This window comes from Liolophura sinensis, chromosome 13, assembly GCF_032854445.1.
Source record: "Liolophura sinensis isolate JHLJ2023 chromosome 13, CUHK_Ljap_v2, whole genome shotgun sequence".
NCBI classification, from domain to species: Eukaryota; Metazoa; Mollusca; class Polyplacophora; order Chitonida; family Chitonidae; genus Liolophura; species Liolophura sinensis.
Window position 1 is genome coordinate 4,325,371 of NC_088307.1, and position 131,587 is coordinate 4,456,957.

General features: G+C 38.9%; 1 protein-coding gene across 2 annotated transcripts; it reads left to right on the plus strand.

Annotated features, from left to right (window-relative positions):
- The first annotated feature begins 14,926 nt into the window (after positions 1-14,926).
- Positions 14,927-109,411, plus strand: LOC135480314 (uncharacterized). 2 transcript variants are annotated; one of them, XM_064760127.1, is made up of 6 exons: positions 14,927-15,050; positions 99,831-100,535; positions 103,710-103,903; positions 104,876-105,039; positions 107,194-107,357; positions 108,590-109,411. In XM_064760127.1, exons 1-6 carry the CDS (start codon positions 14,961-14,963, stop codon positions 108,761-108,763), a joined length of 1,491 nt encoding a protein of 496 aa, XP_064616197.1. In that variant the 5' UTR covers positions 14,927-14,960; the 3' UTR covers positions 108,764-109,411. The 2 variants fall into 2 exon arrangements, with proteins under 2 accessions (XP_064616197.1, XP_064616198.1); XM_064760128.1 differs by lacking the exon at positions 14,927-15,050 and adding an exon at positions 93,522-94,395 and having other exon boundaries at positions 108,590-109,409.
- Positions 109,412-131,587: the final 22,176 nt, after the last annotated feature.

Genomic DNA, 131,587 nt, shown 5'->3' on the forward strand with positions numbered 1-131,587 from the left:
AATTGCGACTTCTTCGATTTCTTCATGTGTTTGGTTCCTAGTGTTTCCAGCTTTAATTTGTTGTTCCCAAGTACCACTTGACTGTCTTCGACTGACTGTATTCTTCAGCAGACCATCCAAAGACCAGTAAGGTTGGGTTTCCACTCTCAGCACAGAGCATTATGGGATACATATATTATGACTCATTCATATAGTGTAAATTGGAAACTTTTATATCTCCAGTTACGACTTACAAGGTTCTCATGTGATTGATGCGAGTATCTGTGTCACTTTAAAACCTTTTTTTTCAAATACCTGAAAGTGGGAAATGCCGATTTGTGAAATGAATCCATGATCTTCTCACATTTTCCATGGATCTCTTAGGAATTAATTTTCCTGTGAAAAGCAAGCAAAGAGAAATGCTGGATGTTCTCACCTTGTTTTGACCATCATAGTCCTAATAGAATTCTTTTAGATGCGTGAAATTTCAGAAACTAGATTGTGACCAACAACTATCGGTCAACTTAACAATCCTGTCCCCCAGCTTTGAACCAATCACCCTAAATGTCACAGTGATTACTGTTCGCATGTTTGCAAGGTGTTTATTCAAGCATATTCTGAAGGTACTATCCTGTGTAGACTGATAAGATTCGAGCCCTGAAACTGGCCTACCTAGCCAATGTAGTGACTCCAAAATCTTATTTAAAATGTGCATAAATTGCACAGAAAATTGTTCTTTCATATGCTAAAAGATTGAGGAGTGAGATACAGGCGAAAGCGAGCTAACTGAGCAAACTGATACTAATAATTTCACCCTGTGTTTGAATGCAGAGTTCAGAGAGCCTATCACAATATTGTGAAAAATGTATTCCTTGACAACCCCATAGTATAAGTGAAAAATTCTTGGGTATTTTTGAATTCTGCATCAGTACTGTGTTTTTCACGCCCTCAGTGTGAATGGTTAACTATGGCTGTGGAGTAGGGGAATAGTCAAAACTGACATCTGGATGTATGGGTACCTGTGCCTTTTCCCAAGTTTTCGTGTCGTTAAGTACTTGATTCTTTTAATAAGTTATAACCCTTGCCCAGTCAGCTAGAGGCTATTGAAAGTGTCTGTACGAGAAAGAAAACCAAAACGATCAAACGGGTTTTAAACTTCATAGCAGATTGCTTGATATCTCGCTTGCGACTGTTACTGATGATTTGTTTGTTGATCTGATTTGGGATTAACGTCACTTTGAGGATTAATTCACACCGTGTCTTTGCTACTGTTTCGCTAAAGTGAAAGCTGAAGACACCAGAAACAAGGACCCATCCAGTAGAATCTTAATGATAACCGTGGTCGAAGTGTGTTTGGCTTATTCCTCTTGTGCTGATTGCCAAGCAAAGTAGCAGATTAGCATGAAGTGATTCGTGATTTGATTGATTTATTTATTTGATTGGTGTTTTACGCCGTACTCAAGAATATTTCACTTATACGGCGGCCAACATTATGGTGGGAGGAAACCGGACAGAGCCCGGGAGAAACCCACGACCATCCGCAGGTTGCTGGCAGACCTTCCCCCTTACGGCCAATTCGTGATTGAACCTCAGATAAATGAACAAAGGCTATATCCACTGCTCCACCCTTGTCACTCCTTAGCTAATCAGGTCACCTGTTCAAATTCAACTTTCACTGGTTCGGCCCACTAGCCTCACATCCGGTTTATAAATGAAAAAATTCTGGTTGATCAACAAAACTATTTTTTTTTAAATTAAACTGAAATAATTTTTTGTTTTAATCACTAAATTTTTTAATTCAAAAACTGGTTTACGAAACCGACCTTGTCATCTTGCTCAACAGGAGTGACACAACGGTTTCGGTCTCGTATATGCAGTACCCTTTAATGTGTCAATCAAAATAAGATAAGCTGGGCAGCACGCAAAGTTAGCCTTTTTTTATGAAAAAAGTGAACTTGTTCGGTGAACAAATATTACGCCATGCATAAAAAGCCCGGCTTTAAGGAATTTGTAGATTTCCTCACTCTGATTGATATATAAAGCCTTGCATGACGATAATACATGGTTGATGTCAATCAGATGGGCGTTAGCACAGTCTAACATTCACTCAAAAAGTCAGCCTGTTAATTTTAACTGAAAGTCTGTTGTCTAAGTGACGCTAGAATGTATTCTGTTATTATAACACAATATTCTATCACATTCAACATAATATCCTGTTAGTCTAATAGAACGGTTGTGTTGAATTAATAGAATGTATGTGTTATATTTAACAGAAAAATCTGTTGCAATAGTAGAATATATTCTAGCATCACTCAGACAACAGAGTTTCTGTTGAAACTAACAGATTAATTTTTGGAGTGTTCGCCAAGCCTACATGCATATATATATCCACCTTACACGTGAGAAAGTTGGCCAGTGACTTGCCAGAGGGCGGTGTCTTTTCCACCCAGGAGACAGACCTCTATCACGTAAGTGAAAAATACGTGAGTATGGCGTTAAGTAGGAATGAGATTAACAGACATGAGAAGAAAGAAGAAGACTTTTTGGCCCGGAGGTAAACAGAGTCACGCCAGTCCATCTTAATCCATGAGATCCACAACTCTAATCCGTCATCGGTAAGAGGTGTGTCAGTTCTCTGGCAAGACACCTGAGTTCCGCCGGCTTTGACACGAACAGATGTGTCAGGTACCTGGCAAGATGATTTGGTTCCCCGTCGGCCCACTAACCTATAGACATTGGGTGAATTTCGTCTAGTAACTAACAAATTGGGCGTCGTGATTCCCCGGGGGTCGAGCAATATTGACATTGGTGAAATTTTTGTGATACCGAACAAGTTAGGAGGTGTGGTTCCCCGTCGGCCGACCAACTTAGACATTGGTGAAGATTGTCAGATCCTTCCCTAAGAGCAGTGGGTCCCTGTGGATCTGTGATATTCCCACGGCCACATGCAAACCTTACCATCGTCATAAAGGTATAAAAAAGTCTAGCCTGGGATTAAGATAGACGTCTATCGTAATCCCAGTTTCGTTCTTAGCTATGGTAAAAAATAAATCAGTCATTAAGACAGAACATTTCGTTGCGTTCTTCTCCGTGATAAGGGCTCTTGCAAAAGAGAAAATTAGCTTACGGTTTTAAATGAGGATGAAAATTTCGATCCATATTGCAAGATTAAAGTCAATATAATGGAAAAAGTTGCTAAAAATTTGGTGTTGTAAAAGTTGATGCATCACAGTTGCTATTTTAACTGTTACATACTTCAAATATGTATCACATGCAATTTGTCTGCTGTTTAAACGCCAAATACAAGATTTTTTCGCTTACAGAACGGGGATATACAGGATGGAGTGATGGCACGAGCAATGAGAGCAAATGGGGCATGAAGAGATTTGCTGTCCAAGACCAGAATCGAATCCACAGTTCGTGTGTGTCCTAGCATTTGAAAGACAAGCGTCTTTAGCGCCGTGCCCTGTCCAGTTTCCCCCGACCACGCATCTATATAATGCTGGCCGCCGTCTTATAATATTCTTAAAATATTCTTAAGTATACGGCGTAAAACTGTGATCACGACTGCCTTAGTTATACTTGATATGTAAACTTCATCAAAGGACAGACCCTTCAACAGCTTATAGCTCTCAGGTTATATAAACACAGAATTAGACAAGACCTTGAAACATACATTGATCGATAGAATAATGTTAAATTTATGCATTCTTAATCAGTTGCCACTCATTTATACATTACGCGCCTTCAGTTGAATGGATGGAATGGGGGTGGGGGTGGGGATGGGTGGGTGTGGGTGGGTGGGGTGTATTTATTTATTTATTTCACTGGTGTTATATTGTCGCTTTCCACTATGTACGATGACGGTCAGATTTATCGGTTTTCTGTGTCACATCTGTATTTCGGGGTGGAGTGTATTTATATATATATATATATATATATATACACACTAAAGCCTCAATTTGTACACCACGGTCTATAATACCCCGTTCACACGGACAGAATTTAAACCGGATCAAATCTGAACTGGTTTAAATCGAAGCCAGTTGTAGAAATGCGCGCGTTCAGATGACTTTGGGGCCATGTCGGTTTTAAGCCAGTTCAGGGATCACATTTAAGCCGGTTTAGTCATTATGACGTCATCCTGACCTCCACGTATCACGGGCATTTAATCCAGTTATCGCTCACATGGTCAAGATAAATCGGTTCAAGCCCTGAAACTAGATTAAAGCTTCGTCGCATACAGGCGACGTCAAACTGGCTCAAAGCCACTTTCGCAAGTTAAACCAGCTTAACTTTGCCCGTGTGAACGGGGTATATATGAAGCTCATTTCAAATGTCGGTGGAGACATGTTATTAGACGTAGGGGACTGCATGATTAATTTTTGTTATGTGGTTTATGGCCTTTGGGGTGAAAGGTAACCATACCTATACAGTGCCCGTTAGTTGAAGAAGCCCCCCCCCCCCCGACGCCATTTTTACAGATATGCACACGTTTTAGTTACGAAAGACTGTTTTCAGCATTATGTTGCTCGACCGTATCATGCACACAAGATCAGGTAGCCGTGCAGACGTTTCAATTGCGACAAACTTGTTTTAACGTTTTAACATTTTCAGACCGTATCACGCACACAAGATCAGGTAGCCGTGCAGACGTTTCAGTTACGAAAGACTTGTTTTAACGCGTTCAGCTTTATGTTGCTCGACCGTATCATGCACACAAGATCAGGTAGCCGTGCAGACGTTTCAGTTACGAAAGACTTGCTTTAACGTTTTCAGCTTTATGCTGCACGTCTGTACCATGCACACAAGATCAGGTAGCCGTGCAGACGTTTCAGTTACGAAAGACTTGTTTTAACGCGTTCAGCTTTATGTTGCTCGACCGTATCATGCACACAAGATCAGGTAGCCGTGCAGACGTTTCAGTTACGAAAGACTTGCTTTAACGTTTTCAGCTTTATGTTGCTCGACCGTATCATGCACACAAGACCAGGTAGCCGTGCAGACGTTTCAGTTACGAAAGACTTGTTTTAACGCGTTCAGCTTTATGTTGCTCTACCGTATCATGCACACAAGATCAGGTAGCCGTGCAGACGTTTCAGTTACGAAAGACTTGCTTTAACGTTTTCAGCTTTATGCTGCACGTCTGTACCATGCACACAAGATCAGGTAGCCGTGCAGACGTTTCAGTTACGAAAGACTTGTTTTAACGCGTTCAGCTTTATGTTGCTCGACCGTATCATGCACACAAGATCAGGTAGCCGTGCAGACGTTTCAGTTACGAAAGACTTGTTTTAACTTTTTAACATTTTCAGACCGTATCATGCACACAAGATCAGGTAGCCGTGCAGACGTTTCAGTTACGAAAGACTTGCTTTAACGTTTTCAGCTTTATGCTGCACGTCTGTACCATGCACACAAGACCAGGTAGCCGTGCAGACGTTTCAGTTACGAAAGACTTGTTTTAACGCGTTCAGCTTTATGTTGCTCTACCGTATCATGCACACAAGATCAGGTAGCCGTGCAGACGTTTCAGTTACGAAAGACTTGCTTTAACGTTTTCAGCTTTATGCTGCACGTCTGTACCATGCACACAAGATCAGGTAGCCGTGCAGACGTTTCAGTTACGAAAGACTTGTTTTAACGCGTTCAGCTTTATGTTGCTCGACCGTATCATGCACACAAGATCAGGTAGCCGTGCAGACGTTTCAGTTACGAAAGACTTGTTTTAACTTTTTAACATTTTCAGACCGTATCATGCACACAAGATCAGGTAGCCGTGCAGACGTTTCAGTTACGAAAGACTTGTTTTAACGCGTTCAGCTTTATGTTGCTCGACCGTATCATGCACATAAGATTAGGTAGCCGTTCAGACGTTTCAGTTACGATCGAATTGCTTTAACGTTTCAACGTTTTCAGACCGTATCATGCACACACGATCGGGTAGACATGCATTCATGTTTCCAGGCATAATATATTAGATCTACTCATGGCGATGTTCGCCGCTTACAGGCTGGTATTGATACCGATAAAAAAAAAGCCTCCGCGGCCCAGTGGTTAATGTACTGGTACAACACAGTGGCACAGGAATCTTGCCACCAATGCGATCGTTGTGAGCCCGTCCCACCCATGCTGGCTTAATTCCTCTCCGGTTGTCAAAACTTGATAATTTAAACAATTCAAATTGTTGATTCAAGCTCCAAGAGAAAGCGTTTTAACGTAATGGCCATATGACTGCATATATATGTATATGTATATGTATAGGCCTGTACGCCTTAGTTTTCTTCAACCATAATAATTTTTGGCAAAACGGAATATATCTCGCAGAAATAAGGAAACTTACCTTTAAAATTGGTGGTATAAAACTCTGAAAATCTCCCTTTGCAATAAATGAACGCCGGGCGTCATGACTATACCCTGCTGTATAAAACTCTGAAAATCTCCTTTCACGATGAATGATCGCCGGGCGTCATGACTATAACCTGCTGTGTTGAGGGAACCGTCTATATACAAGCGTTGTGTACATGTGTATATGATGCTTTGAGATTTATATATATATATATATATATATATATATATATATATATATATATATATATATATATATATATATATATATATATATATGCCTACTCATCACAATGCATGCACTGTAAAACTAATCTGTTAAATTTAACACAATAATATGTTTTTCTATAACAATAATATATGGCAGATTGTGTTACTGAAACATATTATGCTGTGTGCAACACCAAGTCATGTAATTAGTTACATCACCTTATTGAAGTATTCTGTAGGAATAACAGAGCCTATATGTCTAAGTCTATGATAAGTGACACAACAGTGTCTATAGCCATAGCAAAATTTATTCGGCCATCATTCAAAGAACATACATGTATCCAGTGTCCTGTTAGATTAAACAGACTGGTTTTTACAGTGTACCTTTATTGCGCATTTTCTCCTCTCCCCACTGAGCCCCAGCAATACCCCTTGAGTGTACCTCGCTTAACTTTCCATTCCGTGTGTATAGCGTACTCGCTTTCTCCCATACATTTCCCCATTGACGTAGATTGCCCCCCCCTCCCCTGGGGGTGGGGTATTTTTGGCAACGTTCACCATCCCCGACAGCTGGAGCACGTATTACTAGTATCTTCTGATACTGAAGAGTTTTGAGCAAATATAACCTTCCTCTTACCCATTCTGAACCTATACTACAAGGTACCATACAACAGATGTACTAAATAAAGATTCCTACAATATACTGGTACCCTGGTAAGCCTATATATATACTGTGATGTATCATATATTTATGTTTGCAGGTATTCTAGAATAAAATAAAAATAGAAATTTGTGTTGCAGTCCCGGAGGAGGGAGTGGGGGGGGGGGGTAGAAATGTTTGGAATTCGAAAGAAAGCCATTTCATGAATTAAATGATCTGTGATTCCCAAATAGTCTGAATTAAATTAATATTTTGTTGTAGGCCCACATCACAATTGTCGTATTTGCTTAGCTGAAATTAATAGGTGGATTGTGTACGTTATGAGGAGGGAGATGAAATACATGAGTATGTCGTATACATCTGTGTGAATATATGAATGGTGTTTGACCAGGGTTTAATGAAGCTTTTATATAATTATGCACGACAGGGTAGTCTGAATGATGCTTGAATGTATTCTGTAATTAAAACACAATAGGCCTATTCCGTTAGTCTAATGGTATTTTTAGAATATGTGTGTTATATTCAACACAATAATCTGCTGCAATAATAGATTAGGTTCTTGCGTCACTCAGACAACAGATTTTTTAACAGATATTTTTTTGAGTGTAGAACCCATTGTAAATGAATCTTCAATCCAAATTCAAGATAATGTCATGCATACACGCAAAGAATAATTTGGAAATTTTAATTTAATATTATTCTGTTAATGTAATATGATCTTCATGCTGAGTTAGTACGATGTATGTGCTATACATTTAATAGACTACATTTTTGCATCACTCAAACAACAGATTTTCTGTTAAATTTAACAGATTATTTTTTTAGAGTGTAGGCTGCACTGATTTAGAATCATTTCTAGACATCTGAACACTATAAATGACGCAAGTACCTATTTATACTACATCTTTGTACTTCAGAAACACTATTTAATGGTTCCAAAAATATTAATCTGTAATATGGTTATATAAATATATGTAGCATATATATAACCATGTTGCAGAATAATCTTTTCTATGTTCATTTGAAAAAAAATTGTTTATAACATCAAATTAAGTTATGATTACAATTGAAAGAATCATGTCCATGGAATTTGTGGATTAGCTCACTCTCATGATTTGTGTGGCCATTCCTGGAAATAAGTCGACGATGCTCCTGTGGCCGTTATCACTAGGCTGGCACACGCGAATATCCCAAACACCAACCGATCCTGTGGCCGTTATCACTAGACTGGCACACGCGAATATCCCAAACACCAACCGATCGTGTGGCCGTTATCACTGGACTGGCAGACGTGAATATCCCAAACACCAACCAATCGTGTGGCCGTTATCATTGGACTGGCACACACGAATATCCCAAACACCAACCGATCCTGTGGCCGTTATCACTAGACTGGCACACGCGAATATCCCAAACACCAACCGATCGTGTGGCCGTTATCACTAGACTGGCACACGCGAATATCCCAAACACCAACCGATCGTGTGGCCGTTATCACTGGACTGGCACACGCGAATATCCCAAACACCAACCGATCGTGTGGCCGTTATCACTAGACTGGCACACGCGAATATCCCAAACACCAACCGATCGTGTGGCCGTTATCACCTGTGGCCGTTATCACTGGACTGGCACACGCGAATATCCCAAACACCAACCAATCGTGTGGCCGTTATCACTAGACTAGACAGTTCGTTTAGTATCGCCTTGTTGAAAACATGATATTAGACATGACAAGTACTGAATTCGAAAAAGTAATCTGTTAAATTTAATAGAAAGTGTGTTGTTTGAGTGATGCTAGAATGCATTCTGGCCTTGCAGGAGGTTGTTCTGCTATATATCGCGTACGTATTCTATTATTTGTACATGAAGACTGTATAATGTTATAACAGGATATTCCGTTGAATATAATACACAATTATGTTACAATAACAGGATACATTCTAGCATCACTCAGAGAACAGACTTTCTGTTAAAATTAACAGATTATTTTTTTTTTATGTGAAAAAATAAATTTGTGCCCAATTATGGATGACTTTGCATGAATATTGTAGCTTTAACGATGGATATCTTTATTTTTTCCTCTTAAAAGACGTTCAAACTAATGTGTAAGATCCAAGCCAACTTCCGGGGCTTTGCTGGACCTTGTGTACGACTGTTGGCTTTGGACGCTGGTTGCATTGGAAACACTTCGGATGTGCGCAGGAGAAATTAATAAATGCCTGAGCGTATAATAAAAAAATATAATGAAACTGTAACAAAGACAGCTCCCAGGCTAATTAGTTGTAACACATCACCCAATACCCTTGTGAAAATATTTGCATTTTTGCGCGGCGCGTTTTTTTTTCTTTACGTGTTGTGCAAAAATAACGTTGGGTTTACGAATATAACCGGTCTTTTCTTTTTTCGCCTGGGTGAGAACGTCATGTATCTAAGCGAGCTAATTAATCTTTCTTCTTATCGTATACTAAAGCGCTTGTGGTAGGTTTGCCAAATTGTGGGAACCGGCTGTTAGAAGGCCGGGGAGAAAAAGTGGTTCCATCGTGCCTTTGACGTCATCCGTATTTTGTGGAGCAGATCTATAAATAGAACATAGGTCCAGTCGATTATATGGAGGGCAGACCATTTAAACCCTCCCAATGTTTCAGTACAAACCATTGTTTATTTTCAACTGACAGACTAGGGTAAATAAACAATAAGAGAACAATTCACAACAGTTTGTAAGAATTGCAAGAACAACATTGTTTATAGCGTGAAATCTAATATTGCCAGAGGTGATGAATGCGCGCCGGCCGGAGAGGTGGAAGAGCGGCGGCTGACTTTGTGGTTGTTAAGGGCCACCGTAAGTCGTACAACAAGCGCGTTGCCATTTGAGATGAGATAGCGAAATGCTGAAGCCGTTTGCCAGTCTGGAAGCCGCTATCGCCTACAACTTTATCGTTATGGGCGAATTCTGTCGAGCTTTATAGGCGAAGTGGATTGAATCGAGCTCAAGACGAAGGTAATGTGTCTTTCCCTAACTTCCTTGTGGGAATTAATTGATAGTTTTGCTTGCATTCAAGTTTTCCCACATCCCTCCATATTTTAGAGACTTCGACACATGCACACGCTGTCAATCACCTTTGGCTGGTTTCTTGTTAATTCACCGCAGTTTACAAAATTCTTTCGTTCTGCCAGCGTTATTCTTGTCTACATTTTATTATTACCATTGATTATCAGGAACAGCATCTGGAGTTTTCCACTGCAGTATAAAACGCCCAAGGTTACTTTGGGATTTCACCGGTTACATATTGACACTCGCGCTCTTGTCGAACTTTTATACGATGGAACAGACGCGCCATATTTAATTCGGTATTGTTTTATTCCAGGAAAGGACAGAGTGATACAGATTGTGCAGGCTTTCAGATATCTTCATTGATTACTGATGACAGCTACTCCTCACTTACCCTGTCAGTCGTTCAGTTCTATAGCTACTGACCCTGTCAGTCAGTCAATCAGTCATTCAGTTCTATCACTACTGACCCTGTCAGTCAGTCATTCAGTTCTATAGCTACTCACCCTGTCAGTCACTCAGTCAGTTAGTTCTATAGCTACTCAGCCCTGTCGGTCAGTCAGTCAGTCAGTCAGTTCTATGGCTAATCACCCTGTCAGTCAGTCAGTCAGTCAGTCAGTCAGTCAGTCAGTCAGTCGGTCATTCAGTTCTATCACTACTGACCCTGTCAGTCAGTCATTCAGTTCTATAGCTACTCACCCTGTCAGTCAGTCAGTTCTATAGCTACTCAACCCTGTCGGTCAGGCAGTCAGTCAGTCGTTCAGTTCTATGGCTAATCACCCTGTCCGTCAGTCAGTCAGTCGTTCAGTTCTATCACTACTGACCCTGTCAGTCAGTCATTCAGTTCTATAGCTACTCACCCTGTCAGTCAGTCAGTCAGTCAGTTCTATAGCTACTCAACCCTGTCTGTCAGTCAGTCAGTCAGTCATTCAGTTCATTAGTTACTCAGTCCATCAGTCAGTCAGTTCTATAGCTACTCACCCTGTCAGTCAGTCAGTTCTATAGCTACTCAACCCTGTCGGTCAGTCAGTCAGTCATTCAGTTCTATGGCTAATCACCCTGTCAAGGAGTCCGTCAGTTCTATAGCTACTCACCCTGTCAGTCAGTCAGTCAGTTTTATAGCTACTCACCCTGTCAGTCAGTCATTCAGTTCTACAGCTACTCATTCTGTCAGCCACTCATTCAGTTCTATAGCTACTCACCCTGTCAGCCAGTCAGTTCTATAGCTACTCATCCTGTCAGTCAGTCAGTCAATTCTATAGCTACTCATCCAGTCAGTTCTGTAGCTATTCACCCTGTCAGCCAGTCAGGCAGTCAGTTCTATAGCTACTCACTGTCAGTCAGTCAGTCATTCAGTCATTCAGTTCTATAAGGTACTCATCCTCTCAGTCAGTCAGTCAGTCAGTCAGTCAGTCAGTCAGTCAGTTCTTTAGAAAGTCACCCTGTCAGTGAGTCAGGCAGTCAGTCAGTAAGTCAGTCAGTTCTATAGCTACTCACCCTGCCAATCAGTCAGTCATTCAGTTCTATAGTTACTCACCCTGTCAGTGAGTCAGTCACTCAGTCAGTCAGTCAGTCAATCAGTTCTATAGCTGCTCACTTTGTCAGTCAGTCAATTGGTTCTATAGCTACTCACCGTGTCAGTCAGTTGGTTCTTTAGCTACTCACTGTGTCAGTCAGTCAGTCAGTTCTATGGCTACTCACCCTGTCAATCATTAAGTTCTATAGCTACTCACCCTGTCAGTCAGTCAATCAGTCATTCAGTTCTATACCTACTCACCCTGTCAGCAAGTCAGGTCAGTCAGTCAGTTCTATAGCTACTCAACCCTGTCAGTCAGTCAGTCATTCAGTTCTATAGCTGCCCACTCTGTCAGCTACTAGCTACTCATCCAGTCATTTCTGTAGCTATTCGCCCTGTCAGTCAGTCAGTTCTTTAGCTAGTCACCCTGTCAGTCAGTTAGTCAGTAAGTCAGTCAGTTCTATAGCTACTCACCCTGTCAGTGAGTCGAGCAGTCAGTTCTATAGATACTCACTGTCTGTTAGTCAGTTAGTCAGTCATTCAGTCATTCAGTTCTATAGCTACTCGCCCTGTCAGTCAGTCAGTAAGTCAGTCAGTTTGATAGCTACTCACCCTGTCAGTGAGTTGGGCAGTCAGTTCTATAGATACTCACTGTCTGTCAGTCAGTTAGTCAGACATTCAGTCATTTAGTTCTATAGCTACTCGCACTGTCAATCAGTCAGTCAGTCAGTCGGTTCTATAGCTACTCACCGTGTAAGTCAGTCGGTCAATCAGTCAGTCAGGTCCATAGCCACTCAACCTGTCAGTGTAACAATCACTTCTATAGCTACTCACTCTGTTAGTCAGTCAGCTCTGTAGCTACTCAACACACTGTCAGTCAGTTAGTCAGTCAGTTCATTAGTTACTCAGTGCATCAGTCAGGCAGTTCTATAGCTACTCATCCTGTCAGTCAGTCAGTCAGTCATTCAGTTCTGTAGCTACTCACCTTGTCAGTCAGGCAGTCAGTAATAGCAGTAGAGTTACTCACCGTGTCAGTCAGTCAGTTCTATAGCTACTCACCCTGTCAATCAGTCAGCCAGTCAGTTCTATAGCTACTCATCGTGTCAGTCAGTCTGTTCTATACCTACTCACCGTGTCAGTCAGTCAGTCAGGCAGTTCTATAGCTGCTCAGCCTGTCAGTCAGTCAGTCAGGTCTGTAGCCACTCAACCTGTCAGTGTAACAATCACTTCTATAGCTACTCACTCTGTTAGTCAGTCAGCTCTGTAGCTACTCAACACACTGTCAGTCAGTTAGTCAGTCAGTCAGTCAGTCAGTCAGTTCATTAGTTACTCAGTCCATCAGTCAGTTCTGTAGCTACTCACTCTGTCATTCAGTCAGTTCTGTAACAATTCAGAAGGTTCACCCGATCATCTCTATACATGTAGCTCCTCAAGCAACAATATCCTTAGTTCCTCACCCAATCAATCAAACACTCGTCCAGTTCATGCAATCATTTCTATAGCTATTACCCAATTCAACCAATCATTTAGCTACTAACCCAGTTCAGCCAATCAGTTCTATAGTTCCTCACCCAGTTCATGCAACCATTTCTCTAGCTGCTTACCCAGTTCAGCCAATCATTTTTACAGCTACTCATCAAGTTCATCCAAGCATTTCTATAGCTCCTCACTCAGTCATTACTATAGATACTCACCCAGTTCATCCAATCATTTTATAGCTACTCAACCAGTTCATCCAGTCATTTCTACAGCAACTAACCCAGTTCATCCAACCATTCTCTAGCTACTTACTCAGTTCAGCCAATCACTTTTACAGCAATTGATCAAGTTTATCAAATCATTTCTATAGCTCTTTGGCCAATCATTTCTGTAGCTCGTCTCCCAATCATTTATAGAGATACTTACCAAGTCCATCCTATCATTTCTACAGCTACTCACCCAATTCATCCAATCAGTTCTTTGGCTACACACCCAATTTATCCAACCATTGCTCTAGCTGCTTACCACTCTAGCTGTTCAGCAAATCATTTTTATAGCTACTCACCAAGTTCATCCAATCATTTCTATAACTGCTTTCCAATTCAGTTCATCCAAACCTTTCTATAGCTGCTCACCCAATTCATCCAAGCATTTCTGTATCTGCTCACCCAATTTATCCAAACATTTCTGTACCTGCTCACCGAATTCATCCAAGCATTTCTGTATCTGCTCACCCAGTTCATCCAAACCTTTCTATAGCTGCTCACCCAATTCATCCAAGCATTTCTGTATCTGCTCACCCAATTTATCCAAACATTTCTGTACCTGCTCACCCAATTCATCCAAGCATTTCTGTAGCTGCTCACCCAATTCATCCGAACATTTCTATAACTGCTCATTCAATTCATCCAAACATTTCTATAACTGCTCATCCAATTCATCCAAACATTTCTATAACTGTTATCCAATTCATTCAAACATTTCTATAACTGCTCACCCAATTCAGTATTTCTACAGCTTACTCTACAGTTCTATAACTACTTATCCAGTTCAGTCAATCATTCTTAAGCTACTCTCCACTGAAATTATGTCAACGAATCAGTCATTTACTCTGTTATTAACCAAAATCCTAGAATTTTGAATTCTCACTCACTTTTTCTTACTATTCCAGGTGGGGATGATGGCTGTGGTTTGCCTCAGACAAGAAGATTAACAGCATTGTCCATTGAATGCTTTTGACATATAGGGTACTGGCAGATGTCAGACACAGCAACATCCTGCTAGGCTTTGGCTGGAAGCAACATGACAGCTGATGTCTGACTCAGAGGAGTATATAAGGCTTTAGACTTTGTACAACAAATATTTGGAGCCAAATTGTAGGGTGTGTGATTGAATTTGATGTGTTCATCTTCATTTGCAAATTACGGGACATTTTTCAGACAGCGGGACGTATTTTGATCAAATATGGTCGTGTGTGGGTAGGTCAGAAGTCATTGACTTGTTTGAGCGGTCAGTGGACCATCACAGGACAGTGACCTTGTGGAGCTTACTGATGCACCTGGGTTCAAATTCTTTGATTGGTCACCGGTAATACACCAGTTGAAAGTTGTAAAATTTTCCGGGTTTTAGGAACAAGGAAGGACAACAAAAAAAGAATTCTTGCCATAAGGTGCCAAAAAAATTCTCATATAAGGACGTCAAAAAAAAGTTCCACAATGGCCAAGAAAGCTAAAGATAAAAAGTGGAAAACCAAGCTGAGTGTGACGTTGAACCAGCCTAAGATATCGCCTGATCAAGAAGACTCAGTAAGTAGATTTACTCATTATTCTGACTTTTCCAGTGCTTTGTTGTTTTAAATTTGTTTTATTGTTTTGAATACTTATTTTCAGACAGTCTAACAGAGGACTCAGAAGAGATATCAGTTTGAGTTTCAGACACAGACAGTGATAAGCGGTTTGAAGATTGAGAGTTTATGGTGATGTTGAGAAAAATTTGCTTTGTTACAAAGTTCCTTTCAGGTTTGATATTATATGGTTATAATCAAGAAGTCAGCGAAAATAATATGAACCATAGGCATTAAAATAAGCTGTTAACATTATTAAATGACAGGATCTTGTTTACATGTATACATGTATCGTATTAGGACTGTCAAGGATCTTGTCTACATGTATACATGTATGGTATTAGGACTGTCAAGGATCTTGTCTACATGTATACATGTATGGTATTGGTACTGTCAAGGATTTTGTCTACATGTATACATGTATCGCATTGGTACTGTGGAGGATCTTGTCTACATGTATACATGTACGGTATTAGTACTGTCAAGGATCTTGTCTACATGTATACATGTATGGTATTGGTACTGTCAAGGATCTTGTCTACATGTATACATGTATCGTATTGGTACTGTCAAGGATCATATCTGCATGTATACATGTATCGTATTAGTACTTTCAAGGATCTTGTCTACATGTATACATGTACCGTATTAGTACTGTCAAGGATCTTGTCTACATGTATACATGTATGGTATTAGGACTGTCAAGGATCTTGTCTACATGTATACATGTATCGTATTGGTACTGTCAAGGATCTTGTCTACATGTATACATGTATCGTATTGGTACTGTCAAGGATCATATCTGCATGTATACATGTATCGTATTAGTACTTTCAAGGATCTTGTCTACATGTATACATGTACCGTATTAGTACTGTCAAGGATCTTGTCTACATGTATACATGTATCGTATTGGTACTGTCAAGGATCTTGTCTACATGTATACATGTATCGTATTGGTACTGTCAAGGATCATATCTGCATGTATACATGTATCGTATTAGTACTTTCAAGGATCTTGTCTACATGTATACATGTACCGTATTAGTACTGTCAAGGATCTTGTCTACATGTATACATGTATGGTATTAGTACTGTCAAGGATCTTGTCTACATGTATACATGTATCGTATTGGTACTGTCACCATATTGCTGGTCGCCGTCGTATATAAGTGAAATATTCTTGAGTACGGCGTAAAACACCAATCAAATAAATAAATGGTGTACTTGCTGTGTCCTTGTTTAAATGGTGTATTTGCTGTGCCCTTGCTTAAATGATGTGTTTGCTGTGCCCTTGTTTAATTGGTGTACTTGCTGTTCCCTTGTTTAATTGGTGTATTTGCTGTACCCTTGTTTAATTCATGTATTTGCTGTGCCCTTGTTTAAATGGTGTACTTGCTGTGTCCTTGTTTAAATGGTGTACTTGCTGTACCCTTGTTTAAATGGTGTATTTGCTGTGCCCTTGTTTAATTGGTGTATTTGCTGTGCCCTTGTTTAAATGAGGTACTTGCTGTGTCCTTGTTTAAATGGTGTACTTGCTTTGCCCTTGTTTAAATGATGTATTCAAAGTATCTTGAACCAATGGTAGTTAATGGTTTGTGATGTTTACTAATAAAAGAAATAAACCATGTGTATTTGTAATACTGTATTTAACTGACCCACTTATTAAAATAAAATTTTTAAGCTTTCGCCCAAATATTTTTATACCAAAGATCTTTAGATATTATTTAATATGGTTGGAGGGTTCACATGTTAATGGGTTAGCTTTGTAGCTTACTAGACTTGTCCAGGTGCCTGCCTCAGACGTTATGCTGAGCATGTGTGGGAGATTGGTGATAAGTACCATCTGTACATACAGGGTGGTCTGTACAGACCACCATACCTGCCCCGAGCTCTGGGAAGAGTATATGTAATGACCATAGCTGATTTATTCTCTATCGTTTAGTATGAAAATGTTCATAGGTATAAAATTACGCCTGTATGAAGCATGCAATGTTGTTACCTGTATTACAGATTTGTAACAATTAATTATGTGTAATAAGTATGTTTTTTCTCTAAAAGTAAATGTTAACTTTATACATTGACTGTGTTTGCCCTAAAAATTCTCAAAAAATAGTGAGTATTTAGAGACAATTAAAATATTACCTTTGGTACTGATATTCACGTTTTCCCAGTACTTCAAACAAACATTTCTAGTAAGATAATAACTAGAATAGGCAGTTAACTTTGGCATGGATGAAAGTTCAGGTTTTGCTCGTATACAGTATAAGGACAAATATTTGAACAGTAAAAGGTAAAAAGACACATGCATACAATTTGTGAAAAATTCATGAAGTATTAGTCAAGTGGCTTTTTCATGCAAGCAACATTTTAAACTCATTGCAAAATCATTTAGCTTTACTTAACTGTCCATTCATGACGCTATGATTTGACAGTATGTGGGCAGCTTTGGACACAATATATGTTGGCTGTAGGGGTCAAATTTTAACATCCAATTTAAAAGCTTAATTTTTCAAGGCATGTGTCATTTACCAAGTATTGTTTTGAAACCAGACACATGATGTGTAGCTGCACACAGGCATGGTTGGCTATGTGGGGAATATGGAAACCTTTTAAATGGGGAAGCGTTTTCTAGGGGTAACTTGGTTTTCCAACAAGACAGCTATTATGAGGGCTGTTGGAAAATCACTGTCTCGCAGGGCAGTTATCACTGTGACAAAAGTTTCCACAATGATGCATGACATTGGGCTAGCACACAACTGGACTTTGGTCGGAAACTTCTGAAAACAGCATACAAATATTTCTGCACAATTTTCTTTCATTTCCATGGTTTACATGTGTAATTCTCATTTTCAGTGAAAACTCATAGATTGGTGGTCTCATAATTTTGAAGGAAGTAGTTACTTAATTTTTCCTACCCTTTGATGTAACTTTCACTGTGACACTTTTTCAGGAGTGTGAATTACATGAAACTCTTTTGTTTCATCCAGTTTTTTGGGAAAAGAAAAGGGGTGAGAAAATCTGAAATATTGTTTACAATGTCAATCATATGCCTTTACACTTTGACCAATACAGCTGTATGTACAAAGATATACAATGTTCACGTAGCATTTACAGTATATAGGCCACTCTCACAAAGATGTTGTACATGTATGATATCGCACATATAGGACAATGGTGCGGTAATAGCGACGTGCAAAATGTCGTTTGACAAATGTATGGTAAAAAAAATGTTGTGCACTGCTTTGTGAAAGTGGCCCAAGGATCCTGTTCAAGGGAGGTAATTACTGATTCATTCCTAAAACATATCCCAGAACAGAGTTATCTCACCCTACTGTCGATTTCATTTTTAAGCCTGCTGGCAAAAATGTATTAATAACATGTGGAATTTTTGAAGTTTCAAGTTCAACCATATTTGACAGATCAAGCTTAGGTTTGTCATAAATTACAGGTCTTACATTAACAAGACCCAGAATAACTTGATAGTTAAAATTTATTTGAACAAGTGCCAACATTGAAAAATTATAAAATAATGTTTTGATGTTTTACCATATGTGCTCTTAGAAAGGTTAATATATTAAGCCAGCATTGTCTCTCATATATAAGAAGATTTACTGAATGTAGTCTACTGATATAAACATCTTCAAGCAGGTGTGAGTCCAATGTGACGTCAGAGAATGAGAGGAGTTCATGATTTATACACTAAACCGTAAATGAACCTGTCATGTAGTTTGTAAGCTGCAAGGTAAGTAAGGTGACATGAACCAGGTGGGCTTTAAAGAAATAGACACAGACTTCATGGGTAGATATTCCTGAGCACGGAGTGTGTAACTGATACGCTCGTGGAATTAAATGATGCTGAAGACTGCTACTGCGTTATAGTGTAGCAAAGCGATTAGACTGATTACCTTGAAGATGTAGACCTGGGTTCAGTCCTGAGTCTGGCCATTTTTTTAAGACTAAAAAATCTGTTCGGTTTGTGTTTTACTTTCTCACTCAATGCTCAACACATAAGACATCTTTAAAAAAAAATTGTTTTGTTATGAACTGTCACTATCTGACCCTATCTAGAATTTGATTATTTCTTTTTCGCTAAAATTTTGCATTTAAAGGCAAACTTTTAAAAAACATTTACTGTGAATTGACTGTCACTATATATATCCTGGGGCTGGGTAGGGTGACATGTCTGGTGTCTGTGTATGAAGATTGGGGTGGGTGTCATGATGGGTTTCGGTATCCTGAGACTGGGTGGGGTGTCATGCCTGGTGTGAGTATACTGTGATTGGGTTGGGTGTCCTGTCTGGTGTTTGCATCCTGAGACTGGACAAGGTGTCTTGTGTCTGTGTACTAGAAATGGGTTAAGTGTCATGTTTGGTGTTCGACTTGTTTCGTAGGACCCAGGTGGGGGCTTCCACAGCCTAGTGGTTAAACGTACAAGCCCAGAACCTCTCACCAATGCCACAGAGTTCAAGACCAGCTTACATGGGAAGATTTGCCAGCAGCCTGCAGATGGCCATGGGTTTCCCCATATGTTCCCTCAGATCATAATGCTGGCTGCTGTTGTACAAGTCAAATGTTCTTGAGTACGATGTTAAACAGCATAATCTTTTTTTTTTTTTTTTTGATTGGTGTTTTACGCCGTACTTAAGAATATTTCACTTATGCGACGGCGGCCAGCATTATGGTGGGTGTAAACCGGTGGAAACCGGGCAGAGCCCGGGGGAAACCCACGACCATCTGCAGGCTGCTGGCAGACCTTCCCACATACAGCCGGAGAGGAAGCCAGCATGAGCTGGACTCACAGCGACCGCATTGGAGAGAGACTCCTGGGTCATTACGCTGCGCTAGCGCGCTAACCGACTGAGCCACAGAGGCCCCTTAAACAGCATAATCAAATAAATACATGGCTACATTTAAAACCCAGGTGGGAGTGGTAGATCCAGGGTCAATCCTGCGTCAGATCACGCCTAACACTTTAAAAGAGAAAGTTGTAGCTTCCTTGCTTGACATTCAGCATTAAGGGGATAGTGCAATGAATGGTTGACCAGTATCAGTAAAATGGCTCGGGCAAGACAGCTTACTTGAATTCGGTAAGTCGTCTCAGTTAAGCAGCACTAGATAAAAGAGCTGTGGAAATCTGTCTTGCAACAAGGAGGCACATTACACGCACATGCACTCTAAGGGCACCTTGGTCGTCTTATGACAGAATTGATTGAGAGATGATCTTGCTGTTTTTTTATTAAAGTTTGTCAGTAAAATGAATCATATAGTATACTTTGACTCTGATTTTTTTTATATAGATAGAAAACTGCCATCTGTGTTAAGGCAAATATTAAACTGCCCAATTTTACCCCATTTTGAACTGCTACAGATTCTGAAGAGGGAGGGAGATAGAACAGCTGCCCTTAGCCTATATGTTCTATAACATTTGTGCATGAGACTCGTGCATCTAAATGGATGTTAATTATGTCTGACAGGTAAGCTGTTAAGTAGCTCTGTTAGTGGAAATGAGTACGGAAAACTAAGTCTATGTGGCCTTGAGTTTTGATGGGTGAGTCATAGACTACCTGAGCAGGGATGTTGCGCTAATTAAACCAGAGATGTTAGCATGTGGCAGGGTTCAGGAAACTGTGCCAGGTGAGACTCACCTGTAATATAAGGAGAGATAGTATTTGCTCATTGTTCAACATCGTTTTGCCTATTGCTATTCCACCAAGAAGCACCTTCAGTGAAATTTATTTTATGAATATTTTTGTGTTCAGTTATAATTTTTTTTAATTCTTTGTGTTCATTTCCACTGTAATTTGCCTTTAAATGCAAAATTAAATTTTAGTGAAAAAATTATAATAAATACACCAAGCGATTATATATATACACGTGCTGTAATTATTCAGATAGGATGATTATGAGAAACAAACAATTTTGTAACAGATGGCGTTACGCTGTAATATAATTAGCATGCCAGCCTGGTGCAATGACCCAGGAGACTTCCACCAATGCGTTCGCTGTAAGTTCAAGTCCAGCTCATGCTGACTTCCTCTCTAGCCATATGTGGCAATGTCTGTCATCAACCTGCGGATGGCCGTGGGTTTCTCCTGGGCTATGCCTGGCTTTCTCCAACCATAATGCTGACTTATCGTATAAGTGAAATATTCTTGAGTGCAGTGTAAAACACCAAGCAAACAAACAAATCAATATAGACATTTTACATGCACTATAGAATTTAACCTACTTAGTGGGCTAGGGAGCCTCTTATCAATTGGGTTGATGTGAGTTCCTCTCCAAAACTAAACCTGCTAGTAGGTGGGAAGATCAGGCAGGTCCCTACATTATTCATCTTAAGAGGGCCTACAACCTGCAGTATTCATTAAAAACACCAGTTTTCAATAAACCTATACATTTATCACCACCTTTTCCAATATACACCCTCTCCAGTTGAAACACATCGCATTGCCTAAGGGCCTGCCGCTTTTGCTTCAGAGCTCTCGGTCCCATCAGTGCATTTAATTTGGAAGATTGAGGAACAGTACTGTATCTACTGCAAACTGTACATAAATCTGTATTTTTTTGTGTACTCTGTTCACATGCAGAGTATAATACATGACTAACGATTCTGTGTCCCCTTATAAGAATGCATGGTTATTTTTGTTCTTTTCTCCTGAAAATGAAAGATGTAGAAACATCTCTCATCCAGACACCTGTGTCCCAGTTGGAAAGTTAACAAGTGCCGTTTTGCTCTCTAATGAAACCGTGTCTGGCTGGTTCCCGTCTTGTATGTCTATAACGAGGACTGACAGTGATGACAGTCTGACAAGTGGCGGCCTCAGCATTCACAGACGCATCGTGTGCACTGAGTCACAGTTAACCCTCTACTTGCCAGATTGTCAGCATTATCTCTCCTTTCATCAGTCTTCATTCTGAAGTTATCCACCTCAAGCTATAGCATGGACAAGGTAATGTGTGTACGAAGGCAAAAGCCTTTATACACTGTAAAAGATTCTTTTAATTTGACCAGAAATAATGATAATGAACCCTTCTAAATTTACTACAGAAAGGTTGATATTACACACATTTACTGATGAATTTAGACAACCTTGATGAAAAATTTTGCATCGTGGGGTAAAAATAGTGTTAAAACAGCAAACAAAGTTAAATGTGCATTATTAAAGCATATAGGTAATTTAGGGCTTCTAAGAGGAGCATGTTATTTCATAAGCGGGTGGGGTGTGTGTGGGGGGGGTGGGGGGTGGCCTAAGTGCTTAGCGTAAAGGCACGTACAGCATGATGGCCAGGAGCCTCTCACCAGTGCGCTCAGTCTGAGTTCAAGTCCATGTCATGCTGGCTTTTTCTCCAGTCGTTCTTGGGGAGGTCTGCCAACAGCACGTGGATGATCGTGGGTTAATTCCCCTGCATGGCCTCTGCTAGTGCTCAATGGCCTTCCTGGACCATAATACTGGCTGCTGCAGTGATACATAAGTGAAATATTCTTCACTATAGTGTAAAACATCAATGAAAGAAATAATTACAATTTCAGAAGAGAGCTCAGTTTTTTATGCAGTTATGCAGATACATTTATGACATTGGTAATTGTGGTGGAGCTTGCATTTGTATACAGCTGTAGCTGCATTGTCAACAAGTGGTCAGTAGAGCCTTTTAGTAATGTTTCACAAAATCACTACAAAGCATGTAAAATATTTATGGTTGCTAAATTTGGGCATGTATTAGTGTAGTTTAATGTAAGACTGCGTGCAGACTGGTTCTTTGTGGGAATCAGAGCTGGGATATGCCCTATACCAGGGTATCTACCACAGGAGTTACACCCCTTGGCATAATTCCATTTCCCAGAATTACTTCAGTCAGAACCATTTGATGGCAGATAACAAAATTCACCAATGATTTAGTCTTACATGTACATTATGTTCTTAATTGTGTGTCCTTCAGGCTATTTGCTATTTCTGCTAGTTTGGCTAGGCATTTGATTTATTTTGTGCAAGTATTAAAATACTATATATTCTTCTTCCTGCACTCACTTACTGCTGGGTGTTCTCTTGTTCAACTCACAAAGTGTTTTTTTTAGGTGTGTGTTTATATATAACATCAGGTCTGCTGCAAGGTGCACTTTTTTTACCTGTCTTGTTTTGACTACTGTTTTTTTTTTTCAATGTACCCATCCACACTTGTTACAAAGTTTCTGCTGAAAACCTGTAATTGTGAGAAATTGCACTGAAGCTATATTACATATGTATGTTAGAACACTCTTGACACTGGAGAAAACTCAAGATCAAATCTGGACAGGATCTGATGCACGCATATTGCTGTAGGGAGAAAAAGATCGAAGGAGAAAAAAGGGAATGTGTCTGAAGGCAGGAACAGGTGGAATTCATATAAAATCTGGCACTCATTCGAGACTTCTCAAGGGGTAGAACACACGTTCAGACAGCTTAGTAACTCTCATCTGCTTCTACGCATCTTGAAGAGGCTTTTTTGTTTTGAAGTTGCAAGTCCTATTATTTTTTATAGGCAGTCTTAGTTGTGGTAGGGGGAATCACAAAAACATGTGGAGTCAGTGGGAAAGATGACAAAAAAGAAGATAGAGACATAAATATCATACACAGTTATGACAAGAGATATGCAAACAGGAAGTTACACAAAAACGTGGGTTTTAATTTCTCCATGTGTGAATGGTTTAATTAAGATACATGTACCATCAAATGGTCACCCATATCAAAACTTCACTGACACAGTTGCAGTGCCAAGAAAATCATGAATTTTATTTCTAGATCGATGTATAGCATTTATACTCAGAAACGGGGGTCATTTATATATCTTACAGGTGCTTAAGATAGTTGCTTTTACAGAAAATAATAATTAGGTCTAAAAAGTTTCTTATTGGTGGTAAATCACACAATACCTTCACTCTAAGGTCATGTCTGTCAGAAAAATAGGGTACTGTTTGACCGTCTTCAATAACTACAAACACTCGCTTTTTGAGACACACTGGAAGTAAGCGGGTAGATCAGGAAGTCTCTCATGAAGTGCTCACAGCAGGTGATATTGGTAGCTTTTTAGGGAATATTTTTTTTAATTCTGTCTGATAAGAAAGATAATTAAGGATTTAAAAAAAAATTATATTGAGAGAAAAGTAAAACCAAGAAAATTCTTCAAAAGGCCAGTAAAATCTTTTAGAGTATTTAGAGTTTTGCCCCATATTTTTAATAAAGGGGTTAAAGCAAAATTTTTCAATTTAATTAAAACGTGACATTCAGAAGTGAGGCAGCGATGTAGCTGTGTATGCCAGCCTGTGTGGGGATTGATTGAGTGTGATATAACTCAGTGAGTTATGTGTGGTTAAGATTCTGAACTTTTGTACCACAATAGATGCAGTTATAGTTAGATAATATGTAAATATCTATTATAAATAATTAGATATTATACTTGTGTATTCCTTTGTTCAATAACAATAAATAGTTGATAGCAATCTCATGATATTTTTCACTGTGTTACATTCATTGAAGACAACTGGTCTTCCACTGACATAAAGATATATACATCAGATGTGGGTAAGCTAGTCAGTGATTTGCCAAGGGTTGGTGGTTTAATTACCACGTTTTCCTTCACCCATAAAACTGACCTCCATCGTAGAAGTGAATAATTCTTGACTATGGAATTGTAAAACAAGAATTGGTCATCAGTGAATATATGTCAGCAACAAGAATTGGTCATCAGTGAATATATGTCAGCAACAAGAATTGGTCATCAGTGAATATATGTCAGCAACAAGAATTGGTCATCAGTGAATATATGTCAGCAACAAGAATTGGTCGTCATTGAATATATGTCAGCAACAAGAATTGGTCATCAGTGAATGTATGTCAGCAACAAGAATTGGTCATCAGTGAATATATGTCAGCAACAAGAATTGGTCATCAGTGAATATATGTCAGCAACAAGAATTGGTCATGAGTGAATATATGTCAGCAACAAGAATTGGTCATGAGTGAATATATGTCAGCAACAAGAATTGGTCATCAGTGAATATATGTCAGCAACAAGAATTGGTCATGAGTGAATATATGTCAGCGACAAGAATTGGTCGTCATTGAATATATGTCAGCAACAAGCATTGTTGTTTGAGAAGCATTTCACAATGAGGTTAGTGGGTGAGAAACACACTAAGGTTAGTGTGTGAGAACTAGGGTTATTGTTTGCAAAATGCCTTCACACTAACATGACTAAGGAAACACTTTCACACTAGGGTTATTGTTTGAAAAATGCCTTCACACTAACATGACTAAGGAAACACGTTCACACTAGGGTTATTGTTTGCAAAATGCCTTCACACTAAGGTTATTGTTTGTGAATCACCTTTGCACTAAGGTTAGTGTTTTGGAAACACCTTCACAATAAGGTTAGTATATGTGCACCTTTGGTTGGGTGTAATAGAGTCTGTGTAAAGCTGTAGTTGGTTATAAAAAAAACCTACAGTAAAACATAAAAACTCAATAAAAGCAAAAAAGCAGGTAACTAAGGAAGTGCTCTAGCAGGCATTGCAACCCAGCATGTGATAAACGTCTTCACATACAGGTGCATTACTGATAGGGTACATACATGTGAGTATCAGTTACCCCGGTCACCTGCACTGGCTTGCCTGCTCAGACAAGCGGCTTCGTTAGGCACAGAAAAGCGTTAATGCTTACTCAGTCAAATACACAGCACCTGTCTTCACTTATTCAGTTTTTCTGTCAGCTGAGACGCCAGTGATGAACTTTGCCTTTTTCTTAACCCCTACCAAGTGGGAAAAAAAGTTGCGTACCGCTGTTGAAGAAACTGAAATGTATAGGTATTGTGGTACCATGCTTTGACAGAGTATACTTTTGAGCGACATGGAAGTTTTGCTTACTGTTTATCTCTTATTTGCTCGTTACCGAGTACGGGTATACATGGTATACGTACAGTAATTTTGTGCACATGTATACATTAGTTATAGTTACATCACTGATGTAATTAACATAATGCATTTTACACATTATGTAGTCCCACTCCTCTCTCCAGTAATAAAAAAAAAATACCTGTAAATATAAAGGCATGGGGATTATGATGATGAATTATGAAAGAAAAATTTGTGAGACTTTCCAAAAACCGGTAAGCTGTCTGGGTGAGCTACCTACCACAAGCTGCCCTAAAACCATGTTTTTTTGGGAAGTTCCCTGGGGGTAGGAAATTCATATTGCCCAGGTTTTGTAAAGAAAATGTTAAGCAATTATCATAGACACTTTCCAGATTTTTGGACCTGTTCTAGAAAGTGGGCAGAGACCAATTCCACAAAGCCATTTCTCGCATAAGTCAAAACTTGAAATACGACCTTAAAGCTAATATATTTGGACTGTAGAAATTAAATTTTTGTCCACCTTATCAATTTTATCTTAAGACACTTCCAGTACTAAAAACTAAGCATCATAAAGAAAATTTTTTAATTTTGACTTAAAAAATTTTGACTTGACTTAAGTCAGAAAAGGCTTTGTGGACTCTGCCCCAGGTTTATGGTAGGTAAATTATCAGTATAAGACAGTTCCAAGGTTCCATGAAAAATAGTGGTAGGCAAATATCTGAGACATATTCCAGGTTTTTGGAAAGTTTATGGTAAACAAATGCCCTAATTATATGATCCTATATTCTGGTTTGTGCTTCAGAATTAGATTATATAGTTTACATGTGGTTTGTCTGTTTTGGGCAAATTATGGAAAGACCATGAAAAAAATTAAAAGTAAAATTTCAGGTGACATCAAGTGAATAGTCTTGCTGGTCACTTAGCACTGAGGGGTTAGAGCTAGAAAACAGGATTGGTTGGCCTGGTGCCCGTACAGTAGGACCTACGTGTGACTGGATGGGGTGTCATCTCTAGTTTCTTCGGAATAATACTTCAGTGGTGGCAGCACTTTGGCAACATGAACTCACCCCACTACAAGAAGACTCAGTGTATGTATACACACCTGATGACTCTTGTTAATGTAACTGAAGAATAGGTAACGTGCGAGGTAAAAATCGATGCATACATCCATACCTGGACATTACTTATGAAAAGTAAGAAGTTAAAATCAACTTATGATAGCAATATGTTTTATGTATTGCAGTAAGATAATTTTTTGAACCAAAATTGAACCTTATAAAAATATTCTGACATTTAAGAACACATATGCCCTCAGCATGCATGACATGACTAAAATAATGAGAAAAGCCAATTTGCTAAGCAAGGTTCATGCACACAGTGAAGGCAACGATTTAATTGTGAATACATGAGGTGTGAATCCATCAGTTGTGAATACATGAAGTGTGAATCCATCAGCTGTGAATACATGAAGTGTGAATCCATCAGTTGTGAATACATGAAGTTTGAATCCATCAGCTGTGAATACATGAAGTGTGAATCCATCAGCTGTGAATACATGAAGTGTGAATCCATCAGCTGTGAATACATGAAGTGTGAATCCATCAGTTGTGAATACATGAAGTTTGAATCCATCAGCTGTGAATACATGAAGTGTGAATCCATCAGCTGTGAATACATGAAAAGTGAATCCATCAGTTGTGAATACATGAAGTTTGAATCCATCAGTTGTGAATACATGAATTGTGAGCTTCCCTATTTCTTCACCCTTTTCGCATGGTTACCTGTTTTTGTGTCAAGCGTATTTTAGGAATATCTCTCTGCTTATGTAGCCCTTAGGGAAGGAGAAATAACTCCACAACACCAATGTTAAGATGCTACTTTCAGTTCCTTAATGGGAATTATTTAGATGTAGGCTGAATGTTCTCCACAGATATTCACTGTCACATATTTGGGTATCGAAACAGTCAAAGGCCAAATACAGGGCACAGAGCAGGGTAGTAGTATCCCTAAAACAACAAGTACACCAGCATTACCACTGACATCATATTAGCTAAAGCAAAGTAAACAATCTGCAGTTATCTGTGATATCACCAGATAAAGACGTACGTTCCCACTACCGTATAGCTTCCACTATTATCACAATGGTATATACCTACATGTTATATAGTTATAATCGTAGCTATCTGGACAACCATTCCTCCATACTGACAGCTATAGATTAGTTTCACCAGTACAGAGTGATTTAACATCACGAACCATTACACAGTCGGCTAACCAAAGTAAGCAAAACGACAGTCACAGCTATCTGTCTCATCAGGTGTGCTATTCAACCAGTAAACATCTGTAGACACCCAGGTCAGAACTCCAAGCAGGTAAGTAGCCAGCATTCCCCATCACTGTAAGTGATTGTACATCACTGTGTCCAGCAGTCTTGTTTTCGTAATTACTCTAGAATTGTAATTAGAGTTTTATAACTATGAATTAAATGATCAATCATCTTACGGCATTACCATTAATTTCAACGTTACACTGATGTAATTTAACCTAAACAAGATTGTGCGTTTGCAGATGAAATAACATGACTTCAGAATTACTTAAGGTTTACCCTTTTACACAATTTTTCGAAAAATAGATAAACATATGTCGCTGATTTTGACTTAAGTGCTCGGATGAAACGAAGGGTACATCTTCATAAACATTAAGAATACAAGAATCGTAAGAGCGACCTTTAATACACATCAAAGTGTCAACTAACTCGTTTTTTCAAAAACATTGGTCAGACACTCGCTCACGTCAGTACATGAACACTGATGGAGTCAAACCTACCAAACACACTAACCTTGAGGTCAGAAAAGGCCATCTAAGGGCTTGGCCAAAAATAACATTACAAAACGGCATACACTGAGAGATAACGTTGATCTAACACAAATATGGGAACATAAGTATAGACTCTGCCACACTTAAACATAAAAAAATTATATTTTCTGTGATGTTGTGTTGTTGACAAACTCAAGGTAATTCTGAATATGATCAAAACATTAAAAGCGAAAAAATTACATTCAAATCTACCCTCAGATGTGAAAATTAAGGTTTTCAAATACTTAAGCTAGCAAATGAAAGGAAAGCTACCTTATATAATGGCTGAGTCACGACAAGTTCAAAATGAAATGGAGAGCTTGTCGTGACTGAGTGGTTAAGGAAGCTTGCCTTTCAATTGCTAGATCCCTTGAGGTTCAATGTCAGCACCATTCCTGGAAAAACCCTGATGTACATAAAACATATCAACATTTTGACATTCCTGGTATTTTGCTTGTAAAGGCTAATAATATAATGTGCTCTGATGAAATGTACCATTTGCTGAGAGATGATTTAAATATTATAATATTGGATAATATTATATTCAGCAGAAAAGTAAAGATGGAAGTGTGTTAAACATATTATGTACCTCATGTAGATAGAAATGTCAAGCTCAAGGTTGTCTTTGAGGAAAACAGAGCAGTTTCTCCTAAACTTTCAAATAAATAGATAAGGCTTATTCGAAATGCATCTGCGGGGGATTTTTATGCTTTTTCTATTTGCCTGTTGAAGTTTCGCCCATTTCATGGTGGCAGATTTTACACCCCTTTGATATCTCTCTCCACCATCGCATACAGACGGTAAAGTAATGCTGTTTTTATGCCGTTGTTTAAAAGCTTCGTATGCCTGCTCTCACAACTCTGGCAAACAGCTCTCGCTTCAAACTCATCAGCCTGACATTGAGGCTGTTTTTTACTCAGTAGCGGAGACGTCTTTTTGTGCACAATAGCAGATTTATGGGTTATGAGCTTGCCTGAACTGCAAGCTTTCATAAGACTGTTTCATCTGTCTGTTGAGATATCTGTACAACTCACAGGAGAGTCGAGTTTGCATAAATTATTCCTTTTACGTGTCCTCAACTTAGATTGGACCTGAATCACTCTCGCATTAAAAAGCAGTTTTTATATTAAGTGATATACTGGTATTAACTGATAGTTTTTGAGCACTTGTGCAGCCAACTACAAAGCCTCATTGCATGATTGGACAAAAAGTGTCCTTCTGCTGCCACATGGGAGACAACTCCTCCTATGCGTAACTCTAGATGTTGAGGTTATGCCCACTGTAACTACACTCGTTAGCATTGATCTGCGGTACCGTTGCACTAGTACACATTTCATGATATGACGTAACCATGACAGAGTGACATTCCTTAGTGGCTTTACATCGATTTACAGTAGGGTATTAAATGGGGTCAGTTTCTGAATTATGTTCTTGGATGAACGGCGGGTGTCGAATGGTGCAAAAATAATGATGTTCTGTGGTGGTTTTATCTTAACACAGAATTACTGCCATGTGAAGAGGCTATAGTACTCGTAAAAAATTATCAGTAAACAATTAAATTATTATTAATAATAAAAAAAAGTAAAATTATTTACCAATTAAATCAAATCTTCCGCATTTTAATACCAAGAATAGCTTAAATTATTGCATCTCAGTAAATTTCAGATTTATGGTGTTAACAGGTTAAAGTGATTTGAAATTTAGAATACAACCCTCTTAATAAATTTTGGGAAGTTTAATTATTACTGATTTTGTATGGCAATACGGGGACAAACGAGGCTGGTATTTTGTGAAAGGTAATCATTTTGCATGTGCTGTTGTAAAATTGGATTTCATTTGGGCTGATCAATTTCTTTCCAAAAATCTCCAATATATATGTATTCTATTTAAAAGATACTGTACTCTACCTGTGCCATTCTTTTGCACTGGGATATGCCTCTCTGTTGTTTGTAATGATGCAGTCTGAAAATTACTTATTACACATACAAATCCTTTCGCACATCTTGGTCATTTTAAGTCTTAAAGAAATGTACACTATCATAGGTGTCTGATGTAAACTTTAGTGTGAAATTTACATAGTTCATAAATGTACACATGAAATTGAATTTTTGTCTGTATACTGTAATTCTTCAACCTTTTTGCATGTTTGCAAGGTGTTTAATCAATCATATTCTGAAGACATTATTCTGTGTTGACTGATAAAATGATACTTTATGTGAAGCCCAGCTGAAACTGCCCAATCCAGCCAATGTAGTTTTGTATCCAAAATGAAATAAAAAATATGTGTAAATTGCTCTGAAAGTTGCTCATTCACTGATATGCGAAAAGGTTGAAGAATCCATAAAGGGCATTGTGTAGCTACTGTTGGGCAACACCGGTTTTAATTGTTTTGCGAGCGGAATAAATCTTTTTCCAATCTAAGAAAAAAAATAAATTAAATAAAATTAAAAATAGAAATTCCCCGTGAAATCTTTTTGCTCCTAAAATTGCACTTTTTGGGCCAAAATTTTAGGTGATTTACTGTAAACAAGCTTCTTTTCATTTCACAAATTTACAGTTTTAGATTTAATTGACAATGATTTATTATAATTAGCCTGTGTTTAGCCATTATCACTTTGTTAGCAGTATTGTCTCAGAAAATTGGATTTTTCACCTGGGAATTCGGTTAACAAGCTATTAGAATTAAGGGATGACACTGGGTTGTAATGCTGTCTGGCTGGCTATGGAGTCCTCCCTATCAGTAACGTTGTCTTAGAGTCTAATTAAGTCAGCTAATTATACTTATTTATTTGATTGGGGTTTAACACCCTACCCTAGAATTATTCACGTTGAACGCAGTGGGCAGGTTTACGGGGCAAGGAAACTGAAACGCCCGGAGTAAACCACGTACACCCACCAATTACTTGACAACCTTGACACAGGCTATTCACTGAACGACGTGCAGGTTGTCACAGCTATTGCCAATTTGTGCTTTTTTAATAGGGTAGTATTGAGATCGAACACTTTTGTTGTTATAAAGGTAAAAAAAAATCCTGCATCATGTGAATTGTCAAAAATATTGGGAAACTTCTAACTATCGCAGGATTTTGTTGGACATGGATCTCAGGAGAAACAAATGACACCTCTTTTCTTTACTGAAGAATGTTTTAAGTTCACAAACACTCAGTCCCTCAATCTTCTCCACTGTTCCTGTACTTTAAATATAACTTTTTATGAAATGCTTTTGCAGATGCCCTTGTTACAGCAGATGTTATCAAAATTAATTGCATAACATTTCTGTAAGGGCACATGGAACGGTACTTCTTCTTTACCTTCAGCGATAAAAGAGCTGAATCGGAAACTCCCCTATTGACTGTCTATATTAATTTGTGAATGTTGATTGTTGACAACATCACATGCCACACACTGCATGGTGCTGAGAATCGTCATGTTGCTATGGATACAATGAACTGTACTACACTATTGGGATATGATATGCGTTATGGGATTTATTCTGTATCAGTGGCAGTTTTGCTGTTGAATTCTTTTTCTTACTGGAGTAGCATTAAACAACAATCAAATCAAATCTAATTTGAATCATTAATGTCCAAATTAGGAATTTTTTAATCAATGAAAAGGTTTTGTTTTTGAACAGTTGAATAATGGTTTCTCAGAATGGCTTTATAGAGCAAGCATGTGAAAGAAATCAGTATGTGCATTGAATCTAATTATTATATGTATACTAATATCAATTTATGAAAGAAATTCATGTCTGTTAATTTATCTGTCAGTGCTTCTGGATAATATGTCTAAATATTATGAATATTAAAAACAAATTTAAAGTCATGACAGATTCATATCTGGTAATTAGTCTGTCACTGTGGTCATTATTTCTGGAACAATGCCACATTTTATGAATGAAGTAAAATTCAATTTGTAATTGTCTTTAATTTCTTAGCGTCTATGGTGATTAGCATGCAGGTATTATTAGTGCTGTATTTCAAGACATTTTTTCTTATGGCTCCAGTGGTCCAGCCGGGAATTCCTCATGGTGTTAAGAACACCCGCTGGTGGGTGCAAGTCGCTGGAGCTTGCAATGACGCAGTCATGACGCAGTCCTCACAGCGAGCACAATCAATTTGGGACTTTTGGAATCAGCATCCTTCACCGTCGAAGGTGTTGCCGCGGTAGCTTGTAACAAATTGGACTGTTTTATTCGCTGGCAACTGTATTGGCACCTCCATGACAGAAGTGTTCTCGCAGATTTTTGCATGTTTCATCATTAGTTATTTGCACGTGGAAGAAATCCATAGGGAATTGCAGAGACGTCGTGAAATTCCAAGTGCAAGACCAATACAGCTCCGGCACAAAGTGACGCACTAACTCACTGTTGGCCACTGAACTTTTGTGCACCCTTTTTTGCGGGGTTTGCGAAGCGCTTGTGTGATAAATTTCCCATCAGTCATTGCTGTCATCTATATTCATCCCGTGGATATTAGTAGTGGGATTCCGTCCGCACTTCATGGCGGCTAGTGAAAGATCACGACTTTCCCTACATCAGTAAACATGTTATTTGCCATTTTGCTTCTCAGCGGTCAATTTCTGTGGAAAACTATGTCACTTAACCTGTTATTATTGCAGATCTTTTCATCTAACTGTCTGTTTATTTTTATAGATTAGATTTTGATCAACTTGAAACAGCGTTTGAATTTTCCCCTCATTGTACAAATTTTGGACCTTATGGCAATTTTTGTTGGGCTCGAGTGTTACAATTTGAGAAGCATCAGTATAAAGTAGTGTTTACAAATCAATGGGTGTGTGTCTTAGTATTAAGCAATCATAACCTTTCAAAGAGATGAGGGAGGGGGGGGATGCGGGAACTCATGTTTTTTTAAGTTGACTCCTTCACAGCATACATGCTTGAAAGGCTTCAGCATCGTTTTGCAATTTCATGATTAATTCTCACTAAAATGTGATGATAATATGACTCAGGCTCTCATTGGTGAGAACGTCGAGCGCTTAATGATTACTACACTGGCATTGCCAGCATGTCACAGTGCTGTATTGTGTGTAGATGTGTCATCAGGTCCCGGTGATGTTTACAATTGATCGGAGTGCATTTGGCATTAAGCAGCAGAGCTAGCAGAGAATTACGTGTATACATTTATTATTATTTGGATCTATTTTTGTCATCTAGACTGTAACTTCTTGTAAAATATGACCGCTAAATTTCTTACAAAACAATTATTGATCAAAAGTAAAATTATCACAAGATCACAATCTGTACAGAAGTAATGAGTGAATGAATGCTTGGGGTTTAATGTTGAACTTCACAATTTTTCAGTCATATGAATTTAGTGGCCCATGTTCAGTCATATGAATATAGTGGCCCATGTTCAGTCACATGAATATAGTGGCCCATGTTCAGTCACATGAATATAGTGGCCCATGTTCAGTCATATGAATATAGTGGCCCATGTTCAGTCACATGAATATAGTGGCCCATGTTCAGTCACATGAATATAGTGGCCCATGTTCAGTCACATGAATATCGTGGTCCATGTTCAGTCACATGAATATAGTGGCCCATGTTCAGTCACATGAATTTAGTGGCCCATGTTCAGTCACATGAATATAGTGGCCCATGTTCAGTCATATGAATATAGTGGCCCATGTTCTGTTACATGAATATAGTGGCCCATGTTCAGTCACATGAATATAGTGGCCCATGTTCAGTCATATGAATATAGTGGCCCATGTTCAGTCATATGAATATGGTGGCCCATGTTCAGTCATATGAATATAGTGGCCCATGTTCAGTCATATGAATATAGTGGCCCATGTTCAGTCACATGAATATAGTGGCCCATATTCAGTCATATGAATATAGTGGCCCATGTTCAGTCACATGAATATAGTGGCCCATGTTCAGTCATATGAATATAGTGGCCCATGTTCAGTCACATGAATATAGTGGCCCATATTCAGTCATATGAATATAGTGGCCCATGTTCAGTCATATGAATTTAGTGGCCCATGTTCAGTCATATGAATATAGTGGCCCATGTTCAGTCACATGAATATAGTGGCCCATGTTCAGTCATATGAATATAGTGGCCCATGTTCAGTCACATGAATATAGTGGCCCATGTTCAGTCACATGAATATAGTGGCCCATGTTCAGTCACATGAATATAGTGGCCCATGTTCAGTCATATGAATATGGTGGCCCATGTTCAGTCATATGAATATAGTGGCCCATGCTCAGTCATATGAATATAGTGGCCCATGTCTTCTTGTGGCAGAGTCCGTGCTGCTAAAGTGCCACAGCCACTGAAGTATTATGCCGAACACACCAGACATGACACCCCATGCACCAAGTCACATTATGCTAACACCAGGCCGATCGGTCATGTTTCCTTGCTCTGTATCATCTCAGTGCAGAGGGCCAAGGCAGGTAGCAACAAGTACCATGACCAAACCCCAGGTTTGATCCTGGGTCTCCTCACTTCGAGGCAGAAACTGTAGCTAACCATTACCACAGAAGCGGCCAAAATCTATAAATGTAATGTGGTTAACCTTCTTCTTCTTGTGTTTTTCTTTTGGGAGACACGAATTATCTAAGAGGCAAACTGGGTCAGGTTCACAGTCTGACCTGTTTGTTCAAACAGCACAGTTATTCTTAATAGCGTTGTCCATCTGGCCAGTTCCTTCTAAAGCTCCCTCTTACACAAGGCCTGGGCTATTTCTGTCCGATCCCACTAGGAAATGGCATCTTCTCCGGGGAGGACCCCATTATCTCTGTCCTCTGAACAAACATTAGCAGAGACATTGATTTTTCAGGATGTTAATTTGCTTTATAATCCAGCAGCTGTGTCATAGTAGAGCAGTGTCCTTATACAATGTCTGTCAGTCTAGCGCATGCTAGTTATGTGTCACGTGTATATGCAAAATTAGCAGTAGGCCTACCCGTCATATGTATTCTTTTGAAAGTTTTTTTTTGGAGGGGGGGGGGGGGGGGGTGAAAATATTTAGATGTTTTTGTGTGACCTAATCTTTTTGGTGATCGACTTAATTGTCTATTTGCTGTATTATACTGAAATTGTGTGTGTATATATACTGTAACCATTTAATTTACAATCAAATTTACATTGTAAATTTAATTTACACCAAATTGCTGTCAGGTACTAGTTGTGGAATACTTCATCTTCAGAAAGTTGCAAACAGATAGCATGAACATTTAGGAGCTCTCTGTCACAGTCAGCTAAGGACATTTTTTTTTGTTTATTTGTCTCAAGAGAAGTGGCGTATTTTTTCAAACCTGTGACCTGGTGGTAGTGTGAAGCAGGACCTTGAACCAGAGTTACATCACATATTGATTCCAGCGCATGCCCACAGTTTGACCACAAATGTATCAGCTTGTACTCTAACATCCTACTGTCTTTAATGTGACATCATAATGATGAGGTGGGTAAGGAACATTTTTTGAGGACCCTGACGGAAAGGTGTCTGAGGGTCCTGATGCCTGGCATTTGACATGTACCCATTTAAACACAACGCTTTAAGATCGCTTGTATTCCAGAGATTTGTGACGAACATCGATCAACACAAAATCCCTTCGAATTTTTGCTAGCATTTTAGAATACAGTCCAAATAATTGCCTATTACAATTAAAATACGAGCCCTTTCTGTTCACTTATTTACCGTTCAAAATGGGGGATAAAGTTCCTAAAATAAATAAAGTGGTGCGTATTGCAACTTTTTGAAATTTTAGAACAATTTTAAAATGTTAAATTTGGATTATTTGCCGAAAATCTCTGGCATACATGTGGCCTCTAAACACTGTCACCTGCATTTGTAAGTGACAAACTTTTCCAGGTGTGACGTAGTTAATTAGAATGCCTTAATTGACCAGGCATCTTCAGTTGGCCACTTACTGTTACATGTTAACAAATCACAAACAACGCCGGCAGGAAGATATAGACAAGCTGTGGAAATGTGTCAGAACTTATGACTTAAAGAATACCTCGGTACTCTAAATAATGCCCTTCCCCATTAGAGGCCTCCACAGTCTGACAGTTTTAAGAACATATATTTATTTATTTATTTATTTGATTGTTGTTTTATGCCATACTCACCTATGTGACGGCAGCCAGCGTTATGGTGGAAGGAAACCAGGTAGAGCCTGAGGGAAACCCACGACCAGAACAGATATAATAAGAGTATGTGAGGGTGGGGCTGGCGGGTTGATGGGGTGGGTGGCAGACAAATGACATCAGCTTGATAATGAATTGTGATGTCACTTTAGCGTAGTCACAGCATTTAGACAGCGATGAAGCAATTTATAAGGCAGTGAATTGATCCCACACAGTGACTTGAGTGTGAGCGTTTCTTGCGGCAGTTTGTTAACTGTGACAGCTCAGGATGTCATTAGTAAATATCCTGCGACATTTCGTGACAAACCGTCGACATATATTGTGGCCTAATGTACCTGGAGCATCACAACTACAATTAGCCTGTATTTCATTTGGAAGTAGTCAACCCTTACTTGAATCATCCCCATCATTGTGGTATGTGAGAAGGTCAGTCAGCAACCATGTGGGATGGTGGTGGGTTTCCCCCGGGGTCAGCTCGGTTTCCTCCCACCGTAAGGCTGGCTATACTGCTGTCATGGAAGTCAGACATTCTGTGAGTGAAATGTTAAGCGCCAGATGAAATAAATCAATTAAAATTCATCAGCTTCTCTGTTTCTGTATGTTTCATCTTGATGGTGTCATCAGTTGAGGTGAATCGAAGCAATCATTTGTAAAAATAAAAAGAAAATTTTGTCTTCCAATTATTTACCATGAATATCTATGCTATATGATACATGAAATAATGAACTTTGACCGCCTGGATTTGGAAGCCTGCGGACAAATAATCAGAACTAAATATAGACTCTGGCTTAGCAAGCTATGGTGCTTGTTGCTCCCATCGCTTGATCTGTTTAGCTTTTCGGTCATTGACTTCATTCCCGATAGGCATTGATCAACCTGAGGCCCTGGGACAGGGAACCTACGTCATAGAGCTGAGCGGGGTCGGCTGTGACCACAGATAACTGATTCGGGAGTACGGGGAATTCTTCAGTCGACGTGAGAGTTTGACGTTTATTACGCCAAGGCCTGATTGGAAAGATACCATTAATCGTAAAGCGTACCTGTCTCATGGTTTGCTGTAACTATAACATCTGCAGCACTATTCTTCGTGTACTGCGGCTTTTACCTGGCTTAGACTTAAGAATTAATTGAGCGAATGACAAAAGAATATAGTGAAAGTTTAATGAGGATGTAGTGTAGGCCCATGCCGTTTTTCTCATGCATTAGATTTGCTGTTCAGAGCTGCAGCACTTAAGTCTTTGCCTGGCGCCGTGGTTACAAATGTCAAGGGTCAACTCTTCGTGGCTATGAATTCTTGATGAAATCAACTTATTTTCGGTTCATGCCAAAATAGACCAGAATTAAGACCAGCTGTGACAGGGCTGATATTGAGAAGACTCAGTTCGCACCGAGTTCCTCTCAATCTATAAATTTAGTAGGGGACAAAAAGAGTCTAGGTTCATTGCAATAATACTGGGCACAATTGCATCAGAACAGTACGGCTGCAAAAAAGTTCCCCCATTTGCAAACATTATTCAGTGACCTTTATTTGAAGTAGCTTTCTGAATTTTTGCCAAATTACGCAAGAGCATGGTACATACTGCTTCTGTTATTAATGATTTTTGCCATGCATTAAAAATGAATATGTATGAGTAATGTAGCCTATAAATAGAAAGTTAATTATGCGACCAATATTGACATTGATCAGTTTATGTACTCGTTTGAACGTTTGAAATATTGCGACCTGAACAATTTAATTAAATACATCGTGATAAAATGACATGATTGATTAGATTGGCACAAGCACGAACGTACGTGTGTAACTGTAGGCTTACTTAGAACTTAGTGGGACATACTTGTTAAGATGTTAAGTTGGACTTAGTGTAATAACAGTAGCATTATTTTATTTTTTGAGGAGGACCAGTTAGTACAAAACTAATCATCCCTGGTTCCCGAATGCATTTCTTACATACTGTATTTTACATACTGTTCATAGAAGTTTTTAGGGTGAAAGTATCGTGAGTATGACCTAAATTACCAATGAAATAAATTAATAAATGGGATTACCTTGATGTGTAGCAATTATCTTATGGACTTGGAAGAATCATATTTTTGCATCAATCAGTATAAATTGGTACAAAATCTGTCTGTCCAAAACCATATTAGGAAGTATCTTGCAATTTCTGTAAACGTGAGGCATATTTTATAAGCCAGGTAATTCCCTTATCTCCGTGAACTTCAGGTTATAATGTGATTTATAAAATAAATGTTTCTTAAGGTGAATGCCAACTATTCTGTCATGTTTAACTTCTGCATAAGCATGTAGAAAGCATGTGGAAGGCATGGAGAAAGCATGCGGAAGGCATGGAGAAAGCATGCGGAAGGCATGTAGAAAGCATGTGAAAGGCATGCAGAACGTATGTGGAAGGCATGTGGAAAGTAAATCTGTTTTCTGTTGGTCTTTACGTGAAAATGAATGAACTTTCAATAAAACCAAAAAAAAAAGAAAAAAAGCAGAACTTTTGTTCACCTGTCAGTATAGCGCAAGCCTGATTGTGCGCTCTCAGGTGACAGTAAGTCGGCTAATCTGTTATTTATAAATTAATGCTTCCAACCTTTTCAAATCTGCATTCGTGGCTGTGTAATGGCTGGATCGGAGATGCTTGTAGGAGACATAAGGTTGTGCTAATCAATTCAGTTTAAGTTGTCACCTGGTTTTTCAGATTCATGTCAGCTGAGAACACCAACTCTAATTCGTCAACCCTTTTTGCATATGAAAGAGCTTTTTTTCGGTTTAATCTATGCACCTTTTAATTTGATTTTTCAAAGAAAAGTACTTGTACGTTGGTACGATTGGGTCATGCAGTATCACGACTCTTCAAATATTAAAACCTCTCAGGCTATACTTGAATATTGATTAAAACATCTCAGTGTACACTTGAAAATTAAAACATATCAGTCTGTACAAAAATGCAGAATGGTTGAAGAATTACAGTACGGTATAGTTTGCAAGTAAATTAGCGTGCAGACTTCAGTTATTTTTATTTGGAATCTACTGGGCGCATTCGCGTAAAATGTCATGCCCTAACAGGTTCATGTCAAGGATTGATTTAATATGGAGATCTTGAAGCCATGAACTTCTGCCAGAACATGCATGTCCTTGGTGAGAGAAAATCTGATCTCCTCCTCTTAAAATCAGCTCTCTCTGTAATAAGTCTTTGTCAGGACACTTGAAGGTTATGGCTAACACTGCATGGATTAATAGCATGGGTATTGAAAATGGTACCCGGTATTTACCTTGTTTACAGGTATGCCTATGCACTGTCAAGTCTGTCACTCAGAACATTTTCAAAATCAACATGTTCAATAAAATGGATGGAACACTGTACACTGCTTCAATTGTAATTAGTACTAAACCAGTTACACATTTGTTAATTACATGTTTATGGCTGGGACTAATATAAATCTGATTTATTATTCCCAGATGTTAGGAAGTAGCTAAATTAATACCCCTTCCCATGCACCCTCCACCCTTCCCCCTCCCCCACTTCTTTTCCAAAACAGCACACCATTGAAGCATAGCTTTAACTGTGCTTTTAGTCACGGTATTTGAAACACTATTTCAGGCAGTAAGATGGAAAAGTGTCTATATCTGATGTTTATAATGATGTGTTATTGTTTTGCTTTGTAGTATTTTAAGAGTGCAAATTAATGTATTTACATATGCACTGCTACCTCTTTTTCCAAAATTACAAACTGACACTCTTTAAATAAAGGTAATTATTAAAATTCAGTTCCGTACAGTGCAACTAACAGAAGAATTATATATTTGCACATATACCTACTAGTATGTGTTTCTGTGTTTTAACAGCATGAATCTTAAAGTGTCAGTTTTTGTAAACTTCTGTGTTACATGTATATCTGTAATACAGTGCAGAATCCAAACAAAGAAAATAGCTGAATGGAATTTGAGTGAAGGTACCTCTTTCTTGTATAATTTAGCATGATTTTGATTATAATATTTTGATTTTGATATACCTCCATGTGCTATTGTAATTGAAGGTTTTTTGAACATTTTATAAGGGTTTTTCATAGTTATATATACTTGATGGTAAGTAATATCGCAGGCTTTTCATATTTGAAAATCAACCCAGCGCAGTGTAGCTAGGTGAAGTGATAAATATCCATGTGGGAAGTTAAATCCTGTGAGTGTTGACAGTTAAGGGTGTATCTATTAAATTTATATACAGGCTAGGCCAGGTGAAGGTTTTAGTAAGGAGATCTTCAGATAGAGCAGATGCCACGCTCAAAAGATGATAAATATGACCATGTAACCTGGCTGGCCAAGAAATCGAGCTATGCGTGGGGCTGTCAGTTCTGGCTTGTTTTAGCCGGTGCACCTGCCCTATATTCAGTGTTTAAATAGATAAACCTTAAGATATGAGTTTATCAGGATATCTTTATAGCCGATTAATTGCACTACCTTTTGCATAACTACAGTTGTATATCTAATTGATAACTATATCTAAATGATAATTATATCTAATTGATAACTATATCTATTTGATAACTATATCTAATTCATTATCGCTGTTTTAACTTGTTACTTAGTCTTCTTGAGACATTTGTCTGCATGTTTTGTAAATTTATCGAAAGTTATAAGAGCTATAAGATTGAAATACGAAAGCAGTTTAAATCCATGTAATCATGGTGGCAGTAAAGGCAGAGAAGATCTGTAATCTTTCATCTCAGCCTGTTTAATGTCACACAGATGATTCCTAATGGCATTAACAGGTTGATTGTCGGAAATCTTGGCACACGTACAACCTTCCCCCTTGCAAATAGGATGAGTCAGTTGCTCAAATTGTGTGTTTTATGGATGTGAACTGGTAAAGCAGCCCTGCTGTTCTCTTGAAATCTGTTAGCATCTGTACAAGAGCTACCTAGCAATTTGACCCACTGTCCTATTTCTGTTAAGGCCATCCTTCAAAAATTCTATGTTGGATGTAACTTAGTCCTGTCAGATCGTTTGGTAGGGGATTCCCCTTTTTTTTAATCCTGGCTCATCAAAAGGTAAAAAATTTTGAAGAAAAATCTGAATAATATGAAAACATTAGACTACTGGGTGGTCTTTTGGAGGGTCATTGAGTCAATTCCTAATGAACATATTGGTAATGATGACCTCACCCATACCTTATCTTTCTAAGTAAATATACCTGGCAAAAATCAAGTTGAATAACTCGCGTGCGATTTTGCTCTCTGCATGCATGGTTATGCACATGTTTCATGAGAATAGACCTGCTCTGAATTACCTCCCTTATTACCCGACAGCGACTATGACATAACGCGAGACTAGATTTGGAGACTTGAACAACGAGAACCCTGGGATCTCGTCTGTTAAAGCATGCAGTATGTAGGTTATGCCACGACGGAGGCAAAATTTTCCTAGGCAAGAAAATGTGAAAAAATAAACGTGGTATGGCATATCAGCCTTTGGGAGTCGCAGATGTCGAGATATTTTGAATGAAGTCCATGTTTTTCAGCTGTTCGGTGAAGCTGTCCATTGTATTTAATTAAGGCCAGGATTTTAAAACTACTTCTGAACTGATTTAAAAAATACCTAACCTTTTCCTGGGCTTTCCAACTAAGTTTATTAAATTAAAATCTGTCTTAAATCTCGGTCCAACTAATTTATACTGCTTTAACTCTGAAGCTTGTCATTAATGATAATACTGCTTTCCCACCTGACCACAGCTTACTCCTAAAAATGCACCTTATAAATGGGAGAGTGACCTCAAGGGAGGTAATTCGGTGTGGCCCCATTTTGGATTCGGTAACAATTAAAGAATTCAAGTACAGTATGTTATATTTTACAGCCACAGTTCTTGAACAAAAGACCGAGGTGGTGTTCATATTTTTCTGACATGTTCGTTATTGTTTTGGACGAAAGTCGCATGCTGGACAGTTTCATTGTTCACAAGCTGTCAGAACTTTCAAGGTGACACATACTTAATATGATGGACTTCGATAGATCACTCACAAAAACGGTTTCATTGGGTTAAGGTTAAGTTTTCTATTAATTAAAAAGCTATTAAATTTCAGATGATTCGTATGTTTTTATTAAAATTGGAATATACATGTAAACTGAGTTAATTATTCACTTAGAAAAACGGTGTCATTGGGTTAAGGTTAAGTTTTCTATTAATTAAAAAGCTATTAAATTCAGGATGATTCTTATATTTTTGTTAAAATTGGAATATACATGTAAACTGGGTTAATTATCGAGCGCATTGCGCCAGCCTCTGGCTATCAGTCAGATTTAAATACATGTATGCATCCATGATGCATTATATATATTTAAAGCAATTAGAATTCATGAACCAGCCAATTAGCCCATGACACTGAATTATCTCCATCTTATTCCAGCTGATGATCGTTGTATTTGTGGTTGAAGGAAGAGACCTCTAAAACTCAATGTTGTCATCACTAAATAGACCACTTAAAACTGTGCATAAATATACTCTCACTTATTTTTTAAAATTTTTATGAAAAGAGTTTAAGGCACTCAAACATTTGTGTTCTAAAGTAAGCTCTATTGACTATACAGAGGTTAGGAACTCTGACATCACAGGAAGTTTATCCAGCTCTGATCACCACAATGAATGCTGGAATAACTCTTTTTACCCATGAGTAAAACATTACTGAAATAATGTTCCCAAAAACTCCTTCCTTCTGGTGGACATCAGGAAAAAAAGGTGATGTGATGTCAGAGTTCCCGAATACAATCAGTATGGCTCATAAAGCCCACCATAGTATTCAGATATTTCAGTGCCTTTCAACACTCTTAAAAACATCTGAAAAAAATAAATGAAAGTATTTTTAGGGTTCCATGCTAGTTCCTAGCAGGACACCTTGGATTATTATTATTATTATCCTTAGTCAACTCGTGAAATTGCAATATCTCGAATACTATAAAAGGTAGAAAAACCAAACTTTGGAGTCTTAATAAGCAACATATGAAACAACTTTTGATGCTTCATGCTGTTTTACCAGTCACATGACTTTTTGAAGCGGCCATTTTGAAGTTTATTGATAAGTGAAAAAAATCTTCTTCTCCAAAACGTCTTACAAATGAATTTTCGCTTACTGTTTTTAGGTGGATCGCCCTACTGAGATTGTAAAAAGCTTTTAGTTAGGTATGCAAATAAGGCCAAAACTGACCAATGAAATTGGCTCAAAAGTTGGTTAATTTTTCAAACTGCTTAAAATAATAAAACAAACAGACTATCTGATGCCTCTCAACATTACAGTTATAAATCTGCAAGAATTATCTTTGAACTTTGTGTTGTTTTCATGTTATGACCAAAAAAGCACCCAAAACTTGACAAAACCGCACTTTGTAAATAATATGGGAGCATCGTGCTAGACTGCATGAAACCATAGACTACATTTTTCCGTGGGAACTGGCCTCAGCTCTGCAACATTGTATTCTATCTATCTTTTGTCCTGGGATATCGGCCAAAGGTCAAAGCTGTCTAATCTCTATGCCAGTCTTCAGTACTTTGGCAGTTATGCATGATGCCTGGCAGTTTAGGGTTCAAATCCAGTACATTCCTTTCCATTTTTTCTTGCTTTTTCCCATTGTCATAAACTATATAGACACCAGGCTACCAGAAGTGATAAAAGACTGGTAGCGTAGACCCTGGCAATGCTGTTGGATAACACATAGTTTTCAGTTGTCTATATGATGAATCTTACTTCATATTTTAGCCTCATTTTACTTTAAGGGGAGAATAGATCACTGACATCAGTGATAATGCGTGTGGACACAGTCACAGATGGTATGTGACACATACTATAATCACCCACATGAGTGATAATGCGTGTGGACACAGTCACAGATGGTATGTGACACATACTATAATCACCCACATGAGTGATAATGCGTGTGGACACAGTCACAGATGGTATGTGACACATACTATAATCACCCACATGAGTGATAATGCATGTGGACACAGTCACAGATGGTATGTGACACATACTGTAATCACCCACATGAGTGATAATGCGTGTGGACACAGTCACAGATGGTATGTGACACATACTATAATCACCCACATTAGTGATAATGCGTGTGGACACAGTCACAGATGGTATGTGACACATACTATAATCACCCACATGAGTGATAATGCGTGTGGACACAGTCACAGATGGTATGTGACACATACTATAATCACCCACATTAGTGATAATGTGTGTGGACACAGTCACAGATGGTATGTGACACATACTATAATCACCCACATGAGTGATAATGCGTGTGGACACAGTCACAGATGGTATGTGACACTTACTATAATCACCCACATTAGTGATAATGTGCGTGGACGCAGTCACAGATGGTATGTGACACATACTACAATCACCCACATGAGTGATAATGCGTGTGAACACAGTCACAGATGGTATGTGACACATACTATAATCACCCACATGAGTGATAATGCGTGTGAACACAGTCACAGATGGTATGTGACACATACTATAATCACCCACATGAGTGATAATGCGTGTGGACACAGTCACGGATGGTATGTGACACATACTATAATCACCCACATGAGTGATAATGCGTGTGAACACAGTCACAGATGGTATGTGACACATACTACAATCACCCACATGAGTGATAATGTGTGTGGACACAGTCACTTACAATGCAATTAAGCTCCCAGACAACCCTTACAATGTCAGCTTCTTTCTTTGGAATTTACTTTCAGAAATACATGTATAGATATATAAGACCATAAACAGTTGGACCATAAAATGAGGATGTGAACAGATGTGCCACACATTATACAAGCCCCCTTACTGCCTACTTAATTGTGTATGGTCTGAATTCAATCCCAGTTTCCTCCCATGGTAACATTGGTTGCTGTCTCATACGGAAACAAATGTGATAATATTGAGTATGTCATAAAACACGGATCAAATAAATAAATCAGGTTTTAACTTTTTTCTTTCTTTGAAATTCTAGCTTTGAGGTATATGTACACATGTCTAATTATTAACTGTTATAGGTCTGTAAGACCCTCAGCAGTCTGTAAGATCGTCAGGAGTTTGTAAGAACGTCAGCAGTCTGTAAGATTGTCAGGATTTTGTAAGATCGTCAGCAGTCTGTAAGATCATCAGGAGTTTGTAAGATCATTAGCAGTCTGTATGATCGTCAGCACTGTGTAAGATCATCAGCAGTCTGTAAGATCATCAGGAGTTTGTAAGATCATTAGCAGTCTGTAAGATCGTCAGCACTGTGTAAGATCATCAGCAGTCTGTAAGATCGTCAGCACTGTGTAAGATCGTCAGCAGTCAAACCCCGAGCTTCATCTGAAAAGGGTCAGGGTGGGTATTGTGTTTTGAAAGGGCAACATTGATGCAAATGGGGCTGAGTATCAATGACACAGTATTTAAAAGGGGCAACAATACAACATCACACACCCTGGCAATACACCACTAGCTTTTTATACAAAAGGGAAACTTCAAATGTATATTTGATTACTCAATGAGCCGCTTGATGAATAAAGATAAAAGAAAATTTTTGTCCACTGTAATTTTCCTAAATCCTAGAAGAACTATTAATGAAACACTGTAAAAGACAAAGTTTCAGAATGCAAAATACTACATACATTTTATTAAATTTCTGAAATTTTTCCACAGGCAAGTAATACTGTTGTAAATACAGCCTGTGCTTGTAGTTTTACAACAGATTAAACTATTTCAGTAATCAAGACAACAGGGTGGAATTGTTTTCTGCTTTATGCCAATAGTTATTGTCAACTTCAAAATTCAAGAAAACCATTTCAGTCTGTGGTTTGATTTTTTAAGCTGCAGTGTGGAAATGAGATGACCTTGTGTGATATGTATATACTGTACATTTTTTTCTTTTTACGTAAAAGTCTTTTTTGTAGCTAGCATGATTAAATGATCGATATTCCTGCATAACAAATATTTTCAAATTTAGGCATTTTAATGCTGAAATGAAAGACGTTCCAATTAAAACAGTTATTATCGGATGTGTATTGAAAGGAATGCCGGGAATGATGGCCGCGATGTTCATGAAATCTCTATCTTTGTTCAGTGTTTTAATGGCATTGACTAAATTGTTGCGCTATTTTAGGGCAGAATTGCTATGTGTAATACAAGCATTAAAATGTCTGTGTTAAATGGGCCAATATTTGTAAAGGTCATAGCTCTACTTAATGAAGATAAGTGTTATGACGGAGTGCCGTTCAAAGCTGAACTTGAGGTAAAGTGCTGCAGAAAAGTGGTGCTCTATCCACAGAGTAATCTGCTCTTGAGTAAAGGGCTACTACCTTGCACTACAGCTTATAATCTATTTATAAAAACGCGTGCTTCCTTCAAGTTTGAGGACAGGGGTGCACAAAGAACAGGGACAAAAGACTTTCGTACAGCAACATTGGCTGATTTTCAACCAATGGCTGATGACCACCATGAAGAAGTGTACAAATTGATTCATGGCAATACCTTTCATAAAGACCAGGCAATAATTAGCTAAATAAAGGAAAAGTAGAATAAAAAATTTTGTAATTTTTAAAAAAATTAAATTGGTCGATAAATGCTCAAAATTTTGGAAAATACAAATTATCCCTGTAGGAATTAAAGCTAGGATGTGCCCTCAGATTTTCTTATAATGTTAATTTTCACAATGCCAGAATACCAGACCTGTATTGTCTACATGTTACAGCTCTCCATCAAAAAGTTTCATGCGCATTTAATTCAGATTATTTTGAATGCTTTTGTTAGTAAAATAAAAATAAAAATAGATCAGTTTGGATTTAAGTGTGTAAATTTAAATTTACACTACAGACAAATTGGCTAAAATATTTAAATCTTTGAGAACATTTCTAGCTAGCTGTGCCACATCCTTTATATAAATTGTCAGGAGTCTCTGAAGGCAATTTCAGTTGCTTAGACACACACGATGTGGGTTCAAACCCCACCTAAGACTGACCAGATTTGTGATAGATCTTTTGTGATGCTTATGCTGATGATTTGTTGTTCAATTGTGAAAATAAACGGTTGACAATGCTCGACTTGTCAAAGTTTAACGTTGGTTGAAGACTGTGCATTCAAATCTGCAGGTTACATGTGAGAATGATCTGCAGGCTACTTGTGAGAATGATCTGCAGGTTACATGTGAGAATGATCTGCAGGTTACATGTGAGAATGATCTGCAGGTTACATGTGAGAATGATCTGCAGCTTACATGTGAGAATGATCTGCAGGTTACATGTGAGAATGATCTGCAGGTGACATGTGAGAATGATCTGCAGGCTACATGTGAGAATGATCTGCAGGTTACATGTGAGTGATCTGCAGGTTACATGTGAGAATGATCTGCAGGTTACATGTGAGAATGATCAGCAGGTTACATGTGAGAATGATCTGCAGGTTACATGTGAGAATGATCTGCAGGTTACATGTGAGAATGATCTGCAGGTTACATGTCAGAATGATCTGCAGGTGACATGTGAGAATGATCTGCAGGCTACATGTGAGAATGATCTGTAGCTTACATGTGAGAATGATCTACAGGTTACATGTGAGAATGATCTGCAGGTTACATGTGAGAATGATCTGCAGCTTACATGTGAGAATGATCTGCAGGTTACATGTGAGAATGATCTGCAGGCTACATGTGAGAATGATCTGTAGCTTACATGTGAGAATGATCTACAGGTTACATGTGAGAATGATCTGCAGGTTACATGTGAGAATGATCTGCAGGCTACATGTGAGAATGATCTGCAGGTTACATGTGAGAATGATCTGCAGGTTACATGTGAGAATGATCTGCAGGCTACATGTGAGAATGATCTGTAGCTTACATGTGAGAATGATCTACAGGTTACATGTGAGAGTGATCTGCAGGTTACATGTGAGAATGATCTGCAGGTTACATGTGAGAGTGATCTGCAGGTTACATGTCAGAATGATCTGCAGAATGATCTGAGAATGAGAATGATTATTTATTTGATTGGTGTTTTGTGCCATACTCAAGAATATTTCACGTTTATGACGGCATTAGGGTGGGAGGAAAGCGGGCAGAGCCCCATGACCCACGACCATTCGCAGGTTGCTGACAGACCTTCTCACATATGACTGGAGAGGAATTCAGCATGAGCTGGACTTGAACTGGCAGCAACTGAATTGGGGGGAGGCTCCTGGGCACGCTAGCCAAGGAAGCCATGGAGGCCCTAGGTGCGAATGATCATCAATACCTAACCAAAGTTTGGTGGTTTACTTTGCCCATGAAACTTTGCACCATTGCATATGTAAGGGATGAAAAATCAGATAAATAACTGTGCATTACAGGAATCCTTTCAACTGAAATGAGATTATTATCAGTAAAGTAAACACATTTACCTGTCAGGTTAACTAGATAGTCCTTCAGGTACAACCATGAGAGATGCATGTATTTGTATGTGCAAATCAGTAGAGTGCCAACAACCAATCCCCGGAGCATGAAGATAAATGACCTGGCCCTGACAGTTGTTCCAGCAAGCTATAGTCCACTTGTTAACAAGGGGTCTGTTCATTAACAAACACTCATTTGAGGAAAACAAAATGACAGCTTGTAACTTCTGTTTTCACCGTGCCATAGGTGCCAGAGTGCAAGCCAGCCTTTGATCAACCTAGCACATGTCAATCACCATGGGTGGGTTGTACCTTTTGATCGTTCTTCTGTGTTGGAAGATCCATGATATGTACCTGTGGCCATTTTGGTTTTGACTGTAGATTTTGGTTTTCCTGGAGGTTCAGAGAGTTTATTGGGTGGACCTGTTATTATTAGCTATTATATTAGTACACAATTATTATAATTATCAAGTCTTACAAGTACATGCATAGAAAATTACTTCCTAACCTAAAATTCACCTAAGTGATTGATAAGTTCTGATTGAAGTTTGTTTCTTTGGTTGAAGAGATGTCTAAAGTAGACTCTCAAAGGTCATTATAGCTAAGTTTATAGTATTTTTCTTTTTTTTTTTGAAGCTGTATGGTCTGAAGTCAGTTTAGACCAAACTAAAACGTTTAATTTGCTTTACTATGACGTATATTTAGAATGAAACTTTGAGACAAGTAAACATTCAATAAAAGTGGTTGAATGAACAAGCATTCGTGCCTCTTACCTGTCAGTTTAGTCGTATTTAGTGGGCCAGTTTCTAACATGCTGATAGATGAACACACATCTTGACTGATTACTACAAAGGAAGTATCAGGCACTAGTCATTCCAATATATTAATCCTGCAGTGTTGAAATTTGCAACAGTTTCCAAGTAAATGACTACATGCCAAGAGAGGCTTCCTGTTCCATATGCCTCCAGTCTCGTGAAGTTTGTTTTTTTGTTGTTTTAAGTTTCCTGAGTTAGTGCAGTTGTACAAGCCTTTGAGTTCTCAGGTGGACTTTACGAACCATGTTTATTTTTGTGGGAATCAGTAATGTCAAAGGGTCACAGAGCAAAATGCATTTAAATATTTGAATTCTGAGGTAGGCTTAAAGCTCAGGTTAGGGTTAGAGTTGTCTAGAATTGATACATGATGGGCTTATTTTTTTCGACCTTTAAATTTTGCTGTCAACAAAATTCGTGTGAAGTGCATTATGTAATGTGCACCACTTCAGTTAAAAAGCGCTATTCTGATCGTAAATATCTGGTTTATGAGCAAAAAAGGACGAGCGTTGACGTCATTGGCAAACGACACTACGAACGTGTTCCGGAAAGCCAACTGAGTATTCAAATTTTTACACGTGACAAAAAGTGATAGCTGTATTTTCAGCATTGGCCAGTGGATGGCGCGCTTTATAATGATTATAGGATGATAGTGACTTCATTTCATGCTATCTTTTCCCAAAAATATCAGTGAACTGTTTTTTGGGGGGATATTCTCATGCCAGCTAGGGGCCAATTTCACAAAGCTTATTTTGAATCATGTCAAAATTTGAAATCTGATTTTAGCGCTTAATTTAATGGTTCGTCAACCTGTAAGATGGCCTGCAATTTTGAGCATAAAAATGATTTTTTCAGAGGCAAATAAATAAACTTTTCTTGCAGGATGTATTAACTGATACCTTCCAAAGAAACCTCAAAACAATTTTCTATGGGGATAAAAGAACTTGGATTAAGGAAAAATTACCAACTGTGCAGTGAACAAAATTTGTATCCGGTGATAAGTTAATTAAAGTAATTCAAGGTAAATAAAATTTATTTGAAGGTAAATAAAATTGCTTTGTGGAATCCACCGCAAAGGCTTAGTATGGCTACACATACTCGAAAACTTAGTGGCTGCTTAGGGCAGTACTAAATTTATCATTGATTGCATACATGATACCATTTCCACAAAAGTACCACTACATGAATCACGATAGAACTGAACGCAGCTGACCCAGTCATGCGTAACTGTGGTGCTGGTTGGTTTGATGGTAATTAGTGCAGTTCCATGGTGCAGCAATGAGGTGCCGTGTTTGTACGCTGTCATTATCGTTTGGATAACATTAAACCTGACAGCTCCAGCCATCTTGCTTGTGTAACACCAAAGTAGTTTGGAGATGTGGCTTGTAGTATGAGAAAACGAACTGAAATGTCACCAGAACAGTTTCATCAAATCAAAAATCAGATCAACTCCTTTTGATGCTTAAACTCACATTTTTTCACTAGGATATGATCCTACTTGTAAACAAACAATAAGAGATCTTTTTAAGATCGATAGACTCTCAGAATCAGGCAAGCAGTGTAGCTTAAGTGTAAGCAACTTTTTAGGTGATATACAGTATTAACTTTGGCTCTCAAAACCCTGATGACTTGAAGACCAGAATTCGTTGTCTAAACAAGATGAGGCAGAAAATATGTGCAAAAGATCGATGTTGTTGTTGTTGTTATTGTTGCGTCAACAAGAGCGTGCTGATATTAGGGCCATAATTAACCTGTACTCGTTGACTTGATCCTGCACTGCTTTACAGACCCTCATCCTGTCAACATGAATTGATGGATTTGTTATGTTCCACCTGTTAAACATGTTGACTTCAGTCCACGATGATTGTGTGGTCATACAAGATCATTAGTAGAGACCTTAAACCATGCTTCTTTAATTTAAAGATCGTCCTGGGTTGGTATATATTGTAATCGATGGGTAACTTATCTCACCTAGATTAACACGAACCTTAAAGCAGTATTGTTCAGTCTTGCCATTTTCTCGATGACCGGGTAAACATGTTTGTTCAGGGTCATCACTTGTGCTTTCCAAAGAGAATGGTTTATATGTGGTCAGTTTCGTCAGCTTTGTATGTGAGTACCCAACTAATTAAATGTCATACATTTATTCATGGAGCCGTTCTAGAAAACCTTGTATACTTTGCTATATCATAACTGATTTCATGTAATTTCTGAATAATTGTCATAAATCATACACCCTGAACTTTCTATTTTGTTCACATTAATCATAATGTCCTGCATGCATATGGCCATAGGAGGGGGAAGCTATTATACACATTAATGCTATATGCCAGGGGGGGATTTTACACATTAATGCTATATGCCGGGGGTGGGTGGGTGGGGGGGGGGGGGGGTGGTATTTTACACATTAATGCTATATAGCCATAGGACGGGGGTATTATACATATTAATGTTATATGGCCATGGCGGGGGGGTGTTATACTTATTAATGCTATACTGCCTGGGGGGAGGGTATTATACACATTAATGCTATATGGCCATAGGAGGGGGGGGGTATTATACATATTAATGCTATATGGCCATAGGAGGGGGGGGGTATTATACACATTAATGCTATATGGCTATAGGAGGGGGGGTATTATACATATTAATGCTATATAGCCATGGGGGGATATTATACCTTAATCATGTAAGCAGCATTACAGTTGGGAGCATTTAACTTTGAAACAAGAAATGAGTTGCAGTTTACATGTATTCATTTATTTGGTTGGTGTTTTATGCCGTAATTAAGAATATTTTCAGTTGTGCGATAGCGGCCACTATTATGGTGGGAGGAAACCGGGCAGAGCCCAAGGGAAGCCCATGACCATCCGCAGGTTGTTGACAGACCGTCCCAAGCATGAGGTTACAACTGTAGCAAAATGTACAATTCTCCCCCCTTTCATGGTTGTAACTGCAGATGATGTCATACAGAAGATGTGTGTCACTGGCTGTTTGTTTACCTGTTCTCAGTGACCCCCCAGCTCCCTAAGTAGTTCTAGGACCACTTCTGCAGTTCTAAAGAAGATAAAATGACGAAGTTTGGCTCAGCATCATGAGTCATCCGACACCCTTTATCTATCGCTTGGATGATAAGGAGGTATAACACTTATGTGTGTGCCAGCAAATCCACTTTTATGAGGATTCTGTATTTCTCTCCAGCTGCGTTGTCGTTTTCATCTTTATTCACTATGATATCGCTTGATTAATTAATTTGAGTGCAAGTTTATTAATCTCCAGACCACCATATAGTCCTGTGCCTGCAATCTGTTTGCTCTTTCATGTGCCTGTAAATCCAAGCTGTATCAGGGACTGAGTATAAATATCATACTGAGCATCAGGCCTCAATGAAACAAATATAGGTACTGTAAATCTTAAACCTTTTCAAGCACTAAAGCAGGTTTTTCAGTGGAATCTGTGTGTGGAATTGTTATGAAAATGACCTTGAAAATGTTTTTGTCATTCAAAATATTAGTTGCAGAGGAAGTTGAAAGGTGGTAAAGTAAAATATTGAGGAAATAAATTAATTATTTCTACTGTTTAGGCAACACCAGTGATATGATATCTAGGGGGATCTTTTAGGGTGAATGAGCAAGTTTCATTACCAAAAATACAGCCTAATATTTTATGACCTTCATTTACCTCTAAAATGCACTCTTTCAGGTGAATTCGTAAGGCAGTACATAGGTATGTTTTGGTTTCAGTTGAACTGAAACTCTCTTGATGCATTCACCATCCTGATTACATCTATTGTGTGATGAAATAAATGAAATGTTCTTGGGCAACAGCTTAAAACACAAATCAAATAAGTAAACAAATATATAAATAACTTGAAATCATTCTCGATTGACGGATATGTTTATTGAACTTCACCAATGTCCATCATCAAAACAGTGCTTTGTGGCCTATTAGTTCAAGTTAGTCAGGGAAAACTCTTAATTACAGCTTACCTATACAGGTGTGAGTGTATTCGAGTCATGTAAACTTGCAAAATGTTTCTTAACAGGAATCACTGCTAATCTGTTCTTGCTGCTTATACGACATGTTATTGTGTTCGTTGCCCGCTGGCAGAGTATACATGTGCCTCCTGAGGGCATTAGGTACAGAAGTTATTGATCGCAGATTATCAGTCAATCAGTTTCTCATTGGCTTTATCCGGGTAAAATCTGTCAGAAAACTTGCATCTGTGACATGTACGACGATAGTTCTGGGCTGAACAATCAGTGCACAAATTGTTCTACCTGTCAGTGTTAATTCCATTGTCTTTGAAAAAATCCTAGCTGTTATGAATGTGTCATGCTCAGTGCTACCGAATTGGAATATTTTGAAGCACACATCTGATCAACGGAGTCATTCAGTGCAGATAGCTTACCCTTTCTGAGAGTACTTTTCACCTTTTTGGGTTTTGACATTTATGTCCCTGCGGATAGAAATTACTTCACGTAAGAAATGGTTTAGAGGATTATCATATTGACACATACGGAAATGCCCAAACTTGCCATGATGTGGAGGGAATGATGCTCCACTTTGATTATTCGGCCATTCATCATCGTTTGGAATTGGACGATGTATGCTATTGTACCCTTGTGAGCCAGAAAGCTGCAGTGGAGCGAATGATAGAGAATTCACTGCTTGTGCCACCCATATGCACCCAGAATCACCCTAAACTATCAGAAGGCCAGATGGTTTCACGATAGACAATGTGACCTATGGACCAGTGGTCCCTTTTCTTCCTCTCACAGAGAAGATTGAATTGTTGAAGTCAGCGTGTTGACAAAGGCTATAATAATACATGAACTTCAGCAGTAGTCAGAATGTCGGGTCATTGAGTGTATTATGGTGATTTGCGTTAATGATGGGGTCATTTAGTGCACACATATTGTTCTCTTTGTACTTGGGCCGGTAGCTATCACATGCTGATGTCAGACACATGAGAGAGAAAAACAAGAGAAGTGAAGGGTGAGGAATGCCTGGGGCTTGAGAAACACTACCACCAAGGAAATCATCAATGTCAGTGTGGAGAGGCAAATGTTTTGGCTTTTGTATACCTTTCATTCTATCTGTTCCACAAAGAAGTATAGAGGGGATTCTTAGTATATGCATGGCTTCTCATTTGTTTCATAAGGACTTCATTCTTGTTGTTGATCTTTTTTTATTTTGAATCATTTCACTGATGCCTTGATTTCTTCATCTGAAGTTTCCACACCCTGTTTCCCCAATATTCCTTGTCCTGACTCTGCCCAGTATTACTTGTCCTGGCTCTGCCCAATATTTCCTGCTCTGGCTCTGCCCAATATTCCTTGTCCTATACCCAGTATTACTTGCCTTGGCTCTGCTCAGTATTCCTTGCCGTGGCTCTGCCCAATATTTCTTATCCTGGCTCTGCCCAGTACTCCTTACCCTGACTCTGCCCAATACTCCTTGCCCTGGCTTATATACATACAACTGTCTTTATTTTCCTGGCCGTTTGTAATATTCCTTTCCCGGGGCCTCCGTGGCTCAGTTGGTTAAAGCGCTAGCGCAGCGTAATGACCCAGGAGTCTCTCACCAATGCGGTCACTGTGCGTTCAAGTCCAGCTCATGCTGGCTTCCTCTCCGGCCGTACAGGAGAAGGTCTGTCAGCAACCCGCGGATGGTCGTGGGTTTCCCCCGGGCTCTGCCCGGTTTCCACCCACCATAATGCTGGCCGTCGTCGTATAAGTGAAATATTCTTGAGTACGGCGCAAAACACCAATCAAAAAAAAAAAAAAAAAATATTCCTTTCCCTGATTATATGTCTGGCCACTGTGTATTGTGATGTGATGGGATGTACATGTGGCGTGCCTTATATAGAGGTTCATTGCCCTGTACAGGAGTCCACATGTACTAGTTTTTCACAAAAATTATGTTACCTGTAATTGATATCAGTGAAGTGCACAAGAGACACTGATCAAAATAGATTCAGCAGGATAACCACTCAGGTTGTTGAAATTTTGTGAAGGTGCTTGAATGTTTGTAGAAAGTTGTTCGAGACTATGGAATGCTTGAATATTTGTAGAAAGGTGTTCGAGACAATGAAAGTGCTTGAATATTTGTAGAAAGGTGTTCGAGACGATGGAAATGCTTGAATGTTTGTTGAAAGGTGTTTAAGACAATGAAAGTGCTTGGATATTTGTAGAAAGTTGTTTGAGACAATGAAAGTGCTTGAATATTTGTAGAAAGGTGTTCGAGACCATGAAAGTGCTTGAGACATGAGTTAGTGTGTATTGGGAAATGTACATGATCTTTGTCAGTGTTATAAATCGTATTGCATTATGTTCGAATGGACTCATGATGAAACTGGTAAAATAACAGCCATTAAGCTCTGAATGAATGTTTGTGCTTCCAAAACTAAAATGTCTGAAAGAATGATGAAAAACATAGTGTTTTTTGTATGCTGAAGAGTTGGTGGAAGTTCTTGAACTCTTGATTCTGGACATCAAAAGCATCTGATGCAGGTGTTCTTCTAGCCGATAGCCCTGTGCTAATAAACCTTTCATATTATATGGAATTGTTTCGGTGTTATGAGCACCAGTTGACTCCGAAATCAATAGAGAGGTCGTAGAGCAAATAAGGGCAGATAAAATTCGGACTGACTGGGTGTTTATGGCTTACATCACGTTCAGGGAAGCAAACATGAGGATATGGGGATTTTTCAGCAAGCTGTTGCACTACGTGAAGCTTGTGCATTGATTAAGTTAATCAAACTTATCAGCAACGATGTAAGAGGTTTAAAAGCAATAATACAATAGACTAGGTAATTATACAGTTTGTGTTGGGTCTACAAACGTAATTACCTGTTAAGTGCGAGAGTATAAAGTTTGCCTCCATCGGATGTTCTATGTACGGCTTGACTAACAGGATCTGACTGGCGCAAGGTTATTCGGTACATCATGCATAAATTTGTTTAAATAAAGGTCAGCCCGTACATTTCACTGGCAGTTTGATCAGTTTCATATAAATATGACTAATATTTTCTGCCACCAACCCTTATTTAGTGTTATTTATGAATTTTGTTTTTAATACACACATGCTGTTAATGTGCTTGCCTTCCAATCACTAAGACACACCAGGAGCTGGTTCAAACCCCATCTTTTACAAGGAATATAGACATTCCCCTGCTGTCACTATTCAAGAAGCCTTAGTGACAATAGGTGACATAGGCAGTGGAACCTGGGGTGCTTCAGGGTCGGGTGTGGTGGTTGTCTGCTGAAGCCTCCCCCTTCCCCTCCTGAAATTCAAGAGGGAGAGCTAAGCCCCCCTCGCCCCACCGCCCCGATTATAGTGTGTTTTTTTTTTCTATAAACCAAATGACATTTGCTGAGCGGGTTGCGTAACAGTGCTTAATAAATAAAGTCAACGTGCAGTTTATCTCTAATTTATCACAATTTTGTTCAGCAGAAATCACCTATACTGCATCTCCAGTGATATAAATGGCAAGAGCTAAATTTTAAGAATGTTTGATCGAAGCTTGTGTTGACTGTTTGTGTATTCTAATGGTGGCAGAAAGCCACATAAGATGTGTGTATGTATGGGTTTTATCTGCAAATAATTGCCAATAATTTACCCTGGGTACAAAATTCTTGCCTATGGCATTAAACAACTAATCAAATAAATAAGTAAATTTAATGTAAACAGATAATTTTGACTGTATTTTCACATCAGTTCCTGACAGCCCTTTTTAGGTTCATGTAAGCATTTTAAGGTCGTTTTATAAAGCAAAAGAAAGCAAAAGTTAACAGCATGAAAATTATGCGAAAAACTACTCAGACCAAGTGTTCTCGGCTGTGCTTACCTTAAACAATATACTTATAGCTTATATGTACCCATTACCCCAACTATCTTAAAGCTATGTATGTGTTATTAAATATTGTCATAAAATCCCACATCTACATGGAGTTCAATTAATTAGAGGTAAACTTCGTATTCATTAGGTGCTAATTTAGCAGAATAAACGGGTGTTGATTTCATTAAATTTACAATCGTCTTTATAATGTGATAAAATATATAGACTTATACAGGACTAGGCAGATTAAGATTAGATTAAAATGGACCTTTGTGTACAGGAGAACCTCTCTTCTGAAGCTTTATGCTTATTATGTCTGTGTATATATATATATATATATATATATATATTAGTGTATATCTAGTTTTTGTTTTAAGTTAATGACTTGATGATATGTATAACTGGTTAAGAAAATGTCCTATTCTAATGTTATATTTTTAATAGGAATGTAAGAGTGCTTTGAACATTTTTAATTAACAAGATCATCTTAAATGTCCTTATGCGTTTCTGCAAATAAGTCTATAATGTTTGTATAGTTCTGCCTTTTGATCAATGTGAAAGTGATATTTACAATTTTGATATCCTGTGTTGAAGAAAAGTGATGCCCATTATGCCTATTAAACATCGCTTTATTTGTTTATTTATTTGATTCATGTTTTGATGTTTGATTAGCTCATCCTGGCTAATCTGAATCAAAAGTAATCTCCAAAATGCATCAGGTGTAAGTGATTAGAGCAAAAAAAAATAGTCCAATAGAAATTTGTGTCCAGGGTAAGTGTTTCTCTGCAGTGCTTTTGTTTTTCTTTTTGTATATTGTATGGAATTGTATTTTTAAAGTTTACAAATTGGTTTTTGGTATAATTGCATGTTTTGCTACACACATATCCCGCTTGGATGATTTCATTTTTTTTTTTTAAACCAAATGGATTTCCCTGCAGGAAATAATAGTTTTATGCTGCGCTAATGCCTTATAGGCGAGGCAGATATTTTGTAGAGCTTTGTAAAAGGCTGGACAGGCATATTGGTCCAGGATACTTGCTAGAGCTATAACCCCCTGGGGTGGTATCTGATGCTATTACCCTGTGACATGTCACTGTGGGAGGCGGTCTTCTTTAAGGCATGACCTCGGCGCCAGACCGGATGCGATTTATGTTTGTGTCCATGGCTGGAGAATGGCTGTCCACGTGAACCAGCAGACACGTGGATGACATCACATGGTCTGGTGCTGGCGCCAAACATGCCACTTGCTCTAATGTTTCAAATTGCAGATGTACCTGTTTGGGTGGCAAGGCTGTTTTACTCTTGGTATATGTTATTGAGTGGTGAGACTGTAAGGTACTTTAGAAAAACTAAATTATCGAGAAAAAAAAAAGTGGTAGTGGGTGTTAATTATGCCGATCTATCGGCCGTCTTGAAATCAGTGTCTTCCCCAAAGCTTTTTGTGCGACACTTAAAAGTTGAAAGTGTGTGTAAAATATAACATGTATATCATCTCACACACATGACGCAGGAAGCTTTTTCAGCCGGATTTCTATTACCTGGTTGTCCAATCATTTTATAAGAATCCCAGTGTTTATATATGTTGGATTTTTTTTGTACTATTAAATTGACAATATTAAATCTCTGAGTTTTTTGTTGTTGTAATCCTGCAGATGCCATGTGTATGTTGCACGGTGGGCCTGTTCGTTTCTTTTTTTTCTGAGCTCTTTAATCCACATGTCACACGTGGAAACTTCATCATTAAATTTAATGATTTAGATCAAATTCATCTCACATTATAGGCTCATGTGATATCCAGTTCATTAAATGAGCAAGTCTGTATCTTCAGTTTTTTTTTACATTTACTTTGCAAAATTTCATTTGAATTTCTTATTTTAGAAACACTTCGAAGTAGGGGAAAAAAATGTTGTTGTTGAACATTGCCAAAAATATATCTTGACAATATTTTGTTGGAAGATTTTTTTGTTTGTTTTTTGTTAAGGTGTTCCACACAAGTCAGTGCATGGTCTGTGTACTGGTGACAACATTGGATTTACCTCCCTTTGTTAAATACAGTAGTCTCTTCATCGCATGATGATAAAATTAGTTGGAATAAAAAAATTTTCATAACATTTTAAGATACCGATAACGTACATTGTGTTAGTTTTCTGATTTATTGATTTATATGTTTGATACTGTTACTCGGAAATCAAAGACATTATGACTTCTTTTTTCATGTTTTTATGACATATTTTTTATTACATATTATGAGTTTTTTGGAAACTAAAATGTTCAGAGTAAAGCTGCAGTCTTTTCCTGGGAAATTTTCTTTTTGCAAATCGATCACTCCAAGTGTTCTCACAAACAAAAATAACACTCAATGTAGCATGCAACCAGTTCTCCATGTGTGATCTAAACAGTCTAATATAGACACTGGCACTGATCCTTACGCTGATCCCTGCATTCATCACATTGATACTTTCAGTTTAACTGAAAGGCAACCCATACCTGCAGAGCACACTGTATAGCCAGTATAAATGTCAAATCCCATGTGGGAGCACCTATATGCCCCGGGGCATGGTTAGTATGCCAGCATGGTGCAGTGGCTCAGGAGCCTCTCAGAAATGTGGTCACTATGATTTCATTTCCAGCTCATGCTGGCTTTCTCTCTGGTCATACCTGGAAAGGTCTCCCAGCAACTTTCAGATTATCATGGGTTATCATGGGTTTCCCCAGGCTCTGCCCAGTTTCAGTTCACTATAATGCTGGCAGTTTTTGTAGAAGCGAAATATTCTGGAGTACCGGAAACACCAATCAAATAAAGAAATAAATTTAAGTCCTTGTATAAAAGTAACTATTCTAGAGTCTGCTTCGGGAGTGGTAGATCCAGGTTCAATCCTGGGTCGAGTCGCACCTGAAACCTTAAGAGGAATTGTAACTTCCTTGCTTGGCATTCAACATGAAGGGGATAGTACAACGACTAGTTGACCCGTATCAGTATAATGGCTTGGGCGGGACGGCTTACTTGCCTCGGTAAAGCGACTCAGTGAAACAGCACTAGATAATAGAGCGGTGGAAAGCCATCCTGCAACAAGGAGGTACATTACATTACATGCACTCTAAGGAGTCCTTTATCATCATATGACTGAAAAATTGTTAAGTATGGCGTTAAACCTCAAGCACTCACTCACCATTCTAGCTTTATATTGCATGGAAACTGACCTACAGCTGTGACATCAGTTATATGTTGTCCTATCACCCTGAGTGTGTTCATTGATGGTTGTGTAATAATATATATATATATATATATATATATATATATATATATATATATATCACAATCTATGTGAAAATAATTTATTGTCTGAGAAAGATTAATTAGTACCACTCAATTAAATCTTCACTGAGTGTTTCTCAAACTGAATTCGTATGTTCACAGATAATTAAGCTATGTTGAATTTGAACAACTGTGGAAACACATTTCAAAGATAATTAAGATTTTGGCATGATTGTTACAATGGACATAACATATTGTCAGATTGTGAAAATTCCAGGTGAACATACACGTAGCAATGTGGGACTGTGCTGGAAGCTAAACGCTGTTGCAAATTCCTATTATTTGGAAAGGTTTAAAGTGGCATATTTTTTCAAATGAGTTCTTTGAAATTGAACTGGATGACTGACTTAGGATTTGTTGTCAGAGTTTAAAAGCCTCAACATTTCAACCCCATAGTTAAACTCCAACATATTGCACATGTTTTTGTATTGATTAAAAATTAGCTGCACAGGTTTTTAACTTACATGTAATTCACGTGACATGGTTTTATACTTCCTGTTTGCTTTTGCATTTTTTGCAGAAGTAAATGGTAAGAATCTCTGCACTTCTTGGCAAAACAAAATTATTTTGTTTCATCCTGTTTTTTTGATCAGGCTTTGTTGATGTTGTGAAGATAGCTGACTCAGTTTCATGCTGAAATTGACAATTAAGGTACCCAGCATAAAAATGTTAGATATATGTCGTAAATTAGTCGTGAAATTAATTGTGATATTGTAATATACATTGTCTTGCTTAAGTAAAAAGTTTTGAAACTTGCTCTTTGTTTTTTTTAAATCATTAGAAATAATTTTCATTTGCTTCATTATAATTAGAGACTTTTAAATCCATAATTTATGGACTAATACGTCCATGAAAGGTTTGTACCAAACTTGACACGGATGTCCTGTAGTTTTGACAGTGCGTGTAATATTGACCATACATGTTATCAACTTCAGGGTCCCCGTGCACCCTCAGCCCATTATATATTCATTATATTTTTCAAAGTTTTTAATCGATTTTTAGCAAACACTACATTATGCACTGTGTATTAGGACTTCTCTCAGTCAACCTGATTAGATTTTTGCCAGGCTAAATATCTGATCTTTGGCATGCTTATTAATATAAGCAATTGAGATCATACAAATTTGCTCATTGCTGCAACAAAGTGTTTTAAGCTACTAGGTGGATCTTAGTCAGTTGTAACGGATAGACTCATTTAAGGTCTATGTCAGCATCCCATGTCAGGTTTGTGCCCACATGTTTTTCATGAATTTCAGAAACTGCCTAATATAAATTATAAAAGATCAAGGTTTTTCCGTCGTCAGAAATGAGATGTTAGTAAAAATGTGAAACATGTTCATACCTTTAGTGTTACCAAATAGGTTTCATGAGAAAAATGCCTTTTTGTGTGTGTGTATTTTGTGTGATATTCTTTGATGTTTTGGAAGGGAAATTTGGTTAAGGTGGATAATGTTATTGATCAGTTTTTTTCCTGGTGTTTAAAGACAGATATGAGTTTGACGATCATTGAGGAGATGAATCAGATGAGAGAAGTCCATTCAGTTATTGGAAGAAAGATAAGAAAATCTGGGTTAAACAAAATCCCGTCTTCATACCTCTCAGGAGAGCATGTGATCTATTTTTTCTGGTGTCACGCAAACACCTTTCATCCTTTACTAAGCAAATTGAAAGAAAATCTAATGGGTAGAATTCCATTGGTGTCCTTGATTTCTCTTTTTTCACATACTTGTCTTGTTTTCGCTCTCCAGTTTCCATGTCTACTATTGATTCTTGCCTGACGTCAGCAAACTGGAAAAATCCCCACTGACCGGAATTCATTTGAAAACCAAAGGCCACATTATCGTGATTGGTTCTTCCGCCGTTCTCTCTGCTTTTGTTATAATTGTCTTTCAATGAATCAGTGGGGTTTTTCCCAGAATGATTCTCTGTTAATATTTTATACTCTTTCCTGTTTTATAGTGAAGAAGGCTGATGATATGCATGTGTTGTAAATGTATGTTCTAGAAAACATAGAAAACTTTAAGGCGAAAGAACACAAAAAAATATCCTAAACTACCTTCACATTTTGCCGTTCTTTTTTGAGCGGGGCGGGGTGAGGCGGGAGTGGGGGGCTTACTAAAATGCAGCTAGCTTATTTGAAATATAGGGTGGGCTTTCTGAACTGCTGAAGGGTCAATGCTTTTGTCTTACTTGTCATGCTTGTGGTGTTGCAGTAGCTCTCTTTTGTGTATGTGTGCATGGGTAGATTGATGTATTACACTTAAGTATGAATCTCTGAAGAATTTATTGAAAGGTGAAAACACAAAAAAAATGCTGCTCTGTTTATCATTTATTTATTTATTTATTTGATTGGTGTTTCACGCCGTGCTCCAGAATATTTCACTTATACGACGGCGGCCAGCATTATGGTGGGTGGAATCCGGGCAGAGCCCGGGGGGAACCCATGACCACCCGCAGACTGCTGGCAGACCTTCCCACGAACGGCCGGAGAGGAAGCCAGCATAAGCTGGACTTGAACTCACAGCGACTGCATTGGTGAGAGACTCCTGGGTCATTACGCTGTGCTTGCACGCTAACCATCTGAGACACGGAGGCCCCCTGTTTATCATGGATATACATGCAGTTGTGTTTTTGATGGATTGTACACATATTTAATGTTCATTTAAAATGTAGCAAATTAACAGTTTTATTAATTAAGCCATGCAGGCAAATGGAAGAAACAGTTGACACCTTTTTGTTAAAGATTTACAAAGAATATACATATTATAAAGACTATGCTCCTACATGTATCTCTATGAACATGAAAACATAAACTCAAGATTATAGCTGATGAGTAGTGTAAATATAATATAACTGAGATGTACAGTATAGAGAGAAAAGCCAGAGCAGCAACGACATTGTGATAGCTGGCAAATGGTCACACGTATCTGATGAAATGGGGTCTCTTGGCAATTTACCTCAGTCAGGGTTTTATTGGTCATGTAACTGTTCATGTAAATGTATAAACAGTAGCAATTTACACGCCCATTAGCACCATGGGGTAATCAGAATTAGATAAAAAGTGCAATGATCTTAAATACAATTTATTAGACGTCATTGGTCTAGAATGACTCAAAATGATGTGCTGTCATCACATTTAACATACAGTCACATTAAAACAATGCAAAGATTGAAGATAGATTTGAGATAGATTGTCCTAGTTGAAGAATTACATATTGAATGTAAAGCGATGTGTACCATTTCATGCTGGACAGTGGTAAATCCACTCTAGGCCAGATTGACCTTTGTGCTCATGTAATACATGGACATTAGCATGATGTACGGATATCAGTTTGTTCATTGATTGTTTATCAGTTTGTTCAGAGATCGTTTGTCAGTTTGTTCACAGATCGATTATCAGTTTGTTCACAGATTGTTTATCAGTTTGTTCACAGATCGTTTATCAGTTTGTTCACAGATCAGCATTGCTGACAGGAAGGAACAATACAGACAGACTACACATACAGCTGATACATTATCAATGGACTCAAATTACTTCAGGCTGCATAGATTCCCCTTTATTCTGAAAAATGTATATGTGTGCAACTTAATATAATAGTACTCAGTATGATATTCATGTGGGTTTTACAATAGTACTACTGTAATTATAATCTTTGTTAACAACTTTCTATGCAATTTATGCATGTTTTTAATTTGATTTTTGTAGACAAAACTGCATTGTTTGGAATGGCCACTTTCAGATTGTCACCACAAATATAATGTTATTTAGTCTACACAGAATAATGCCTTTAGAATATGCTTGAATAAACACTTTGCACGAAAGTTAAAAGGTGGAAGAATTACAGTACATGGAAGCCTTGAGCTGTTCATATGTACTTGCAGATTAGGGTTTGAGTTTCACACTGTTTTATCTTTAAGTGTAACAAACAGATACGGAACTCCTTGATTTCACACCATTAGGGAGGGCTGTAGACCATAGCCCAGGGCCATATGGACAAGACACATTTTATAAAGGAAAATTCATCCTTGGTGATTAATTTGGTGTATAAATTTAACCCAGTTATAGTTAAAATGAAACCCTTGAGTCGTGTCCAGTGCTAGACGTTAATGGTTTGACATATTCTCTGAGAATATTGATTGCTCAAGGCACTCAGCCGGAAGCTTTGAGCTGAAGCTTTGAACCTGTCTGCCATGGATCTTGTGCATTCCTACCGCGTGAAACTCGCCTGATGTAACAGACTAAATCTCCTGGAGGACGGGTTGGAAGGGGGGAGGGGGGGGGGGTGCAAGGGGACTGGAAATCGTGCTAGCTAGACAAACCCTGGCTATCCAGGCACCTATAGCTGCTGGATCTGTCCTGGCCCTCTTGACCAGTGCATGTATAAAGCACAGTGACCACCTCAGTATATTTCTGGATGCATGACCAATTCACCATGTCGCAGACTGATCTTAATTCATTTCCCTAATATGAGTTCCATGTCCCTGCCAGCAGCCGTGCGCATTCTCACACATCTCTATTAATACCAAGGGTCCATTATGGAATAATTAAGGACGTGTTTGTAGAAAATCTAAAGGAAGCAAAAGTTATATTGTCTAGATCTGAGGGCCGAATGTATTGTAGTTCATTGTGCTTTCATCGAAGTGCCGTAGGGTGTATTTTACCTTAACTCTGTCAGAAATAGCTCACGAATATTTCCTCATACTTACCCTTTGCCTTGCAGCAGTTTGTGTCTTTAGATATATAAGGGTGAAATATTACCCTAGTTCTTCAACCTTTCCAACCCCGTGTGCAACCCATAGTTTGAAACATTGTAAGAGAACTGTGGGGTGTAGAGAAATAATTTATACAGTTTTATGAAGCTTGCATTATAAGTGACACAAAAGAATTAAAGAGTCATTTTATAATAATTATATGCATAAATGCCCCTTTAGGGGGTTGATTAGGTTGAAGAGTCACAGCTATATATATACATGTGCCCTGCGATTAAGTTGATAAGATGAACTGTTATGGAGGAAGCCTGACATACATGAACATATACACTGTATAAGATTAGCCTGTAAAGAGTACGGTAACTTGTTACAACTTTGATGAAGGATGATAATCGAAATATTTTTCATGAATTCATTTTCTACATCATATCATTTGTGGAGAGTACAAAAATTTCCTAGACATAACTATCTTATGTATATGGCTAAGTGCCAAGTATACTGGAAGGAGATATTCTTTTTAGATTTGCAGAATGCTTCAAAGTGAACTGCAAAAAGATTTTGTTGATCTGAAACTGAAGTTAAGTTAATCCGTGTAAATACATGATGATGGATGTGTTATATCTTTCTATTGTTTTGTATTCATTTGTGGAATTTTTAACTTACGTTTAGCTGGGAATAAACCGCATGATTCTGGAGAGTGATGTGGGCTTCCACTCATTTATATGTCATGCATCCACATCTCCCATGTATAATTCCATGCATCACCCTTGTATAATTCCATGCATCTCCCATGTATAATTCCATCCACATCTCCCATGTGTAATTCCATGCATCTCCCATGTATAATCCCATCCACATCTCCCATGTATAATTCCATGCATCTCCCATGTATAATTCCATGCATCACCCATGTATAATTCCATGCATCTCCCATGTATAATTCCATGCATCTCCCATGTATAATTCCATGCATCTCCCATGTATAATTCCATCCACATCTCCCATGTGTAATTCCATGCATCACCCTTGTATAATTCCATGCATCTCCCATGTATAATTCCATCCACATCTCCCATGTATAATTCCATGCATCTCCCATGTATAATTCCATGCATCTCCCATGTATAATTCCATGCATCTCCCATGTATAATTCCATGCATCTCCCATGTATAATTCCATCCACATCTCCCATGTATAATTCCATGCATCTCCCATGTATAATTCCATCCACATCTCCCATGTATAATTCCATGCATCTCCCATGTATAATTCCATGCATCTCCCATGTATAATTCCATGCATCTCCATGTATAATTCCATCCACATCTCCCATGTGTAATTCCATGCATCACCCTTGTATAATTCCATGCATCTCCCATGTATAATTCCATCCACATCTCCCATGTATAATTCCATGCATCACCATGTATAATTCCATCCACATCTCCCATGTATAATTCCATGCATCACCCTTGTATAATTCCATGCATCTCCCATGTATAATTCCATCCACATCTCCCATGTGTAATTCCATGCATCTCCCATGTATAATTCCATCCACATCACCCTTGTATAATTCCATACATCTCCCATGTATAATTCCATGCATCACCCATGTATAATTCCATGCATCACCCATGTATAATTCCATGCATCTCCCATGTATAATTCCATCCACATCTCCCATGTATAATTCCATGCATCTCCCATGTATAATTCCATGCATCTCCCATGTATAATTCCATGCATCTCCCTTGTATAATTCCATGCATCTCCCTTGTATAATTCCATGCATCTCCCATATATAATTCCATGCATCTCCCATGTATAATTCCATGCATCACCATGTATAATTCCATGCATCTCCCATATATAATTCCATGCATCACCATGTATAATTCCATCCACATCTCCCATGTATAATTCCATCCACATCTCCCATGTATAATTCCATGCATCTCCCATGTATAATTCCATGCATCTCCCATGTATAATTCCATGCATCTCCCATGTATAATTCCATGCATCACCCATGTATAATTCCATGCATCTCCCATGTATAATTCCATCCACATCACCCATGTATAATTCCATGCATCTCCCGTGTATAATTCCATGCTTCTCCCATGTATAATTCCATGCATCTCCTGTGTATAATTCCATGCATCTCCCATGTATAATTCCATCCACATCTCCCATGTATAATTCCATCCACATCTCCCATGTATAATTCCATCCACATCTCCCATGTATAATTCCATGCATCACCCATGTATAATTCTATCCACATCTCCCATGTATAATTCCATCCACATCTCCCATGTATAATTCCATGCATCTCCCATGTATAATTCCATGCATCTCCCATGTATAATTCCATGCATCTCCCATGTATAATTCCATGCATCTCCCATATATAATTCCATGCATCACCCATGTATAATTCCATGCATCTCCCATGTATAATTCCATGCATCTCCCATGTATAATTCCATGCATCTCCCATGTATAATTCCATGCATCACCCATGTATAATTCCATGCTTCTCCCATGTATAATTCCATCCACATCTCCCATGTATAATTCCATCCACATCTCCCATGTATAATTCCATGCATCACCCATGTATAATTCCATCCACATCACCCTTGTATAATTCCATACATCTCCCATGTATAATTCCATGCATCACCCATGTATAATTCCATGCATCACCCATGTATAATTCCATGCATCTCCCATGTATAATTCCATCCACATCTCCCATGTATAATTCCATGCATCTCCCATGTATAATTCCATGCATCTCCCTTGTATAATTCCATGCATCTCCCTTGTATAATTCCATGCATCTCCCATATATAATTCCATGCATCTCCCATGTATAATTCCATGCATCACCATGTATAATTCCATGCATCTCCCATATATAATTCCATGCATCACCATGTATAATTCCATCCACATCTCCCATGTATAATTCCATCCACATCTCCCATGTATAATTCCATGCATCTCCCATGTATAATTCCATGCATCTCCCATGTATAATTCCATGCATCTCCCATGTATAATTCCATGCATCACCCATGTATAATTCCATGCATCACCCATGTATAATTCCATGCATCTCCCATGTATAATTCCATCCACATCACCCATGTATAATTCCATGCATCTCCCGTGTATAATTCCATGCTTCTCCCATGTATAATTCCATGCATCTCCTGTGTATAATTCCATGCATCTCCCATGTATAATTCCATCCACATCTCCCATGTATAATTCCATCCACATCTCCCATGTATAATTCCATGCATCACCCATGTATAATTCTATCCACATCTCCCATGTATAATTCCATCCACATCTCCCATGTATAATTCCATGCATCTCCCATGTATAATTCCATGCATCTCCCATGTATAATTCCATGCATCTCCCATGTATAATTCCATGCATCTCCCATGTATAATTCCATGCATCTCCCATGTATAATTCCATGCATCACCCATGTATAATTCCATGCATCTCCCATGTATAATTCCATGCATCTCCCATGTATAATTCCATGCATCTCCCATGTATAATTCCATGCATCACCCATGTATAATTCCATGCTTCTCCCATGTATAATTCCATCCACATCTCCCATGTATAATTCCATCCACATCTCCCATGTATAATTCCATGCATCACCCATGTATAATTCTATCCACATCTCCCATGTATAATTCTATCCACATCTCCCATGTATAATTCCATCCACATCTCCCATGTATAATTCCATGCATCTCCCATGTATAATTCCATGCATCTCCCATGTATAATTCCATGCATCTCCCATGTATAATTCCATGCATCACCCATGTATAATTCCATGCTTCTCCCATGTATAATTCCATCCACATCTCCCATGTATAATTCCATGCATCACCCATGTATAATTCTATCCACATCTCCCATGTATAATTCCATCCACATCTCCCATGTATAATTCCATGCATCTCCCATGTATAATTCCATGCATCTCCCATGTATAATTCCATGCATCTCCCATGTATAATTCCATGCATCTCCCATGTATAATTCCATGCATCTCCCTTGTATAATTCCATGCTTCTCCCATGTATAATTCCATCCACATCTTCCATGTATAATTCCATCCACATCTCCTATGTATAGTTCCATGCATCTCCCATGTATAATGCCATGCATCTCCCATGTATAATTCCATGCGTCTCCCATGTATAATTCCATGCATCTCCCATGTATAATGCCATGCATCTCCCATGTATAATTCCATGCATCTCCCATGTATAATCCCATACATCTCCCATGTATAATTCCATGCATCTCCCATGTATAATTCCATCCACATCTCCCATGTATAATTCCATCCACATCTCCTATGTATAGTTCCATGCATCTCCCATGTACAATTCCATCCACATCTCCCATGTATAATTCCATCCACATCTCCTATGTATAGTTCCATGGATCTCCCATGTATAATTCCATGCATCTCCCTTGTATAATTCCATGCTTCTCCCATGTATAATTCCATCCACATCTCCCATGTATAATTCCATCCACATCTCCCATGTATAATTCCATGCATCTCCCATGTATAATCCCATACATCTCCCATGTATAATTCCATGCATCTCCCATGTATAATTCCATGCATCTCCCATGTATAATCCCATACATCTCCCATGTATAATTCCATGCATCTCCCATGTATAATTCCATGCATCTCCCTTGTATAATTCCATGCATCTCCCATGTATAATTCCATGCATCTCCCTTGTATAATTCCATCCACATCTCCCATGTATAATTCCATCCACATCTCCTATGTATAGTTCCATGGATCTCCCATGTATAATTCCACGCTTAATACAGTCTTTCATGACTTGGTTGATAATATTATTATGACCGTGGAAAAAAGGTTGGAAGCAATAATATAATGTGTCTGAAAAGGTTGTCCTGCGAATCTTTCAACCCTGGACATATGTTAGACAATGTCAATAAAGTTTTGAAAGCTAAATATCTTTGGGTGATGTAGATCTTTTTACACATTTGATTTATTTATTTGATTATTGTTTGATACCATACTAAAGAATTTTCACTTAATATGAGTTCATTGGCAGTTCTTTGGCAGTTCATTGGTGGTTTATTGGTAGTTCATTTCAGTGCATGCTTCAATCAATGTTTTACTGCGCAAATTGCCACGCAAGCACACTTTACCATTTATTGTTACCAAGGCCTGACAAGCAGTGAGTATGAATTCCCTGTCTCCAAGGCTGGGTTTGAACCCTCACTTCACAAGTATGTCCAAACATTAGAAATTAGGCAAGCTCCTTTGACCTGCTCCGTTTTCACGGATAATAAAACATCTTGATATCTCTTGCTCCAAGTGAAATAAAAACTGCTTTCAGAATGAAAAATAGGCATAGAAGTTGGAAGTTATGCCTTGTACATGAACCTGTGTGTACAGCAATAAAATTGATTACCCTGTGTTGTCGAAGACACTGGGATGCTCTGGAGTTGCGTAGATGGAAGGATGAGATTCTTGTCTATACGTATAACCACTTGATCAGAGTAGGGGATTTTCCTCGTGCGTACTTCGGTCATTTACTCCTAGTTCTATAGATTTCTTTACATTCATCCATCCTCGTCAGTTTACACACTGACGTCATGATACAAAATGTAAAGAAGGATTAAGACGGCCGGCATGATAACAATGCTGCGTTTTCTTTACTCTCCGATCTGAATTATGGATAAACTTTGATTCGTGAAACATGTTTATTTTAGCGATTAATTACATTTTCTGACAATCGTCAAGTATTTCATGACGGCTATCATGACGTGCATGGGATGGTCAGATCAACCCATGTTTTTGATTGGTCGCTGAATTTTGGACTCGGTCGAAACTCATGGTTTAGAGCATCACGACATATACATGTAGGACAAGGCCGAGAATGACTAGACTTAGCACTTACCTGTAATGTTTCGGTGGCTCTCCAATTACAATTATCTACTCTATATGATACCTCACCTGTCCACATAAAACTAAAACTGCACCTGCTTCCTCTCTAACAAACTTGCTAGTCTCAGGTGTTCACGGCAGATGAAATGCCTCTTACTGTAATTCTTCAACCATTTCACATCTTTGCAAGGTGTTTTTAAAGGCATATTCTGAAGGTATTATTTTGTTGAGACTGATAACATTATACTATTTGTGAAACCCTGAAATTGGTTCATTCTTACCAATGTGGTTTTATCTCCAAAATGAAATTAAAAATGTGTATAAATTGCACGGAAAGTTGTTCTTTCATATGCAGAAAGGTTGAGGAATCAAAGTACTTGAAATTTTTGCAGATTTGGGTATATTAAAAAAAAATTAAGACCTTAATTACTATAGGTATTAGTTTGATAGATTTTAAGGACACTATCAGCATCACATTTTTCCTTATAATAGTCATTGTGTAATTTTGTATCTGTATGTTAATTGTTTGTAAATAAAAGCTTTGAAGAAGAACAGTTTTGTTCAAATTGACCTTTACCTTTAATTAATAAAGATATTTTTAGTATGGAAAATTTTCAAGTGGCCTATTCAGATATGTGAAGAATTTGAACCAATTTTGACAACAAACCTTTTTTCAGTCCCAGCTACTGGTAGAGTACATAGCTGAAAATTTTGCTCAGGACAAGAATGCACCTTTAGATTTTGAGTGTTCTGTTGATCTTAGAAAGGTGTTTTGAAGTTTGTTTGGATGGTAGAATTATGTCCTCTTGGGACAGTGTAAGTTTGAGGACCAATGGTAATATTTTATGGCATTTATTTGCTGGCCAAGTGCATTTTTTGGTGCCCACATGCAGTTGGGCTGGAGCTTTTGTACGCCCTGCCATTAAGTGGAGCGTATCATGTTAAAGTGATATTGCCTGCCCGTCCGATCGTCCATATTTATGTCCCGGGCTATAACTTCAACAGTTTTCTGCGTAGAGTTTTAATTTTTGGTGGATACATAGATACACTGATGACGAGGTGTTGCGACTCACTTTTGTCCATTTTCGCACTTATCATAGTAACTAAATAGCCATTTTCCTTATATATACTGTATAAACTGGATTCGATTTTTGTGTCCGGGCACAAGTGCTGCTGGGGTCCTTTTATGCATTTCAAACAAATGCATTTGTGAGGTCGTAGGTTGTGTTCACCTGAACTCTTGTTAGCCTTTTACATATCTCTGTGTTATTGAAAACCATCAGTTTGCTGCTGAAATGTGTGGCATACTTAGTTAAAGCCCTGTAATTCTTCCCTTTCGCATGTTTCCAAGGTGTTACTCAAGGCATTATTCTGTTTTGATTGGTAAACTTTTATGCAGCCCTGAAACTGGCCAGTCCAACAGTTGTAATTTTTTCTCCCAAATCAAATTAAAAATATGCATAAATTGTACTGAAAGTTGTTCTTTCATATGCGAAAAGATGGAGGAATTAGGTTAGCACCACTTTATTTCCCTTCGATAAATTAATGCAAGTATTGTGGATCATGGACAAGGGGTTAAGATTTATATCATTTGTGTTGGTTCAGTGTCAGGTGGGGGTATGATCAAGTTAGACGATAAATGGTTTACAGTGTCCAGATAATCTTTCATTTGTTCTGCCCATAATACTGGCTGATCTCAAATACAGGTAAGATCGAAAATAGAATAATGAAATAATTCATAAATATTACGTATAAGTTGTAAGTATGTAATGTATGTATTGTTTCATCATATCATGACGGTATATATGCTGTAAATTGTATTCGTGGGCACAAACTTTCACAGATTCGGTAAGAAAACACATTCGCAGGAATCAACTTTCGTGGATCGTAACAGAATTTTTGGACAACTGATAAACGAAAATCTAACTTCAATACAGAAATGTCAAATAATAAAACAACTCAAGCATTCAAGTAACAATGTTATCATTTAAACTTGTTTGTACCTGTAAGATGTGTAACTTAATCAGACAAAGGAAGTAATTCCTCCTAAACTTTTAATCTTTAAAAGACTTTTAATCTTCATAAGACAAAGCCCTTACTATTTGACCAAATATTCGTGTTACTCATTCCGGGAGACGACGAAGGATTAAATGTGATAAATAAATTTCACTGTTTAATTCTCATACATCAGCAGTGTGAGTGAAACTTTGAGTGAACTGTGACAGATTTGAGTAAATTTCTTAGAAATCATTATAAATGAAAAGGAAGTTTGAAGAGCGGAAACCCCCGAGCGATTATCGGGCACGGTGGAAAGGTGATCTGACTGGAAGGCAAGTACGGTCATTAAAAAAACAGCCTCTCTTAGTGTATGTATATTATATCATGTACACACACCCAGTACAAATTATTGATTTGTACAGTGTATGTCTCTAACCGCAGCAATAAATCAACAACAACAACAACGTCGCATTGTGGCGGTACTTAGATGGCGCTAAGCCTCCTTAAAAGAAAACAAGATGAACTGACGATCTGTTAAGTTGGATTTGTGAAAGCTGGAATACAATTCTAATTAGGTATTTGTAATTAACGTGTCTGAAAATGTATTAGAACTGTAGTACTTGTTAACGAATTTATAACTGTAACGCATGTTACATTAATTAATTACTTACATGAGTTTTATATTCGATGGCCCCTATTTTCGCGGAATGGCATTTACAGTAATAATATCTAGATGTGTATTGAAGGTAAATCAGTCAGTTTGTACACAACTGTTTTTCCTCAAGGCCTTAATTCACAAACAAAACAATATATACAGTAATACGGTGACTGTAACGACAAGTATGACTGATGTCCTCGTAACTGTCCCAACCAGCATACACGTAGTACTATCCCAACCAGCATACATGTAGTCCTGTCCCAATCGGCATACATGTAGTACTGTCCCAACCGGCATACATGTAGTACTGTCCCAACCGGCATACATGTAGTCCTGTCCCAACCAGTATACATGTAGTCCTGTCCCAACCAGCATACATGTAGTACAGTCCCAACCAGCATACATGTAGTACTGTCCCAACCAGCATACATGTAGTCCTGTCCCAACCAGCATACGTGTAGTCCTGTCCCAACCGGCATACATGTAGTACTGTCCCAACCGGCATACATGTAGTCCTGTCCTAACCAGCATACATGTAGTACTGTCCCAACCGGCATACATGTAGTCCTGTCCCAACCGGCATACATGTAGTACTGTCCCAACCGGCATACATGTAGTCCTGTCCCAACCAGCATACATGTAGTCCTGTCCCAACCAGCAAACATGTAGTACCGTCCCAACCAGCAAACATGTAGTACTGTCCCAACCAGCATACAAGTAGTACTGTCCCAACCAGCATACATGTAGTACTGTCCCAACCGGCATACATGTAGTACTGTCCCAACCAGCATACATGTAGTACTGTCCCAACCAGCATACATGTAGTACTGCTCCAACCAGCAAACATGTAGTGCTGTCCCAACCAGCAAACATATAGTACTGTCCCAACCAGCATACATGTAGTACTGTCCTTTGCAAGTAATATTTACTTTTTCTTCTGCATATGATATAGCAGTCATTTTTGTGGGCGGAGGAAGCGCGAATGCCTTAGGGGTAACCAACCTTTGGCAAGTCAGTGACAAATTTGAACTTTCCCACATTTGGCTTATTCATGCACAAATATTGGTGGAAGAAAAGGTGGCTTAAACAAAAGGATAGATAATGCACCCATGGACACGCCAGAAATCAACGTAATTAGCACTGATAAATAAACATCAATTGCTTAATAAAAAGGACCTGTAAGACCCTGCACACAGTCAGAGAGTTGAGAAGTCTACAAATTCTGTTTCCAAGGTCGGGTTTGAATCGCCCGTTATTATTCATTCCTTTCTTTAATTGGTATTTTATGCTATGATTGGTATTTTATGGTGATTAGTATTTTATGCTGTGAATGGTATTTTATGCTGTGAATGGTATTTTATGCTGTGAATGGTATTTTATAGTGATTGGTATTTTATGCTGTGAATGGTATTTTGTGGTGATTGGTATTTTATGCTGTGAATGGTATTTTATTCTGTGATTGGCATTTTATGCTGTACTCAGTAATATTATGGCAGATGATTATGGCATTAGGAAGCTAGGCAGAGCCCAGGTAAAAAAACCCCAGCACCCACAGGTTGCTGACAATTAAACTTTCCGTACGTCTAGAAAGGAAGCCAGCATGAGCTGGATTTGAACTCACAGCCATGACAGTGACTTTATTGCATGTTGAGAGGCCACTGGGTCATTATGCTGCACGTAACTTTAAGACTGCACGAAATGTTAAGTACATATATGAGTGTAACAGGAGCAGCTTTCCATGCAGTGCTTATATGACCAGTAGCTAGTGGGAATTTCCCTTTAGCTTAGTTGGTAGACTGAGTAGTGCTGGACTTTGACTGCTGAGACCTGAGTTTGAATGCTTGTTTGACCCACGTAGTGAAATCTTTCAACCATTACTTCAGTTATGTAGAAATCAAAAGGGGGTAAAATTGGGATACTATATTTTGTAAACCCAGCTTCCTCCATGTATCTAGGCATGCAGAGGCGCTCTAGAGTAAAAGCCAATTTAGGCAAAGATCTGACTGACGTCATAAGCCAATTTATACAGGATTGACAAAAAGTGGCTCGAAACAGGTAACGAAACGTGCCCCAAAAGAGCATGAGGAAACAAACTTAGTTATAACGAGGGATTTACGCCGTTTTCCCCACTCATTTGTATGGGCTTTGGTTGCCATTTATAGTCGTGCCCTAATCACAGAGAGCTCTCCTTGTCATGGAGGTAAAGTATCACCTCTGAGATTGTGTCTTTATGGCACCCTAATGCTCTCTCAATTATCGCCCGTGGCAGGAATAGCATTTTGAAAGTCTCAGCTTCCGCAGATTGACGCCTGTTTGGTGTGATTCCTAATGAGCGTTACAGAACGAGATGCCATCCGCAATATCCCACGCAATTCCTGCTACTGGTGTTTGGGTTGGAGTACTGTTTTTTTTGTTTTTTTCCAGTGACAAAAGAAAACCTGTTTGTGCTGTACAAATTTGTGGACAGCATGTGTCAAAACCAGTTGTATAATACGTTCACATTCTGACCTCCTCCTGTTGCCTGTGAGGATGTGAATTGAAACCTCTACCCAGCTTTAATACAGAACTGCGCCCTCCACTGATCAAATTATGTCTGGATTCCGTGTACTCTAGTGTACAGTATTTTGTAAAAAGCAAATGGAAAGGTTAGATTAGAAGGTTAATTCTTTATTTACAAAACAGCCTCATCATTTGCACATCACTTATATTAATTGTTGTATTCTGTACCCCAGCCAAAGTTTGGTGTGTTAAATCACACTTTCAGATGTATGCCATAATTCACCCAAAGTTTGGTGTGTTAAATCACACTTTCAGATGTATAACATACTTCACCCAAAGTTTGGTGTGTTAAATCACACTTTCAGATGTATAACACACTTCACCCAAAGTTTGGTGTGTTAAATCACACTTTCAGATGTATAACATACTTCACCCAAAGTTTGGTGTGTTAAATCACACTTTCAGATGTATGCCAAACCCCAGCACATTTTCAGATGTATGCCTTACTTCACTCAGAGTTTGGTGTGTTCAGTCACACTTTCACATGTATGCCGTACTTCAGCCAAAGTTTGGTGTGTTAAATCACACTTTCAGATGTATGCCATACTCCACCGAATGTTTTGTGTGTTAAATCACACTTTCAGATGCAGTTATCCAAGTAAAGATTTGAAACAACTCCAGTGTCAAGTGTAATGGGCCGAATACTGTAAAGTACTAAATTTTCGTGTGAAGGTAATTTTTATGGATTTTGCAGTGAGCAATATTGCGTGAAAAACAATTCCAACATTGAATTATCTACTACATCTACTTTGCTGGGAGTACAGGAGTTGCGATAAGAAAGATGGCAGGCCAGCTAAATTTTAACGGGAGGGAAATTAGGCTCTAAATAATATACAAACTTTGGTGATAGGGCTTGATGGGCATGAAACAGAGTGGGAGTTCGTTCATCTTTAGTTTGTTCAATCTTTGGTATGCCGGCAAAGTAAAAGAAAAGTAGACACCAGCACATGTTGACTTTCAGTGAATGTAGCGTTGATACACGCTGTAGCATTGCCTGTGTATCTCCTGTGGACCAGTGAGAGAGCATCTAACAAATTGTGGAGTGTGTACAGCAAGACCATGGCTGCTTGATAGCTACAGCGATGTTAGCGGTTTCTGACCAGCTGCAGAGGACGATTAAAATAAAAAACAATCCAGGACTAATTGTGTAACTGGATAAAGAATGACTATAATAAACTGGCGCCGATAATGGTGAATTCATATGTTTTGCGTTGAACTGCTCAAGAAGTGACAGGTCACTTTACCACTTGTTTAAAAGGTGTGAAAAATAATGACACTTTTAATACTGCTCAAATTAGGTATAGTGATAATCCGTCCCCCATTATTTTAATCTCTGATCCAGATTAAGAGGATTAACGACACTCCAGAAAAGAGAGGAGGATAAAAGGCAGCCTTGTTAACACCATTTTGATGTGCTTGAGTAATTTAAGTCATGCATATTATAATTAGGATAATTGAACAGTTTTAACATTTTTTTCAGTGTTCCCATGATTAAATACGCAAAAATTATTTCCTTCGAACATACTTCAAGTAAATCTGCAAAAATAAATTCCAGCAAATAATAAGTACTTTCCAGTAGTCAATCAGGTTTACCCTGAGCACTCAGGTTTTCACAATCCATAAAACTCACTGCTGTATTTGTAAATATATGGTGTTGAGAAACAATCTGCCCATGGATTCTGAGTGTTAAGGTTACCCACAGTGTACTGTATCATCCCTAACTTTGCCATGGATTCTGAGTGTTAAGGTTACCCATGGATTCTGAGTGTTAAGGTCACCCATGGATTCTGAGTGTTAAGGTTACCCACAGTGTACTGTATCATCCCTAACTTTGCCATGGATTCTGAGTGTAAAGGTTACCCATGGATTCTGAGTGTTAAGGTTACCCATGGATTCTGTGTGTTAAGGTTACCCATGGATTGTGAGTGTTAAGGTTACCCATGGATTCTGAGTGTTAAGGTTACCCTCAGTGTACTGTATCATCCCTAACTTTACCATGGATTCTGAGTGTAAAGGTTACCCATGGATTCTGAGTGTTAAGGTTACCCATGGATTCTGTGTGTTAAGGTTACCCATGGATTCTGAGTGTTAAGGTTACCCATGGATTCTGAGTGTTAAGGTTACCCATGGATTCTGAGTGTTAAGGTTACCCATGGATTCTGAGTGTTAAGGTTACCCATGGATTCTGAGTGTTAAGGTCACCCACAGCGTACTGTATCATCCCTAACTTTGCCACGGATTCTGAGTGTTAAGGTTACCCATGGATTCTGAGTGTTAAGGTTACCCACAGCGTACTGTATCATCCCTAACTTTACCATGGATTCTGGGTGTTAAGGTTACCCATGGATTCTGAGTGTAAAGGTTACCTATGGATTCTGAGGGTTAAGGTTACCCACAGCGTACTGTATCATCCCTAACTTTGCCATGGATTCTGAGTGTTAAGGTTACCCATGGATTCTGAGTGTTAAGGTTACCCATGGATTCTGAGTGTTAAGGTTACCCACAGTGTACTGTATCATCCCTGACTACCATGGATTCTGAGTGTTAAGGTTACCCACAGTGTACTGTATCATCCCCTGACTTTACCATGGATTCTGAGTGTTAAGGTTACCCATGGATTCTGAGTGTTAAGGTTACCCACAGCGTACTGTATCATACCCTAACTTTACCATGGATTCTGAGTGTTAAGGTTACCCATGGATTCTGAGTGTTAAGGTTACCCATGGATTCTGAGTGTTAAGGTTACCCACAATGTACTGTATCACCCCTAACTTTACCATGGATTCTGAGTGTTAAGGTTACCCATGGATTCTGAGTGTTAAGGTTACCCATGGATTGTGAGTGTTAAGGTTACCCATGGATTCTGTGTGTTAAGGTTGCCCACAGCGTACTGTATCATCCCCTGACTTTACCATGGATTCTGAGTGTTAAGGTTACCCATGGATTCTGAGTGTTAAGGCTACCCACAGCGTACTGTATCATACCCTAACTTCACCAGGTTGAATCCCCTGAGGGCGTCATACTTATTGTGTCATTATGCCATCCCCTCACCCAGAATAGATTAGACACAAAGGGTGGGGTAGCGAAAGCAGGTCTGACAATATTTTCATGATGCTTTGCTGTAGACGTCATTCCACTACAGTATTATGTCCCTGCCTGTAGAATGACCTTCTCTTTGTGTCGAAGATATTATGTCAACAGCTTATCCCTCAATCTTCCACCCATGTTTGTATTAATGCGAGACAATTTCTAGCGCTTGGGTCCTCCACGAGGTGTATGTGACTGATAAGACAACTTAAGCTTCACCGCAAGACTAGTCAGCTGACGCGGAGATTTGCGGAGATGATCTGGTAGGATGCCGTGGGCAGATGCGCCAGACGTGACCCCGAACCCGCAAATGTGACGCCCAACATGTTGTGACACTCTGCTTGGCAAATGTTTTGGCTGGCTATCATTTCAACTCCTTAACAAAGCCTGGTACTTGACAGATAACGTGGTTTTAAGTAATGGAGATAAAATCAGGTACATTGTATGGAAGGATCACAATCTCTGCAAAGAGTCGTGTTGTGATGGGTAGCTTTTGTTATTTACTTGCTACCATTTCTGACCCGGCCATATTGAAATGAAGATCTTAATAAACCCAAAGTATGTGCTCTGCATTAAGTTTTGACACTAAAACTAACTAGTACACAGTAAATGATGGCATGTAGATGTATTATTGAAGGATGCAACTGAGCAGTCCAGCCAATGTAGGTTTGTCTCCAAAATCAATTTCAAGATGTGAATAAATTGCAATGAAAGTTGCTCTTTTAGATGCGAAAAAGTTAAGGAATGAGGGTAGATACAGATATTAATTAATTACAGTCTTAAGCTTTCCTGAACCTGCGGATGGTCATGGGTTTCCCCCGGGCTCTGCCCATTTTCCACCCACCATAATGCTGGCTGCCGTCGTATAAGTGAAATATTCTTCAGTAAGGCATAAAACACCAATCAAATAAATAAATAAATAAGCTTTCCCGTTATAATGGCCATGGAGACTAGAATAAGCTCTAACTACCAACCTTGAAAATATGATGTGATTGCATGTTGAAAAATTCAGTTGAAAAATTTAGGGAGTTCCCTAGATTCTTCCGTACAGCAAGGGGCCAGTAGGGGTAATTAACTTTTGTGTAGTCTTACATGAGGTTCACAGGAAATCACTTGTACGACAAACTCGAAATTTCCTCAGACTTTTCGCGTATGAATTTGTTCAAACCTTTAATTTGAGTTTGGATGCAAAACAGCATTAGTAGGATTGGCCATTTTTGGGGCTTCACAAAAGGTATAATTTTATCAGGTTACATAGTATAACACTGCCAGAATACACCTTGCAAACGTGTGGAAAGGTTGAAGAATTACAGCATGTAACTTGCTGCTGTCACTGAACCAAATGTTGATGATTTATTATTCCAAACACTCTCACCTGGTTTCTCTAGCCGTAATATTCTGATCACCATCACAGCTGTATAATTAAAAAAAAAAAAAACCCCAAAAACAAGAGATAGCAATTCAATATTCTTTAACGTCATTCTACAATTCAGACTGCAAAGTCAGGAGGCCTGCATGGGCCGGATCAAACCTCGGTCAGATCAAACGTTGGTCGGATCATACTAAATTAAGACTTTGAAAATGGTTCTTTTTGCTGCCACGCATGGCACTCAGCACTGAGATGTTAGAGGACTCATCCTACCACAAGAAGACACAGTAACTACACACACCTACTGACTCCTCGTTTGATACTTTTACATTAGAACAGCAACGTAATACAAGAAAAACCTCAAATTTGGTACAAATGCAAATATGTGACCTTTTTTTTTTATCCCGGACATGTAACTGTGAATCTTGTTTTGTAAATTATTATGTGGACGTGATGCCTTTGGCTAAAAAAACACCCCAGTGGTCAAATATACATGTAGAATGAAGGGAGTCCTTTGATCTTTGTGTGTGAATTTTTTTAATTCTTTAATCGAATCTCGTGCAATCATCTTACCATTAGCTGAAGATAAGTCAACGGAGGAATGTGTTGGAATCGGTACACGGGCACTCGTTGACCTGTACTCATTGACTGGAAGAGCCATCACTCAGACTCCTTGTCGTAGGGAAAGCATTCTACAAGACTTTGTGTAAAAACCTGTGAGTGATCGTTCCAAAAGGAGTAACCAAGGTTAAGTAAACTTCTCTCAGATTGGTAATCCGGTGCCGAGTGCGTCGTTGAGAGACGAAAAACATTGTTGAACTTGATGAAGACTCCTTCTTTAAATGGTGCAGATCAAAATCAATGTATTTGCTGGAGATAATAGAATTGGCGTCTTCATCTGTTGTGGAGGCACACGTCGCAGAGTAACTAATACCATAAACCCTTCAACTGGGGGTTAATTAAAACTGGCCATTTATCTGCCCAGCACCCTCTGGGGCCATAGATCCTCGGGGTTATTCAGTGTGACACCAGTGCGTACCTCACAGATACGACAAACCTGCTACAACACATAGTCCTATTCTACCTGAAATGTTGTCCACGACTTTAAAGGCTACTGGTTTTTTTTGCCTAGTTTAATTCTGAGCATTCTGTCTTGCTTAGAAAGGTGTTTAGAGGCTAGTTTGAAAGGTAGGATGATAACCTGGTAAGGAGAAAATGTATGTTTCAGCACCAAAAGTAATTTTTGTATCGTTTATTTGCCTCTAAAAATGCATTGTTTGACATTAAGGGCTTGCACAGTAATCCATTTTGCACTTGGTGACCCTTACTGGCCAAGTGATTATGGTGACCCAACAGTTCTGGGTACAAAACACCAGCACATTTGTACATAATAATAGATCCTACATGCCTTAATTTGAATCAAGGTCTTGAACCTGGCTTGAACCTGGCTTGAACCTACAGCCCAGTAAGGTTTCTATCTGTTTTAGTTTGTTCAACCACGGTTGTATGTCACCTATGAAGGAAATCAGGATGCACCGACTCCCTCCTGGGATGTGGTAGCTCTTTCTTCAACCATAAAAAAAAAACTGACCTTACCTCACACCGATATATTTTTGTTTTACGACCAGAACAGCTTTTTTTCCCAGGTCAGAGGAGGGTGTAAAAACAAAACTGAAAGATGTTGTATTGTCATGACTGTATGAGAGATATGAACTGTCTGGGAATTGTTCCTCTTGAAGGCACGCTCACTTGATCAGAAAACTTAGCTTTAAAAATCAGGAAAACATCTAGATTGGACAAAATAAATTGGTGGATTTTCAGTTTTATTTTTATTTTGATTGTTTACTGCTCATTGGCTCTTCAGTACAACACAAAATAAACTTGGTGTTGCCTTAATACCTATAGTTACATGTATTAAGTTTCAGGAAATATTTTTGAAAATAACTGAAAACCATCTATCAAGGAAACAAATATATAAATCTCCATGTATATATACATACATACACTTATGATTTTGATGAATAGTTGGCAATTATGGTACTGATTCAAGGAGTTTATTGTATGTGACAATACATAAGTACACTGGTACTGAGTTATATCTACAGTTTCAAGGACTTACTTCTTAAGACACAGGTGTGTATAAATCATACATATCTCAACAACTAATTAAATAGTTAAGAGTGATAAAATATGCTTTTTAATTACCACTGGTGTACGTGATCAGATTTAATTTTTTCAAGTTGATATATCTTGCTTTAGTTTTTCGGCTTTTGCCAAATTTTACAGACTTTTGGCTATGTTTTGTAACGGCTTCGAGGAATTTGAGTAATTTAAGGAATTAACACTGTCATCAGGTGTCAACTTCCACATATGTGTTTATGGGTATCTTGATGCTTGTATTTCTTGCATAAACTACAAAAGTGAAGTGGGAGGGAGGGCGTCATGAGTAGGTGGGTGGGCTTGTGGGTGGAGCTGTGGCACATTTACTTACTTTGTAAATTGGTATACTGTGTGCCAGGTTTAAAACTTACGTAGGCAGAAGAAACTTCACAGCCCTTTTCCAGGTATCCATGAAATCTTCTTAAAGCAGCAACCAAATCCGTGATTGCTAAAACACCTATGATACCAGGCCTAAAATCCACCCCGCCCCCACCCCCACCCCCACCCACCCACTCTGCGGTTAACAGAACTTACACAGGCAGAAGTAACTTCACAGCCCTTTTCCAGGTACCCATGGAGTCTTCTGACTTAAAGCTGCAACCAAATCAGTGATTGCTAAAACACCTATGATACAAGGCCTAAAATCCACCCCCCACCCTCACCCACCCCCACCCACCCACTCTGCGGTTAACAGAATTTACACAGGCAGGAGTAACTTCACAGCCCTTTTCCAGGTACCCATGGAGTCTTCTGACTTAAAGCTGCAACCAAATCAGTGATTGCTAAAACACCTATGATACAAGGCCTAAAATCCACCCCCCACCCTCACCCACCCACTCTACAGTTAACAGAACTTACATAGGCAGAAGAAACTTCACAGCCCTTTTCCAGGTACCCATGGAGTCTTCTGATTTAAAGCTGCAACCAAATCAGTGATTGTTAAAACACCTATGATACAAGGCCTAAAATCCACCCCCCACCCTCACCCACCCACTCTACGGTTAACAGAACTGTCAGAATCAGGCAAAATGCATCTTTAATAATTGTTGAAATTTTTACTTTAAGTCAACTGATGGAGCTATTGCGAGCCTGCTGTCATAAGTGTGCTTGATTGTGACATTTAATTAAATTGGTTTTAACCGTGGGCACATGAAGTCAGTTTATGAGAATTTTTTCCTATGCCTACATACATATATATTATACCTGTATAAATTTATTAATCTATTTTTTATGGTATAAATTTATTTGTTGATACAATATATACAAATATTACCTGACATACATATAAAAACATTGACATACATTTATATGAAGCCATGTGATGTGGGTGGGAAACAAGTTAATTTAATAAATCTGTCAATAAATCTAAGTAAACTATGACGCACAAGTCATTAAAACTAATATTGCCTATTATATCATGGGAAATATGAAGGATTAAAATAGTCCCAGTTGTCTTCAGGGGAACATATATTTTCTTTTAAAAATAAATTGTTTCATGCGCATATCCTTGATTTGCGTGCATGCTCCCAGGATCATCAGTGTGCGCTGTACTTCCGCGTTGAGTATCATATTGTTATTGATTCCCTCTAAATTGTCTACAGTCACTTACATTGCACTTATCACACATCTGTGGGCTGTACAACGGGAGCGCGTGTAGTAAATGAGTGGGCGGCAGTAACTAAGGTGTGTGGGAATAAGATAGAGTGTTCAGTGGGAATCAAGATACCCGTGATATGAAGCCATTGGCGGATGTGCATACCTGACCAAATAAGGGTAGTAATCGTAAACTGATACTTTGATGAGATGTGTTTAATTGTGCATGGTTATTTCATATATATATATTTAAGGTATATTGTGCAGTTAAAAAAAGGATGACTAAGGTGAATAAGGCCTGGCACTATATTCATGGAATAATGGTATATCCATACTTTAATGAGATTTTGTATAATTTTTCCAAGTTTATTCCATGTACTCAGACATATAAGGGTATTATCTGTGTAAGGCATGTGGCATTTGTAGCAAAGGCTGTGCTGGACAATGCATGCGTGGCTAAATTTACAAGGGCTTAAAGCTGAAATCAGCATATGGAATATGTACATATGTATATCTGTACATATTGTCTATAATGTGTACTGTACATTTACAACTGACGTAGGGATCAAATCTTCTGTTTACATGTGCAGTGTGTACTGGCCATATATCAACATGTAGCTGCTGGAAATTTCTGTTGTGTTGAACTAGAGGATCCTGCACTTGGGATGTAGAGACACTGGAGTTCAAATCCCAGTAACGGGCAACAGCAGAAATTTAATTCCACATTAATAACTCCTGAAATGGCATGTGGTCTTCAGGTGCAATGGTGGTGGAAACTCAGGCAGAGGGTGAGGAAATCTGTGAATATAAAACCACTCAGGCACCTCTTACACCTCCACAACACGTATCCACTCAGAGAATTAGTGATTTTTACACTGTGTCAGTATTTTAAAGAATGCAGTATTGAATAACGTGAGTCCACTCTGTGATTGAATTTTATTATAAATTTACACTCTGTCAATATTTTAGAGAATCCAAGATGGCATTCATGATATTTAATTTCATGTGATGTAACACCTGTCACTCTTGTTGTCATAATGAAGACCAAAAATATCCCAAAATTAAATAACTTTTTTGAAAAATCTGGTGCTGAACAGGTGCGACTAAGAGCAGGAGGGTGTGAACATGGCTGATGACGCATACTGATGTCACGTTTTGTTATGAATATTACATTGTCATGCCATTAGATGTCCGATGTCGTATAGTGATAATGCTGTAAAACAATAATGGCTGCTATGGCAGGGATGGTATGACGTAAAACAAAGACAAATTTAATCAGACCATTTTTAGCTTCTGCCGATCGATTGGTATGCGTAAGTCCGCAGGTATCAGGCGTGTATACACCAGCCAATTTATGGTGCTTATAATGTTTTTGATGTAAAAAATCAGCTATGTTTGAACCCTTGGAATTGTCAAAATAATGAAATCTCCATGTACATTGCGATTCATTAATGAGAAAACGGAGTTGTCAGTGACTCATAATTTTACACCCAGAATCGTTGGATCTTCAGGAAATAACAACACATGCACTGACTCAGGGCTGATACAACAGTTTGGAGATGCGTTTCAGCAATACCAATCATGGTACACCGGCCTAGCTATGTGTAGATGTGCTTGTCAGTTTCCGAGCCCCTCAAAGCTGGCAAATATGTCACCTGAGAGTGTGTTTTAAATAATTTTTTTTGTCCACCTCAAAAATTAAGTTTGCACATTGTAATTCCTGTTTGGACATGGAAGACTGCTGTTCTTTTTTTTTTAACTGTCATGTCATTTATATTTTTAGATATAGATTACACTTAATTTAATGGCTTAGAATTTTGTGACCATCTCAAGTCTCAGTGGGACAGCGTGTCTGTACTTTTATTAATGACTCACAATGTCATCTCTTTAATGCATGCAAATATTTAGATTTGCATTTGTAAACATTATAAGTGTTGTAGTTAAAAATATGGCCATTGTAGATGTCTCCATTATTTGTGGATGCATGTCTCTGTCTATTTGGATGTCTCCATTCATCTAGATGTTCTTTGTGTCTCCATTCATGTGGAGTAATGGATATATGTGTTCTGGATGTCTCCATCATTTGTGGATGTCTCCATTATATGTGGATGTCTCCATTCATGTGGATGTCTCAATTCATGTGGAGTAATGGATATATGTGTTCTGGATGTCTCCATCATTTGTGGATGCCTCCATTATATGTGGATGTCTCCATTCATGCAGATGTCAGCATTTGTGTGGATGTCTCCATTATATGTGGATGTCTCAATTCATGTGGAGTAAGGGCTATATGTTTTTTGGATGTCTCCATCATTTGTGGATGTCTCCATCATTTGTGGATGTCTCAATTCATGTGGAGTAAGGGCTATATGTTTTTTGTATGTCTCCGTTATATGTGGATGTCTCCGTTATATGTGGATGTCTCAATTCATGTGGAGTAAGGGCTATATGTTTTTTGGATGTCTCCATCATTTGTGGATGTCTCCGTTATATGTGGATGTCTCAATTCATGCAGATGTCAGCATTTGTGTGGATGTCTCCATTCATGTGGCTCCATTCATTAGAATGTCTCCAATACTTGTTGATGATTTTACCATGATTGATGCATGTGTCATCATGATGTAAAATGTGTCATCATGATGTCAGATGTGTCATCATGATGTCAGATGGTAGGGCTTTATTGTAATCTGCCCTGTTTCTTTCATTTTTGTTTGATGGGTGAATTTCTCCATCAGATCAGCTCTTCATTATCGTTCATATTTGATGGCCTCAGTTCAGCTGACCCAGTAAATTTGTGTGTTATAGACCATAATTAGTAGGTGAACTACAACATTGCCAAGTATACCTAGCCTTAGTGTTGATGATTTCCCCCAGTACAGGATACATCCGGTTCCCTCCACTCTTAGTCACCTGCATGACTATCAGTCACGTAGGTAAAATATTCCAGAATATGACAAAAACAATTAATCAGTAAACAACATGTATCAGAGACAATTTATTGAAACTGTTTCCGGTAACCTAGGAAAACACAATGTAGAAACTGCCATTATACCTCTAGATGCGCCTTGTTCAAATTTGTTCAGCTATAAAGTTTCCTCACTGTCATGAAGATGACATTTATGTTGTCTAATATTCATTTACAGGTAGGTCTCGTTATCTGGACAGGTGTGACTGTCAACTGTGATTAATCCATGTGTGGGTGGGGGTGGGGCCTGTGGTTATATAGCTTAATAGTTGTGACCTGTATGAATGAATGGGTACGACAAAACTACATTTACCGTGCCACCTACACACATCTCAGCAGTGCAGTAGATAAATGACAGAGCTGTGACACATGGTCTTTACACAGAATTACTCCTAAGCTAATACAAACTAATTTAATTCAAAATTTATTTCAGTTTAACTTTCTTTTTATATTTTTCTTTAAATTAAATTATACCATTTTGGACATGGTAATATCTAAGATCCACATGTACCAATAAACAAAATTTAGTTAGTTACTACATAATAAAAATGTACAAATAGATCATTTTCTGGTGTAAGGAGGAAAAAAAGACTGAAAATCTTAAATCCAGATCATACCTAATGTACATGTGTATACCCTTAGCTTATATACAAATTGTCATGGAGTTAGTTATGTCGTTTTGTGAAAAGGAGAATGGCCTGAAATTTCTCCTCAAAAAGTCCATTTTTAGAACCAAATAAATGCCATAAAATTGTATTTTTGCTGCTGAAATTTATATTTTTCCAGAATGTCATCCTAGCTTGCACTCAAACCGCAACATACTCTCCTAAGATCAGTATTTATGTTCACTTTTGCGACCAGGTATTCTTTGACTATATGCATGATACTGGAAATGAAAATAGACCTGTACAGTGTAGCAAACATGTGAAAATTGATATGATGTGAGTTATATAGTTATTAGTGTGACAGCAAAAACACAGAGGTAAATAATTAACGACCTTTCAAGGGCTTGTCATTGACCGATGTGACAAGCTGCATTGTATGTTTTGAAATCACAGACTCTCATTGATTTGGAATAAATTAACCCATATTTGTAGGTATCCTCTTTCTGATCGATGTGTTATCGGGTAAGAATTGGCAGAGAAGGCTCATGGGAAGGGATTTTAAGGAGAGTGGATCGTGCTGATGTTGAGTACATTTCAATTGTTTGTTGACACAAAGCATTCCACATCGTACACGTTGTATTCCCGATGGAAGTCAGCGACGTAATACTTTCGTTAAAAACATCCGTGTTGGCACAGTGATGATGTGATGGCTTACAATCTGGGTTTTCCAGAAGGCCTTGCAGTTCTTTGCTTCTGTTTATTTTGTGTAGCGCCATGTGTAAAGTTCCTCATCGTTTTTTGGTTGTTTTTTTGTTTTTTTTTGTGGAATACTTGATGAAATTAAGGTAAACTTCCTACCACGCGAAATGTAAGTATAACTAAAAAGGAAATCGAGAAAACAAAAAAAATGTTCATATTACTTCAGGTAGAAATTAAATTTCGTGAAAACTTACAAATCACATACAGTTTAAAATCATTATAATTAACACTGTAAATAGTATAAATAATATATGTAAATAACATCATCTATTCTTGTTAAATATAGTAAATTAAATTCGCTTGATTAGAAAATTTGGATTTTTTGCCAAAAAGTACAGCAACTTGAAGTCGCAACAACCTTAACAAATCTTTAACAACAGGGCCTGGCACCTGACAGACCATTTGTACTGTCTACATACTATATATATATATATATATATATATATATATATATATATATATATCAATGATAAGTCTGCCAATGTTAAAATAATATAATGTTGATTATGACAAATCGGGTAACCATGCACCCATGAGACAGATGAATCAGTTACAGTTAAATTAGCAGTTGTTTTGTTTTTTCTAACAACAGGCTGATAAATAATATTGATCTTTTATTATTGTATTTCGAAGCTTAAGTTTGCCATTTTTCGAGTGATACATTTTAGTATTAATTAATTAATTCTGATTATTTCAAACACCTTAATTATTTAATAATGAGTTTTTAATGAATGATTAATTTATTGTCAGAAGGACTTCATAAAACATTAACTTCAGAAGTATCATTTTAAGGCCTTTTAATATAATGCATTATCACATGTACCAAACTTTAGGTGAAATAACTGATAGCCAGGATTTTCCCAAGCATATTTCATTTCTGGTAGTGTATATGCATTTAGGCATGTATACATGTGTTTTTGCGTGCACATGTTGAGGTGTCTTTAGTTTAGTTTTTTTTTTTTAAATTTGATTGACTTCCCATGAGCCTTCATTGCCAATTCGTGCCCAATAACACATCGATCAGAAACATGCAGAAAAAAAAAGAGCTAGGTTAATTTATGCTATTAAAGCAAGTGGCGCCTGTGGTTTCAAAACAAAGCAGAATTAACACAGCTATATGTGACCACTTCCATCAATAACAGTTTTGAAAGCTCATTAATTCTTTACTTGCGTCACTTTCCTGTGATGGTTTTAATACATGCCGCAATACATTATGTTATTGACATGATGCCTATTGCAGCAAACCGTACCATCATGCCCATATCCTTTTGTCCTATAGGCTACCCATTTGCAAAAAAGAAGAAAAAAAGGCTTTCACATCCAATATTTATTCACTAAAAATTCATTGATGACAACATTTGCTTATGTTTTCAGAATTTTACCGTTCCAGAAGTTTCTGGTAATTAAGTGTTTTCCATGGAAATTTGGGGTGGTGTGTTTGTGGAGGCTGGTAGGGGTGGAGTGGGTGTTTGTTGGAGTGTAGAGGGGGTGGGGGGTTGGTGGGGGCTCGAGTTGTGGGAAACGATTTTACCTTGTACGTGTATATATTAGCAGGAGAAATGGGGAATTAACTGGTGACCTAAAAATGCATTTCTTTTCTGAAATTAGTATAGAGATAAGAATTTAGGCATTTAGTTTATTTTTACCCAAATGTGGAAAGTTTATTTATCCTTACAGGCATAATTACTATTACAATCGATCAATCAATCAACACTCAGCAGAATAAATGGCAAGACTACACATTTTTTCATCCCATAAAGTGGCGGGCTAATGTTAACCAGGGCTTTGATCTATTACAGCCTCAAAAAGTTTTTGTTGCGTATTGTTACAATGTATCAGTTTCTACTGTAACATGGTTCTGTTGTTATTCTGACAAACAGGAAACAGAAAATGGCGTCAAGGTCCTGCTGCAAGGTGTTTGACAGGTCCCCATTTGATCTGTATAACCCTCTTCAATATTAAACCATTTATGTTTTTCTTTCAGGCTTAATGAAAATTTTCGTTTCTGCAAGAAAGTCATAAAAATAGAGTTAACAGCAGTGCAGTGCTGTTGATTGTAATTTTGTGATTTTTCAATGTCTGGCAGTGTGGAAATTTGGCACAAATGTTGAATATTATCTGCAAAATGGTGGACACAGTATGCTAAATTTAATATTTAATTTCCATAGTACTGGTGCTATTTTTATCCTGAAACTGAATGCTGCTGAGTGTTTCAGGATAACGCTAAAGTATAAGGCAGTTGGCAAGATAGGTTTTTAATCTCATTGGATCTCATTCACAGTGATAAATTGTCTTTGAGTTGATGTATTGTGATAATGAACATAACACAGGACGAGATATTACAAATAGAGGAATAGTGCAAAAGAAACAGCCTGATTCGGAGTCGGAGTCTGACTAGATCCGTGGAGCTGACACAGCTTGACAGTTAAACAGTACATTTGGCAGACGTATGAACCAAGCATATAGTCAGAGGTGAGAGATGAATGGACTTGGCAATGTTTGTACTCTTGCAGAGCAAACATGGGAAGCATCGGCATAATTCTTCACGGGAATCTGAACTATTGACTTCTCTCCATAGACGTTTTCTTCACTTGATACAGAGATATTTTGGGACCAATCTGAGCTTTGATCGTCTGCTTGGTCGGGGACACACAATGCTCAACAGCCGTTTCTGCGAGCTAGAATAATAGACGACAGTGTGTGCGATATTAACAGGAGCTAAATTTGCTCACAGAGCAGCTAGCCAAACACAAGATTGATGATCGCATACAGGCTGTAGACGGGACAGTATCTGGAATATATTCCATATTTCTGGGTTATCAGAAGAAGAAATGTGATCAGAATAGAGTATTGGGACCATCAGCACCTGTCTTTGATGGTCTGTTAACAAAATAGCTTGAGTATAAGGGTTATCTCGAGGGAATGACCTTTGCTGTAGTTGTTGCAAACTCAGCTGACTATTGAGAGAGAGAGAGAGAACAGAGAGCATTGGACAGTGTTTCAGGCAGTAAGGATTAAGGGTATAGTGGGCCTGGGGTGGAGGGTCTTGTATGTGTTTTGGCAACATTTTCCTTTTTATATTAAAGAAGTCCTTGGCAATTCTTGATTGTCATTATGAAATTTCACAAATGCATGTTGATGTTCTTAATCAATAAACGTACAAAATTTATTTTTATGTTAATTGGTTAAATTTATCCTTGAAAAATATTATTTTTTACAGATGGAATTGAGTAAAAAAAAGAAGGTTTCATAGATAATAGATGCTAAAATTTCATCTTCATCATGTGATTGTCCAAACACAAAACATCAATACATTAACCTTTTGTTTATCCCTTCACTGTAATTTTTATGGTGTGGTGTTCACATGGGAGATGAACTAGTGCATGGAGTCATAAGTGGGAACTATAGTACACCTGCTGGTAACCATGGCAACCCTGATGGGGACGGGGATAGAAGCAGTGGCAGAGAGCATGAGCCAGGTGGCTAGTAGAAGTGTGTAATCACAGAAGTCTTCAGTTTCTCCTCACACCACTATATATCCTCGTTTGTTTGAAAAGATGCTGGCAGTAGCTGACGGCAAAGAGAGCATTGACGTCTACAGCGAGAGTTTGGAGTGAGCAAGTACAGGTGGATGGCCCAACACGTCATAGGGACAGCTGTCGTCTGATTGGTCCGCGGGTCCCGCAGCCGGATAAATAAAACAACAGAGAACATGAGGTGCCAAACCAAAAATACTACAAACCTTGCCTGGAACTGTGAGGAATCATTGCATGGCAAATCGTATAGCTGGTAGACAGTGCGTAAACGCCATCGGCCAAGGCAGTAGTACATTAATGGCCCTCAGGGTTTACGTGTTAACGTGTTAGGTTAGAAGAGTGTCAGTTTCTTGGAAGGAAACAGTTGTACAAGTCAGCTATAACAACCGACCAGAAAGAAGAAATACTGAAGAAAAAAATATCAACATTTTTAACAGAAATTGTTTTCTGTCATAAGCAAACTGAAGAAATGAGGCTAAACCTAGAACATAGGTTGTAGATAGTTATCACAGCTGCATTTTTAATTTGGTCGGACTCACGGTGAGTAAAATTACCCTAGTTCCAGGCCCACATCTCGTGGGGTATAGGAACCACATCAAGGCCACTAACACAAGGGTCTTGTGCCAACTGGAGTCCCGTGGAAAGCGGCTGGCTGTCAATCTCAAGGGGTCCGAAAACCTAACCACTGATCAATACAGCTTAGCCGCTTGAACTTTGTTGCTATTATTACCCCTAGGGGACTGGTGATTGTCTTCGCTCGCTATCCTCATTGGACAGGTTCACTCAATTCCACGTCTAGTTCTTCAAGGACATTCCGCTTTAGCGTGGACACGAAGATCTCACCGGCTGCAAGACAGTCGGGCATCGAGACATTAGGCAAATCTCGTGATCCAGGGGCGCTACAGTACACGTGGTTCTGAGGCCACATACTGGTACCAGCAAGCTGCTTCTGCGACGAATATCAACCGGGGCGCGTGCAAGCTCAGCAGGATTCTCAGCAAAGTGCAGATTGCATTTTAATCCAGAACATATCACAATGAAAGTAAGTAGATCTTAATTCTGAAGATTCGGCTCTCGAAACCTGAAACTGGCAAGTCCATGTCATTTTTATGTAAATCATGTAAATTTTAATTCTGCCCCATAATGAACAAGGAAGTACTGTACTTTTAGCCAAGCTGTGTAGGTTAATGCATTAGCTTGTAATGCTTCTCTTTGTGCTATTTCAGGATGTACCAATATGCCTGCCTTAATTATCTGGAATTTTTAAAGGGTATTTAAGACAAATTATTGATATATTGTTTGACTATATACTGTCTCCTATCAGACCAGAAATGTTTATCTGGAATGTAATTTGTTGTCCAATTGCTACATAATATATAACCTAAAATTTTGTAACAAGACTATATTTTAATGGTTTACCCGATTCTAAGATGCATGCACAATTTATCTCAGAAATATGTTTTGATCAAGGTTTGCTAGAATGTATGTATGATGATATCCTTTTGGGGAAAGCAGTTTCAGGCCAATTTTCGAGGTAATATACATGTACCTAGTATGTACACTAGTACGCACAGTATATATCCTCGTTAGTTTCAATGAAATGCTAAATTATAGGCCATGTGTTTAATTATGCTTATGTTAGATCTTAGTATTAATGTACTATAAGATATCCGATGTGAGATGCTGTCTAATAGGTGCACGGAATGTAGAGACAGGTGCTATCCAGCTATTGTATTGTATTTTAAGTAGGTAATTTTACTGTTGTACAGCTAGGGCCTCTGTGGCCAGGTAGTTAGTGTGCTAGCACAGCACAGTCATGCAGAAGCCAAGCTCTCACCAATGCAATTTGCTGTGAGTTCAAGTCCAGTCCGGTCTTCTGTGGGAAGGTGTGCCAGTCCTCCCTGCCTCCCCCCCCCCCCCCCCAGGTTCTGCCCAGTCTCCTGCCACCATAATTCTGACCCCACTTGTATAAGAGAACATTTGTGACTTTGAGGTTAAAGGAAAATAATAAATGTTCTACAGCGAAAATGGTTAGTGTTGAGGTAATGTCATTTCTATGAGTCCTTGATCCTTGATAGAAAATGTCGTAAAAGGCCTCACAAGCTTGATTTCCACCATTTGCCAGGATCTTTGTCAGTTTCTAGGTGTAGTTAGACATCATACTGTAAGCTTAAATTTCCCGGCTGTCTGAACAACCCATCTCTTCATGACTATAAGACTCTAATTATTGTGATTTATGAGGTCAGACTTTGGCTAAGGGAGGTAATGAGGCTGAATTATCAGACAGACAGTCGGGGATAATTTTTAAAACTGTTGTGAGTCCATATATCTCTCGATCTCCACACACCACATCTGTCTCTCACCCTTACTCCCCCTGCTCCCCGCCACCCCAGTGGAGAAGATGTCTGCCATCTGTGGTTGATGATGGCAAATTTGCCCTTTCTCAGCTTCACAGGTCAGATAAATCCAGCGATTTTGAACACTTTGAAGTGGTGTGGTCTTCCCGTAAAACTGTCCTCGGGGAACACCTTGATTGCTGAGAGATGAATAAATCGCCAGGTCTTTCAAGTTAGCGCCTTGAGAGCACCTCTTAAAATCCTTGCCAAAGCCTAAAATCATTATCAGGTTAACAGGTCAATCTGGACTGATGTTCCACTGGAGTAATTGAGGGTATATCATGCTGTGAGAGCCAGAGTTCCGACAGAAGCAGATAACATTTTCTCCTGTGTATATCAGTCCATTTTGTTCGTCAAGAGAGAGGGAGGCCAGTGTGGATATATATACTCTCATAATTTTGTCCGAGTTAACTTGAAATTTGGGGTTATATTGGCGTTGGTGTTGGAATAAAACGTTGAATTTGTTGTTATTATTGATGGTGGATACTGAAATAGTGAATTTGCATATTGGTTAATGAAAACATAATTTAATTGAGATGCGATAGCGACATATGAAAACATACATCTATATATACATTTACGTGATGTTTAAATAGAAACTGGTATGATCTTGTCATTTGTGTGCTTCATGCATGTGTTTCTCATCACAGGTGATAAAGTACACTGTCTAATCAAACTTCATTTGAGGTTATTTAGTATGTGGTATTTATTGTGATTTTTTCTTGAAACAATGGAAAAGGAGCCTATATAACATTTTGTACCAAATGCCCCAGCTGATGAAATGCAGTATTGGCATGCTTAGATGTGAGTAACTTTGATCCATGTCAAGAGTTGACTGACTTATTAAAATATTTATACATGAAGTCAGATTGTACAATATATTTTGGGGCATTTTAAGCTTCATTTCCCAAATAAGTTTACATAATGCAAAAGAGTTTCTGTGATTTCGTTAAGAAGTGCATGTATCAGGCATTAATGGAAGAAAATCTTTCTGGTTAAAAAATCTGATTATTATGTTGGCATATACATGTATGTTATATCATAAATATCCAAATTTGCATATGAACTTTTCATATTTGTGAATTTAAAATAGGTGAAAGAATTAGAGAACCTAATCATTTGGAAAGGTTGACCTGATTATGACGGCCTGTAAATAATATCAGGGAGCACTGATGACTTTGATTCTCACAGACCATTGACCCTGCCTTAAGGTGACTGGAAAAGTGCCGGGGGAGGGGGGGATTGGAAGAATATCTATAGAAACTTGGAAATAATTAAGTTCCAGCTGCGCACTCATTTGGTGCAAGACTGGGAGAAGCCAGTGGTGGGGGGGGGGGGGGGGAGGGGGGATGAGAGTGAAGCGTCTTAATTCTGTGGCATGTGGTATTAATGCCCAAGCTATACTGGGACTCATCTTTATAATATACCGGCCATTTAAGTGCAGCTATATTTAAATGAAAAACTTGATAAGTCATTGGCCACTGGGGCCATTGTGGTAAAATTACTACATGGCTGTGCTAAAATTTCCCAATTTAGGAGGCAGTTTAAAAGAGAAGAGCAGGCAGACTGTCAGAAAACAGTTTGTGGTGAATTTGAATAAGTCGGGTTTGAAAATGTGGAAGGCCTCTTTTATGTAGAATGATTTTTGGATGAGTATGTATTCTTATATGTCAAAACAAAGAAGTTGAGGTGTTATAATTTTATGTAGATAAAATCAAAAATCTTCATTGAGTAAAAAACATGGGGAAATCAGGAAATGTATGAATATTATTAAAGATGGGGAAAACTTAAAAGTGACATAAAGTTCAGGTGAAAGTGTGCGAAAAGTTTGTCGTAAATATGGTCTGCAGTATTTTTTTTTTATATTTTTCTTCAAAGAAAAAGGCCATTTGTTGTGTGGTGGGTATTTGGTACCTTTTGGTATATATTGTCTCCAAGTAATAATGTTATAAATAGGGGCCTAACACATGTTTAATAAATATATTTGCATGTTTTAGTTGACAAATGCGATGAACCTTGATTTTGATCCTTTTTATATTTTTAATATATTTATAAATATTATCATAATTCAGATTAGATGCATATGTTTGCATATAAACAACAAGTTTACATTCAAATAAGTTTATTAGAATAGCATCACATCCCTATGCAGAGCATTATTATGCAGCGACAATAAGTATCAAAAGGTGCTCCCAAATACCTACTATACAAAAATCGTTTCATAAACCTTTTTCTCCTGAGAAAACAAACTAAAAAAATATTGAAGACCATATCTGTAAAAACACTTTTGATGCTCCTTCATCTGATTTTGGCATCATTTTTATGCTTTCCTTTAACAGATTAAATCATAAACATTACGTCGAATCTTGGAAATATCGGTGAGAATCATATTTTTATTTCATGTTAAGGATGACTTAGGGATGATCGAATGATCGAAATATGACACAATATACGTGTACAGTACCGGTACAGTGTTATCAGGAAAAACATGTTTAAGCCAACAACAAGAAGGAAGTAACGCAGTCAGCTCCACTGTTTACACCTTTTTCTTGACCCATGACGCAGGCTCCGAGCAGTTTGTTTGGAGGACAGATTACAGCCGATAAGAACGATGTTTAAGTGATGCTGATGTTTAAGTGATACTGCGTACTGTGAGACCTGTGTCACAGACAGCTGATGTTGTGTAGCCTCGGTGATCGGCTTAGCATTTAGGACATTGACATAGATCCAGCAATGCTGTAAATGTGTGGATACTGGATTCATCAAAACATGGCCTCGTTAAAATACGAGTAGAGTTGCTGAGAGGGATTATCCAGTTAAGTCTTATCGACCAATAAAACTTCTGTGACGAAGACTCTGGAATGTTTCCCAGAGCGCAGAAGCATAAATCAGATCGACCAATCAAATTCCTGCTGGCAATTTGAGCACAAACCCAAATCAGATAGTTCTGTGGAGCGGACATAATAGTAGTCAACAACAAGTCAATGAACTCTCTAACATCGCAGTTAGAGACCTATTTTCTGGACACAGCACATATTCTAGTGCTTCTAAACTCAGAGTGGTTGCAGCTACATTTTTAAAAAAAATACTAGGGGACAACAATGGTGAAATTCTGATATGTTCTAAAGAGAAAGAGAGATAATTGAGTGATGGACATTTTTTGTACAACAGGTTATGGAACAGTGGACAGTTGTAATAGAAACATTTGTATTAAACAGAATTATTGAATTCTTTTTACAAGAAAACAAGAGAATTCTCTGGGCAACGGTGTTATTTTGAAAATTTGAATGTAGTGTAGTTTACCTTCGAGTTGTCTTCCATGTTGATTCCTGTCTTAGCCAATGTTAATATGGATCCAACATGGCCGCTAGGCTGTTAAAATGTTCTGGCTACTTTGACATGGTGTGAGTTCTGATTTACCTGAATACTGAGAAATTCAGACATACTATGATACATGTAGTCTAGTCCAGGTGTCGTAGGGGTAATGGTGCCAACCTGGTGCTGTTCTCAATCTTCATGCTTTATTCTGTATTTGAACAATCTTTTCATCTTTATGATGTTTACACCTCTTGTGTGCATCAAGGAAAGTGTTGTAATTATTTACTGGTAAATGCAGCTCTGATGAAGTTCTGCTGTACCTTGATGACCAATATACCATTTCCGGTACGGCGTAATATTACTAAACATATTCTTCGTGTAAGTGAAAATATTCTTAAGTATGGCGTAAAACACCAAACTCAAAAAATAAATATATTTATAACTGTGTGACTTAACTGGCTCACTCAGGAAGAGCATTGTTTTTATCACAGCTGATTTGTCCTGAATTAACCAATGAGATTGCAGGTTAAAATTCGGCCCTCACACCTTATGGATAGCTGCTTTAAGTCATGAGATTTGTGAGGTATTTGGTGGAGGGTAGTGGCTTTCTACCAGAGCACAGTTTCCTCAGTCCACCATCCATGCCATCTTGATGGCCAACTTGTATCAGTCAAGAATTCTGAGTTATGTGTCAGTTAAATAAATAAATATATAAAGCTGTTTAAATTTTTTTTAATAGATTTTTTTTCTGTTTTGAACACAGGGTGTTCACCTTGACGAACCTTCGACCCCTCAACCTTGGGAAGAAGACCTTGACCTCTTTATTCGCCAGTTGACAGACCCTAAATCCTTCCAGAATGTCAAACTACCTCATCTCTCTATGCACCATCAGAGGATGCGACCTGTCCAGGTGGCCACGTCGTCAAGTACAACGCTGCCTTCCAGCCAATCAGAACAGGCTTTGTCATCGAGAGTGACCGAGAAAAGATTGTCATCTGACATGGACAAAAAATGCTCACTACTCCATAGTGCTTCAACGTCGTCAAACTGCGAGTGCCCTCAGTCTAAAGGTTCCTGGCAGTGCGCCAAATCACTGCACCACACCTACACCTCTGATGGCAGAGGTGTGCTCCAAAGGGACGACGCAGTAGAAGTGTCCTGCAGTTCATGTTACGAGGAAGACTTAGGTATTGACAATGATAGTCCACCCATCTCACCAAAGGATAAGGTCAGAGTGACCTTCACGTGTGATTCAAGCCCAGAAATTTCAGACGAAGATAATCACGCTCACACACACACCACCGAAAACAAGAACAGTTCTCGCAAAGCCAAAGAGTCCAAAAAGAGCAGATTCAGGAAAATGATCACACGTCCGCTAAGACGGAGTTGTAGCGCGGGAAATCCCAAAGACGTGCCAGCCTACGCACTTTTCCTTCAGTTTAATCCAGGCAGTCTTCCAGAAAAATCGGTAAGAATCTTTTGTGATTTTAATAATAAGGTAATCAAATAAGCCTAAATTCGCCACCCTAGCCCATAGGTATATAGATTCATGGTGCCCTGCAGAACGTCAGCATTGGTGAGTTAATTTGAAGCCTGCAAACGGCTGTGTTAAGAGCCAGCGATTGCAGTTGTAGCACATCAGAACTGTTAGCTGACAGAGGTCCTCGTTTTGGTTGATGATATTGCTTATGCTTACCCATAGCGAAACACAACATAACAAAACAAGATAGACGAAGAATAGTCGGGCATAACAAGACGAAAACATTTTCTTACGTTCGATTTAAGGCAGGAATAATGGCATAGATAAGATTTGGTAAGTTAAAGTAGAGGTTATAGAAGTGTAGTAAGCCATCAGCCAATATCCCACCCACATACCAACGGAGAAGCAAGTGCAGTTAAGGGGACATAACTCAGGAGAGTTTGCCTCACAAGTGTCAGTGTGGGCCTGTGTGAGGCACACCCATGTACTAGCTGTATGTACATCTAAGGTTTTTTGTTGACAAAATCAATGCAGACATAATATAAGGATACATTTTTCATGTTTTCATTATTCTTATACAGTTTGAGTATTTAGCACACAATAAACACTCAAAAATCCTGTAAAAAAAACAAAAACAAAGCTGTTAATTAAAATTAAGGCGTGGAAGAGAATTTTCAGTATTATATAAAGGAATTACATTTTCTGCTGCCAATCTATTTCGGCCTCAATGCCATTAACATTAAACTCAATGCTACTTGAACCATCCATTGAAAATTTAAATAATAAACATAAAACTCTGTTTCCCTCTAATTTTGGAAATATCACTTTAGTATTGTCAAGAAGAAGAATCTGACGTGTTAATCAAGTATATTAGCATCAAAGAATTGTCACTTGAGTGATGCCAAACAGGGCCAGTTGAAGCCTTAGAGTTATGCCAAACAGGGCCAGTTGAAGCCTTAGAGTTATGCCAAACAGGGCCAGTTGAAGCACTTGAGTGATGCCAAACAGGGCCAGTTGAAGCCTTAGAGTGATACCAAACAAGGCCAGTTGAAGCACTTGAGTGATGCCAAACAGGGCCAGTTGAAGCCTTAGAGTGATGCCAAACAGGGCCAGTTGAAGCACTTGAGTGATACCAAACAGGGCCAGTTGAAGCACTTGAGTGATGCCAAACAGGGCCAGTTGAAGCACTTGAGTGATGCCAAACAGGGCCAGTTGAAGGGAGCAGAAATATTCATATATCTATGTGGTGTTGATGGACTTTTCCATATCAAATTAACAAATAATTAAATTAACATTTAGGCTTGTCGATTCCTACTATTTTGCATTGTTGCCATTGTTTGAAGAGCTGAATGGGGGCATCATTGTCATACAGAAAGGTGACGCAGTGGGAGAGGTAATGTTTTTCTCTGTGACATTGCAGTGCGTGTGTTCTTCGTATATGTTTTATAGACACACATATACCGATAATTGTGACATAATAAAGGAAAAATGAGTTCACAGCTTTGGACCACCTTGATACAGGCAGGAAAGAGTTTTAGGAATTTCCCATTTGTTTGAGGACTCGTACAATGAAGGGAGATAACTCAATTTACCTTGGGCATTACCTGACATTTCAGCTGACAATATTCATATGTGCATAATGAATCTTAAAATAATTAGTGAGGCAGATAATTTTGATGATGTCAAATACATGTATCGTCTTCAATGCTACATGGATGTGGAACAGAACAATGGTTTTTCTGAAAACTTCAAATATTTCTGGCTGGGAGTCATGTGACGGTTTATCTAAATGAGGAGGCAAGCCACTTTGATGGTAAGCAATACCTGTCCCTCTCAACTCTCCAGTTCATGTTGCTATAGATACGTAGAGAGAGAGAGAGTTTTGTTGGATGTGGGTGTAAAGACTATGCCAAATTGTCAAAGGTTTCACGTTCATATGGTTTAAATGACACGCTTAATTGATCAGAGATCTAAGGATAGTCAATCATGGCAATATCCTTAGTCATGCCGATATTTAGAGGCGGATATGTGTAAAAATAGCCCTGTGTAATCGTGAGGGTTAGTTCCGCGTGTTTCAACATGTGACGTCCTTTGTGTACGAGCATCTATTTTTGTTTTCATGGCGCACGACTTTTTTTGCCATTGTTTCTATATTCGTGTATACAGTGATAATTAAAATTCTATTGTGTAAAGACCTTTTGTGTTAATATGTCTTCCAAGATGAAACTATACTTAACATACATGTATGTAATTACTGATTGTTACAAAAATAAAATTAAAAATGGTTAATGAAAAATATATGTGATGGTATGTTATTTTATAAATTAAACCAAATGTTATATTATACATTACAAAATATTACAAAGAAAAACAAATTTTAAAAGTGTTCACTTTTAGAAATTAGGTTCTAAAGCTTTAAAAATTTAGTCAGTTATATATTGGATTGACTAGTAATTCTCATGGTATTTAATGCAAGAGCTTTAGGTTTGTCTAAGCCTTTGAGGAGGGTGGGCTACTTGAAGGCATGATGAAATATACATTTGCACAGTTGTTCGTATTTAGGACTAGTGCAAAGTGACAACTCTGATGATTAAACATTGTGAAGGCATGATGAAGTATACATTTGGACAGGTGTTCATATTTAAGACTTTACAAGTTTTTACGGAACTCAAATGGTTAAAGATTTTACCTGAAAATATTGAGAAAAATATGCTTGATCAAAGAAACATGATAATGGGATGAGAGCAGGTAAAGTAACCTCAATGTAATTTGGCAGTATAATTGTGATAATCTTAGCAGATCAGTGAAACACTTATAATTTCTTTAATTGTTTCATCAGTTAATTGCCTTCTGCTGTGCACCCTGAAGAAGAAATTAGTAAAACATCATGTGAAGTTATGTCCATTAAATTTTCTGCGATTGATTTTTTTTTTAATAACTTAGCACAGCGGAGTGATATTCGGTGAAAAATTCCTCGAAATTTTAGGTGATTGTAATACTGTACTGTTAGAGATAATACATACTCTTGCAAGTTTAAATCTTTCGTAATTTTTCAACTGTTTCTATTGATAAGTCTGATACACATGTTTCACAGCGTGTTTTGGGTGTTCATTTATGTAAGGTGATTAGTAAGAATCTATCTATTAATCTCGTTAATTCCAGACCCTGGCAGATGGACCGCCCACCCAGAAAGCTTATTCCGAGCCACACGTTGCTGAAGCATGCGATGCGGATTGCCAACAACAACAGCACAAACCCGTCAGAAAGGTCATGTCCGATGATCCATCCAGCCTCATCACTTCAGAAACTTCGTCATCGCAAGCACCCGTTACAAAATCCAACAGCCGCTCTAAATTGTAAGTACGGTATATACAAACATTTCTGTAATGTATTTCATTAAAGCTATAGTTTCTGTCCAAATTTAAATCAGTTGTAATTTGTGACACTGGCAGTTAGAAAACCTAACAAGTTTCAAATCCCCAAAGTGTCTCTGGGCTTTTTACTATGGTTACTATCAAATCATTTTTTGTTCCAATCAAATTATTGTGTGTTTTTTTATTGAATTGCAATTATGAAGTAACGATGCTAATATTTGCAAACGTGCATGAGTTAGATTGAGTGAAGAGCCATGGTTCAGTAAACTCATGATGTCATCAACATGCATCCATGCATCGATATCGTATCAGGGATAAAAGGGCTTTGGTCTCTATGGAAATGGGCCGACCAAATTGGTTACCATGGTAACGATGAATCCCTTGATACCTTTACTGCCAGGGTACAAAAGCGCAGTGTCAGCCCCTTAGAGTCTTCAGAGAGAGGCTGTTCTAATAGCGGAGCCATCTCCTCAAATCTTCGTTCAACCAGTTTTGAATTCAGCCAAGGCAGCACATTAGCGGTATAGAAAACCAGAGGTCGTTGGAAGCTAGGAGGAAGTTTGAGAAGGGAAAGCCTTTCTCTGTAATAGAATTCGGAGACTATAGGTAAAATCAGGGTTGGATACTGCAGTGAGTTGTTCTTGCATAGAATTTCCATAATGTCTCCATAAACACGGTTTATGTTAGGAGAAACTTCCGATCAAGGCATATGTAATGGGCAGACGTGATGAAGTAAGGCGCAGGTAGACGTGGAGATATTGACATTTTAAACGGGCTCACATAGAAGCGCTAGCGTGGTAAAGGTTATTGACGAGCGACTTACCTGTACGCACCTTTAATTAGATCGGCTTTGAAGTGGTAGTTACACTGAGGTCTGAACTGTATATACCATTGCCGGTGTATGTATACATGTCCTTTCTAACCTTCTAATATTGCTTGTGTTGCTTTTCCCAGGGCGAGGCACGTGAAACGAAAGCTCCAGTTTTTACGCCGTAGACATACAGACAGCGCTTTAGGAGAGAGCACAGCGAAATTGCAGGAAGGCAAAATGAATATACCATCTCGGGAAGATGCTGTAAGGTGGAGCAGGTCCTTTGAAAACTTACTCACAGATAAACGTAAGTAAATAACTCTAGATTCTACTTTGTCCTTTTTTTTCACTACTTATGACACATTTCAAATTACGCTAAATGACCTAAGTGGCTCATTTTTCCTCATTCTGAGAGTTCTGTTGAGAAAGGTGTTTTGAGGTTTGTTTGGAAGGTAGGATGATATCCAACGGGGAAAATGTAGGTTTTCCCACCCAAACTAACCTTTTATGACATTTATTTGCCTCTATAAATGCACTTTTTGGGGATACAATTTTAGATCATTTACATTGCTCTGTGTCGGAAAACAGTTAAAGCTTGGGGACAGTTGAAGCAAACTTATTTAAGACAGATCAGTTTCAAAAGATCAGAAACTAACATAGGATTTGAAGAAAAGCAATTAAAACAAAGCTTTAGAAACAGGTATTATTGAGAACAGGTATTATTGAGAGGAGGATGAAAATAAACCAGGAAGAATGTAGTGGCAATATGGGGGAAAATCCTGTTAAATGTGACCATCCAAACAAGCATTGAGATATTATTGGTAGGGATGTGTGATAGAGGAAATGAATAAAAAAAAACTTAGCTATTGATAAGGATCGATTGCGAAGCCTTTGTGCATCTGAGTACGGAAAATTAAAGTGGCATTGGCCAGGTCTAGTAAATGTGGATGTGCATATGAAGCTGTAGGTCTTCACCCCGGGGAAATAATATTAAAATCACTGACATATGCAGCAACATCCTGTGGTGGTAGCTCTGCATCCTACCGTGAACGTCCGAAATTCTCCCAGTGATAGAAGCTGATGAGTAGATCCATTAGAATTGACAGCTTGTATAGATTGACGAACGTGCTCAGTTGTGAGGAAACTGCCTGCATGTGATTGACGCGTTAAGCTGCTTGTGGTTGAAGTGCTAGGAAGGGCGGTCTCTCGATTTCTCATTGTTTGTGGGTCAAGGTGATAGTTAAAGCAGGCGCCTCCAGTCATAGGATTCTTTTGTACAGATGGACGTTCATTAAAGACCATGCTCCAGTGATTGTTCCATCAACATGGCATTCATACCGTATCTGTACATTATGTATGGATAAGTCCATCAGTAACTTGTCAGAGGTCTGTGGTTTACCCTCCAGTTTCTCCACCCATGAAACTGACCACCATCACAAAAATTCCTGAACATTTCCCTTATTCCTCAACCTTCTCGCATATGAAAGAGCCACTTTCAGTGCAATATATGCACATTTTTGATTTGATTCTGGAAACAAAACTACAATGGTTGGATTGGCCAATTTCAAGGCTTCACAAAAAGTGTTATTTAATCAGTCCAGATAGAATCATGGCTTCAGCATATGCTTGAAATAAACACCTTACAAACATAAGAGTAGGAAGAAGAATTACAGTAGTGTGTTAAACAACTGTTTAACAACTTATCAAATCAAATCAGCTGCATTGGGTGCAGAATTATCAACTCATATCGAAATGTGCCTTTAAGTACCAGAAACTCTTTTAAATTTGAAGACATGATTGATTGAATATAGTTATAGGTTAATTCGAGCTTCCATTCTGGACAATTTTCCCCAGCAAGTGGCCATATCTTGACAAGATTGCCAACACTAGCTGACTCATACACACACAAACAGGACTGGTGAATTAAGCTATATTTTCGTTTTTAGAGGAAAATAAATGTCACTATATAGCACTTAGGGGGTTTGGAACAGTTTTCCTGTTGGTTATCTACCTTCCAAACAAACCGCAAAACACTTTTCTAAGATCAGTAGATCTCTCAGAAACAGGAACTGAAAAATAAGCAGGTATGTCGTGGATGAAGTTTTAGGTCAAGTGTTTTTAAAAATTTGGTATTTATGTCACTCCAACTTGATCCCATTTTTTAAACCTTTTGACATGTTAACCTGGTTGTGTTTAAAGTATATTTGGAAGGCATTGCTCTGCCTAGACACAAAAAAAATAATAATTTACCCCGTAAATCCCTGCTGTGACAAACCCGCCAAAGCACAAATTAAACAACATAATCTTAAAAAAATTAAACATGAAAAAAAGTTGAAGAAATTTTTTATTTTTTTTTTATTTTAAAAGTTCTTTATATAATGCTGGTCGCCATCGTATAACACCAATCAAACGAATAAATAAATAAATAAAAGGTTCTTTACAAGTGTGTATCATTTTTCAGATGGACTTCAGCTGTTCAGACAGTTTTTGAGGTCAGAGTTCAGTGAGGAAAACATCGAGTTTTGGATTGCATGTGAGGATTACCAGCATACGAGAACCAATCGGCTTCCAGCTAAAGCCCAAACAATCTACTCTGATTATGTAGCAGTCCATGCACCAAAAGAGGTAAGCCCCATAGAATTCCGAGTTTCATATGGTTTGATTTTTGTCATTGATGTTTACAATCATTGATTACAAAATAATCATTGTTATTTCAGAATGTTTTCTGTGTTATTAACAGTCAAACCAAATAAACAAATATCAAATATTATGCTTAATAGAAGTTTGAAAATGAATTTTTATGGAAAAATATTGCCCCATTTTTTATGAAAAAAATATTTCACTGTTATTCCTGTTCAGTACCTGCAATTTTGGAACTTTAATCTTGAGAATTACAGTGAAGTTGTGTTACAAGAAATATAATGTAAACTACAATAGATACATGTACACATTTGATAAACATGGGCCAGATTTGGGGAAACCTGTGTATACAAATAGTTACATGTACACATTTGATAAACATGGGCCAGATTTGGGGGAAACCTGTGAATACAAATAGTTACATGTACACATGTGATAAACATGGGCCAGATTTGGGGAAAACCTGTGAATACAAATAGATACATGTACACATTTGATAAACATGGGCCAGATTTGGGGGAAACCTGTGAATACAAATAGATACATGTACACATTCGATAAACATGGGCCAGATTTGGGGAAAACCTGTGAATAGAAATAGTTACATGTACACAATGGATAAACATGGGCCAGATTTGGGGGAAACCTGTGAATACAAATAGATACATGTGCACATTTGATAAACATGGGCCAGATTTGGGGGAAACCTGTGAATACAAATAGTTACATGTACACATTTGATAAACATGGGCCAGATTTGGGAGAAACCTGTGAATACAAATAGATACATGTGCACATTTGATAAACATGGGCCAGATTTGGGGGAAACCTGTGAATACAAATAGTTACATGTACACATTTGATAAACATGGGCCAGATTTGGGAGAAACCTGTGAATAGAAATAGGAACAGGTATGTTAACATGATCCATGTTTTCCAGTAAAATTAGCAGGATAAACACAGCTCCATTAATCATACAGTGAAATCAGAGATTTTTAATCACTATATGAAAGTTTTTTAAGAAGCCCATGTTAAATTACCAAGTTTTATCCATGGGCTGCAGATTCTGCAGGGGGAGGGAAATGGAGCAGCTGGTCCCAAGTGCATGAAAAAATATATGTTTTGAATTATCATAGTAAAATATTGAACATGAAACTATTTTGGTGTGCATTATTTATTAATGAATGTGTGTTTTGTTTTCCTTATTCTTTCTTCAGATTAATCTGGACTCCAAAACAAGAATCAACACCATTTCCAACATGACAAATTTAAATCGGAAGACATTTCAAGATGCTCAGAAAAGAATACAGGCTTTGATGGAGAGGGATTCTTATCCAAGGTTTCTACAGTCTGGATACTACCAAAATATTTTGTCAAACCACAGGAAGTGAGCTAGTAGCCATCTTGAATTCATTCATCAATCACCATAGCAACCTAGCTCTCCACCCATCTTAATTCAACCCTGTGCTACATGTATATCTATCCTCATTGAATATTTTATGTGAAGGTACTTGTAGGTGTACATGTATTATTAGCTTTCACCTGTTTACATGCATTATGTGTTATCTAATTGCCATACCACCGCCAGTTTAAATAATCAGATTTCCATGTTGTTGTTGTTGTTACATGTGTTTAATTACAAGGTATTGGGAGTCGGAGATATTCATTATTGGAATGTTATACATATTCATTTTGTAAATAGTAAGGAATGATATTCTTCCACCAGTGAAATGCCCTCATTTCTACCCATTTGTTAGGCAAAGAATGTTGAAGGAAATATTGTCAGCCAAATTATTGAATGGAATGTGATGATGTACACGTATGATTATGTTTTCTGTCTGGTAAGAAATAACACACAGTAAGTATCAATTTCTCCTGAAATTTTTTTTTGTTTTTCCTTCTGTTATATTTTTTTGCCTTTCATATTTTCTGGGGGAAAATCAGAAATTAATCAGATTTATAAGTTTTATTGATAGGCTAATTTTATAAACTGTGCAGAGATTTCCAAGATATTTAAGTGTAAGATGGAGTAACACTTAAAATCAGTATAAGCTGCAAGACAAGAGGAAAATAGATATGAATATAACAATATTTTTCCCTGCGATGCTATTGGTAATTTTTCATAACTTCTACCCTCCTCTTAACAGAGGAGATATAGGGGATTATTGAAATGGTTAGGGAAGAATGTGTCATTTCATATGATTATGTTCTACTTCTTATTTAAATGTTATTAATTGTCATAATCATTTTAAAATTTAAAAAGTAACATAGCTTGAGCTGTATGCAAGTACTTGAATTGTTTGGCATAAGCCAAGGTTATCTCTGGAAAATCGATTAATACCCAGTTTGTGGATTGTAAAACAAAACAAGAGAGTTCCAATACCAAGGGGAGATAAGTGCTAATGCCTCGGACAAAGGTTGTTAAGGTTGTGTTGAATTTTTGTTTGTATATTGTGAAACATTGATTTAATTTAAGGGATATCTTTTTTTTAACTTGTTGACTATATACATATATGTCCATGTTGAGATACGTGGTGTGAGATATATAGCTTTTTAAGCGTGCATAAATTTATAAGCAAGCCAATTTTAGCGAAGAAAGAGAGAACTGGTAATTTTATTCAGTAATAAAAACTGATAAATGTTAGTACAATAGTATAGCATTGCTCTTTTCATTATTCTGCAACATTATGCATACATTTATTGACAGTATGCCATTGACCCTTAAACATGAGAAATGAGACAGCTGTCCACCATGGGAGATAACTCTTACTTTTACCGTTTTGAAATGCTGCCCATTATACGGTACATGTACATAGTTTAACCCCCATTTCTGTGATATACATACATATATATATAAATATATAAATCTTTGTTTTTGCAATTTCCATGACATGAAATATAAGTTTTCGTCCAGATCTAAGGTGTGGCAGATCGAGTGTTGTTTGGCAGATCGAGGCGGCAATAGGCCTACATGCAAGCGGTATTGGATATTTATTCTGAGTTTTCTTTTAAGAAAATGAAATGTTACTTTGTGTTATTTTGAGAAAGACGTGAGAAGTACCAAAGTAAAGTTTTAATGGAGTATTGTTGCTAAAGGAAGTATTTGGGTTAGAGGTTATTTTGTGATAAAAGCGTATGGTTCAAAGGCAAGTATGGTACTCAAGAAGCACCACTGATACAGTACTGCAGTATTAATGCAAAGGACTTGGTTACAAGGCCATGTGTGAGAAAGATAAAAACAATGCAAGCATATTCAGGGATGTAAATGCAAGAAAACTTCAAAATAACTGAAGAATTGTCCGAATATGTAATGGAAGAAAACATTGTGAAGTGCTGATGTAGGTTTGACGTAGCTTAGATCAAAGTGTTACAGTTGAAGCCAAATATATTCTTTTACAGTTCAGTGCAAGTATATCGAAAATAATGGTCAAGTTGAGTGCACCAAAACTAGGTCATGTCATGTCATGTTGAACCATTGTTGACAAAAGGAAACCCCATATAGGAAACTTTTTCAGGTTCACCTTATCAGAATCACGGGCTCCCACTGTCATCTCTCGATATCTATTGTATGTATAAGACTCATTGTTTGTCCATATTTTAATATATATAAAGAATTATATAATGACTGTTATAACAACCAGAATGAACTTGCCTGCATGTAAATATTAGCGTAATTTAAAATCCTGGAGTTATTTCGGACTCCTGGCGTATTGCATTCACTCTATTTACCGCCTGTTTGATATTTAAGCTGTGAGCAGTCTTGTTGTGAAGTGAATTCAGCCTACAGTGTCTCCATAATGTTTGCTGATTACGAAATAAAGATCATAAACTAAAAAAAAAAAAAGGTTTGGCCAATTTTATCCAATCTTTTGTACCAGAATTCTTATTCATTATTTTCACGAATGTGCAGATTATTTATTTCTTTTTTTAAAATGGTGTTTTACACTGTTCTCAAGAATATTTCACTTATATGACGACAGCCAACATTATGATGAGAGTTTGGTGTTGGACCCTCCCACTTGCGGCCGAAGAGAAAGCCATCATGAACTGGACTTGAACTCACAGCGACCACTTTGGTGAGAGGCTCCCGAGTCATTGCGCCACGCTGTCAGGGAAACAACGGAGGCCACGCAGACCGTATGCAGATTAGTGATCTGTACATGAATTAGCTTTTCCTGTTGAACATCTTAAAACTTCTTTGTTTTGAACGTTCCCCATCGATGGGTTGATGAGTTGCACATATTGAGTGATTGGATTAAGATAGACTGGATTATTAGATTACACTAATCGCATTGTTCATTGATTAGATCACGTTGATTAAATTTACTTGGTTAGACCTTACTGATTTACCGGTTACAGTAAATCAGATAGATTTGATTACATTTGATCAATTCATTGACTGATTGATTGGGAAGATTGAATCCAACAATCTGTTTCAATGGCAGGTGTACCAAGGAACACAGTTGTGGTGGTACAACGAGCGGGTAGTGGCTGAGTGGTTGACGTGCTTGCTTTTTTCAGAGCGTTTTTTGAGACCTGGGGTCAATACTATTCTCAGATGAAACTGAATTTTAGCATTTCCCTGATCCCATTGATCTCGTGGTCACATGCGGCAACAGCGCACCTTCATTTGGCCATACATTACTTTCTTTGACATATGTTACAGGTGAAAAATATATTTTTGTTAAGTTTTTTTTACACAAAATATTTCACTTATACGAAGGTGGCCAGCATTATGGTGGGAGGAAACTGAGTAGAGCTCGGGGTAAACCGACAACCACGGTTGCTGTCAGACATTCCCAAATACGACGAAGAAGCCAGCATGAGCTGGACTTGAACGCACAGCGACCGCATTGGTGAAAGGCTCCCGAGTCATTGTGGTCCGCTAGCACCGAAATTACTAAGCCACGGAGGACCCCACATGGCAAATTTCTCCAGTTCAACGTATCAGAGGTTGGTGGTTTATTCCAGACACTCTCCACCTATAATATGCTGGCCAACAGATGATATTTGTTTATTTATTTATTTATTTTATTTTATTTGTGTTTTACGCCGTACTAAAGAATATTTCACTTATACGACGTCGGCCAGCTTTATGGTAGGAGGAAATCGGCACCATCTGAATAATTCTTGAATATACCTTCAATAAATCAATAAAACAGAATTCCTGTAGTAAAACTTCTGACTAATGAGGAAAACACCAATATTCCTATATCCGCAAAAAGATGCACACAGAATGCATACCTGTGGCTAATGAGGAAAACACCATAGTCCTATATCCGGAAAAACGATGGGCGCAGAATGCATACCTCTGGCTAATGAGGAAAACACCATAGTCCTATATCCGGAAAAACGATGGGCGCAGAATGCATACCTCTGGCTAATGAGGAAAACACCAATAGCCCTATATCCGGAAAAAAGATGGGTGCAGAATGCATACCTCTGGCTAATGAGGAAAACACCAATGGTCCTATATCCGGGTAAAAGATGGGCGCAGAATGCATATCTCTGGCTAATGAGGAAAACACCATAGTCCTATATCCGGAAAAAAGATAGGCGCAGAAATGCATACCTCTGGCTAATGAGGAAAACACCAATAGTCCTATATCTGGAAAAAGATGGGCGCAGAATGCATACCTCTGGCTAATGAGGGAAAACACCAATAGTCCTATATCCGGAAAAAAGATGGGCACAGAAATTACTCTCTATATATAACAAATACAGTTCTGGAAGTCATGGTCTGGAAACAGGTTTTGGACAGACAACTGAAAAAAGATAATTAAAGCTGTTAGCCAACAGCGTTGCGGGGTCCATGCTATATATTAGCTTGTAACCATTTCTGATACTGCTGCTTATGTTCATGATAATTGTAAGATTGTAAAGGGATAAACTTGGATTGAAAAGGAGACTAAGTATATGCATTAATGTCCAATAAATGAAAACCTTTGAGCAGATAGAATAGATTAGCCAGCGCTAATGCATTGTACCTTTGATTTACTGCTGATGGTTTAGTATAGCCGACAGAAATGATGCATTGCTGCAAATTGCGTCGTATACCTTACACCTGATCCCATGTTTAAGTTAATGGGAAAGGGCAATGTATCATTTCTAAGATAAGCCCTCCACTGTACAAGCCAGAGATTTCATCACTCAAAATCTGCAAAAAAAAAAATTTAAAAAGGAGAAAAACTATTAATCCAAGCTCAGATCTACTTGTCAGATCATGTTTGGCACAGGTTCCATTATTCTAGCCTTTATACTTTTCGTTCTACAGTATGAAATATGATTTCCCCCCGAATGGCGGATTTACAGAAATAAACTGAACGGGATGCATTTTAGCGTCTTTTTGCTTTTCTGAGTAGGAGATTACACAAAAATAAATTTCGAGGATTTTTATTAGTTTTTCAACTTTTTTATTGGTAAAGTCTTCAAACTTCCGATAAAAAGTTTTACATCAGATAAACTCATCGGTTCATTGGGCTTGGAGAAGAAGATTTTTTAAAGGTATTCTATAAAATTCAAAATGGCCGCCAAACCACAGATAGCAGACGTGTTAGCAAAAACCGTGTACACTGTACGTCATTGCAAAGATGGCAGACGTGATAACAAAGACCGTGTACAATGTACTGCAAAGATGGTAGACGTGATAGCAAAAACCGTGTACAATGTACGTCATTGCAAAGATGGCAGACGCGATAACAAAAACCGTGTACAATGTACGTCATTGCAAAGATGGTAGACGTGATAGCAAAAACCGTGTATAATGTACGTCATTGCAAAGATGGCAGATGTGATAACAAAAACCGTGTACAATGTACGTCATTGCAAAGATGGCAGACGTGACGTGATAGCAAAAAAACGTGTACAATGTACGTCATTGCAAAGATGGCAGACGTGATAGCAAAAACCGTGTACAATGTACGTCATTGCAAAGATGGCAGACGTGATAGCAAAAACTGGCAGACGTGATAGCAAAAACCGTGTACAATGTACGTCATTGCAAAGATGGCACCTTGGCAAAAACATGAACGCGTCACTGATTTATAATAAATGTAACATTCTGTTTGCTTCAAAGGCGTATTGATGACACTCTGAGCAGATAGAACGCTAAATAACTCCATCATGATCAACTGATTGCTAACGGATCGGTAAAATCGATAGGATCGCTTAGGGAAATTCATGCGCAGCGAAAACCGGCATCGGCCTACAGGAAGGGACCAGCTCCACAAATTCTTTAGTTTCTTACAGACATATATTTTCAGACACACAACGATGAGAAATCATTAGATGTGTGTACATATACTGTGTCTTCTTAGGGCCTGGCCAGTCCATGCCACCAAAGTGCTGCCGCCTCTGAAGTATCATGCCCAAGACACCAGACATGACACCCCACCCAATCACACTATACCGACCCCGGGCCAACCAGTCCTGTTTCCTTGCTCTAATCTCTTTGTTATTACCTGACACCGTCTTCATCCCAGGTCTCTCGACTTCGAGGTGGACGCTGAAACCATTATAGGTCACCGAAGCGTTCCGTTCTGGGTCAGTACTAACAACATTAATTTTCAAAACAGATTTTTATTTAATTGAAGTAAGGTTGGTTCATTGATTCTTCTGTAGTGTCATATTCAAGAATTTTTCCCGTATTCGATGACGGTGAGAACATAATAGATGGACAAACACGGAGTGCCCATGGAAAAAACACCATTTTCACAACCGGAAAACATTCACACATGTGACGTGTTAATATGCACGATATGTTGGGTTAAAACTAACGAACTTTCACAAACGCAAATGGTCACATGAGGATCGTCAACAACTTATTGTTTCCGAGACACCACGAGCTGTGAGCGTTGGGAATGCAATCACGATGGTAAAATAAATGGCTGGAAGAATCGAAGGGTGCCAACGATGGTAGAATAAATAGCAGGAAGAACCGAAGGCTACCAGGATTAACTCACGGTCTTTGTCATGCCCGTGCAGCAGACAAACCTGCTGGCTTGAATAAACCCACGACTGAAGCAGCTAGAGCTAGATTCAAATCTGCAGCCTCACAGGTCAGACAGTGACAGGCTGTAGCAAGAGCAAGGCTTTATATCTGATTGATCAAGCAAATGGCCCGCTAACCCGTTAATGTGTTATAGTCGTCGCTGATCAACTGTTGTGAGAGATAGGCAAACTCCCGACTGAGCATAAGTCTAAGCTGATTTTTAGGTAGTGTACAGTGGATTAGACTTGATAGGATAGGAGAGTGTCTCAGCTGCATATCGTCCTGAACTATACATTTTTAAATCCGAAGACTCATTAATTTCAACTGATGTGAAAAGTGCGGAGTTCTTTTCTTCTCAAATTTGTGTCAATATTATTTATTTTCCTGTATGGTGTTAACCGTACTCAAAATGTGTCACTTCTACAAACCACCAGGTAACTCTTCTCACTAAGCCAACGCGGAACCTGTCAGAGCTAGATTCGAACCTGTGACCTCAAAGCTGTAGTCATGCATACAAATTGTTGAATTCGGGTTGATTTATGTCTTGTTTTCATCGGTTTTGGCAATGACGTGCATGTGATGTCTATCCTCAAATGAGTCAGCAAATAATCAACACGCAACTAAATGTTTGTTTAATTTATTTGCAATTTGTTTGATTTCATCTGAGTGTTAGGACAGCAACACGGGACACATTAGGACATGACTGTGAGAGTTGGGACAGCCACACGGGACACATTGGGACATGACTGTGAGAGTTGGAGACAGCCACACGGGACATATTGGGACATGACTGTGAGAGTTGGAGACAGCCACACGGGACATATTGGGACATGACTGTGAGAGTTGGAGACAGCCACACGGGACACATTGGGACATGACTGTGAGAGTTGGAGACAGCCACACGGGACACATTGGGACATGACTGTGAGAGTTGGGACAGCCACACGGGACACATTGGGACATGACTGTGAGAGTTGGAGACAGCCACACGGGACACATTGGGACATGACTGTGAGAGTTGGAGACAGCCACACGGGACACATTGGGACATGACTGTGAGAGTTGGAGACAGCCACACGGGACACATTGGGACATGACTGTGAGAGTTGGAGACAGCCACACGGGACACATTAGGACATGACTGTGAGAGTTGGGACAGCCACACGGGACATATTGGGACATGACTGTGAGAGTTGGAGACAGCCACATGGGACACATTAGGACATGACTGTGAGAGTTGGAGACAGCCACACGGGACATATTGGGACATGACTGAGAGTTGGAGACAGTCACATGGGACACATTAGGACATGACTGTGAGAGTTGGAGACAGCCACACGGGACATATTGGGACATGACTGTGAGAGTTGGAGACAGCCACACGGGACACATTAGGACCTGACTGTGAGAGTTGGAGACAGCCACATGGGACACATTAGGACATGACTGTGAGAGTTGGAGACAGCCATATTGGACACATTAGGACATGACTGTGAGAGTTGGAGACAGCCACATGGGACACATTAGGACATGACTGTGAGAGTTGGAGACAGCCATATTGGACACATTAGGACATGACTGTGAGAGTTGGAGACAGCCACATGGGACACATTAGGACATGACTGTGAGAGTTGGAGACAGCCATATTGGACACATTAGGACATGACTGTGAGAGTTGGAGACAGTCACATGGGACACATTAGGACATGACTGTGAGAGTTGGAGACAGCCACACGGGACATATTGGGACATGACTGTGAGAGTTGGAGACAGCCACACGGGACATATTGGGACATGACTGTGAGAGTTGGAGACAGTCACATGGGACACATTAGGACATGACTGTGAGAGTTGGAGACAGCCACACGGGACATATTGGGACATGACTGTGAGAGTTGGAGACAGCCACACGGGACACATTAGGACCTGACTGTGAGAGTTGGAGACAGCCACATGGGACACATTAGGACATGACTGTGAGAGTTGGAGACAGCCACACGGGACATATTGGGACATGACTGTGAGAGTTGGAGACAGCCACACGGGACACATTAGGACCTGACTGTGAGAGTTGGAGACAGCCACATGGGACACATTAAGACATGACTGTGAGAGTTGGAGACAGCCACATGGGACACATTAGGACATGACTGTGAGAGTTGGAGACAGCCACACGGGACACATTAGGACATGACTGTGAGAGTTGGAGACAGCCACACGGGACATATTGGGACATGACTGTGAGAGTTGGAGACAGCCACACGGGACACATTAGGACATGATTGTGAGAGTTGGAGACAGCCACATGGGACACATTAAGACATGACTGTGAGAGTTGGAGACAACCACATGGGACACATTAGGACATGACTGTGAGAGTTGGAGACAGCCACACGGGACACATTGGGACATGACTGTGAGAGTTGGAGACAGCCACATGGGACACATTAAGACATGACTGTGAGAGTTGGAGACAACCACATGGGACACATTAGGACATGACTGTGAGAGTTGGAGACAGCCACACGGGACACATTAGGACATGACTGTGAGAGTTGGGACAGCCACACGGGACACATTGGGACATGATTGTGAGAGTTGGAGACAGCCACACGGGACACATTAAGACATGACTGTGAGAGTTGGAGACAGTCACATGGGACACATTAGGACATGACTGTGAGAGTTGGAGACAGCCACACGGGACACATTGGGACATGACTGTGAGAGTTGGAGACAACCACATGGGACACATTAGGACATGACTGTGAGAGTTGGAGACAGTCACATGGGACACATTAGGACATGACTGTGAGAGTTGGAGACAGCCACACGGGACACATTGGGACATGATTGTGAGAGTTGGAGACAGCCACATGGGACACATTAAGACATGACTGTGAGAGTTGGAGACAACCACATGGGACACATTAGGACATGACTGTGAGAGTTGGAGACAGCCACACGGGACACATTAGGACAGGACTGTGAGAGTTGGAGACCAGCCATAATGGACGTTCCAATTCAATAATCGTAAGGCCATGTCACAAAATGACGTTTAACCAAAAACCACCAAAGAACTAAGGAAGTATGTAAAGTACGAAACTAGGAAGGAATCTTGCAAAGAAAAGCAGTCAACAGTTTTCATTGATGTTGGAAAGAGGCAAGGTATGTTTTAGGCGAATGAGTAAAATCAGTATTCAAATCGCCTACCATGCTAGTATATAAGGTGTCGATAATAAAATGTGTCTCTCAGTTCCGCTTTGATTGCAACTGATCATAGATCAAACGAGTTTGTTAGCGGGCTAGCACAGCGCAATGACCCAGAAGCCTCTCAGCAATGCGGTCGCTGTGAGTTCAAGTCCAGCTCATGCTGGCTTCCTATCCGGCCGTAAGTGGAAAGGTATGCAGCAGCCTGCGGATGGTCGTGGGTTTCCCCCGGTCTCTGCCCGGTTTCTTCCCACCATAATGCTGGCCGCCGTCGTATAAGTTAAATATTCTTGAGTCCGGCGTAAAACACCAATCAAATAAATAAATCTGATTTAATTCAACACGATGAAGACACCGCACCTCGTCCCGGGTTAAGCGGAACTAGCGTTCTGCTTTATGATTAAGACACAATCATAAAGCAGAGCGCTAGAGATTCTGGACGTTTTTAACAAATTTACTTTACAAGAGAATTTTACTCCTCGTAAAAGTGAAGAAACTTAGGTTGAAGGCGTTTGATGGAACAACCTTGACAGACTTAATTTTTGAGAGTAATAACTTGTGACGTTGATTGAAATCGCCACACAACACACAGGAGCTAACAAATGCTACAAGACGACATATGTGCATGCCATATACAGGACCATTCGGTATATTGCTGTCCATGTAAGCATAATTTACAATGTCAAAATTGAAACTATCCTTTTTATCGTAAAGCCTGCTAGAGAGGAAAGCGTTCTGGCCTTTGTACAAATATAGGTCCAGATAAGATGTACCATCTGGGTTTAAGCACTTTTTACAACATCCACACTTTAGACAAGGATAAGTGAAATTTTTGGAAGGTTTGACAAACTATTCTATATCTATATGTAAACTTGGGTTGCCATTTAAATACGTCTATAGAGAAAACTAATAGTTGTAGATCACATTTATTGACGCACAATATGGGGAAGGATATTGGAATACGATTTGCTGCAAGTTACAAGTTTTAAGCAATAATAGTTTTCGATTTACAGGAACTTGAAATAAAAACTTATATAATCTATGAGATAATGTAGTGTGAAAGACTTCCGACCGAGACCGGCTTGCGCATTACTATTCCGGACGTCCATATTTTGGCCTCATAAATTAGAATTAACAGACACCTTCCATGTCTTGAATAATTCTGATCGTAATAATATTTATATATGTGTTTACATATATTTCGTATACATATATTTCGTATACATATATTTAGTCTAACACAATCGATCCAAAAAGCAATCCACTGCCATATGTTCAACTAAAAGTTCAAAAAATGTTACTTGGCAGGGCACTGATTTCACGAAACAAACAAAAGTTTGCCCAGAAGATGAAAGTATTTTAGCATGGTCAAAGTATAATATGAGAACTCAGCTGCTTGACCATATTTCAACACAGCATTGTTTTTTTTGTCTCGTCCACACTTAAGATGTTGAAAACGATGTTAAACCCAATCAAACGTCTAAATCAAATTTAAGAAATTGGGACCAACGTCGGATGTTGCCGGTCAAAGGGGAACAACTCTTTAATCAGCCAATTCACTTGACCGTTTGGTGAATCTTGACCACGTCCTCTTGTATCGCAGCTAGAAGAAGCAGTTATAAATATTTTCAAATGTTTTAAGGTCAAGGATATCGCAGTCGGGAGAGAAAAAAAGATGTCCCCGCAGAAATTCCCGATGAATTGGTTTGACGACGACCTAGGGCTGAGAAATGGGAAAGCCAATTCTAAGGCTAGCCCGCTAAATATAATGTTTTTGCTCAGTCCATTTGGTTATCAACGAAAACCCAAAGGGGATTATTCAGGGATTCGTTCCAGGCATGCTCAGGATTTCGTCGGAAGATGGAAGTCTCTGAAGCTGGAACCGAGTCTCTGAAGCTGGAATCCAGTCTCTGAAGCTGGGAATCTCTGGAGCTGGGAATCTCTGGAGCTGGGAATCTCTGGAGCTGGGTGTCTGAAGCAGGGGGTCTCTGAAGCCTGAAGCTAGGTGTTTCTGAACCTGGGAAGTCACGCTGGGAGTCAAAACAGGGTGTCTCTGAAGCTGCACGGAAGTCTCTGAAGCTGCACGGGAGACTGAATGTATGTGTTGAAACACATATTCGTATATCAGCCGTCAAGAAATAAGGACGTTCTTTGTCAATAATCGCAAGACCAATTCGCAAAACGACGGTTAAAATAAAATATCATCTTGAATTTTTTCAGCTTCCTAAATTAGTCTCTCGTTTACGTCTATCTTTCACTTTGTGATGTTTCTAGATACACTGAATAAATAATGTATATGTGCCCAGACTCAATACACGACAATTTCTAACAACTGAAAGACGCAACGGGATTCGCTGTGAAATCAGTCGAGGGAGTGACTGAATGGGGAAAATGCTGCGGCTATTTGCAGTGCCATTCCCGCTGCGATTTTAGTAGAGACGGTTGTACTTATTTATGTTAGAAGTGATCCACTGCGGGTGCCGTAGCGGGAACCGTTACGGGAATCGCTGTGATTATCGTACTCGGTGGAAACGGCCCTTCAGTCGTCGTCTTAGTATGACACTTCTAGGGTTACTGTATTTCACCTTAAGTTTAACATTTTTCAAATGACATATTTTCCTTGATTATGATTGATTCGTCAGTACTATAGGGCTACTTAAAGGGATATAGAATGGACGCTGATTGGGTGACAGTGGATAAGGGCTGCCTGAGGTAAACTGCGCAGCATTGGTCACGCTCGAATAAATCAGTCAATCCTAAAACTGAGATTAGGCTAGGTATAGCCTAGACCTGCCTATCAATAACACAATGCAGCCAGTCAGAAACGACGTCATTTCGCATCAGAAAAATGTAATTGCTAGCATCAAAAGAATATAAAGCCGTAAAACTGAAATGGTTAGAGAAAGTATTGAATCATAGAAAGAGAATAGAACACACAACTTTTCACGTAAATGTTTGAGGTCGTGTCCACGAGATACATACATAAGTTTACATGGCGACTCCATTCTATGGAATAATTTACGCCAAGGCAATAAGATGTGTTTCAGGGATTTAGGCTTCTTTAATCAACCGTAGTCAATCCATAGAGAACTGTTGCCACAATGCCGTAGCCTAAAATCTGTGGATCCTACATAAATAATTCCCGACAGCTTTAAAAACTAAACTTGCATTTTTCGGTGGACAAAGCACACTCCTCAGAGTTGGGTTAACAATTCCAACGTCTACAAGGTCAGAAAAGAAGATTTGTCTCTGGGCAGTGCACTGCGGACACACGAGTAAAACATGATGGGTGGTCTCCTCAGCTTGACAAACATTACACAGATCTGAGTTTCTTACCTTCAATCTTTTTAAGTAGCTATGAACTGGGAGATGTCCTGACCGAAGTCGGAAACACGAGATTTCTGCTTTCCTGCTAGAAAAGGAAAAAGGGAGGCTGTTATGAAGTTTGACAACAGGGTTAAATGAGTGATAAAAACGACCCTTCCCTGAAGCGTCCCACTCAGTTTGCCAAAGTTTAAACGATAATGTCTTTACTTCATTTAGGGCTTCAGATATGGTCAGTTTGAGATCAGAGGTGACATTACGCAGCCTTAGGGCTCGTTTGGCTAGTCTATCTGCTCGTTCATTACCAGGCACCCCAGAATGCCCAGGGACCCAAGTGAAGTAAATGTCAAGACCAGCAAAGAATAGAGAGGATGACAAAAAAAAACGACTTCGTACAGGACAGGGTAGCATTTTGTCCACTTAATTGAGGTCAATGACTATAAAGCACTAAGAGAATCTGTGAATATAACAGCTCTTAATGGCCTTACATCCAAAAGAAAGAGCAGAGCATTCAGAATTGCACAGAGTTCTGCTGAATATACAGACAAGTTATCCGACAGTCAATTTTTCATATCGCAATTATGGTTCGCAAACCCAGGCCCCAATCCTACCAACAGTAGGGCACTTATAAATATGCATGTATGCAAACCAATTGCTGCTTACGCATTCGTTAGGAATCACAGAGATGTAGTGAGGAGTGTCTGATTTCTGGACCTGAGAGTGCAGGTCCATGGATACAGATGATGGTTAGACCTTCCAGGGGGGAGATGGCGGGACATTTCTTCTAAACGTCCGATATTGGCTCCTGCACTCTGCAAAATATCTCGAGCACGAACATTAAGAGGCTGTGACTTTTTGTTAGTATTACAGAGAGAATCATAAAAAGATGATGAAAACACTGAAATGGCTGAATTATTTAGGGAGCTTTCTAACTTCATCCCAAATTTTGCTGTGCGCAGTTTGCGTCTGATTGAGAGTAGCCATTCCTGGTAGTGGACCTGAAGAACATTTAGATGATATGATGAGCTACGGTTATTTTTGAACCCACTCTGCACGTCTGAAAATATATTATTTTTAGTTAGAAACCAAACAAGTCTGGAGTTTACCATGGTCTCCATCGTTTTACACAGTCAATGCTATCGGACGGTACGACCCCGAATCTGCAGCATTCTTTCCTGGCTTGGCAATAGGAATCACAATGGATGTTTTCCAGCACGCTGGGAGACTCATTCTTGACCAAATAGTGCTGTACAACAACAACATAATTTTAAGGCATTCATCAGGTAGGTTTTTCAACATAGAATAACATACCCCATCCTCCCCTGGTGTGGAATCTGTTTTCCTACTCAGAGCTTGCTTAAGTTCCAGGAGAGAGAATTCATCATTAATGGCCAGATTATCGAATCAAATATCATCAAAACTATGGAGTAGCTCATGTTGTTTTTGATAAAATCAGAATCAAAGTTGCTAGAACATGAAACGTATGCAAACTTTTCCACTAGTAGATTACACTTATCACTAACACAGGATGAACTATCAGATATCAATGTAGGAATATTATTAGACTTCTTCCCACCCCTTACTGCATTTACCTGGACGCATACCCTCTTTAGTGGTGGTGAACTAGTAATGCCAGAGCAGTACTTTCGCCAATAGGCTTCCTGGGCTTGCTTGACTGTGCGCTGTGCAATAGCCTTACATTTCCGATAAAAAACGATATCGTTGACCAAACGGGTGGGAGACGCTCTGTTCTTAGCTCTCTTACGCTGGCGTATGGCTTCAGCACACGTCCACCATGGAACTGGGGGCTTCGACCAGACAGCCCCTGAAGACTTCGGGATGGGGACACTGGACAGAGTTGATAGCGCCTATAATGTTGTCAGTAAATTGATCAGTGTTATCAGAAACAACAGATTCATTAAATGACGACAAGCATTCAATGACATAGGTATTCCAATCAGCTCTTTGTATTTTCCATCTAGGCTGGTTACCTATATCACTATAGTGTGGTGATACCCCGAATGTAGCAGCCACAGGGTAGTGATCACTTTCATTAGGTGAATCATAGTCCACATACCAGGAAAAACCACGACATAGCTCACTGGAACACAAAGTCAAATCAAGGGTAGATAACTTACCCGAGCGGACGTCGAGTCTTGTTCCACATCTGTCATTTAACATAATTAAACCATTACCTCCGATGAAGTCTTCAACTACAGAACCATTGACATCAGTTGATGAGCTACCCCACAACACATTATGTGTATTAAGATCACCACAAATTTTTTTAGGGCCCTTAGTCGATTCATTGGCATTGAGCCGAGAAATATCTAGTCTATTACTAGCATTGTTTAAGTTTACTACATTCACAACCCGCCCCTCTGTAATGAAAATTTGAAATCCCTGAACTTCAATACTACGAAATTCTGGGGAGCAAATTTCCGTGAATGAAATGCCATTTTTCATTAACACAGTCAGCCCACCTCTGGCCATGCCAATTCTGTCAGTTCTTTTTATGACATATCCTTGGACTGTAAGATTATACTTAGGTTTAAGAATCAATCAAAGAAGGTTCAAATCAATTTATTTTGCCAAAGCAAAAAACAGGATGACTGAAGTTTAATATATTGAAAAGACCAATGACTTTAGATATTGAAAGCCGGGAGTAAGAACGGACAAAGCAGCCCTCAAATCATTTTACAAGTGAACAAACAGAGCAGGGGTAGAATAATAGCCATTCCATCTGGTTAACAATGGGCAGAGTATACAAAAAGTTGATTATTTTTAAAATCAGTCAATATCAAAACCAATCAATATCGCGTGTGGCCACCCCTTGCTTCAATGCATGCAAAAACTCTCCGACGCATAGAAAAAGTCAGTAGTCTGGTGAGATGACGTGTGATTCGTTGCCATTCATCTTGGAGAGCGAACGCCAGTTCTTGACGGTTGGCTGCAAGGTGTGGCCGTTGTCTTACTTGACGACCCATGATATCCCAAAGGTGTTCTATGGGGGACATATCTGGGGAACGTGCAGGCCACGGCAAGACGCTGACTTCGTTGGCATCTAGGAAGTTCTGCACAACTCGAGCTGTATGGGATCTGGCGTTGTTATGCTTGTACAGGACACCACGTAGCTGCTGTTGAAGGAATGACAGGACAACAGGACGTATAATTTCCTCCACGTGACGTTGAGCCGTTAGGTTCCCGTAGATGATGACCAGTGGTGTCCGTTCCTCTCCACAAATCCCATCCCACACCATCACGCTGCCAACGGCGTACAATTCGAGCCCATCGCAACCTCTGGCGATGTTCGGCTGTCCACAATTGCCCTCTGAATGGGCGATAGGCCCTCATTCCGTGAACCATAAGTCTCCTGGACACGATCGGACTGCTGAGCCGATTATCTAGGGCATTGATTGACGATGACGTCACTGTCAGGTAGCGGTTCCTTAGGTGTAAGGTGCGCAGGTACCGTCTTCTCTGGGCGTAGTTACCTTAAACGTGCCTGTTCTTGGCCTGTCCCGTGTCTGCCCTGTCTGTCTGTAATGTTGCATCAAGTTTGACACAGTTACACGAGAGCTGCCGAAGGTCCTTGCAATGTGGGCATGGATGGCCCCCATGGATACCATACCCAGGGACCTCTCGCGTTGTTCTGAAGTCAATCGGGGCATTACTTTGGTGGTTTTTAGCCAGTGTGCAAGTCCAGCATATCGTGTGTAGCGTTTTTATACACTTATTACATGTGCAATTGCGGTCATCCATGGGTCACGTGATTTTCAAACTTCCTTCGTTGTCTCAAAACAAATTCATGTAGGCGTATATGACGCATGTCGCAAATGGGAATATGCTTCGTACATTGTTTTCCTACAATAATTTGGTATTAATTTGCTGAAAAGGTTAAATCTAATTCACGGAGTTGTAAAATTCTTTCTTTTTCTTTCTTTTGGCGTCAGTTTAAAATTTCTGTTATCATTACCACAACATTCTCCAGGGTAACATCCGAACAGTAGTCCGTTAGCAATAGCAATGCCATTGTCAGTCTGTACGCCAATAGAGTTAGTTTGTGGTCTGGGTTTAGGGATAGGTGGTTTCGGGTGTGACTCACTCTCAAGGCTTCTAGGTGCCTGGGAACACTCTACTTCGTTTCGGTCGGATTGCACATGGTCGGGATAAGTGTGTACGAAAAATTCTCGGTAATTCTGATATACTCAGCCTTACTTGCCTCCTTCCTGGCAGGACAACTGCCATAAGCAGCACTATGGCTACCTCCACAGTTGACACATTTGGGGGCGGCTATGATTGGACATTGCTCATAGTCATGAGAGCCACCACGGCGGGAGCATCGAGAGGAACCTCTTCAAGATTTCAACGTATGATTTAGGAGTTGGCAACGGAAACATCTCAGCACAGATGGGATATAACGCTTTACAGTAAATTTCTCATATCCTAACAACACTTTTGTTAGCAGGTCATCTCGATCAAAATAAAGCAAAATGCAAGATGATACCTGACGATCTTTACCATTTTTCATCCATTCCGCTTTAATGCATTTCCCTTTACGTAAAGCCACCTGGATTTCCAAAGTTGTTACACTTTCTCCAACATCATATATTACACCCTTACATGACGACATAGATGGTTCGCAGCATTGTATGTCTTTGCCCATTAAAGAAGTCAGCCTAAGCAAACGCTTGACCTGGCCCCTGTCAGAGCATGTTACCTGTAACTCACGTGATGGCAGTTTTTTTCACGGACTTCACACTCCCAACAACTTCATGTAAGGCTTCACCAAATTTTCAGGATTCAACGAGCATACAGGGAAGCCACCTACACCAGACATGACAACATCTGAACTACAGTTTGTTTCAGTCCCTCGTGCTTTCTTTCCGCCCTCGCCTTCCTCGCTATCATTTCTATTTCACACCCGCTTGCCCCGCCCTGAGGGTTGCACCTCAGCAAAATCCATATCGTCGCCTTCGTCCTCCATTTTGACTCATGACTTACAGTAGCCTAAATAAACTAGATGCAAGCACAGTGACATTATTTACAAAACAATTAGGAGAAAAGATGGATGCCTCTGGGGCGACTCAGAGACCAAGGTGAAAGACGAAAGGAGACCTTGTTAGTTCACGAGTGACAGTGCAAGTTAAAAGAACCAGCTAACCTTACAGAACAATAGATCATTTATACTACAAAATAACTACGTATACTATATGCAATCACGCTAACCTACTTACCTATATACATTTACTTTGAAAATTATACAGAGTTAGCCAGGTACAAGAAACTGGAGTACAACAACATAAGCTCAGCACACAGGTGGAAAAAACACGTCCCATGTCCACGAGATAAATAACCAACAGTAATGTAAATCCTGCACACGTTGTGCGCACGAGATCTCGAGAATACGAGATATGTTATAACATGATGAGATATTGACGAAATTTTATTTCTTTCATTGAAGATAACGACTATTATATGAGTAAGTTGAAAAAACAAGCACGAACTAACTGCTGTATCCTGCAGAAACTTCGATGTGGTCTACAGGCCTCTCGTTGAATGATTGGCCCGAGTTGAAAGGTAAATGGCAATTATTTTGTGCTCTCGAGGTCTTTGTTAAGTCATGCGCACGAGGTCTTAATTATGTGGTGTGAACGACTTAAAAAAAAGATCTCGAGAGCATGAGATCTTTGTTAAGTCGTCCGCACAACATAATTAAGAACTCGGTCTCACTATAAGATCTCGTGAGCACGTGTTAATTACCACGTCACGTACAGGACTTAACAAAGATCTTGTGCACGCGCCATAATCGTGTCTGGTCAGTGTTCTCCTGCTCTCGAGATCTTTACTAAGTTGTGTAAATCACTTATTATAAAGAAAGCATGGGCTTACCTGAAACTTTAGAAGCTGTGTTGTTATTTTTTCCATTTACAATCATTGTTTCTTACCATGTCACTTTTACGGTTCCGTAAATGTATCATTTGAAAACTATTATGTTCTTTAGAAAGTATATTTTTACGGATCATCCATAAATTAGGTGAAACACGGTACTCTTGAAATCACTCTGTTAGTAGGTCTGTCTGTCGCTCGTTCGGTTAGTCAAATTTTTAACATCTTCATACGCTGTTCACACGGGCAAAGTTGGGCTGGTTTAACTTCCGAAAATGGTTTTTGAGTCAGTTTGACATCGCCCGTGTGAACACAAAGTGGGGCATTTAATCTGCTTTATTTGCTTCAGCTGGAGAAGTGGTTTTAATCCAATTTCAGGTCGTAAGCCGGTTTATCTGTGCCATGTGAACGGTAACTGGATCAAATGCCCTAGATACGCATTTTCATGATGGCGTTGCTATTACTAAACCAGCTTAAATCTGACCGTATGAATGGACAAATTCATGAAATAGATTAAATCCGGCTGTGCCTATGTGCGTCTGAACGCACGCATTTTTACTAGTGGCTTCCAGTTAAATCGTGTTGTTTTTTTTCGGGTCATAAACTTGTCGATCAGTCACATTTTTAACAGCCTTTGTCTTTAACACGGGCCAATCATTTAACGAGAAGCCTGCAGACAACATCGAAATTTTTGCGGGATGTTGCAGTTACTTCGTGTTTGTTTTTTCAACTTGCTCGAAATAGTCGGGGGCCTCGTAGCTCAGTTGGTTAGGGCGCTAGGGTAGCATAATGACCCAGAAGTCTCTCACCAATGCGGTCGCTGTGAGTTCAAGTCCAACTCATGCTGGCTTCCTCTCCGGCCGTACGTGGGAAGGTCTGACAGCAACCTGCGGATGGTCGTGTGTTTCCCCCGGGCTCTGCCCGGTTTCCACCCACCATAATGCTGACCGCCGTCGAATAAGTGAAATATTCTTGAGTACGGCGTAAAACACCAATCAAATAAATAAATAAACAAATTTAAATTCGTGAAACAATAACCTCGAACTCCAGAGATAGGGGCTACCATACATTCAAACTGCACGACCGGGATTGAATGAATATAACAAACTGAAACAGCTCCATTACTTTCATTACCGAATTAACTTTTAGCTGACAAGTTTTTCTGCAAAAAAATAAAAATAAAAATAAAAATAAAAGTAAACAATAATAAGAAAAAATGCATAATTATGCATAAACGCTAACTTTAATTATGAATCTAACGTTTCTTTGTATGAAATACATGCAACTCTTGACATACAAAGGTAAACTATGACGAGACTACATTAAATTTACAAATGTACATTTATTTATTTATGTTTTACGCCGTACTCAAGAATATTTCACTTATACGACGGCGGCCAGCATTATGGGGGTGGAAACCGGGCAAAGCCCGGGGAAACCCACGACCATCCGCAGGTTGCTAGAAGACCCTCCCACGTACGGCCGGAGAGGAAGCCAGCATGAGCTGGACTTGAGCTCACAGCGAGCGGTGAGAGGCTCCTGGGTCATTACGCTGCGCCAGCGCGCTAACCGACTGAGCCACGGAGGCCCCTCAAATGTACATGCGTGCAAGTAGGAATTTATTACGTTAAAAACCTTAGGTGAAACATCCCGTACAGTATGTGGGCTGGTCGGGGCGTGTAGGCCGCCAGGTGCTACTAAAATACGGAGTTCACTAAGCGGTCACAGACATTCAGTTTGCAACAAACTACAAGTCTTCTCATTTACCTTTGTGCTATATAATTTTCACAGCTAAATCTGTCAGACTCTCACACTTTTGCCCTTCAAGTTCACAGTAACGAAACCCGAACAATCTGTCTGTCGTCAGATCGGCCCGGATAGCACAGTTGGTAGAGCGTCCGCTTCGGGAGCGTTAGATCCAGGATCAATCCTGGATCGAGTCACACCTAAAACTTTAAAAGAGGAAGTCGTAACTTCGTCGCTTGGCGTTCAGCATGAATAGGATAGTGCAACGACCGGTTGACCCGTATCAGTATAATGGCTCGGGCGGTCAGCTTGCCTTCGGTAAGTCGCCTCAGTGAAACAGCACTAGATAACAGAGCGGTGGAAATCCGTCCTGCAATAAGGAGATACATTACATACACCCTAATGCCGGCGACAATCCTGGTTTGCGGGACAACAAAAGTCCAGTAATTTGTAGCTTATTCGGTTGACAACATGGTGCCACTTGCAGTTTTGCATCAGATTTCCAGTCTTGAGAGCTCGGCAGTCATATTGCCGTTCTCGATCTTCCCAGGAATTCCAGGGCTGGCTTTTAATTTGTGACATGCAGGCCTATGCGACGCACTCACATTTCATCACAAAGGGCGATGTATTTGGTTTTGCCAGGCCAGTGTCATGCTAATGGACATCAGGAAGATAACGAGAACCTGTACGTGTACAGTGCACAAGGGCCCACGCATATATGGAACGAACAGACTGCATTGCGCATTGGGAGTCATACTGCTTACAGCGTACGCGTCTCTCTATACCTTTCCTTTTACATCACTGAAACTAATAGCAAATTCTGTACAGAAACCTTGAACAGCACCGCGAGGTCACTGGAGTCTCAGTGATGAGGCAGGAAATGATGTCAGATAACAAAAAGCAATCCCTCTCTACTTTTCCCTCAGATAATATTTTATATACATGCATTCTCTTTACCGAGAGTATGTACAACGTGGTTCTGACCAAAACCTAAAATAATTTTATTGAAGAGTGCCGATTAAATAGTTCCGAGGCTAACCCTTAACCAACCTACGTGCGTCCTACAGGCTCCAAAGGTCAAGCCTGTCTATTGGTGGCAGGGATGTAAAGCGAAAGGTAGAGAGCGACACAAACGTTGTATGTGTAGGAGTGTGATCGGGAGGTTGACCACGATCATCTTGCACTTTCGTAGGCGTCGGTAATACTCCTCAAAGCGCATGCGTATCTCTCTACATTCACTATACATCACTGACAACCGTCGACAAGTTTGACATCTTGACGCCGTTCAACACAGCAACTCGTTTAGCGGTCACACCTTATTTATTTTTTTTATTATTTCAGATTATTTAACGTATAGGCCTTCAAAGGCCGCGATATAAAAAGGCTTAAATGTCATATAGCCTGTTATCTGGTTTGTCATTTGTTGTTCAAATTCAGCATTATACCTATGGATTCCATCGTACGATTTTTTTTTTGATTGTTTTACGCCGTACTCAAGAGTATTTTACTTATACGACGGCGGTCAGCATTATGGTGGGAGGAAACCGGGCAGAGCCCGGGTGAAACCCACGACCATCCGCAGGTTGCTGCAAGACCTTCCCACTTACGGCCGGGGAGGAAGACAGCATAGGCTGGTCTTGAGCTCACGGCGACCGCATTGGTGAGAGGCTTCTGGGTCAGTGCGCTGCGCCAACGCGTTCAGTCTTTGTGCGACGATATTTTGGGGCCGGGTACGACTTATTTCATGATTAAAATACAGACTTTGTCTTTTGATTTAGACGACCTTACTTTCACCATGATATTGCCCAAATAACTAAGATCGATTTAGGTGAGTTTTAAGTAGTTTAATGCTCAGCGGGGAGAACATTTCTTAAAACAAGAAGATCGCGAGTTCCTATCCTGATTTTCCGTTTTTGTGCAAATAGTCTTTTGTCTGAAATACATAGTTTTGCATACTACAGAATTATTTTAAAACGAATAATTTCTTCCACGCTATCTTTAATGTTATTGTGTGTTAAATGATAACACATCGTTTTGTCTAGCCCATGCAATCGCT

Bases quoted from the DNA above. Each gene is read 5' to 3' on its own strand.
- LOC135480314 (XM_064760127.1), top strand. From the start codon at position 14,961: ATGGCCAAGAAAGCTAAAGATAAAAAGTGGAAAACCAAGCTGAGTGTG. The intron at 100,536-103,709 runs GTAAGAATCTTT...CGTTAATTCCAG, and splicing joins GCAGTCTTCCAGAAAAATCG to ACCCTGGCAGATGGACCGCC. The intron at 105,040-107,193 runs GTAAGTAAATAA...ATCATTTTTCAG, and splicing joins AAACTTACTCACAGATAAAC to ATGGACTTCAGCTGTTCAGA.